We start from the raw sequence: 144,179 nt of genomic DNA, 5'->3' as shown, positions 1-144,179 counted from the left end.
CAACTGGCAGCAACCAACCAATGTCAGTGAGATCAGGAGTTTCCTCGGATTAGCTGGGTACTATCGGAGATTTATTGAGGGATTTTCCAAGATAGCCCGGCCCATGACAGAGCTGCTCAAGAAAGAGAAGAAATTCACCTGGACGGAGTCGTGTGAAAGAAGTTTCCAGGAGTTGAAGCGAAGATTGACGACAGCCCCAGTGCTAACCCTACCGGATATTCATCGGGATTTTGTCATCTATTGTGATGCGTCCCGACAAGGATTGGGTTGTGTGCTGATGCAAGATGGGAAAGTCGTTGCATATGCTTCCCGTCAGCTCAGGACTCATGAGCAAAATTACCTGACTCATGATTTGGAGCTTGCAGCCATAGTGCACGCACTTAAGATCTGGAGGCACTATTTGATTGGAAATAAGTGTGAAATCTTTACCGATCATAAAAGTCTGAAGTATATCTTCACCCAACCAGACCTAAACCTGAGGCAGAGAAGATGGCTGGAATTAGTCAAAGATTATAATTTGGAAATTCATTATCACCCAGGTAAAGCCAATGTAGTAGCCGATGCCCTAAGTCGGAAATCCTACGGGCCCAATAATGACCATTTACGAGAGGAAATGGCATGATTAAATGTGCACATTGTCCCTCGAGGTTCCAGCCAAGTGCTGAACGTTCAATCCACTCTAGAAGAAAGAATCAGGAAAGCCCAAAAATCGGACAAGGGGCTGATGGAAATCCGGAGGCAAACCGGAGAAAATAAGGCCCCAGACTTTCGAGTTGATAATAAGGGAACGTTGTGGTATAAAGACAGAATTTGTGTGCCCCAGAAAGGAGATTTCAGGCAGATAATCATGGATGAAGCCCACAACTCAGCCTACTCCATCCACCCAGGATCCACCAAAATGTATATGGACTTAAAACAGAAATATTGGTGGAATGGGATGAAGGCAGATATTGCACGATTCGTCGCCCATTGCGATACTTGCCAAAGAATTAAAGCTGAACACCAGAAGCCGGCAGGATTGTTGCAACCCCTACCCATTCCGGTTTGGAAATGGGATGAAGTAGGAATGGATTTTGTAGTGGGCTTGCCCAGAACCCAGAAAGGACATGACTCCATATGGGTAATAGTGGATCGCCTTACTAAATCAGCTCACTTCATACCCGTACGGACCAACTATGACGGGGAGAAGCTAGCTAAGCTCTATATAGAGAACATAGTGAAATTGCATGGTGTGCCCAGCCGAATCGTTTCAGATAGAGGGACCCAGTTCACCTCAAGATTTTGGAAGAGTTTGCATAAAGCCATGGGCACCAAGCTAGACTTTAGTTCCGCTTATCATCCGCAGACGGATGGTCAGACGGAAAGGGTGAATCAGATTATGGAAGATATGCTGAGAGCGTGTGTTCTCACTTATGGCAAAGATTGGGAACAAAGCTTACCGTATGCCGAGTTCTCATACAACAACGGGTACCAAGCAAGCTTGGGCATGTCACCGTTTGAAGCTCTCTACGGAAGAAAATGCAGAACCCCTCTGATGTGGTTAGAAGTTGGAGAACGTGCCCTAGTCGGCCCCACACTCATAAAGGAAGCAGAGGAAAGAGTCGCCGAGATTCGAGAAAAGCTAAAAGCAGCCCAGTCCCGACAAAAGAGCTATGCGGACAAGAAAAGACGGGAAATAAGTTTCAACCCAGGAGATTTCGCGTATCTCAAGGTATCACCCATTCGAGGGACCCGAAGATTTCAGGTACAAGGAAAATTGGCCCCTCGGTATATTGGACCATACCGAGTTCTGAAGAAAATTGGAGCAGTAGCATACCGTTTGGAGCTACCAGAAGAAATGTCGGATATACACCCAGTGTTTCATGTCTCGCAATTAAGAAGGTGTTTGAGGGTACCCGAGGCAGAGCATGTGCCAGTAGAAATGATAGATCTGCAGCCAGACCTGCGATATCAGGAAATACCGGTCAAGATTCTAGACACCGTCGCCAGGAGGACCAGAAACTCCGAAGTACGAATTTGCAGAGTTCAGTGGAGCAGACACGGAGTAAAAGAAGCTACGTGGGAACGCGAAGATGCTCTGAAGAAGGAATTTCCCCACCTGTTTAGGAACCAGTCGAATCTCGAGGACGAGATTCATTTTAAGTGGGGTAGGTTTGTAACATCCCGAAAATTACCTAAAATAAATCATGCGCTAAAATTTTGCTTCGTCGTTGAGCTCAAGATCCCTCCTTGAAACCCTAACCCCAATTTTCCGGAATCCACCCTGTTCCGCCGGGACTCCCGATTCCCCAAAGACCCGACACCCGTATCCAGCACCCTGTTTCCCCTCGACCTGCGCGTCGCGCTCTCGCGCGCCCGGACGCCAAGCGTGGCCGACCGGCTCCGCGATCAGCGCCGTGATCCCGGCGCGGACCTCTCTCCCCCTCTCTTTTTCCCTTCTCTTTCCCCTCCTTTTTCTTTTTCTTTTTCTTTTTCCCAATTTCTTTCTCTTTTCTTTTCTTTTCCTCCTTTTCTTTCTTTTCTTCTCCCCTCTCCTTCCTCCCTTCTCCTCCCTCCTTCCCGAACGCGGCAGAGCACCGGCCCGGCCCCCTTCCCCTGCTCCGCACGGCTCGGCCGCGCCACCACCCCCCTCGCCCCTGCTCCCTCCCTGGGCCGCTCCCCGCTCCCGGCATGCTCTTCCCACGCCGTGACTCCGCCTCCCGCTCACCCCGCACCCTCCCTGGCCGACCGACGCGCCGTGCCAAGCCACCCCGAGCCGTGCAACCACCCGCACGCGCTCGCCGCGTTGGGCTGCGCCACGCCGAGGCCATTGGCCGCGCACGCACGCTGCGGCGCCCCGTCACTCGGCCGCACGTGCCGCACGCCGCACGTTTCCCGGCCGCCCCCTATCCCGTGCGCGCGCACACCGCCACGACCACTGTTGACGCCGTACAGGCGGCAGCGACCTCGGCACAGTGACGCCTGCAGCGGTCGCCGCCTGCCTGAGGCGTCACGTCGCCTCGCCGAGCCCCGACCGCCGTTGACGCCGGCCCCCACCGCCATTATTTCGGCCGCCGGCCTCCGCCGCATCCCGCCAAGCCGCCACCGCCTCTTCACGGCTATAAAAGCCTCCCCACCGGCGCCGCACCCTCGCACTCAAACCTCCCTGGCCGCCACCGCCTCCCCTCCCCAGCGCTAGCGCCGCCGCCCCGCTTCAGTAGCGCCGCCGCCGCCGGCCCGCGTCGCCCCGCCTCTGAGCGCCGCCCCGGCACAAGGTGAGGCCGGGAATCAACCCCGCCGGGCCCCCACCTCCTTTCCCCTCTACCCCGGGCCGCCGTCAAGGCCCAAGGCGGCCGAATCGGCCGCCGCCGGCGCGCCCCTACCCCTCCCCTGTTCTGCGTCGGGGGGAGGAGGAAGAAGGGGCAAAATTGCCCCAAGCCCCCTCCTTTCCCTCTTATTTGGTTAAGAGTCCCCCCTCCCCTTTAACCAATTTGCAAAGTAAACCCTGCCTTTTTACCTAATTTCAAAATAAGCCCCCTCCCATATAAACTTAATTACAGATAAACCCTGACCCTTTTAGAATGACCCAAATAATTTCTAAATTATAAACCAAGCCCCTGCCTACTTAATCTTAATTACAATTAGGTCCCTGGACTCCTGTTTAGGGCCAAAACGCTCCCCCGACCTATCATTTTATGTGCCTAACGACCCCGGTTTAACCTAAAATTTTACCCCGCCTCCCCTAACTCAGTTTTGGCCATACCATTCAGAAACCATTCAAAAATAACAATCTATGCTCTATATTTCATGTGTTCCCGTTTCGAGCTCGACGACAAATCCTTGTTTTGATTGTGTGCTTGTTTGTGTGCACTGTAGACCACGGAGTGAACGAAGGAGAACCCGTCAACGAGCCGTGCTGTGAGCAGGAGAACGAGGACCAATTCCATGACCCCGAGCCCGAAGGGCAAGGCTTCCCCGAAGGCTTTGAAGACGGCAAGTTCAATCCCATCCTCTGATGCATGTTTCTGTCCTAGTTTTTATAAATACAACCCAATGGCCTGTTTTACAAAATTGCATATGTTTTACTTGCATGAAAACACGGTTGGATAGCCACCCCTTGATTTGTGATGACCATTCCTTGACTACCTAGATTAAGTCTAATTTTGCTTGGACGTTAATCGATGCTAGAACGCTTATAATACCATTTGATTTACAAAGAAAATGTGTGTGTGTGGGAAGGGATAAAATGTGGATTTTCGAAAGATGAGTATGGACGAGATGGACGGCATTTCTGTGTGATTTGCCGATTGGTGTGCTTGTGCCTGTGTGGCAAGGCAAAGAAGGGAGATATCCATCTTGTCGTGTCCAAGGACCGAGTTGGTGTGTCATCTCACCTAACTCCATTATCGTGCAAACCACTCGACCGTTGAATGGGCAACGGCGTAGCATAAATCCCACTAGTTGGTGTGGTAGCCATCAGGAGAGCTGAGAGCAACGGGTAACTAAGGAAAAGGGATAAGCCCCGAGTGACTTATGCCCGGTTATACCTAAGTGAACGGTCAATGACCCCTTGGTGCATCCCGTGATGGCTAGTCAGGCTTAGCTATGGTGGGTAATGGCTATGTTGGGATCTACACCGACACGACGGTGTTCGAGTTGTGGTATCCTACTTGTGGGTAAAGTTGCACACCTCTGCAGAGTTAAGAATCTATTCGAATAGTCCGTGCCCACGGTATTGGGCGAGTTACGGTGTGGTCACATAACTAGTGTTTCCTTGGGATGGGCTGGTGTGAGTTGTTTTGGAATTATGTCCGGCAGTTGTGCCGTGTGCTACGACGGACGGGGAGTCCGGTAGCAGTTTTAAAACCTGAACTCCGTGTTAATGCAAAAACTGATTTCTAAAAAAGGTTTTCTGTTAAATGAACCCCTGCATAAAATATCGTTTTTCTGCAAATTAAACCGTAACCTATTCCTTGCTTTACCTATGCATATTATTCTGTTATAACCCCCTCCGTGGGTGTGGTTGGACTTGCTGAGTACGTTTGTACTCACCCCACTCTTACTTTTTACAGAAGAAGACCCGGACTTCGTACCAGACGACGCCGAGTAGGGTTATCGTTCTACACCCAACCTTGCCTGTGGAACCGGCCCTGTCGAGATGCCTCCGCTGTCGCAGTACTCTGAGCCCGTAGTAGACCCTATGTGGTTCGCGGTCTGGTGTTATGTCGTAGCCTGGTTAATTATTATTATCATCTGTATCGAGTGTCCTCCAAGGTTTGTACGGTTTTGAACCATCTGATGTAATAAATGTGGCATCAGCCTCCTGGGACTGGTGCTTTGTATCACATTTAAGTTCTCTCTTATGAGGGGACGCTTCAAGGTGACAGCCCTGTCCGTTCCTTTTAGTAATCATCCACGTTCGGTATAGGGGGTAGGAGGTACATAAAGTCGCCGGGGTGTATGGGCTCCTCTCATCGCTTCAATAGCGATCTCCCTGTTGTGTAGTTTAATCTCTAATGAGCTAATCAATGAGAAAGTGTAGATATAACTAGCCTAGTACAGCTGACTCGAGCTCTGACTTTTACTTTGCTCCCGGCCTAAAGCACCTTTTATCTTTCTTTTATTTATTTATCCGGGAGGGTAGTTTGTGTGTGTGTCACACTACCTCCTACCATGTTATTATCTTACCCCTGTTTATGCATGAGAATATCCAATCTAGATAGAGTTCACCCACTAATCTATATATTCTCTCACTCATCGCCTTCCCTGCGGAAATATAAATGACACCCTGGTATACTCCCAGGTAAAATGTTACAGCGATATCTCGTGCGCTTGCGGATTTATTCGTGTTCCCGCCACCCCAAATTGGCGTTTGTGGGATTAATCGCTGGTGATGTTGGTAGGCGCCAACAGCCGGCTTGTGCTTCTTGAAGGATGCAGAAGCCTTTGGCGGGATACGGTAGTTGGAAGAAGGGCTGTACGCCTCGACTTCCTGTCGTTCCTTTCTCCTTGAGATGATGATGTTGCGCATATCACACCCAACATTGATCACACTGCGGAGGTCGCAGTTGGAGTAGTCGTAGTTGTTGCCTTGTTGTTCTTGTAGGGTGTTGGTGAGGCGCTGACGCTTGAATGCCCTCTTCTGGTTGAGCTGGCGACGACGTTCGTAGAGGTCTTCTGCTGGATTCTGCTCGTCCAGTTGGACGGTGACGGTCACCGCTGGAGGAGGAAGAGGAGCAGGTAGAACCTCATTGGTGGTAGCTTGGGCTTCAGTGATTGTGGGGGGAGTAGTTTCCATGTTGTCGGAAAGGTACTCATCGAATTCTTAGGAATTGTAGTCATCAAGGTTGAGGCGCTCCGTGGGATCGTCCTCAGGTTCTTCGGAGATGCAAACCATGAGGTTTTCACGGCAAAGGTCTTGAACTTCTTGGTCTTGTTTGCTTGAGGACGGATCTAGAGGAGTGCTCTGTTGGTAGGGCAGATCCGCTGGCTGTGAGCTGGAGGCATTGGGATCTTGTGCCTTCCTGAGATGCACCGTCCGTCCTTGCGGCGTTGCATATATAATCAGGTTAGGGAGGGAGTCCTGATCGGACTTGAGATTCTTAGACGAGTTGGACTCGACTTGTTTACTGTACTGGATTAGGTTATCCAGCTGATCCTCCGGATCGGAAGAGTACTCGGATTCGGATTTGGTTAGCCCACCAATTTTAGAGTGTGTATGCTTTGGGTGAGCGAGAAGCGGTATGCACATCTCTACACAGAGGGCATTCTCGTTCATCCAGTGTAGCCATGATTGAGTAGGAGTTAGCCCCTCAGGCTCCTTAATCCAGGGTTTATCATAGATTGAATCACTGGATTGTTCTGGAGCCTTGGCTTTTCCTTTTTTAAGCTTGGCTAGTTCCCAAAAAGCATCAGCATGCTCGGTTGGTTTGGCCATAGCATCCATGAACAGTTCGACGTTGTCTGACCACTCTTCAAGATCATCGAGCGGTTCAAAGTTCTCGAGACCGTTCATGAAAAGATTAAAGTCCTGATCGAACTTGGACTCGACTGGTTTCAGAGTCCGAGTGTGAGCAGGTTTCGGTGAAGGGCTTTGAGGTATCCTGGAGATAGACAGTCCCATCCGAACAAGCCGGGGGTTTGTCTCACTAGCTCCCCCGCAGATTCCTCCTCCCGCTTTCTGTTCTTTGTTTTGTAGAGTGCTTTCAGCCACCTTAATGCAGTCGGCAAGCTTCGAATTTACCCGATCGATCCCTGAGAGCATATCACCGACCTCTTCTGCGGTGGGTTTAGTACTTTAGGGTTCTGCTATGGTGCATATGGGCTGAGAGTGGTTTCTGCAAGTTTGATGCAGCCCTCTATCGATCGTGAAACTTGATCCACTTCGGCGAGTAGTTTTGAGTTTTTTATCTTAGGGCATTTAACCGTCTTGAGATAAGCCAGGTATTTTCCAAGAGTTTTGGAAAAGTGAGGCTTTTCGGAATTAGAATTTGTGTCGAACTCGACCAAGCCAAGAGTTTGGTTTTGAGTTGTCACGTTTTCCGGGTTGTCCGAGTCGAGTTCGGGTGGAACTCTTTTCTCGTCGAGATCCGCGGACTCGCGGATGTAGGCGAGTTGGGAGCGGGTTTTCGATCTAGGCGAGTTAGGGATGACAAGGTGGCTGGAAAAGCCTCCCATTCCGTCAGCCGTGCAAGCCCAGGAACCGAAAATGAGGGTCGTGCCTTCTGGCACGCTGTTGGCGTTGCTTGATCCGGCCATCGAATTCGTTGGTAAACTCGCCGAATCCCCTACCTGGCGTGCCAGCTATCGGTGTTTACTGCCAAGCCTGCTCAGGGATAGCCTTAGCAGTAGGGTTTGTAGGTAGGGATCGACTGCTATAGAACTCGATGGTACAAGTAACACAAAGATTTAGACAGGTTTGGGCCGCGAGTTTGCGTAATACCCTACGTCCTGTGTGGTTTGTATTGCCTTAGGTGTTGATGATTATTTGGAGGGGGGTCCCTGCCCGCCCTTAAATATCCGGGGGGACAGGATTACATGGAAAGTCCTAGCCGAGTACAGTTGGAGTCCTACTACAACACAATCGGGTAGTTTCCTTTGTACTGCAGCTAGTTCTACGCCTATTCGGGTAGTTACAAAAGAGGTAAGGTACATCCATAAGTTATCCCTTACTCTAGAACATTCTATGCCTATAAGCAGTCCCACTGCCCCGGGTCTGACAGGTGCCTGTGGGGATGGCTCTCGTGGTGGTGGTGATGTTCGACCCGGTGGTGATGTTCGAGCCACTGGTGAAGGCGGTGCCTGAGGTGACGGCCCTCATGGCACTAGAGCTGTTGGTGATGGCGGAGCCTGAGGTGACGGGTCTCTTGGCACTGGAGCCGCTGGTGATGGAGGATCCTGAGGTGACGGCTCTCATGTGTCTAGAGCCGCTAGTGATGGAGGATCCTGAGGTGATGGCTCTCGTAGATCTGGAGCCGCTGGTGATTCCTCTCATGGTTGTGGTGATGAGAGGGCATATTCTTGTTGTGGTCCTGGCGAGATAAGGCCCATGGCAGACATAGTTATCTAAATAACAGGTAAGGTATCTCCTTTGTGCCACAGAATTGTGCTGCCGACACATTCACCAAGGCAATTCTTCCCATCTGCGGTGGAGATGTCTATCTCGTTATCCTCGTAGCTTGATTTCAAGAGTTCCTCCACTTCTACGCACGTATATAGGGCCGGGATCGGGTTTCCCTCAAATACATCCCTAGCCGGACGCACTCGGACCCTAGCAACTTCCTTTGTTTTTCCAGCTCTGCCGACCAGATAGAGCAACAAGCATGGAGTAATACTCGTTATGGCATCCATCGGGTATGGATGTGATGTGTTCGAGGCGGCACTACTCTGGGCACATGTCGAACTTGCTTGGCCAAGTACTAGAGGGACCATGACCACCATCTGTTGCTGTCCAACCTCTTGCGATGGGTTGAACATAATTAGCCCTAGCTGCTTGTGCTGCTCTGCAAGTGCTGCTCTCAACATATCCTTGAACTTGGCTTGCATTGCATTCTCTGCTGCTGCCACGATTTCTTCTTTGTAGCGGTCATGGATCCTATACCTAGCCTTGTCCTTCTCGAACCCATTCTTGATGCTCAATTTAGAGGACAAGCCTCTAACACGGCCTCCATGCTCTTTGGACCCAATGGTTGTACTGAGCACATCCTGTCCCCTTTGGGGTTTGAACTTTCTTTATTTCTGAAGCTTGGCAAGTTCTAACATATTATGTGCCACCGTGTCAGTCTCAGCTTGATCAAACTTTGGTTTCCCTTCCACTAGCTTTAACTTCCTCGCTTGTATCCATTGCCAGCCATGTTCGTCCAAGCCGTCATATGGGTCAGGCTGCCCGGCAGCTATTGCCGCCTCTCTTTCATGCCACCACCGGTCGAGCATTAGTTGGTACCCCCCGGCCCAAGGTGCACTTTATGTATGTTGCTCTTTGCTAGGTCATTTTGCTTCTGGCTTAGGGCTAGAGCTTCTTCAGTGGTCTTCTGTCAAACAAACTCTTCCTATTGTGCTGGTGTCATGTCCCCGAAATCTGCAAAGGGTGTGAGACCCTTCTTGACATATCGAATATTAAGTTTGCTCTTCCATCTGCGAAAAGTTTCACTGAGCATCTTCCTAGTATAATGTTTCACTTTATCTCTAGTTCCTTGGGGTAAAATAAAAGTTCTGCTTAACAATTGCCACATTGTTTCTTTCCTCCCCTCGGGAACTAGTGTCCATTTGGGGATCGTTGGATCCACAAACACCTTTTTTCTGATTATAGCCCGGATGGCATTATGAAACTTTGCTACAATCTCGGGGGATCTATGGGCTCTCCTACTGCGCTAATTGCATTAACCGTGAACTGCCCTTCAAAATATTGGTTTCTTCCTCGCTGACCTCGTTTCTTTTTGTTTAGGCGGTCAGAGGTTGTACTTGTAGGGTCCGGACCCGAGCTTTCATTGTCTTCCTCTGTTGGGCTAGGGGGGCGGCGATGGCACTTACTCCTTCCTGTCGGGGCGTCCTGACATGGTTCTGGTTCATAATCCGGATCTAACGCCTCCTCTGAATGTCTTTCTCTTGGCACCGAAGCGTGTGGATCAACCAGGTCGACCCATACATTTCCTTGCCAAGAGCCGCTTTCTCCAATCCCATGACCCAGCTCGTCCCCAGATTCATGACCGTCGTCGGAGTGCTCGTTCCTAGATTGGTCATTGTGCAACTCCATCTGGGATGCAATTAGCTCGATTTCATCGTCTTGAGGTGCGGGATCATCCCTTTGTAGGGAAGATGGCGATGGACGATCCATTACGACTTCTACATTACAAAGCCATCGAAACTAATTTTAATTCATAATTAACCACTTTATAAATTATAATTACTTTGAATAATAAATGCTGGGAGTACAAACTTTATTAAGTAGAAAAAAGATTGGAAATTGATAATAAAACTCATATAAGTCTGCAGTGTCGACTCATACATATTGCTTTCTGATGAGCCCATGGCTCCTCAAGATACATCTACAGAAAATTCTCCAATTTCAAATATGGTAATTGGTCTTCAATTTGGAGCTATTTATTTTGACGAGAAATATGGTAAAAATATGGACAAATTTACTAGCGCCGGCCTATCATCAAATATATATTTTAGAAATGTTTTATTGCTTGATAAAAAGAAGAAAAGGGCGGCCAAGGAAATATGTCAATATGGAGACCATGCACGTCAAGATAAAGGGCCACCTAATCTGAATACGTGAATTTTATCTGGTCCATTGATCAGCGAGGTGATTTAGCAATGTTGCCGCATTATTTTAATATTAGCATGTCAAAGTTAGTTTCATGTTTGGGATGGGTCACGTACGTGCTAATTATAGCCTGGGTCTGGTCGAGTCGGACCTGCGTCGAATTGTTGTGCGCCTGCGTGCGTATAAAGTGCTGCTAGTCAGCCATGTAAGATTAGATTGGATTTTATTTGTGTCTCTCGTCTAGGATTCCTACGAACAGCGAGACGCCATCCGATCTCATCTACCTTGCCGATTCTTCTGGATCGTATTGGAAGCGTGATCAGGATTGTTTCCTGGGTGCGTTGCTCCGGATTCTTCAGTGGATCCCCATCTTCTGATCGTGGTTTGTCGTGGCCGCGGGTGGAAGATCTATTTAGGGTTTGGTTTGCATCTTCTGTAAGCCAAATCCCTCTATCTTTTTGTGCTGCTACTGGTGTTGGTTAATCAAGCGGAATTATTCATTCATCTGGATTTTTGAGATCTCGTTTCCGCCTGATTAAATATCTTTGCTACTTGCGGTGCTGGATTAAATAGTCGTGGATTATACTGTTATATCTTGACATCTGTGATTGTTTGAGGATTACTGACGTGAGAGTCAGTTCGTTTTTGTAATAGCTGCGTGCTGCTGTTGGTTGGACAGGCAAATAAAATAATCTTCACATTACTTTGTGAGGCTTAGTCATTTTTGTTTGGTAACGTGCAACCATCTGGGCGACTATGTATTGAGTATGAATTGAATATTGTTGCTGCCGCACCTGCATATATTTTTATAATCTTTCAACGGTGTTTCGCTATATATATATATATATAAAGAGAAGGGATAATTACTGATCGTTATACTCTTTGAGTGAAATTTCAGAAAATTATTTTTGTGTGAGAAGTTGTACCGGGAAAGATCGGACACACTCCCGGACATTCGGCGAGTTCTTTATCACATTCACATACATAATTTGAATAAAATATCGCATGGATACAACAACAATAAAGCACATCAAAATAGAAAATAAGAAAGTAACAAATATGACTAATAATACATTCACATATGACTATAACGAGAATTCACATGAAATTTTTGACTAATAATACATTCACATACGACTATAATAAGAATTCACTAAATCAATACAAATTATTAAAAATATGGGGAATTCAAATTATTCTAGTATTTTGAGTAATACAAATTATTGTAAACCCTAAATAATACAAATTATTCAAAATATGGGGAATTCAAATTATTCTAGTACTTTGAATAATACAAATTATCAAAATATTGTAAACTCTAAATGATACAAATTATTCAAAATATTCAAAGTATTCTAAACCCTAAACTCTAAAATAATACAAATTATTCAAATTATTACTTGCAAATAAATGAATGGGATATCATTTAAATAAAAATCAGAAAATAATTGGAACCTAACCCTAACAAGGGGCTTACAGCCGGGCCCCACATGTTAGTGGGCGGCCACCCGGGCCCCACATGTCTGTGGTGGACGGCCACCATGGGGAAGGGGAGGGAGAGCTCACATGGAGGAGGCGGGCGGGCGCCGGTGGTGCCGGGGAGGGAGGAGCCGATGGGAAGGAGGCGGGCGGGCGCCGGCGCCGGCGGAGAGGGAGCAATGCGCGGGAGGAGGCGGGCGGGCGCCTTTACCCGGCCGGATCTGAGGTAGGGCGCGGCGGAGGAGGTCGGCCACGGAGGGCGGTGGCGGGGAGGGCGGTCCGGAGCGGCGGAGGAGGACGACGCGGTGGAGAAGGTCGAGTGCGGTGGAGGAGGGCGCGCGCGGTGGGAGGAGGCCATCGGGGATAGCACGCACCGTCGAGGTCCAGTGCGGAGGTCGCGCGCGGTGGAGGTCCGGTGCGAGGTTGAGGAGGAGCGGCGCGCGGTGGAGCACGAACGGCGGCGGCGCTAGGGAAGGAGGAGCGGCGACGGCAGGGGAGCAGCACCAAAAATTTCGGCAGCCTTCCAGCGTCTTCTTGCGCGCACCAGGGGATTCTGAAAATTTTTCTAAGCCCTCGGGTATTTAACTATTCATAGGCAAACGATTTGTAGGGGCGGGGGCGCCGGCGGCCCCTAGAAATCGATTTGTAAGGGCGGGTGAAACCCCCACCCGCCCCTACAAATGATTTTCCATATTAATTTGAAAATTCGTTTAAATTAGGAAATATAGCAAACAATATCGAAAAAACTGAAATTTTTACCATACGCGTATTTTAATATGAAGAACATAGAAAAAATAAAAAATGCATTTAAGTGTTTATAATCAAAAAATATGTGTCACAAAATCAGAAACTGTGTTGAAACCCTAACCTCTACTATGTCACACTACTACAACTTAAGAACAACTTTGTATTTTGCACACTTTCAAACACTAAAAATCATTAATTGTATTTTTGGTATTTTTCACCAGATCCACAGGTTTTTATGCGCTAAATGTGAAAATTTCATGTTTTCATATGTGGTTTGCTATTTTTTGGATTAAATAATTTCTCAGAAAAAATTGGGAAACGATTTGCTATACTATCAGTTTAACGGGTGGTATCAAGAATTTTGCGCTAAACTACAAACTCTACTTTATATATAATTTTTCAAAAACCAAAGCTATAAACACTGAAATTGGACCATTTTCGAGAGACATCACCCCTCAAAGACTCATACTTTGTCGTGTGTCTTGGCCCTAGCACACGGCGAAGGTGTCTATCAGCCTGTTTTCTTTCAGTCGCGTATATGAAACCCCATCAACTATACATCACTGGCAGTTCATATATATCACAATAAACAATACAATCATTTCATTATTCAGAATGCAAGTCCATGCATGCAGAATGCAAGGGAAATGATACAAGTCCATACATTACAATAAACATCACATGCAATCCATACAACTAGCTAGTAGTCCATATTACCACAAGTCCAAACAGAATGGAAGGGAAATGACACAAGCACACATAGTGCAATGAGGATCTCATGGTGGCGACGGCGTTGCGCGTCCAGACTCCATGGGCAAGACAGAGGATGGGCACGTAGTCGTGACATCAGGCACAACTTTCTTCAGTGGTTGCCGCTTCTAGTGTCTCCTCATCTTTGGAAATATTATTTTTCATTGTTGTAAAATAGTTGTGTATCAAACCAACGGCTGGACAAGTTCTTTCGTTTTAGTTGGATAGTTGTATACATATGGATTGGAGTTCAATTAAATGTACCATGGTATTGTTTTGGTAGGATCTTCGTGGTGGCTGGATTCTTCCTGGTCACCCTCCGTAGTGTCTATTGGTTGGGTGGCATCCGATGGTGTGCTCGGTGGTGTCTCCAATACAACGGTGGAACCAGTTCCTCCTTTCATCTGTAAGCGAAGCTTCTTCTTCCTCAATCAGAACTGCATGAGAATGCACATGAGGTAGCGCAGTTTATGGATTGTTTTGGTGCTCAAGTATGTAGTTAGGGGCGATGTTTAGACAAGTTGAACCATACTTAATTGCAAACGACGTGCTCCATGTGCACCTCCTTGTCCAGAAGTCCCCGCACCCTGGTCTCCTTGGGGTTCCAGGTACAGTGTGTATCAAAGTGGGGTGGTCCTCAAAGCTGCAGTAAGAGTGACAATTGTTAGATGGAACAATGTAACATTAACGGAGCAAGGTTCTTTTGTAACTGTAGTTACCTGGATTGCTCGTGCGGGCCTGGATTGCTCATGGGTCGTCCGGTGGAAGAGAATCAGCATGAATCTAAAGTGGCCACACGTTCAAGTAATTACCATCTGCCCAAACTCTGCGGACGGCTACATGTACAACACTAGGTATAGTGTCCCTTGGAGCATATGTGTTCGCCCTGATTGAGAAATATCTTCTATTCACCTAGATGTCGCGAATGTGACATATGTTCGTGAAGATTCTAGGTAATATCCTGGTAAACTAAACAAAACGATATGGTTGCACTTCAGATATCAGAAGACTGAGTGCTTCGTGATTTCCTGATGATTGTGGGCATCTAGATGGTGTGGCGGGGGGTGGTATAATGTCATCCAAGTGTAATATAATGGCATCATATTCGGGCATCCATGGTAAGATCGAAAGGATATGGTACCCAACTTGGATATATGGTTCCCTCAAGATGTGATTGGTTTCGTCGTATGATTGGGTTAGCAGCACGTAATCATGAAAAAAATGTGAGATAGTCTCTAGCGGAAACTCTACCCCAATGTAGTTTTTTATTGCTTCCTGTAGTGCACTGTGATTGATGATAACGGGGGCATCTTCTGAAGTTTGCGGGCGTGGAGCAAACTTGGTAAGTACTAAGAAGCCGCAAAGATTGTGAATCTGTGGGTTTACCTCTTCTTCGAAAAATATTGTGATGTGTTCACGGTTGATATGTGCCATCAGTTGGTCATCTAGGGTGGGTTGGCGGCGTGGGTGCTGGCTCGGCATGGCGTGTGTGGCGGAGCGGGGTGGCAACCTAGGGTGGCGGGGTGGCGGGCGGCCTGGGGTGGTGGCGCGCGCGGGGTGGCGGGGCGGCCTAGGGTGGCGGCACGCGCAGGGTGGCGGGGCAGCTCGGGGTAGCCGGGCGGCCTGGCATGGCGGCGCGCGCGGGGTGGCGGGCGGGCGCCGGTAGGCGGGGGGAGGGAGGACCGCGCGGAAGGAGGCGGGCGGGCATCGGCAGCCGGCCGGATCTGAGGTAGGGCACGGCGGAGAGGAGGCGAGCGCGGAGGCGGCAGGGAAGGCGGTCCGGAGCGGCGGGGGAGGGCGGGGGCCGCAAGACGTGGGGTGGAGGGCTACGGCGGAGGGGAGAGGGGGAGGGCAGCGGCGGGGGGGAGCACCAAAAATTTCGGCAACCTTTCGGCGTGTTCTCGCGAGCGCCAAGGGAGTCTGAAAAATTTTCTAAGACCTTGGGTATTTATAGGAGCACAATTTGTTGGGGCGGGTGGGGGTGTCACCCACCCCTACAAATACATTCATCTGCCTCAACGGATGGAACTTGATTGTCGTCACCACTGTAACCCGCATTGGTTTTGTACCGACTTGCAGAACATACAGGGCATTTCTTAAAGTCTTTGAAAGTATCCCAACGATACAAAATATAATGATTTGGACATTCATGGATTCTTTCAACACCCATCGTGAATGGGCTAACAGGCTTCTTGGCTCGGTATGTGTTGGCGGGCACTTTATTTGGCTTTAGAGGCAACCAAGCCAAGATACATAGCAGATCATTGAAACTACCATCTGACCAACTATGCTTAGCCTTAAGAGTCAACAGCTCCAATATGAAATGAAGGACGGTCTAGTGTTTCGGGCATCCCTTTCATCGCTCATATATATTTTCCTCTGGTGATTTTATCACATTCTCGAAGTTTGGTAACCCCCTTGCACTAGCAGTCAATACCTCTGCTTTGGTGTGGCGCAACAACTGGCTCAGAAAATCTCTGTCGTCAAGTTTACTACCGTTGACACTGTTTTTAGCATGTGTCAAAAGAGGATGAGGAAATGAAATATCAGATTGCGAGATGGCAAGTTTACTACCGTTGACACTGTTTTTAGCATGTGTCAAAAGAGGATGAGGAAATGAAATATCAGATTGCGAGATGGCGCTGGTTTACGGGAGGAAGGATCGGTCACGATTTAGTGCCGATTAGGTGTCTAGACATCGATGGACAGATTTGGTTCGAGACGGCCTCGGTTTGGAAGGTGGTGTTTTATTTATTAAAATAGTTTTATTTTATAGAATAGAATCGTGCTTTGCCATAATCGGCTAGGATTGTGTTAGCGTGGGGTATAAATATGAACCCCCCGGCTATTGCAAAGATTGATACACATCCAACAAACACAAATTTACTCTACTTGCACTTTACTTTTCCGTTGGCGACTTCGCCACCCCTTTTCTTTTCTGCGAGGTTTTTCAAGCTGATCAAGGATGCCTCATATTTGAGCGACTTGGTTTGCTGGTAAGTCTTCGTTTACCGAGTAAATCTGAGCTCTAGCCTCCGGGCGCATCGCTGTGGCTTCGTTCAGATCTATTCAAAATTTATCGAATTTATCTAAGCTTTGATCTCGGGCGCATCGTTGTTTTCTCGTTTAGATCTATTCACAAACTACCTGGCTTAGTAATCTGTTTAATTAGTTGTAAGCTCCTTGTTTATCACGATAAACTTTGTAAAGCTGATTAGATCGGTTACAAGATTAGCTTTGTCCAGATCCACACATTCGTGGGTTTGTACACTATTACCTGGCATGTGTTGGCTCGAGATCTAGCTGTCTAGTTGCATACCGGTATCGGCAGTTTATTGCCGATTCCTTGTAGATCGCCTTTATTACACGCTCTTTATACCCGATCTGCTGTCGTTTTCTGTATCGGCAGAGCCTTGCCGATGCGCTGCGTGAGAGTGATTCGAAAATCCAGCTGATACACTCTTGAATTTGATTATTTGCTGTTTCCTTGTCAATTTACAGGTCAAATTGACTAGCACACCTCGGTTTGAATCAAATGCAGTCCGAGCTTGGCGTACGAGGCTCTCGGGCTTGGTGTGTGATCGTTTCGCGTCAACACATCTTTTGGCACGCCTGGTGGGACAAGAAACATCAAGATGTCAACTAAAGAGAAGGGTAAGGTTTCCCCACAGAACCAGATCCCGATCAACAAGGACCAGCTGAAGGAAGAGCAAATGGCAGAATTCAAGGCAGCCATTGAAGATTATGAGCGGCGGTGCCTTTTATCCTTTAGCACCAATAGGAGTGGGGAGGTATTCAACAAGTATGATTTTCCTACTCTTCCACCCTATGATGAGTCACAGAAGGAGGACAGGATGGTCCATATGATGAATCAAGCGATCGGGCAAGCTTTCTTGAGTCATGCTCCGATCATGGCCAATTATGTTCACAATGTTGTGCTCAAGACGTTGCAAGATAGGGAATGCTTGGCTTCGTGGGACCGGCATATCAACAGGCCAGTCAGATGGTTTTCTCCCCTACTGGATCGGCTAACGAGACATCACCAATTGACCCTCAGGCTCAGGCAGATGGGAATATTGGAGATACAAAGCTGATTAGTACTGCAGCACCAACTCAGTTTCCTTCAGTGTATATCAGTTCTACACCGATGGCTATGCATGCACAGGGAAACTACATGACAGGGTTCCCAGTTGGCTGGAATCCTACTACTGGATTTGGTATGCCTCCAGAGTACATGATGCCATCTCCAGCAGGGCAGCCAAGTTCATCGGCTTCGCAGCCGATGAATCAGCAAGTTAATATGTCGGCTTCACAGCCGACCTAGTCTCAAGACGCCGCACCGGCTCCACAGCCGTCGGTTACACCTGCATTAGCTCCATCGCCAGCGAGTCCAAACAATGTGTCGGCTCCATGGCCTACACCTCAACAGTAGAATCTGGCGATGATGATCCAACCTAAGTCTCCTAGGGAGGTCCTGGCAAATAGACTTCCTCATGCCAATGGAGTTACTTGGGTGTTTCATGATCCTGTGACTGGTTTTGTGCGTCGCGTGAATATGCCCAACATACCCCCTGTGGCACAGCAACAACCTAGTCAGAGGTCAGCACAGAATGGTCACAGCAATGAGATGGTGCTCTACCAGTCACCATTCAATCAAGCCACTCAGCAAGTCGCGCGGACCACATCGGCTGCTCAGCCGATGACCACACCCAGTCCACAACCAGCATCGGCAGCTTTGCCAATAGCTTCGCCAAAACTATAGCCAGCATCGACTGATAGTCAGCAGATTGACTGGGCGTCCAAGATTGCTGAAGTGATGAGGGATCAGTTTGGTTTGAAACTAAAGCAGCAGAATCTGATATACAGAACTCCATATCCAGCTGCGTATGATCAGTTGTCGCTGCCCCACAAGTACAAGCTTCCAGATTTCACCAAGTTTTCTGGACAGAGGGAGGTCTCCACAATGGAACACATCAACAGATTCATCATACAGTGTGGAGAAGCAGCACAGAATGATGCATTGAAAGTGCATTTGTTCTCCATGTCTCTCTCTAGATCGGCTTTTACATGGTTTACGACGTTGCCAGCCAACTCCATAAAATTCTGGGCCGATCTAGAGAAGCAGTTCCACCAGTTCTTCTACTCTGGCATAGAAGAGATGAAGCTGACCGATTTGACCAACTTAAGGCAAAGGAATGATGAATTGGTCGCTGCCTTTATTCAGAGGTTCAGGGATGTTAAGAACCGGTGCTTTAGTTTGGTTCTGTCTGATCAGCAACTTATAGAAGTTGCTTTCCAAGGACTCCTGCCGCACATCAAGGAGAAGTACGCCTCCCAAGAGTTCTACAGCATCAGTCAGATGGCTCACAGGATGATAGGGGAGATCAAACCGTATGAGCAGAAGAGGAGCAACTTTCAGAAGAAAGTTAATTTTGCTGATTGCTTAGATGCCTCCAATTCAAATGATGACCAGATGGTAGGATCGGCTGAGTGGGTTCAGAACAACAAAAAGCAGATCTCATGTCCATTTGGCAACAAAGAGCCCGAGAAGTATGGGTTCGACATTACTAAGGCTGACAAGATCTTCGACCTGTTGCTATCAGAGGGACAGATTAAGCTGAAGCCGTATCACAAGATCCCGACAGATCAAGAGTTAAAGAACATCAAGTACTGCAAATGGCACAATGCAACGTCTCATGACACAAATGAGTGCAAAGTATTCCGTCAGCAGATACAGTCGGCTATAGAATAGGGTAGGCTCAAGTTTGAGACACCCAAAAAGCCGATGAAGATTGATGGACATCCAATTCCTACTAACATGGTAGATGTTGGAGGGAAGAGAAATGCACTGTAGACAAAGGTGCTAACATCACAATCGTCCAAGGATTCTGGAGATGTTGATCCTAAAGCTCAGATAACGGCCGATGAAGCCAAGGGTAAGGAGCCGCAAAGGAAAGAGGAATCTGTGGCACCAAAGAAAAAGGTCACGTCTCGGATGCTTCTGAACAAGTTCCAGTGTGATCAAGAAAGATGACAATACAGAGAGGAAGCTGCACGACGTCATGAGGGACACTGGAGGTGTCCTTTCTTTGTGTACTGTTGGGAGGAAGGCTTAACTCTGCCGACAGTAGACAACTGTCCAGAGTGCAATGGTTTCTACCGTGAAGACCGATCACACAAGAAGCCACATTTCGACCAGAGGCCTCAAGGGCCGATCATCAAAGAGAGGGGAGATGATAGACGTATCCCTATGCATGATCGGCTGAGGGGCAGGGTTTTAGTGCATGATCGGCTGGGGGGCACGACTATGCTATGTGATCCTATAGGAGGAAGAGTTTCTGCCGATGAGCGGGTTGAGCAGACTGCTAATGCCCGGGTTTCAGATGAGTACCCACATCGCAAGGATCCAGAAAGAGAGCATGTTCATGATAACATTGATCGGCCTCGGTGGTGTCCAGCGGGTTTGACCAGATCGCAGAAGAGGCGAGTTCAGAGGCTACGTCAGACAGAGGCGCTGGAAGAAGAGTGAAAGGAAGCTCCCAGGAGAGGAGTCAGGTCAGAGGTTTGGCGTGTCAAGCCAAGGGCCGATGATAAACAAGATTCAGGGTCGTCGACTGCGCCCATTAATATGGTTTTCATACTGCCCAGTGAGTTCATGGCACCAGATAACGATGATGAAAAGCAAGATTTGGAAGAAGCTATGGCTCAACTAAATTTAGAACCTGTGCCGGCTACTTTTGAGAAGCTAGAAGATGAGAAACACAAACGTCTCAAGGCTTTATTTCTGAAGGGATTTGTTGATGGTAAACCTATCACGAAGATGTTGGTGGATGGAGGAGCGGCGGTAAACATAATGACGTATGCTATGTTACGCAAGCTTGGGAAAGGCAGTGAGGATCTAACTAAGACAGACATGATGCTCAAGTACTTTGAGGGAGTTGTGTCTCCAGCAGTTGGAGCATTATGTGTTGATCTGACCATTGGCAGTAAGACTCTTCCCACTACCTTCTTTGTTATTAATGGGAAAGGTTCATACAGTTTGCTGTTGGGAAGAGATTGGATTCATGCCAATTGTTGTATACCATCTACCATGCATCAATGTCTTATACAATGGAATGGCGATGTTGTCGAAGCTGTTGCAGCTGATTCATCATTCAGTATTGCATCGGCAGAAGCCTGTAAAGAGAGCTATGAAAGGATAAGCTGTTTTTCTGGTCAAGCATGGGAGACAGAGTTTTTGAAGATTGCCGATTATGAGATGTCATCAAGTCAGCAAATTGGATCTGCAGATGAGTCTTGAGTGGCGTTGTAAAAGCTGATGATTTGAACATCGGCTGGGATTGGTATAGCCGACATAATGGATGTCGCCTTTAGAACAAAAAATGTAAAAGAAAGCCAATGGTGTTTTGACAACATTGGTTACTGGATGGCCGATATAATTTTATATCGACCTTAGGGCAATAAAATCCAAACATACAAAGAAGAAGATGTATTTATCGAGGATAAAAGTTATGAATTAACATTATCTGCAGTACATCAGTTGAAGTTTTAATTCTACTGCAGCAGAACAGACAGCATCTTACAGTGATCCGAGGACATTTTGGATCACAAAGATCGCACGCAGGCGAATGTCATCAGCATCTTGGATCTCCTTGTTGTCAGCTTCGGCAGAGCCTGGTATTGTTTTGATACTTTTGTGGAGTTGGTAAGTCTGACGAGCTTGTTCTTGTTTCTCCACCTTAAGTTGCTGGAGAGCCGATGGAAGTTGAGATAGTCTATCATCCACATCGGCGATTTCTTGGTTCACTTGCTCCAGTTCTTTGGTGAGGCGCTCTCGCTTGACTTCCAAGTCTCTTTTGGATTGTTCCATGTCTGCTTTGGACTGAGTTAAGGAAGTAATCTTTCCACGAGTTGTCTCCACAAGATTTTTCAAATCATCTCTCTGTTTGATCGTTTGCTCTTGATGAAGCCAATCAGAGAGACGTTTCTGAGCTTTGAGGACTGAAATCTGGTGACTTTCAATATAAGCAGCAGGATGCAATACTTCCTCAAGAGATTCGGAAAGGACACCTTTCAGAGACTTTAGGATGATGCGAATTGGCTCTGTGTCTCAAACCAGCTGGCCAATATCTTGGTTCAAGAATTATAGAATTTCCTGAAGCTTGGTCTTAGTTTCTTCTGATAATGGAGCTGATTCTGCTGATGATATGGCCTCATCTTCTGCGCTGATTGTTTCAAGATGGAAGGAGAACAGACTATTGTCTGGACTATCCTGCACCTGATAAAGAAGGGGGGAATGTTAATCAGTTATTGCTTTTTGGTTTCTGAAAGGATGAAAGAATGTCTTACCTGTGTCAGAAGGACTTCATCAGTAGCTAGTGCAGAGGAAGACGCAAGTAACAACGCTGGAGCATCTGAGTCAGGGAGAGCATCTTGTGGGATGACTGGTGGTTCTTACGCGACGATTGATGTTTGCTAAATAATAAAGTTGAGTCAGGTACAAGATTGAGTTAAGAAGAGAAGATAACTGTATTACCTGAGCTGGTGAAGGAGCTATTCTGGCCCTTTTGGAGGGTAGGCATTGAATCTGGTTTAAAGATGCAAATATTAGATAAATGTTGAAGGAATGGTAAATGGACAAGTAAGTTACCTGAACCGTTGGGGATGTTTGGGAAGTAATCTCTTGAGTGTCCTCTACGTTTATGTCTTCGGCAGCTATGTTTCAAATGCCGAATGGTATAATCAGTAAGATGGAAATTATAATTAGAAAGAAGAATGAAAGTTGTCTGTTACCTTCCGAAGAAGAAGAGACAACATCTGTTGGGGCATCAGCATCTGGTGTCGATGCAATGGTTAGAGCATGGCTAGAGGAGCCTTGGGTTTTCTGGCTGTTCTCTTGGTGCTGGTTATTTTGCGCTTTCTGCCAGCAGCAACATCAGCAAGAGATGGAGCATCATAGCGGATAAGGGGATAATTGGTTGGTGGAGAGTATTTAATCGGCTGCCCGCTTCTACTGACTGTTGGAGGAGGAGAACCATCAGCCTGTTAAAAGTATTTGTTAGAACACAAGTAAATGGTATAAGATGGGAAATACAACAAAGAGATTTTTGTATATACCTCATCGTCGGTGCCTTGATAGCTTTCTTCCAAGGTGATGCAGTAGATCTTTAAGGATCTGCAGAAGAGGTGTTCTTGCCATTTCAACCACCATTGTGCGAAGGGTATGGTGGTAAGAGGTGCTACTTGCTAATCGGCTAATTGTGTCATGTCAATGATGGGTTCCAGATTTTTCAGCCGATTGTATGCAAGAGCATTGCCGATTGGGTTCCTGGCCTGTACTTTATCGGCAAAGTAGGGGAAAGGTGGTACTTGGACAAATTCTACTTGTCTAGCTACTATTGATGGGTAGCAGAACTCGTAGCCAATAGCACTTTTCCCAGAAGTAAAGTTAGCAGGCAAGATTCTTGGAGATATCGCTTCTCTCATGATGTTCGTGGCTTCTTTGTCATCTCTCCAGGAGTCGAGATTGAGCTTGAAAGGATTCTCATATTTCTTATTGTCATCATGGTATGCAAACCAGATAGTGGAGTCTTCAGTAAATCCATTATAGAAGCATTTGAAGAAGTCAGTTTTGCCAAAGACATTGAAGTCATTGGCAATCATGATGGCTGCTTTGCCGAAGGAGGTACATCGGCGAGTGATTGGATTTTCTTCCTCGTTGAATTCTTCTGATGGGAAAGACATCTCTGATAGCTTGATTCCCATAGTTTTGTGCATATACATGTTCAGCCACAATTGGATGAACCACCAGGGACCTCCAAGATTGGAGATTGGTTGATCGGCCCTGAGTTTGGCCGATACTTGATGAAGCAGATGGTAGACTGATACAAGTAGGTGTTTGCCGAGAGGGATTGGGTTTTCACTAGCCAGAGTTTCGGCCATCTTGAGGGTGTTGTTCATTGGGCCTGCTATTTTGTCACAAAAGATGAATTTTTCTAACCACATGTTGAGAAAGGCGGTGTCTTCCCTGAGTGATGCAGAACCAGTTTTCATGTTCTTGGTGATATATCATTTCCACCCACCGATGGTTCTAGTCTCTATTTTGAAAGAAGCTTTGTCCAAAAAATCAAAAGACCGATCAGGGGCAGTAATATTCAGGCCAGTCAGCATCATGACATCTAGCAGAGTCAGAGTCATTGGGCCATGGCCGAACAGAAAAGCATTAATAGCATCAGACCAGAAGAAAGAAACCGATATGAGCATCGGCTCATTCTTGATGATTTCAGATAAAGACAGATTGAGACATTAGCTGATGTTATATTGTTCCCAATCTGCCCGATAAACGCCTGCTATTCTGCGGAGCCAATTCCTCCACCCTGGGATGATGTTCGGCCAAGATCTAAAGGCAAGTGACAAGTCTGAGGTCATGTTTGAAGCCTTGAGAGGGATTCTGCCAGTTTCCAAGTTGATTATGCTAGTCAGATCTGGGTTACTCATGGGGCCTAGGCTGATCATGCTGGGTTGCTCGGTCAGAGGGATGAGGATTGAGTTCCTAAGGGCCTAAGAATTATAGCAGAAAAGAAATCAAAATAATTGGAAAATGCAGATTGGAATGGTGGTGCAAAGGAAAAGTGGAGAGTTACTTTACCTGAGGGATCTCGGAGATGGAAGCCATTGGCGGAGCCTTCGGGAAGCTTTCGATGCTTGAGGAAGACGCAGTTAGAGATCCGGAAGTGGCGGAGCAGATGAGTTCTTGGGCAGAGAAAGAGATGGCCCGGATGCGGAAGTGGTAAAGAAGAAAGGGGGGAGAGTATGTTGATGTATTTATAAAGTGACCCCCTCCCCAGGATGGGAATTCCGGAATGATGAGCCATTTACACTAGATACGAGGAACGACATGGAGCGCTTTCTGGGCAACCGTTTGAAGGAAATAATTGTGATTGAAGAGATAATTTCGGAGCAAAAGGATAATTCGCTCCGAAACTGGGGGGCATGAGTTGACACTGTTTTTAGCATGTGTCAAAAGAGGATGAGGAAATGAAATATCAATTTGCGAGATGGCGCTGGTTTACGGGAGGAAGGATCGGTCACGATTTAGTGCCGATTAGGTGTCTCGGCATTGATGGACAGATTTGGTTCGAGACGGCCTCGGTTTCGAAGGTGGTGTTTTATTTATTAAAATAGACGGCATCGGCATTGAATCGTGCTTTGCAGTAATCGGCTAGAATTGTGTTAGCGTGGGGTATAAATATGAACCCCCGGCTATTGTAAAGATTGATACACATCCAACAAACACAAATTTACTCTACTTGCACTTTACTTTTCCGTCGGCGACTTCACCACCCTTTTTCTTTTCTGCAAGTTCTTTCAAGCTGATCAAGGACGACTCACATTCGAGCAACTTAGTTTGCTGGTAAGTCTTCATTTACCAAGTAAATCTGACCTTTAGCCACCGGGCACATCGTTGTGGCTTCGTTCAGATCTATTCAAAATTTACCGAATTTATCTAAGCTTTAATCTCGAGCGCATCTCTGTTTTCTCGTTTAGATCTATTCACAAACTACCTGGCTTAGTAATCTGTTTAATCGGCTGTAAACTCCTTGTTTATCACGATAAACTTTGTAAAGCTGATTAGATCGGTTACAAGCTTAGCTTTGTCCAGATCCACACATTCGTGGGTTTATACACTGTTACCTGGCATGTGTCGGCTCGAGATCTAGCCGTCTAGTTGCATACCAGTATCAGCAGTTCATTGCCGATTCTTTGTAGATCGCCTTTATTACACGCTCTTTATACCCAATCTGCTGTCGTTTTCTGTATCGGTAGAGCCTTGCCGATACACTGCGTGAGAGTCATTCGGAAATCCAGCCGATACACTCTTGAATTTGACTGTTTGCTATTTTCTTATCAATTTACAGGTCAAATTGCACTAGTACAGAATATGCATTTAGTAACACCAACATGTGTTACTATAGAAGGAAAGTGTTACTAAGCTCAACAGTAACACAATTGATATGTGTTCCTAATCTCGATGTTACTATATTAAGGTCTATTGGAGCACAATATGTGTGTTCTTGTTTCCGAGAATATGTGTTACAACCAAGTTTTAGTAACACATTTTTTGTGTTCTTCTACATCTGGAAATGTGTTACACCATTCTGTAACACTTGTGTGTTCCTATGTGTGCCGATGTGTTACTGTAAAAATAACAGACGGATATGCACTAGGAGCACTTTTTTGGCTATAGCAACATTGATAGTAGTATGCTAGTAACACTTCTTTTATCTATAAGAACGGAATTACGCTGGCTCCTAGTAACACTATTAATCTATAATAACACAATGGTTGTAACCGCCAAAACATTTTAATTAATATAAGCATTAGAGAATAAATTGCTTATATTAATGAATTATATTTGGAGAAGCATCCCATATCACATTATTCAAACAATTAGCAGCAATATCGTTGGCGTACACCGAATTGTATCAATAAATATGACAAACTCCTAGCACTCCATAATTTGTAGTGAGTCAATGCATATACAAACATATATGTACAACAAAGTGGCTTCATAATCTGACATATATAACTACTTCTATCTTTTCCATGAAGTCCTTTGCCTCTTGATCCCCATGTACAGCAAACAACAAAAGATAAGCAAAATTGGGATTGTGGCACCTGCAGGTAAGGGGAAGATTCCATCATGAGCTCATAGAAAGTATGATCATTTTAGTACATAAAAATGGGTTTTCTATACATTGGTTAAATTAGAGAAAGTAATAAAGTCCTAAAAGCATAAGTTATAGTATAAAATAATAGACTTCAAAGGCTGCTGTAATCTTGTATTGTCCTAGTACCTAGTGAGTCCAGAATAATCTAGATGATGCCGAAAACAAAATATTCGACTTTATTCTAGACCGTACACCTATAATTGCAAGGCACAATCCAAATAGCTATGTTAACGAAATAATGAGTGGTAAACAAAATCATCTCTAGGCCTCAGTGTGGTCAACCAAATAATGATCTGACAACCTAAAGTCGGCAATGCTTGCATAGTACTAGGTAGAGACTAAAGATGTTGATGGAACTACATGAAAGCAAATAAATAATCATTTTTACTATTAAATTAAGCACACATGGCTAGTTTTCCAGAACGATAGCAAAACCATAATTGATTCGAATAAGTTAACAAGTGACAACATGTTTACACTTACAAGAATGTGTGTAGGATAAAACCTCTCCCATAATTAATATAGGATACAAAAAGACACATCAAAGAAGTACATCTTCAAAATACATTCCATTCAGCAATAAGGTATCCATCTGCTATAGGAATATAAAAAACAGTTGCCTGGCCTTAAGACCTGATGAATTGAAATCCTGTTATAAATAAAAGAAGGATCTATTTCGACTGCTCTTCATTCCAGTCCATGTTCATTGAAAGGGGAAAAATGCAAAGCAAACTCTAAAAGTGATGGAAATAATTGAAACTAAAGCATGCACTAGGATGCTAGAGCTTAATAGTAATAAGTCGTCATCTTGCAGTCTATGATTGATCAAAATATGATATGTTGTAATAGCAAGGTGGGACTGAAATATTAACAAGATTCAAGAAGATTACCTGTTTCTTAAGGCTGTTGAACAAAGTTAGCTAGTCTCAAGGCAAAGCGTAGACTAGTAGTATGAATGTGAGGTAGCAAGGGCAAAAAGGTTATAAGATCCTGATGCAATGGCAGCAGAAATAATATATGAGCTTGGTTCAACTGTGCATCACATCTTAATTAACAAAAGATTTGAATTAAATCCTAGTGGCCTATCAACAATGCAAGCAGCAGAGACAATCAAACAAGTTTAGACTGGATCAGTGACGGCATAGGATAATTAAGTTACAAAATAGCCTATGTAAGATTGACTGAACATATGCATTAGAAAAGGGTACCAAATTTTCAGACATGGCATCAGTTCAGCTTCAAACAACACAGACTGATTATGGGACAATAAGACTAAAAGCAGCAATACATATCTCACAGATAGTATTCATAGCAAATTAGTAACAATAGAACTACACGATGTTGATTGGTCAAGAAGGGAGTTAAACTAAGCAGTAAGAAAAATAAGATGATATATAGTTATATACAGGACTTTCGAAGCCTGCATTATGAACCATATAGTCAATGCACATTGGAAAAGAGTGACTCTGCCATATATACCACTTTTTCAGAGATTCTTCATCAGCCAATAAATCCTAATAAAACTCTAAACATTTATCAGTAGAAACTCATCTAAAGGATTCCAACCAAAATGAATCAGTTCCAACAAAAAAAGAACTTGCTGTCGAGGTAGTCTGACGCTTGTGCGGTCGTGCCGGCCGCTGGCGTCGCTGTACAGGAGGCCAGAGATGTCCATTGGCGAGGCGGAGTGTAGATCCTTGTTTATTTTGTTCCTGGCGTCCAGTGGCGGATAAAATTGTAAAACAACTAACGGCATTAATAAGGAATCAAGTTTCAGAAATTGATACCCAGCATTGCAACAACCTTTTCTACATCTACAGAACCATCACCTACATACCTAGCAATTCTGCAATTGATACGCAGCGCCGCTCGCTGGTCGCCGGACGCAGACGCCTGCGCTGCTACGGAGCTGCGCTGCATGCAGCCACCTGCCTGCGCTGCTACGGAGTTGCGCTACGCCTGGCCGGCTCGACGGCCGCCGCTCGCCGAGCAAGGCAGAACCGCAGAAGGGAGGCAGGGAGTGGAGCAGGCGGTGCGCGGCTGCGCGACTCGGCTCCTGCGCGTCCTGCGCCCCTGCCCCTGCCGGCGTGTGCAGGTACCACCGCCGCAGTGCCGCTAGGGTTGGGAATTGGGATGGAAGCGAGGCAGGCAGGCAGGTCGCGAGCGGCACTCACGCTTTGGGGGCAGATCGACAGGAGTGGTGGGCCGTGGGCCAAGGGGGGTCGTGGGCTATTTTGGCGGGTTTTTTATTTTTATATTTTTTATTTTCGTTTTTTATAAAAATATATTTTCGACGGGAATATACCCGGCCACCCGGCTGCCGGGCGGTCGGGACCTGGCCGCCCGGCAGCAGGGCGGCAGGGACTTTTGTGAAAAAAAATTCGCGGAGAAAATTGCGCGCAGGTCCCTGGGGGCCGGTCGCCCGGCAGCGGGGCGGCCGGCCCCGCCCGGCTGCAGGGCGACCAGATCTCCCACCCTTATATAAGGGTTGGCTGGTCCCCGCACCCCTCATTTGCATCACTAAAATTCCAGAAACCAAGAAAAAAGAGGGAGGGAGAGGGAGAGGCGAAGCCCTGCTGGATTTTCGAGCCGGCGACTGCAGGTAACTAAAATTCTTCTACGCTTTACTAATAGATTATGTTGTATTTATTTTTGTTGAAACAGTAGATTAGCAATCAATTTAATATCATGATTGTGTGTCTAGATATGTCGAGAAAGCTTCGTTTTCAAGTTCATTATGGTGACGGATATATTTCTCATGATGCGTACGGAGTAGATCTATCAGCTTTTGAATGAAGAGAGTGCGGAATAGATAAACCCTTAGACAGGAGTTTTGGTTCCATATGCAAATGGCTTCACGAGATATTCAATGTGAATCCAAAGACTCATTTCCTAACCGTTCAGACTGTGACGAATTGGGGAACTGAAGGGAATTTCTGGGAGTTGATGCTTATAGCAAACACCAAAAAATGGCGGAGTTACATGCAAGCAGCTCTTGACCGCAGGTGGCCTCTTGCAATGCTAATTCAGATTCACCAGAAGGCAGCCCATTTCGGTGAAGGGTCAACAAGTACATCATCTCATATGAACCAAGCAGTGGAACAAGAAAATAAAGATTAAAACATGCATGTCACAGAACCTGAGCCGCAAGGTATGGCTGATCAGGTAGGAGAAAAAGAAGATCAGAACGTGCATGTCATTCAACCTGAGCCGCAAGGTTTAGCTGATGAGGGGGAGCGGATACCTGGAATAGTGGAAGCTGTACAGAATGAAGACCAAGAGGCTTGAATGATGGAAGAATGTGGGGACTTATCAGACGATGAGGACTACCCGTTACTAGGTGAATGGCGAGACAAGAGTTTTGGAAATCCAGTGATACAGGATATTATGAGTAATGAGTACGAATACAGAGAGAATGAGGTTGTGCAGGGGGCAAAGTATCCTAGCATTGAAGCTGGGAAAGATGCTATGAAGTTTTGGGCTATATCGTTGAGGAAGGAATTCAGAGTTGTGAAGTCTAGCAGCAAAGAATATGAGGTGAAGTGTGTCAATGGCGATTGTACATGGCGAGTACATGCCTACAAGGGCAAGTACAAGACACACTGGGAGTGTTTAATTGTTACACCACATACATATAGATTAACTGTTGTTGCGCAAACTCACCGTAACATCACATCCACTTTCATGGCCAAAAAGATGTATGGGGTGATTCTAGACAAAATTGATTATGAGCCAAAATTGATAATTAGGGACATCGACGACCGTTTTCAATACAAAATCAGCTATGCAAAGCCTTGGCGGGAAAAACAAAAGGTGTTTGAGATGAGATTCGGCACATGTGAGGCATCATATGATAACCTGCCTCACATGCTGTCAGCAATTGTGCAGAGAAATCCTGGAAGCGCGGTTGATACCTATATTGTACCGAGTTTATGTGGGGGACATGGATTTCTGCTTCGTACTTTCTTCTGCCATGGTGCATGTGTGAGGGCATTTATGTATTGTTTTCCTGTTCTATGTATTGACGGCACATTCTTGACAGGAAGATATAAGGGGACAATACTGACAGCGATTGGAGTTGATTGCAACAAGCAGGTGGTTCCCATCGCCTTTGCTTTTGTTGAGAATGAGAACATAGAGAGCTGGTACTGGTTCCTTGAATGTGTGAAGATTCACGTTATTGCTGGAAGGCCTGATGTTTGCCTCATCAGTGACAGACATGCAGGTCTTCTAGCAGCAATAAGGCAACTACATGAAAGAAGTCGAGGACAACCTCCTCTATGGCCAGATGTTGTGAGTAGGTGGTGCATAAGGCATATGGGTGCAAACTTTTATGAGCGCTTCAAGAATAAGGAATTTATGAATTTGTTCAAGAGGTTGTGCACTCAGAATCAGCAGCGGAAGTTTGATGCATTGTGGCAGGTGCTAGATAACATGTGCGCCGAGCTGCTAAAGGGACCGGCCTCAACCTCCAGCCGGAGACGTTCCGGCGGCGGACCTTTCACACAGTGGATTAAGGATGCACCTAAGGAGAAGTGATCAATTCTATACGACACTGGTGGTCGTCGATATGGGATCGAGACAACCAACCACGCAGAGTGTTACAATATGGTAATGCGTCATGTTCGTGGATTTCCTCTTGTTGGCATAGTTGAGTTCATCATGTACGGATGCACAAGGTACTTCAGAGAGCGGTACCAGGCAGCTGATGTCTTACTTAATGATCCAGGAGTGATTTTTTGTAATAGGGTCACTAACTACATGAAAGAAAAGATTGAAAAGACTCAATATCACAGAGTGGTCTCCATGGGCACAAAGGATCAAAGGTTTGAGGTTTCATGCAAGGACAGGACAGGGCAGGGTGTCCGCAGACAAAGGGTCGTTTAGGATTGCTTGATAACGCCAGAAGGCAAGGTTTTTTGCAAATGCAAGAAGCCACAGCTTCTTCACTCATGCTCCCATGTCATTGTGGCATGTTCAGAATCTGGGTTGGATCCTGGGGTTTTTGTTTCAGAATATTACAGAAAAGAAACCGCTGTGCACACTTGGGGCCATGAGATATATGGCATAGGCAGTCTGGGATCATTCACTACACCAAATATCTCTCCAATGTACATTCCCAATCCAGATGCTAGGAGAGGGGTAGGTCGACGACAGACACTTCGTATCCGTAACGGAATGGATGAGTCTGAGGCAGGAAAGAAGAAAAAACGATGCAACCTGTGCGGAGCATATGGTCACACTTACAAGAAGTGCCCTAAAATACATGAAGATAATGCTGGTGCTGAGGTTGGACCGTCTGGAAATCCCACCGATAGATTGCCTCCGGATTTTGGAGCCCGTCGCGTCTAGATTTCGTTATGTGTGCATATGTATTTGAACCGGATGTATGGATATATATTTCGACCTATATGTGATAATTACATTTTGTTATGTATGGATATGTATTTGCACCAGATTGTAGCATGTAATATTACGAAGGTATTTGTGTAGTAAGATTTCTTGGTTGCAGTTCTAAATGTGTAGGTTGGTTCAATTAGATTGCTCACTGAATGTAGTGTACTGAAAATAGAAGGGTAGTTACGAATCATAAATTTTCGATTTGCAATACAGTTTTGTAAACAATGCTACGATTACAAAGCAGAGGCCTAAGGCGTTCATACTACTAGGTACTTGAACAATGAAAAGCATGGCATATGCAACACGATAACCTCGTCTTGTGAGTAAACCTAACATGCCTTAGGAAATATAAAATGCCGGGATTACATGGTGGTGCTTTACTGAGTGCACCGGGGATGTTTTCCCTTCCTAATAGCTTCAGACCCTGCTTCCTTAGCACGGCGGGCCCTCTCTCGCTTCCTCTCCCTATCAGCTTCACATTCCTCTGCCTTCTGACGTTCCACTTCTGCAATCCTTTTCTGAATCTCTTCCTGGTTTTTCTTTCGCTTCTCCTCCATCTGTTCTTCATGCAGCATTCGTTGTCACCTTTGTGCAGCCCACCTTGCTTGACGCTCCACGTGGTCCTTATCCTGCTGAGATTGCTCGGTGTCTAACCACTGCACGAAATCACATAGAGGTGGTGGAGTCTTTCCCCAAATCATGTTAGAAGTCATTACTAAATCTGAAAGTGATAAACGTTGATAGTGTTTTGTAGTACCTTTGCTCGGTCCTTACCGTAATGCTTGGGCGGGTCATACTCGTAATTCTTGCACATGAAGAACCTCTTGCCAAAGTCGTCCCCCAAAACCCTTGATTTCATTAGTTTGCACAAGGATCCGCAAAAACACATAGGCACCTGAACTCCTTGGGGGACTATTTCCGTAACCTTACTCCATGGAATGTAGGTGGATCCTGAGGATGCCATGGTGTTGAGCCCTGCCAATTACAAGTGAGCAATCAGATTGCTAATATACTATATCAACGCTAATTATTATCAGTAACTACACCTAAATGTACCACTAATCACTCCTAATAATAATTAAACTGATTGCTAAACTACTGTTTCAACAAAATACTTTATACAATTTTCTAACATTTTCTAAAAAAAATTATATTATCTTCTAATTTTTAAGACTTTCTAATACTTCTCTAACAATTTTCTAGTACTTTCTAATATTTAATCTAACACTAAATGTACTGTATCAACGCTAATCATTACAAGTAACTGCACCTAAATATACCACTAATCACTCCTAACAATAATTAAATTAATTGCTAATCTACTGTTTCAACAAAAATAATTATAACATAATCTATTTGTAAAGCGTAGAAGAATTTTGGTTACCTGCAGTCGCTGGCTCGAAAATCCGGCAGGGCTTCGCCTCTCTCCCTCCCTCCCTCTTTTTTCTTGGTTTCTGGAATTTTAGTGATGCAAATGAGGGGTGGGGTGACCAGCCAACCCTTATATAAGGGTGGGAGAGCCGGTCGCCCAGCAGCCGGCGGCCAGGGCCAGCCGCCCCGCTGCCGGGCGACCAGCCCCCAGGGACCTGCGCGCAATTTTTGCAGCGAAATTTTTTTCACAAAAGCCCCTGCCACCCTGCTGCCGGGCGGCCGGGGTATATTCCTGTAAATTTCCAAATCGAAAATATATTTTTGTAAAAAACGAAAATAAAAAATAAAAAAATAAAAAAAACCGCGGCTATTTTGTGGGGAGTCAAAGAAGGGTTTTATGTGAGCCCATTTATGCTTCTTAGGTTGTTTCTTTTTTGTTTTTCTGTATATACTTGGGAAATACCTATATGTATAAATTTTTTGGACAAAAATAATAGGTATTCAACTGAATACCTTTGATACATACTGAGCCCGCCCCTAATAGCATCCTCCAGTGCTCCTCCCTCACTGTTGCAATGCTCCACTCATCGACCTCCACGCCACGGCCAGGGACAACGTCAAAATTGCCAGGGGTCGAGCCACCCATCGAAAACGCCGTCATGGTGGCCGGGGCAGGGTTAAAAAAACCGGCCGGAACCGGTCCGGTTACCGCGGTTACCGGTCTAACCGGCCCGGACCGGTTCCGGTTCCGGCCGGTTTCAAACCGGCCCAAATTCAAATTTTAAATTTGAATTCCAAAAAATGGAAAAATCTCAAAAAATTCCTAAAAATACTTCAAGGTGCAACGAATCTAATGGTGTCAAATTTTCTCAAAAATTCGTTCATTTAGTATAGTTTGCGGGGAGTTGAAGTTAAATCAAAAAAGAAAAAGAAAAAAATGGGCCGGCCCATTAAGGCCCACCAGGCAAACCGGTCAAACCGGCCGGTAAACCGGTAAAACCGGCCGGTAAACCGGTCAAACCGGCCGGTAAACCGGTTGCACGGGAGCTTTTGAATTTGGATTCGAATTCAAACCGGTCAAACCGACCGGTAAACCGGTAAAACCGGCCGGTAAACCGGTCAAACCGGCCGGTAAACCGGTCGGAACCGGTTGCACGGGAGTTTTTGAATTTATTTGAATTTGGATTTGAATTCAACCGATTTTCACCGGTTACCGGTCCAACCGGTCCGGTAAACCGGAACCGGTGGCCGGCGGTTTGTGTTAACCGGTCGGGATAAAAAACCCTGGGCCGGGGAGGGCGAGGGCACGGATCTGAGAGAGGGAGTGGAGATACTTGCCAGCGGTAGATTAGAAATGACCAAGCGAGCATCCACGGGAGGTGCAGGGATGGATCCGGCGCAGACGAGACGGTTGACGGCGCGGAACGAGGACTGTGGAGCGAGGTCGGCCGGCCCTCGACGATACAATTGCTGTGGCTGTCGGTTTTCGATCGAGGGTTTCAAGGTTGATGTTGCGTTGCGTACAATCTTTTAACTAAAGTGAGATTGTAAAATTGACAAAAACGCTTAAGTGCTGCAATGGTTGTTGGGTTGTGCTTCCATGGCTCTAAGTCATTGTTCGATTCCAAGCGTCAAACATTTTTTTTTGTGTTCATTTTTATTTTGCTCCAGCGAAAGAAATAAAGTTGAACTTCCAAATTTATAATATTTGTGTTACTATATGACAGCTCTATGTGACATATTTTACACCTAGTGAAGTGTTAAAAAACTATTATTTTTGTAACACTAATTTTAAGTTACTATAATTATTGTCCGTAAGACAATTTTATAATGCAAGCTTTATGTGTTACAAGCTTCATGTGTAACACATAGTTTTGTGTTCCAACAAACTTCTTTGTAACACATCAATGGATATGTTACTAGAGTGTGTTACAATATCAATGTTTTGTAGTAGTGTTGACTGGCACGCCTTGGTTTGAATCAAGTGCAGTCCGAGCTTGGCGTACGGGGCTCTCGGGCTTGGTGTGTGATCATTTCGCGTCAACAACTACTATCACTATCGATGAGCCTGTCATCGACATCATCACTATGAAATCCACACGCTCCATCATCAACGTTGACACCATCATCATCTCTGTCAAAATCACAATAATCATCAAACATTCTGCCGAAATCATCATCTTCTATGATTTCATCCAATGGGTTATTCGTTGGAGGGGGAACATCCATCTCGCCATGTTTCTTCCAGATCGTGTAGTACTTAACAAAACCACTAACTATCATATGCGATCTGATTGTAGTTGAGTCGCTAAATACTTTCAAATTCCCACACTCTGCATGGGCAATGTATCAACAGTGTCTTTTCCTTTCTTGTGTGGTTCTCTGCGAATTTAATGAATTTATCAAGCTCTCCACAGAAATATGCATCCATCATGTTTGCATTGTACATCCATGCCCTATCCATCTATAAAAAGCTAAAAACAATAATGGATTAAAACATTGATAAATTCTTGTCTTCAGGGAAAACCATAAATGGCAAAAAAAATACTTCTTTAAATACGTAGATAATAAAAATAGATAATTTATATAGTACTAAATGAGAAAATTAAAACCAAAGATCATGCATAAATTAAAACCTATTATCGTACCACTACATATAAAAAGAAATTCATGCATGTGTGTAAAAAAAGAAACAAAACAAATTTTCTTCTCCCTCCTCCATAGATCTAGTAAATAATTTCCTTAGGAATGAGGGTAAAACATATAGATCTAGTCCAAATGCTTAGATAATATTGGTCTCCTACTAAAATAGCACAACTTCATCCAAAAATTTGAGGCAAATAGTCTCTCAAATAGCTAATCCACACCATGGAGATCTAAATCTAGTGAGAGGCAAAGAGAGCGCCATTTGAGCCAAAAACCAAACAAAAAAACCTTACAAATGACAAAGATTAAGTGCTAACTTACCTCTTAGAGCCCCCAACTCGATGGGAATCAAGTTGAAAACCTCCCCCCCCCCTTTTTTCTTTTTTTTTGGATATTGGGGGAGCTCCTCTCCCGAGCCAACAATAGGGGGTCGGGAGGAGAAAGAAGGTCAGTATTTGTACTTATATTTGTAGGGGCGGGTCGGGGGGTCAACCGCCCCTAAAAATTCATTTGTAAGGGCGGCTCAACTACCCCCCCTCCCCCCCCACCACTCTTAAAAGGGCGGTCGGGGGGTGAGCCGCCCCTACAAATGGTGTTTCTAGGGGCGGGTCAATTGCTACAGTACCGAAGTCTATTTGCGAAGTCTATTTGTAGCAACGGGTTAAATTTAGGTCCGCCCTTAAAAAATTTGAGCCGTTGCTACAAATCGTTTTTGTAGCAGTGGTTGTCGGAGCCCAAAAGTCGCACTAATGCGCAATGACACGCAAGTCGGCACTCAAAAAGCAAATGTCAAATCATCTCGCCTTTATGATGAGAAAAAACTTTTACTACCCTGATAGTGTTTAATTAGATTTCATTTGTTAAGATTACCCCCTCTTTAAAGTTAAAGGTATAAAAAAATCTTTACATTTAGCGTTGCGTTTAGTTTCCAGATATATATGTTAATGCTTGGGACCATATTATGGATCAAGGTCAAGGAGTATGATTTCATCGAGAACACACCATTTAGGTGTAAGTTCCAGCTGAATTCGTCATCTTCTTAACTTAATCCAATGCCTGTGATGCGTGGAAGGAGTGTATTCCTTAACGCTAGATTGTTCCTAAATACTAATAAGGTCCCTTTGCTAAAAAAAGTTGGTAAATTGATGTATCCTGTTTTCAAAGGGCAATGTTGTATAAACTAAGCAGGGATATAAACGGATCGGATACAGATATATATCGATATTGTATTTCTTTTCACATTTTCCAACAAATTTGGAATTGAACACGGATAGACTCGGATACAAAATGAATGCAGGATTGCTTCGGTTACGAATACAAATAGATGTAGATCAATATGGAGCTATCCTGGTTACTATCGAACATGGATATTTCTTTGAATATCGAGTAAAAGCAACATTTATTCATATCACATGTGTTATAACAATCGAACACTCTACAAGTTCAAATTTTAACTAGATTATGCTTAAGAAAACAAATTAACAAACAGTGACATTTCTACCTTATTACATAGATTTGTCTGTTAAGGAGGCTATATTCAAAATAAATTTGTGTTTAATTAACTAAATTAAAAATTGATGCTAATTTTATATTTTCCTAATTTTAAATGAATTAGTTATAAATTTTTGAGATATTAAATTTTATTTTTTATTAATGTATATATTTGGTATAATACAATTATCTGAATCTAGTATCGGTCCTAACTATTCGGATATCCGAGCGAAAATCTAATATCTAAGGGATATTACATTCTTGTATCCGAATTCATATCCGATATTCGAGAAAAATGACCAGATATCCTAAAAAGATTCTCAAATCACTATCTGACCCCTTTTGGTTGGTTGGATTGGTTGGTCGGTTGGAATGGCTAACCATTTACCATTCTAGAATCTTACTTTAGATCCGCTATTATTTAAAAATAAACATTCTTTACTGGAAGAAATCGCATTTGACTTCATTAGGCTGGCTCAAAAATGGGAGCCCCCCATTTTTTCACTATGTGTTGTACGGGTGTTTTGTTCCCAGATATTTATTTCCCATTATCTATTTCCATGTTTCGGCTGTTGCAAGTAAATGAAACAATCAGTTGCAGAGCAGTGGTGTGTTCCTCATATCTATGCTATAAATACGTAGTCCTTATTTTATTTAGGTTGACACAGGATGTTCATTTAGTCTAAATGGTATTTATATAGTCATCATATTGACATTTCTTTTATGACAGTGGCATCAGTGCTGATGGAAAAAAGCTATCCTTATTTTCTTTAGTTTGACACAGGATATTCATTTAGTTTAAACGGTATTTTATTTTATATAGTCTTCATATTGACATTTCTCTTATGACTGACATCAGCGGTGATGGAAAAAAAAGTATCTTTAAAACCATCAGCACATACACATTTAGTTGACATGCAGAACGTTTCGCATCTAAGTGACTAAGTCAAAAGAAGCATGCCTAGATACCAAATTACCAATATTATGATGATATATTCTTTCTGTTTCGCCGAAATGGAAGGAAACATGATGGAATTTTTTCACACATGAAATAGTAAGGGTGCTTAGGTGCCCCTCCAACCCTCTTTAGTTCAAAATTTTGTACTACTTCTCCAAAATGAAATCTTATTTTAGAGTAGTACAAAATTCTGAGGGTTAGAGGACACCTAAGGGTCACCAATTGACACCCCTATAAAATAACCTCCCTGACTGCTAGACATACAACTGCAACTGCTGCGGCCACCCCAACTACGTTCATGGCAGAGAAAGAATTAGTTCAAACCAGGCTCAACCGCTCAACGTTTAATTTTCCTCGGCGTAGGTTACTGAGGTTTATCACAAAGGCACATGGTGGGATGCCTCAAAGTGTAGTTTTCGTGGTTATTGGGTCGGTGTTTGCAAGGCCCTAGGGCATGTATAAACGGAGGGCCTCCATGCACACTTGTCTATGTATATATATGTATGTATATATATATATATATATATATATATATATATATATATATATATATAGCATACATATAAAAAGTTTATAATAAAGCACAAATGAACCAAGTATACATGAGCACAAATTCATATATAAAGATGTTAGATAAGGAAGAAGAGTATCTGGAATCGAAATAACACCAAGAAGGATGACAAGAAACAAAGTACCATAAGTGAACAATGTAAGGAAAAATAACTATGCGTGCATTTTTGTTGCAATATGATGTCGCCTCTCCACTATATACAATAATTTCTCATATTTTTACTTGCTTTAAAGTCTAGCAACTTTTTAGTCATGGTTCATGGCCCTTGCAACTTCAAAGAGCATGCATGCTTGCTAACATTGACATCTGCAAGATCTGTAACTTTAACTAACATGTCAAGTAGGTGGGGGCAACTTACAACAGACTACACTTGCTGTAGTGCAGAGTCCGGAGATCAGAACAAGTACAGGACAAACCAAAACCTTGTACACACAGCAAAATGTAAGCTATACATATACACATAGCAAAACTTCTGTTAGCTCGCCGCAACGGTTACTTTGTCCATCCTAAACATGTGCTCATCTGCCCCGGCATCAGTTAGTATCTTGTCCTGAGTGTAAAGTAATACCTGGCACCCACCGTCAGTCACTGCCACCGTACCTGATTTGGCATCAACAGCAACACAGGAGACTGGTCCACCTGATTACACAACTTGGAGATTAGTGAACAATCGTTACATTTGAATAGAACTACGACTGGTTTATTTACCAAACAGACTTCACGTTTGGATCTCATGGGCTAAACTTTAGCAGCTAAAATTTAGCTGAACGGGATAAAGTTGGCCACGAGGGATCCAAATGGGAGGGCTAATGCAGGGCTAAACTTAGCCAGAGCAGCTAAAGTGGACTACTGGATGCAACCATATATACAAAAGACAAAAATACCCCCACCTAACCTTATCCATCCTCATCCCTCCCGTTTTATGGTGCCAAAATGAACTTTTCCCTGTACAAAGCTTTATTTTAACACAAGGATCCAGACAGGACACAGGACTGATAATTTTAGCCAACTAAAGTCAGCTGGCTAATCAGCTATTGCTAAGTTTAAGGTTTAGCCCATCCAAAGAAAACATTATGATATAAAACAGATAATTCACACCAAAACTGATTGTAACAGGAACAACTATGGTTATTGGTTAACATTGTTGGGCACACAGTAGTAAGGCCACAGGGAAAATTGAGCATGAGTTAGCTTAGCCACGGCCTCCAAACCTACTAAGTTCCTACAAGTATTTAGGACAACAACAACAACATAGTTTTTTTTCCCAAGCAAGTTAGGGTAGGCTAGAGATAAAACCCGAAAGAAATAAGTTCAAAGTTCAGGCACATTGATAGCTAGTCTCCAAGCGCTCCTATCCAAAGCTATCTCTTTAGAGATATTCCAATCCTTAAGTCTCTCTTAACCGACTCATCCCACGTCAGTTTAGGTCTACCTCTACCCCTCTTTACATTATCGACCCGCTCAAGAACCCCATTACGCACCAGCGCCTCAGGAGGCCTTCGTTGGACATGTCCAAACCATCTCAGCCGATGCTGGATAAGTTTCTCCTCAATTGGTGCCACCCCGACCCTATCCCGAATAACTTCGTTCCAGACTCTATCCCTCCTTGTGTGCCCGCAAAACCACCGCAACATCCGCATCTCTGCTACACTCAATTGCTGGACATGTCGCTTTTTGTAGGCCAACATTCAGCACCGTATAACATCGCCGGACGAATTGTTGTCCTATAGAATTTGCCTTTTAGCTTTTGTGGTACCCTCTTGTCACAAAAGATGCCAGAAGCTTGCCGCCATTTCAACCAGCCAGCTGAAATTCTATGCCTAACATCTTCATCAATGTCGTCATCCTTTTATAGCACCGATCCTAAATACCGAAAAATATCCTTCTAGACCACCACTTGCCCATCTAGACTAACGTCTCCCCCCTCATGCCTAGTCGCGCTGAAATCGCACATCATGTACTCGGTCTTGGTCCTACTAAGTCTGAACCCTTTCGACTCTAACGTGCGTCTCCACAACTCTAACTTCCTATTAACCCCTGCCCTACTCTCGTCAACTAGCACCACATCATCAGCAAAGAGCATACACCAAGGGATCTCACCTTGTATATCCCTTGTGACCTCATACATCACTAAAACAAATAAATAAGGACTCAATGCTGACCCCTGGTGTAGGCCTATGTTAATAGGAAAGTCAGTGGTGTTGCCATCACATGTCCGGACAAACGTCGTCGCAGCCTTGTACATATCCTTAATGAGGGTAATATACTTAGTTGGGACTTTGTGCTTCTCCAAAGCCCACCACATGACATTTCTCGGTACTTTGTCATATGCCTTCTCAAGGTCAATGAAGACCATGTGCAAATTCTTCTTCTGCTCCCTATATCTCTCCATCAATTGTCGTATTAAGAAAATCGCCTCCATGATTGACCTTCCAGGCATGAACCCAAATTGGTTTTGGGTCACACTTGTCACTCTTCTTAGGCGATGCTCGATAACCCTCTCCCAAAGCTTCATCATATGGCTCATCAGCTTAATCCCACGGTAGTTAGTACAACTTTGAACATCGCCCTTGTTTTTGAAGATAAGTACTAATATACTTCTCCTCCATTCTTCCGGCATCTTGTTTGACCGAAAAATGAAATTAAAAAGCTTAGTTAACCATACTATTGCTCTATCTCCTAGGCATCTCCACACCTCAATGGGAATACCATCAGGGCCCATCGCTTTACCTCCCTTCATCCTCTTCAAAGCCTCCCCGATCTCTACCTCCTGAATTCTCCTCACAAAACGTCTGTTGGTATCGTCAAAAGAGTCATCTATCTCAAGAGTAGGGCTCTCACCCTTGTACATAAAAATAATGCTACAAGTTATTTTGTTACGAATGTGATCACTCAAGATTAGAATGAAAAATGGATTCTCATTGCCCTACCCATTTGTAAGAATAAATCATGTTTTGACATTCCAACATTCTACATTCTTCTAGACATCAAGACATGGTTCTATGTCACTTACGGTTGAAACACTGTACACCAATCAGTTTTCTCCCAGAAGACAATTCCCACAAATACAGCAGGCCACCATTTGTTCCAGCAAATCCATAGTTACCGGAGGCATCTAAAGCAGTAATTCTGAAAAGAAAAATGTATATTAATGGACAAACTGATGAACATTCAACTGAGAAACTGAGAACGGGTATTATCGCGCCGAAATAAAACCCAGAATCTGATTCAAAAAATTTGCTCTTATACTTCAACCCTTTACCTTTCTTGATGTGGAGCTTTAAGCGAGCAAAGTAGCAAACTAGTCGATACCTTCATCCAGTAGCTCGCATTAAAATCTAGATGTTAATTTGGTTTTCAGAATTGCATGCTATATTACTATGCTGATGATAGCCCTGCATGGCATTTACCATTTTCAGTCTCCACGAAGATGGAACAGTCAGTCGAGGATAGCCAGCAGGGACAATGAAGTGGTAGACGAGTTAATATGTATTGGTTTCTAGACAGTAAACATCTGTCCGGGAAGTCAGATTGCAGCAACTTGGAGGTGGAATAGCCGAGGAGATGGGATACTGCAGGTGGGCTTTACTTTGATTATTCATTGCTTGACAATCTCCTTAACAACTTGAGCTAGTAAACCTTATCTCTAGCTAACAGGACTTAGCTGCATAGTGCTAAAGGTGTCGCCTAGCGTCCAACGGACCCAACTTGCCTTGGGCAATAGCCATGCCCTGTCACCTAGGCGCCGCCTAGGTGTCTAGGCGTACCCAGCTCGCCATGTTGCCTTTAAACACTAGCTGTAACAAGCCTGAAACTAACTTGATATCTAAGCAAGCTAAGAAAAACATTAGCAATAAAGGCTTATCTCTAGGCTAACCACTAAAATCTATTGTGCACTACAACAACAAACGTAACAATACCACACATGGCTGCCGCTCATAACACTAGCACAAAATGACTGAAGAATCAGAGTGTCCATCATGGTGCCTGACCAGCTGGCCAGGCCCTGATATGCTTGAACATTGCGACGTGTTATGCAAGGAGTCGGAGTAAGGTTCATGTTGAGAAAACCTACCGAAACCTTTTAAAATCCGATTCAGTGTGGCTGGATTGAATTTCTTGATAATCTCTTTTGCTAAAATATATATACTTATTGTGACATGCAATTCTAAATCTATACTTCTTGATACTTATGGCAACATATGGTACTTTTGGAAAATTTGATAAAAAAATTTATTGTCATCTTCTATTCTGCTCCTTGCTCTGTAGCAGCATCATGCAAAATTAGGTGTGGTAGCTAGATTTTTTTCAACTTGTGGAAACAAGCATTAATCAATAAACATCGCCAGCAGTAATTTAAACAGTTGTCATAAACATAAAATGATGATACTTAATCAAAGCCATTAACAAATATTAGAGCAACTGTCAGTATGTGATATTTCGTCTGAAAAAATCAACATGTGGCATAACAGTGTATGGAGAAGTGAGCATACCTTGTATCCAAAATATTTCCCATTACAACTCTCTTCTTTGCTAGCAGAGCTAGCCTCCATCGCGGATTGTGTTCCTTGTTTCGAAGATCATATTGATACTCAGCTATTGAAGCAGAAGAAATCAGTAACCAAACTCCTATATCATCTCTTGGTGGCATCATAAAGTGATCCTGGTCAATTTGTCTGGACATGTCACTGATCCCTATCTCTCGTAGCTTCTTATCTATGTCATCAACTGGAGCATGAATAATATCCTGCAAACTACAAAAGCCTACTGGCAGAATCTGGAAGACAATGTTTCCAGGAGCTGCAAAAGTTGCCAATAGTGTGCGCATGCAGATGTCCCTAAGAAAATTATTTATTTTTGTAAAATCATGTCTGTTAAAAGAAGATTTGAAGGCAGTAGATCATAAAAAAGAACAGTATTTAAAGAAAAGCTGAAATTTATAAAGCACAGGTCTATTGTTAACATTCACACATGTATGCATGGTCACATTTGTTATGATGTAAAGCTTGTTAACACAAATAAAGAAGAGCAGACAAGCAATCTCTTTGTTATGCAATACGAATTGTTAGTGCATTGGACAACATTGCCACTAACAATTATTGTTATTAAACAATGAATCCTAGAAATACATAACTAACATGCTAACAAATTACGATATATGCATGTAGTTAAGTAATTCAAAGATAACATCACTGCTGGACCCACATGCATAGTATGTTCTGATCTATTGCTAGTTCCTATTAGTGTAAGGATTTTAGACTTTTACTGTTGTATCAACCTTTCAACATGGTAGGCCTTCTAGAAAAGTTTGAAATCATCCTTTGGTACTTTGGTTCCCATTTGGCAATTTATTTCTTATCGACCAACCCATGTCTTAAAGAATGATAAAGCCTAGGTTCGTTGCTAACGGGAGTGCTAAAGGTATAAAGTTTGCAGCATACCATTTACTTTTTTGTTGATTCAGACACAAATACATAATATAACTGGATTCAAAACAGTTTACATACTGCAACGAAAATGGACTGAACTCTGAATATTTTAGCCTATTAGCATCTTGGAGTATGAAAATGCATAATTTCAATCAAATTAAATATAAAATTGCTGTTGTCAATCAACTTTCGGTGTCAGCATTTTCTTGCTCATCCAGTTGAAACTATTTTCCATCATTCTAAATGATAAGATAACAGTTTGACAAAGCCGGAGTACTCCAAACTTGCTCCCCTGACTCACAATTGCAGCAAATCTCTTCTACTCAACTTCCACATTTCTTCACCAAGCACTTTCATAAAAATTGAGATCCAACACAAGCAACACATAACATCAAAAGAAACACTGATCAAGAACTGGCTGACAAAATGACAATGTTCTTTGTGGGAGAGGGAGAAGATCCTGATGCAGGTTGTCTCTGTTATGAAACTGAGTAGGCCAACCTGCAGACGAAACACTAGCTCTGTTCCCTACTTCTCTACAAAGCTCACATGAGTTGATGTATATGCCATAGAAAAGGCTGATGTATGCCTCAGACCCCTGCCTCCAACAACCCACAACCCAAAAATGTGTGCGAGCTCATGCACCCAAAATAAACCAAGTTCTATGGGCGATGTCTGCCATCAGAGGTGGATGTCATGGTGGGTAATTGGGTAACTTCATGTCAAAAGCTCCCAAAGGTGGATTGTTCTATTGCAAGACACCAAAAAAAATGCACTTAAGATAGGTCTTTATGCTTTAACACTAATTTGAAAAACTTCTATGCCCCTTTTACAGGTTAAGACATATCTTGTATGAGAGATGGCCCAGGTAATCCTTGTATTCTCACTCCACCTTATAATTTATCTGATCTGACAAGTATTTGGATATAGCTGGCATGAGGCATGGGAGATACACAAACCAAATAATCTAATCCCCAAGAAAACAAACTACCACATCAACAGTAACCACGACACTACACACTATAGTACAATTCCCACATCAGCAGTAACCAAGACATCTACTGCAGAATACACGAAGAGACAACATTAAGATGCAAGAACTTACCACAAATAAAAGCCGCCTGAACCATCATGGCCAATAATAAGAGAGCTGCTTTTTGGCATTATTCCAAGCTCCAGTATAGAAGGACCCATATTACCCAAACTAGGAATCACATACTGCTCAGATATCTCGCTGTGAAAACAAAGGAAATAAAGTTGTAACAGATATCTAAATCAAGTCTAAGGAGTTGGAATCTGGTTTATCATTGGATCTTGGATGAACTGATGGACATAGTGCATGATCAATGCATCAAAGAAATACTGATAAAACATTTTATATGAAAGGATATACTTAACATGCGCTCATTAGAAATACTAGGGCATCCACAAGACAAACAAATAGGCAATTGAAGTAGAAAAGTTTTCTTGGACATCATTAACACTCTAGTTTTGTATTGTGCTTTGTGCACCACAGAAAGAGCTCTAATTGTTAGCACATATAAGAAAAAGGAAATTGGAATGTTAAGTGACTTTGTAATTATAGTATAGAACTTAGAAAATCTCAAGGTTTTCCAAAGGATTAATGTTTGGTGTAATTTATTAGACTTAACTCCTAGTCAATTATTTTAAAATCGAAAGCTTTCACAACCTTATCAGTTCAAATGTTTCAACTAGGATTCCTTATAAACTATATTACATAATCTTTATTCCTATGAAGTAAATACTACTTCCCTTCATTTTTAGTAGACATACAACATAGTAGGATAAGAAGTCTTTACAGATATACTTAGGGGTGATAAAGACCCTTAAAATTTAGCCTAGATAATCTAAGGGCCGGGCTCTAAAAGGGACAGGATCTAATATTATACAATTTTGAGCTAAAATTATATAAGGGCCAAGTTGGATTGCGAAGAGACCACAAGGGCCATGATCCGTTACCACCCCTAGATATAATTTGACCAATAATTTCTCTAACAATATCATGAATAGCTACAAAATCAATGCCGTATTAAAAGAGTTTTGAAATACGAAAATATTCATATAATTCTATAAGCTAAGCATGCATTCATAAATATTGGTCAAAATTTATGAGGTTTAACACGCTTACTAAAAACGAATGTAGGAGGCAGGCAGTATATTTTTCAACGACAAACCCCACAAATCATTAGCAAACCATAATATTGATTTAATGCAAATACTTTTTTGGTATAGGATACATGATTAATTGACATATTCGAGCATATCTAGTTTCTGGTGTATACATTTCTTGACTGATACAAGAATTTGATTTCTATAGCAGAGCACAATCATTTGTTTCAACCTTTTCACATGAAAACTAGAAAACTACTAGAAAAATAGCCTACTCGTCAGGGAGTAAAACTTGGGATGTAAGGAGCGCATTTGATGCTTATACTACAGAAAATACATACCTCCAACCATTGACCATCTTCCAGATATGCAAATCTCTGTTGTCTTCAATAGCTACAATGTAATTTGGTTCACAGATCAAAATGCACGACACTGTCCCATAAGGCATCAATTTGGTTATAAGTGAGACATAACCCAAGTTAACAGATACAATTTTCAAAGAATTATCCTCGCATTGGCCCAACTTGCACACCGAGCACAAGCAATCAATGTTCTGCATCCTGTCAATAAGCATGTTTAATCAGCACCAGCTTAAGGGGTGTATCCAACATTTTCCTGCATGTCATTAAGGGATTAAGACTACAACCTGCAAAAAGGTATTCTGATGCAGCTGAGGACCAGAAATTGGCCATCAGGTGTAAATTGCAAACCAGATCTTTGGAACGGAAACTGAAAAGAAAAAAGTATAAAGGATTTTAATGCAATGTTGCATCACCAAGAGGGAGGGGGTAATTGTTATCACAGGAAGCTCTTACATTTCCTGTAAAAGACTCGTCCAAGGAAGGAAGTAGAAGGGGAGTGTAGCCAACAAAACTCGGTGGTGCATCTTGCTGGTCTTTACTGACAGTATAAACATAAACGAACCTTTGGCAGCTCTCCAGAAGGCCACAGAATACATAAATATATAAGCTGCCATGATTCTTAGTGTTTAACATGATAGACAATACAGGCATCTGGTGCAGGTAGCATCCCACAAGCTCTAAGTGATGACCTGATCTGCTTGATTGTGCTTTTGTGTATTCAGATAGTAACCCATGTGTACGATTAGTGATAGAAAGGGCCTGACCCGGTTGATGATGAAAACCATCATTTTCACCCTTCAGAGGTGTGTGTTCAAAAACATTGCTTTGCAAACTGACAGGCACCGTGTTCTTATTACCATTTCTACATCCAGCCTGACATTCTTCCACTTTGCCAAGCACATTTCCTTTATCTGCTTCAGGTCCATCACCAACAGGCCACAGTTCAGTTGTGCTTACTCCTTGTGACCTATCCTTAGAATGCCTGCCATTTTCTGGTGTCTCAAAAGCTACATATTTGTCAACAAACTCAACATTTTCAGAATGGCAACTAGTACCATGAAGCCTATTTTCCGTCTGATCAATTGCTGGCACTTTAGTATGATCTTGTTCATCCTGCATGTCCAAGTTTCCCTCATATACAGGTGGGGCTATTGAAGTTGAACTCACATCATGCTTACCCCACTTTTCAGCATCATTACATGTATTAGAAGGACATGGAGGCAATACATTTGCTAAACACTCTCCAGTCCTTGAAACTGCTGAACCTTGTCTAGCAAAAGCTTGTGCGCAAACATCAATTGATCCACTGCTAGTTTTATTGTGGTATGAAACATCTATTGAAACTGATGAGCCATTTTTTGTACCATTTGTAAGGTCATTAGATTGCTGTTCAAATTGAATTTTTTCAACATCACCATTACACTGGTTGTAGTTTGCAGGCTGGTAACTATCTTCCCCACCAAACTCTTCCTCTAGACAAGCAAGGAGTGAATCAGACAAAATATATTGACCCTTTTCATGATCATATACCACATCAGGTGCATTTGTGCCATCATTTACACCAACCTGACACTCATAAAGTTTAGCATGACCTTCAGTTTTTCCATATAGCAGCTTCGAGTTCTCATTAGGTCCCCTAGAGCATGCAACATCAGACTCATGATGATGAACATCCATGGATTTGGATTTGTTGTTGCCCAAAATCTGTGTATCATCCTCAAAACTATCTGCAATAAAATCATTCAACTTGCCTAATGTGAACACATTATTTTTGCAGTCATCATCAGCAGAGCCATTTTTAACGATATCACAATCATGGTCACTAGTTCCAGATCTATTTTTACTTATACCTTCACCAATAATTGTAGGTACAGTTAAACCTGTTCAAGAGAAGAAATCGTTCAGCACCATATCTCCCATACATAGAAAATAAATAATCATCAGTCAAATGTCGTAACTCATAAGACTTTGAACAAGCAGCTTCCTTGGCTATAGAAGTTTCCCGTATCAAAGGAAAGGAACACCATCTAACAATTATGATTAATCAAATTTTCCATGAAAACTATATCCGCAACAAGTAAACAACAAAGATATATTTCCACAAGAGAACTAAATTTAGTTACCTTGGCAGCAATCATCCGATGGATTGTGAGCTGAATGTGTTCTCACTGAAACAGTAGACCCTTCTTTCTTTTTACGCTTGGATTTTTTCTTTTTGTTAATTTTCTTGAGAAGGGGAATAGCATGGGGAAGCAAAATAGACATCATAGACTTTGCTACTTCCTTCTCAGCCAATTCTAGATCAGTATTTTCAGAGCTCAAATAAGAACCAGAAGATAAACCAACTTGTTCAGATGAAACTGGAGAAGGCTCTCCTAAATTGTCATCAAGAGAAGTGGATTTTGAATTGCCAGGGACTTCTTCCAGCGATAGAAGCATGCATCTTGAATCAGATACATTTTCCAACAGTGCTTTACCTGCAGGACCTCGCTTGAACATTGAAAAACAACAATCATCATCAAACAATGGCCTTTCAACACAGAAGTAGCAGTGTCACATAAGGATGATTAACAAGGTCACAACTACCTTTGAAACTTGCATGATAACATCCTTAACATCCTGACTGTGGTGCAGATTTATTTGTATTTGTGTGATAATAAGACATTTTGTGCACTATCATGGTGCATGTTCTCACCTAACGGTATTGAAGTATACTGTTTAATTTTCACGAAAGTCTCAGGCTTTGGGGTGACAACTATTATCCAAAAAAGGTTATCATTCAATAATTAAAGAAAACATGCCAGAGGCGCATTCAGTAAGCAAGGCTACATAACTCCTATAGGAACAAAGCAAACAGACACAGCAGAAAAAAACTACATATTTTTTTACAGCACATTCCTGATTACTGAAGTTACACAGAAGTACTCTAAAGTTGTCCAACATGAATTATTTAGTGCTATACATGTGAAATAAAGTCCATTAAATTATAGAATGTTCTAACATTAGACAATAATTACCAATAGGCTAGATAAGTTGTTATGTAATTTCTTTAGTTGGCTGACAAAACTAATGCTCGACACGTAAGTAATCAAGCACCAACCACACTTCAAGGGGAAGAGGAGTGCAAAGAAAGAAGGGCCCAGCTTACTTCATTTGCATTTCTATGAGTAGATACATTGCAATTATCAACTGAAGTAAACATGCCTTGGTAGTGGACCTTCTTAGCGGAGCTTTCCAACTGGCTTGGCTCAATACTTCTTTTAGCAGTTCCACATTCTGGGCCCAAGCAAACAGGCAGATCTTCAGCTTCAGAAACATCAGCTGAATCTTTGTGAACTAACAGTACAGCATCCTCAGAAACGACTGCACGAGGCAGGCTTAGTTCAACTGCTCCAGTTGAATCTACTATGAGCTCACGAAGCAATCTCTGAACAGATGCGTTTTTGAACCCAAAAAGCTGCATAGGAAAACATAGTTCTCAATTGTTTGAATGAAAATGTTCATCATTATGTGTGGGTACCCCCTCCTTTTCTTTTCTTTGGTGTTGCGTAAATACATGTTTAGCTGTCGTGTGTACCACTGGGGAAAAAGGAGTCAGGTTTACAAACTCACAAGGAGGTAAACAACCAGAATGAACTATAAACCATCAATCAGGTACCCCCCCCCCCCCCCCCGCCGGGTACTAAGCAACCCCAAAACAAGCAGAACAATGTAGGGATGCATATTTTGATATTGTGCAAAATGTTCAGTAACTAGAACCTTAACTATTTTAATTACAAAACCAATCACAGTATGCCATCTTGGTACAAATAAAATAAGCAAGAAGAACCTTGACTATTTTGATGCGATGTGAAATGGTGAAGCAGCTAAAGGTGCGAAAAATCAGGACATGCCTCAGCACCATCAATCTTCTGAGGGAAGGACCTTCTTATCTGCCAGTTCCTGACTTTAGCCCCAGTCTTCTTCTGGAGGTTCTTCCAAGCGAAATCAGGGGTCTCCCCTGTCGCCGAGTCTCCTTCGGTGGATGTGACCTGCAAATTGAACTTATCAGACTAACATCTGTTTCCATACACAGGCAAGCCAAATCGGTGCAGAATGTTCATCACCAGGAATATCGGCCCCCTGGGCCCCTGTTGGATTTCCATGGCGTACGATATCCCAGAGAAATGGCGGACTGCATGGTAACCTACCGGATAAGGGTACCTATCCTTGCCCTTGGATGAATAACACATCATTTATTAGGCAACCATGGATAAAATTACCAAAAGAAAAAATGAGATCACTGACAGAAGCAATGTACCATATAGTGTGTACTGAATTGTTAAAAAAAGAAAAACAGGGCCTGGTAGCTGCAATTGCTGCCGAGCTGCGATATAGTCTCAAAGTTTCAAATGCACATCCTAATAGACTTCGTTCCTGTTCAAATCCCCAAACTAAACCGCAGTAATTTCTAGCCCAACTCCCCCACCGAACGCCCAATAAATAAATAGGAGCCTAAGATAGTAATGCCTCAACACTGGAGCCCGCGGGGGGAATCCGCGTGCCGTGAGAGAGAGGCGAGCGAGCAACAAGCTGGGCGAGCCAAAGGGGAATTGAAGGAGAAGACGAAACCCTAGGCCCTGGTTGGCAGCCTTACCCTGGAGCAGCTCCAGTATTTGCGCTCCCAGTCGCCGCCGCGGCGGTAGAGCGACCCCGCCGACACGATTTCGATCACGCGGTCGCCCTCCGCCTCCTCTGCTGCCATCTCCCCGCTGACAAGCACGAGGGCCGCCGCTGGCTCTCTCTCTCTCTCTCTCTCTCTCACGCTCGCTCGCGGAGGCCGCGAATTCGGCAGCTCGGCGCGCCAAAACGAAATAAAGTTTTTTCCGTGCCGTTTGGATAGCACAAGGGAATGGGATAGGATATGAAGTGGTTATTTAGGGGGATTTTTTATTAAAAAAAAGAGTAAAATACATCGAGATCCATTAACGTGTAAGAGGATGTCACTTAGATTTATCCACTTTAAAATTATAGATACATAAACTTGTAATTTATGTTACTGTCCACAAACTTTGAAAGGCCAGTCCTAAGTCCATAAATTTGTAATTTGTCTCACCTAGGTCCATATCTCTCTACCTAGTCTTCATACATTGATATTGCACCAACATGAATATACATGATGCTCATACGTTATTGGACCTTGCACTGTGGAGTTTGCACGGCAACCATTGATATGCAACTCATATGTATGGACTTAGCCTATGCACCATCCTAAAGGATCTAAATAAGGGCACCACATAGCCACCATACCGCAGAACCACACACTAATCACACCACACAGCCGCACACCAAAAGCACCACAGCTCAACACCATATCGTCCTCATGATCAACATATATTCCATGGAGTAAGGTGAAGGCAATTGTGCTTCAATGAATCAAGGTGCGTATGTGCTTCTGCAGTTCCTTGTGCAAGCTCATGGAGTCCAAGGTTTGGATGACGAGTTCGTCATGAGGTTCTTCATGTGTGAGAACTATGAGTATGACCCACCCAAACGTTGCGGCAAAGACCGATTTAAGGTACTACAACACACTCTTAGGGTTTGGCACTATGGTTTTTGTACTGACTTCTAACATTATTTGGATAAGAACTCCACCGCCTATATATGAATTGGTGTAGTGGTTGGGCATCGAGCAGTCTCAGCAGGCTAAGGACCATGTTAAACACGAAGTAAGGTGGGCTGCGAAAAGTGGCAGTGATTGTTGCACGAGGAACAACAGGAAGAAAAGCGCAAAAAGACCAAGAAGAGATCCGGAAAAGGATGGAGGAGATGGAATGTCACGAGGCGGACACTACCGGACTCGACTACTTTGCCGAGTGCCTAGTACACTTGGCAAAGAACCTTTTGCACTCGGCAAGGGGTTTGCCAAAGTGCGGCACTCGGCAAACAGGACACGAGAAAAAATCTAACGGCGAAGAAGGCTTTGCGTGCCTTTTTTCGGACACTCGGCAAAGAGTTTGCCATGTGTGAAACAGACACTCGGCAAATATTTTTGAAAAATATAAAAAAAATCAAAAAAAAATCCGTCAGCCCACCAGTCGGCCGCGGCTATCGCCACTAGCCCGCCGCCACTGCTGCCCTGCCACGCTACTGGTCCTCCTCGTTGGCCCGCGTCGCCGAGCCGCCTGCCGCTCGGATCCACGCCGCGCCGCTCTGCCTCCGCACGGCGGTGCCGGCCCCTAGTCCGTGCCTCACTGCTCTGGCTCGCCCGCACGCGCCGTGGGCTGCTCCGCCCATGCTCGTCGCACCCGCATGCCACCACTGCTCCTCTTCCTCTTACGCGCCGCCACGCCACGGGCCGCTTCGCCCACGCGCGTCGCACCTGCGCGCCGCCGCTGCTCCTCTTCCACTCGCGCGCTGCCGCACCGCGAGCTGCTCTGCTCCGTGTCGTGCGCACACTGCGCTGAGCCAGGTGGAGGAGAGGGAGGGACCACGAGTCGCTCTGCTCCTGTTAGCTGAAGAGGGGCCACCCCGCCGCCCTCCTCAATGGTTGATCTATTCCGGTGAGGGTTGAGCGGAGGGGTGAGAAGAGGAGCTGCGAGAGGGAGGTGGAGGTTTAGGGTCCAGGAGGGAGGTGGCCGGGGAGGAGCTCTCGCCGGCCTAGGGCCCGACGCCACCGCTGCCGCCCACATCGCCATCGTCGAGGAGGCCGAGAGAGAGAGAGGAGGAGGAGGAGGAGGCCGGCGGCTTTGACTTGGGAGAGAGAGGGGGATGATCGGGCTCATGTGTTTGGACCAATGGGAAAGCTCCATTTTAAAGCCTTGGATTGATGATGGCAAGTGTGTTTCTTTAACTACCTTTCAATGCATTTTAATACAGGCAATTGAGCTCAAACGAAAAAGTCGTAAACTACAAAGTTTTAGATCTCGTGGAAGACTCAAGGGGGGAGAGGTATATGGACTCGTTGTGTAACCGTCCGTCCCCTCCGGCGGGGGCGACGCCGCCGTTAATGGCAAGCTCCCCTCCTCTCGCAGCCCCGTCTCCGCTGAGTGAGGCTGCTGGTGGGGCTTAGGGAAAGCTCCGCTTGCCCCCACGGATCAGTGTTGGCTCGCCCCCTCCCCTAACCTCCGCTCGCAGCTTGACACTTGTCACTCTTCGATCGAGGGAGGTTGGGAATCCCACGTTTCAGGATTGCTTGGGTCCGGTTCCAGATCACCCGCTCCATGACGAAGAGGTGGTGGAGGAGTTTTTCGATCAACTATGGTCGATCCCCAAAGCCCCCGAACCTAGGGTTTGGGGTTCTGCTCCCCCACTCTGCAGACCGGAAATCTCTTCTGGATCCGACGTGATTTGGTGACGAATCGAAGCTTCGGGCTGCATGATCTCTTCCCGGTGAGCAAGTCTGGTCATTTTGATAGGCCTCCTGTTCGGTTCAGCTTCTTCAACATCTGGAGCACAGCGAATCAGAGAGCTACATACGCGGAGGTGCTGAAGAAGAAGAAGATGGCTGAGCAGGATGGTCGATGGATCTGGTAGCCGGATCGTCGCCCTCCTCCACGAGACCAACAGGGGCATCAGAATCCTCGGCCTGACGCTCCCCCACAATGCCAATAGGGTCGAAACTTCCCAAGCAATTCCAACAGCGACCGCAGACGAATCTGGGTGGGAGGCGGGCGTAGCAGCAAAGCCCTGCAAGACAACAGTTCAACACCAAGCCACCGTCGCCTCCCGAGAGGGCTCTGCAAGGTAAGGTGATTCCAGATGATCATCATTTTATCATGGGTCATTTTGATCTATGCCACTACAATTTCTTGAAGTTGGATTTCATGTTGAAATCCATGCCATTGAGTGGCATGATTTTGAACGTGACACCCAATTTCACGGAGTTGTGGTGGCACGAATCGAATTTTCCCTTTTATCATTGATGGGAGATATAGTAATATGACATGCTATAACTATGGAGAACCTGGACACTTTGTGGGGAACTGTGTGAAGCCCAAAATCTGCTTTATCTGCAACATTCCCGGTTGCCATATGAATGCTTGCCCCCAGTGGAAATCTCCCCCGCCTATGGCTTCTTACATGGGAAGTGCAGGTTTGGGACTGGGATTTTACCATCTGGATGTCCCTGACAGTGAGACTACAAAGTGGCTCAACTTGAAGAACTATGGTGCTGTCAAGATTAAGGAAGGGGATATCTCTCTAGCTGAGTTGGAGAAGGAGCTCTCAGAGAAATCTTTTGCAGGGAATGGCCTTGGCAGATCAAGGAACTGGATGTGAGGAAGTTTCTGGTTAGGTTCCCTCCGCACAGGAAAGTGGCAGATATTAAGAACTATCCTTCTTTTGACTTGAGGAAACCTGGGGTCAAGGTAGAACTTCTGGAGTGGGTTGGCAGTTTGGAACCTTTATCTGAGCTTCAAAAAGTTTGGGTCCAAGTCAGAGGTGTGCCGCCCATGTGGTCTGCATGGGAAGTCTTTGCTCAACTGGCGTCTGGCTTTGGGATTATGGTGGATATGGATTGGTCAAGTTTGTTCAAATCCTTTTATGAGGTGGCCCGAGTAAAGACAGCATGTAGGAATCCTGCTAAAATACCAAAGGAAAGGCTATATAAGATGAACAAGAAGTTATTTTTGGTCTCTCTCACCGTGGAAGGGTTTGAACAGATAAAGCAAGGTGGTATGATTACAGGAAGAGAGAATGGTACATAGGAAGGTGAAGGGGAGGACAATGATGATGAAGCCGACGATCTATATGATGATAACAGCCCTGACCCAGCCATGAACGATAAGGCAGAAGGGAGTGGTACCAAGAATGACAACAGTTCTAGGAGGCCCCCTCAACCCAGAGATGACTCTGCTCTCGAGGAGGAGGCCCAAGGAAAACAGTTAGAAGATAGCATGAATGCCAATGCAGTTGCAGCTCTTATCTGCCCTGCGATGGTTGCTCAGGAGGAGGAAGAGGAATACATGTCTCAGGTGTCCAGATGGTTGGAATTCTAGAAACAAGCTGAGAGAGATCTGAAGTCACCAGAGTGTGCTAATTTCCTGAAAAAGATGGAGCTAGTGGCATCTGATGATGAAGAGGATCTGGAGGTGGAAGTCTTGGGTGAAAGAGGAAAATAGTTTCAGGTTTCACATGTGAAAAATTTGTATGAGGAATTTACCAACTATGTGGATTCTGTTCCACCACCCAATAATCACAAGAAGGAAGCTCCTGCCCATTGGTTGGGAAGAAAAAGACCAAGGAAGTCAAATGGGGGCCTGTTCAACGGGACCCCAGACCAAGAAGGCATACTGAGGATGGAAGAACTGTGCTACAAAAGGCTGAGGATCTGATGAAGGTCAAGAATTTGGAGGTGGCTTTTGAAAGCAAATCTGGTAATTCTTTTGCCCTCTTAAATAATAATAAATTGTTTGAGATGGCTAGCCAAGTTGACTTGTCCATGAGTAGTGATAATATTGTGGCTGATGATAACATCTCCCTTATGAAAAGTGAGGAGGTAAACAGAATTCAACTGTTTGAGGAGTGTAATCTTGAGATTACTCTACCTATTAACTTAGATGTAGCTATTAATAGTGAGGATATCCCACCTATGAATAATAACTCTGACATTCTGAAAACCACTCTTTTAAAAGAGATAGGGCAAGAGGAAGGGGAAAGAAGCTGGGCCAAAGTTGTGGGCCAGAAGAGGGTTATATCTAAATCTGTTAATAATGATAGGAGCCTTTTGGAATGTTAGAGGTCGAATAAGGCTAGTAGAGTTAAATGCGTTGCTGATTTTATTGTTAATAATAATATCAGTTTTATGGGTTTGCAAGAAACTAAGAAATAAATGTTTAGTGAAGCTATGCTAAAAGCTATTAATCCTTCCTTTTCTTGGCATTGGCTGCCTGCTTTTGGGACAGCTGGTGGTATCCTTATTGGTGTCAAAGATAGTTTGATGGAAATCATTGGTTGTCAGAATTTTAAATCCTGCTTTACAGTGGTTATCCGTAATTTGGTGGATAAAGTGGTGTGGAGACTAGGTGTTGTGTATGGGTCCCCTTATGAAGATGGTAAGCAGTAGTTTATTGATGAACTCCATACCATTTTTGATAATTGGGAGGGGCCAATGGTTATAGGTGGTGACTACAATCTGGTTAGGAATCAAAGGGAGAAAAGTCATGGTATGGTTGACCATTGCTGGGCAAATGCTTTTAATCATTGGATTAATTCTTGGGGGCTAACTGAGCTCAAAAACCCCTCTAGGAGTTATACTTGGTTCAATAATCAGGATAACCCCATCATGGCTGCTTTGGATAGGGTTCTGGTGAATACACCTTTTGACCATCTTTATCCCTTGGCTAGTGTTAAGAGTGTTTCTAGAGCAGGGAGTGATCATGCGCCCTTGATTATTAACTTTGGTACAAATAATACTCCAAAACATAGCCCTTTTAGATTTGAAAAGTGGTGGCTTCTTCAACCTGATTTCCCTGAACTCATCAGAAAAATTTGGGAAACACCTTGTTGTCTGGACAACCCTATGGATGTCTGGCAATTTAAGGTCAGGTTGCTAAGGAAGAAGTTGAGAGGCTAGGACAAAAATGTAGATGCTGATATTAGAAAGGAGAAGCAGAAGCTCAGAGAGAAATATGACCTGCTGGATAAAAAATATGAGAATGGCTCCATTAACTTGGTGGAAAAGGATGAAATGGAAAAAACCTTGGAAGAGTTAGAGAATATCTGGAGGATGGAAGAGATCAAAGCAAGACAGAGATCGAGAGATAGAGATGTTAAAGAAGGAGATAGGCATACAACATACTTCCATGCTGTAGCTAACCAAAGGAGGAAGAAGGCCATTGATGCCCTTGAGGGCCCTGACGGTCTAGTTGAAGATACTCCTAGCATGCTTAAGCTTGCAGTGGAATACTACGGTAAACTTTTTGGGGCTGAACCAAGATTAGGCTTAAGCCTGAAAGACACCTTCTAGAAGGAGGAGGAGAAAATTACTATGGAGGAAAATACTGCTTTGGAGGAGGGTTTTTCTGAAGAAGTCAAGGAGGTTGTTTTTGGCTCCTATGCTGATGGAGCCCCTAGTCCTGATGGCCTTCCTTTCCTTTTCTATCAGGTGTTCTGGGAAATAGTAAAGAAGGACCTTATGGGTCTCTTTAAAGCTTTTGAAAATGGAGATTTGAATATTGCAAGGATTAACTATGCTACGTGGTGCTGATTCCTAAGGAGAATGAGGCTAAATCTCTTAAGAAATTTAGGCCTATTAGTTTATTAAATTGCAGCTTTAAGATTTTTTTTCCAAAGCTTTGAACAATAGACTGTCTAAAATTATTGGCAGTTAATTGCCCCCAATCAATCTGCCTTCATAAAAGGCAGGTTTATTCTGGAGAGTGTGGTGACAGCTCATGAATTAATTCATGAGATTGCTAGGAAAAAGCAAGATGGTGTCATCCTAAAACTGGATTATGAAAAAGCTTATGATAGGGTAGATTGGGATTTCCTTGAGGAAATGCTTTCCACTAGGGGATTTGGTCCCTAGATGGAGGTGCTGGATAAGGAATGTGGTTAGAGTCAGTTTTATTTGTGTTAGAATTAATGATGAAGACAACTCCTATTTTAAAACTGGCAAAGGCCTGAGGCAGGGCGACCCATTGTCACCTCTGTTGTTCAATTTAGTGGCTGATGTCTTCACAAGAATGCTGATTAAAGCAGCTGAACAGGGTCTGATAACATGCCTAATGCCCGAGCTCTTCCCTGGAGGCATCATTAGTCTGCAGTATGCAGATGACACCCTCCTTTTTCTTGAAAACAACTTGGACAAAGCTCAAAACTTCAAATGGTTATTAGCTTGCTATGAGAAGCTTTCTGATATGAAAATCAACTTTGATAAAAGCAATGTTCTAATGCTTGGCTTAGATGAGGAGAGAAGCATTCAATATGCTAGACTGTTCTGCTGTAAAGTAGATAGCTTCCCTTTCACTTATTTGGGTGTTCCCTTGCACCACTCTAAACTTAGGAGGGTGGACATCCAACCTGTTGTAGAAAAAGTCATTAAAAGGATTGCAGGTTGGAAGGGTAAACTTCTTTCCTATGGAGGAAAGTTGACCCTTTTGAAATCTTGCTTGGCCAGTATACCTACCTACCTTATGTCTATTATCAAGTTCCCTAAGTGGGCTATTGAATCTATCAACTCCCAAATGGCCTATTTTCTCTGGAATAATTTGGATGAAAAGCATCACAAATACCACTTGGCCAATTGGCAACTGGTGTCCCAAAAACAAGAGTTTGGGGGCCTGGGGATCCTAGATCTGCAACAGATGAATATGTGCCTGTTGCCTCTTGGATTGCTCGTTATCATCTGAATGAGAAAGCAATATGGCGACAAATTATTGATTACAAATACAAAACAAACTCTCCTAATCTTTTTTGCTGACATGATAGAGGTGCCTCGTACTTTGGACCAAACAAGCTGCCCAGATAGGATATGCTTGGAATGTGGGGGATGGCAACCGTGTTAGGTCTTGGGAAGATAGGTGGTTTGGTAATTCCAGCTTGGCCATCCAATATTGGCCACTCTATATTTTGGTGAATGAAAAAGTAAAAACAATTAAAGAAGCTTGGGATGGGGTGTCCCTGAAATTTTCCTTTAGGAGAACAGTTTCCCCCCTCTGATGGATTTGTGGCTGGAGATTGTTAACATTGCAGAATCTATTTTATTCACTGCTGAACCTGATTCTCTAATTTGGACTTTAAATTCCAAAGGTCTTTACTCTGTTCAATCCCTTTATGCGGTGGTGAATTTTCGTGGGGTCAGACCTGTGTATCCAAACGCCATTTGGGGTCTTTGCATTTCCCCAGGGTACAGGTCTTTCTTTGGCTTCTAAGTAAAAAAAGCTTCTGACCAGGGATAATTTGGCCAAGAGAAGGGAAGTATCTAATAAAACTTGCTTGTTCTGCTCAGAACCAGAGAGTATTACTCATGCCTTCTTTGAGTGTTGTGTTGTAAAGATTCTCTGGTCTTTTTTCTCTGTGGTTTTCGATACCCAGCTTTATGGTGGCTTTGAAGCGGTTGCAAATTGGTGGCTTAGTAGAAAGAAACATGCAGTTCTGAATATGTGCACATCTGCTACCCTGTGGTAAATTTGGAAACTAAGGAATGATTTCTGTTTTCAGGGAGCAAGGTGGATGGACGAAAAAGTGGTAATGCGCAAGGTCTCAAGGATGATAAGAAGCTGGACATGCCTTTGTAAGGAGTAAAACGTGCAGCAACTGGAGGAGGTCGTGGCAAGACTGGGTGCAAGCTGCACAGAACCACTGAAGATCACATGGAGAGAGCCTTTGGCGTTAGCTGCTCCTCGAACAACAAGCTGGGAGACGCCGTAGTGTGAGATTGTGGAAAATTCATTAGGTTTTGGCGTTCGGCTCAGTGAAAACAGTGTTGGAGCGGTTCCTGTTACATGAACGTGTCTGAACTTGTGGTGGGCACGCCTTCGAATACGCGCTGAATTTCTCATGTATCGAACAGTTTTCTTTTCTCTGAAATGAAACAAGGGGGAACCCTTTCCTCTAAAAGAAAGTTTTAGATCTCGTCGAGCTCTATAACTTTGGTACATAATTTATTTACATCCGAAGTCATTTGGAAGTTTTAAAATTTATAATTTCAAATTAGATAACTTATAAAGACATTTTGAAGTATTAAACAATCTCAAATATAAAATTTGAAAACTACAAAGTTTTATAATTTCAAATTGCAGCTCAAATTTGACTTGATTCAAAAAATTGCTTGAGGTTGGACAGTAGGAAAAGTTTTGAGGTTGGAAGTGGGAGAAAAACTTAATCCTTTGCCGAGTGTAAAAAAACACTCGGCAAACTATCATCTTTGCTGTGTGCCAAAAATAATACACTCGCAAAGAATTCTTTGCCGAGTATAAAAAAACACTCGGCAAACTCCCATCTTTGTCGAGTGGCAAAAATAATACACTCGGCAAAGAATTCTTTGCCGAGTGTATTTATTTTGCCGAGTGCTTTTATTATGACACTCGACAAAGATCTTATTTGATGAGTGCCCGAAAAAATACACTCGGCAAAGGTTCAGGCACTCGGCAAAGATCGATTTCCCCGTAGTGGGAGAAAAGTGAAGATAACAAGGAGAGGAAATGAAAGAGGGCTCGCCGTGTGAAGGAAGCAGGGCTGGATGCTATTAAGAAGAGCAAAATATCTCTGGTGTGCTTAGTAAAATATCATATAATCCTAGCATTTACTTTTCCTAAGGCATGTTATGTGTAGTTACAACACAAGGTTACTGCATTGCACATGCCACTGCAGTTTGTTTTTTAAGTTTACCGTTTCAAGCAAAGATCACATGCGTGATTTACCCTAATGGTGGAGGCGCAAAAGGCCACTTCTTGGTTATTGTTACCTAACCAACATTTCTAATTTATAACACAATACCGAAATTTATGGTTCATACCTATTTTATCATAGACTTTTCAGAACATTGAACAGTCACAGTACGCCTACATAGCATGGCCATTTCAGATGTCTACTAGCAGCCTTTTTAGGAAGACATGCCTACTCCAAGCCTCTGCCTTCCAGAGCATAGCCTTTAAAGGATAACCTTTTCAGACCGATATGACTACTCCATAACACCACAGCATACAACCATTATAAGTGGATCATTTTTTATGTATATAAAATGTTACTTTATATATGTTAATTCTTTGGGAAAAATTTACTATATATAGGGAACCTTGGACTACAAAAATATGCTATTTGTTTATATGCAAAATATCTCAGAAGGATGTTCAACTTTCAATCAAAAGAGGAACAACGGAGCTGCGGATTCAGACTAAATTTTATCCAATAGCTAGATGAAAATCAGATTTGGTCTACCGGTTGTAGGAAACTTAGATATCATCCAACGAGTAGACTAAATCTAATTTTTGTCTACCCATTGGATGAAAATGTGATTTCGTCATGCAGGCCCCATGAAAATTGTCTTTTCCATGCACTTTCGTCTACTGGTACGACGAAATAAGATTTCATCTTACAATTGGATGAAAATTCAGTATTTCGTCCTCTCATTATACGAAAATAGCCAATTTGTCTTCTGGGCGGATGAAATTTGGATTTCGTCTGCTAGGCAGACGAAAGTAGTCAAGTTTTGTTTTTTTTTGTTGGACTAGAGAATTTCGTATTAAAAATTCCATTTAGGTATGGGTATGGGTTAGAGTTATGAGATTGCTTTCCCTATCCTTTGTTTGGTATTGAGTGGGTTTGGGTTAGGTATATATTGTTTTATGATATATTATCCTCTTTTAAAATGAAGCTTCATTTATAATCTAAGGCTATTTTTGTAATTTCACACCATAGTGCATCATAACCCACCCTTTTTTGGGAATGGATTGGTGGGATAAGAAGCACTCATTTCCCTTTCCCAAACCTTCATTTTTTTTTCTCATACCCTAAATCCAAATATGGGTTAAAATCTATGCCACCTTTCATATCCCATTGCCTCCCTCCATTTCTCCAAATCCATATGCCACCTTAGGTGGTGTTTGGATGTCTAATGTGTCTGGAGATTGGGATAGGGAAATGAAATGGGATAAGAAGAGTGGCTATGGGATAGGGATACAAGTTTTATCCTATTTCCTTAGGCTTTGTTGGGTTAATCCCCTCCACAAGGGATTGAGAGAGATTCAAAGGGATTGTGGGGGATTTAATCTCACCCAACCCCCTGATTGGTCAGAGGTGTGTTTCTTGGCCTCTTGGGTGAAATTGCTTCGGGATGTGGGCCCTCCAATTGTTGCGCTTGCATAGAATGCTCTAAAATGCACATTTCCTATTGTTTGAGCACGGTTTTCCTCCGTGTAAATGGTAAACAGTAATTCACCAAAAACTCGTGAAAATGGTTAGAATTGAACTTCTACTTCTAGTTTGGTGTTTGTTTTGTCACTGTTATGTATATAGGAGCTAGTTAATAGTCAGATATGACACTTTTTTTCGACTAGTCAGATATGACACTTAAGGACCGTCAAAATAGATAGAACATTTCTCTACAATAGATTTCATTACTTTATACTATGTAAAGGAGCTTGTTAAATTTCATTACTATATACGATGTAAAGGAGCTCGTTTTGGACCTAGGAGAAAGGGAGCTCTAGCTATGTTCTCAGCGCTCGTTATCATCATATCTCATATCAGCAGGGCTGAGACAGAGAGAGGCACCTACGCCTGGATACATATCCCAAATACAATGTTCGACTTGCATCCATATCCCAGTTTGATCCTATGTGCCTTGAGGCTGGGATTCTTCCTGATCAGCCCAGCTCTGTTCGATGCAATGACGATGCTGCTGCTATTGACACCACCTTGGCTGACCTGGAATCGATTCGCTTCGATGTCCCGGAAATGGCGCAGGTAGTCTGCTCCTCTCCTGCTGTATCAAATAACGTAACGGTCGCCCGGGGAACAAAGGAAACTCTACCATTCCATCTTTTTGCCGATAATCACGTACCTGTGACCGAGCATGTCGTTAATTTTGCACATTTTGTGTGCAGGGAGGCTCCCCTGCCGGTGTTAAACACCTCTCCACCACGGCGACACTCCCGTCAGCCACAAGAGACGGTTGCTATCAGGCGCAGCGAGAGACTGGCAAAAAAGTCACAACATCGCGCCACCAAGCCCGCGGTCCAGGCCCAAAATGTGATGATGAAAAAGATGGGCATAACATCGGACAGTCGCCCGCCGGATGCGTCCTCGTTCCAGCAGTTTACGGATACTTTCTCCTCAATGCTAACCAAATCGCACTGCTAGGCGCTTGATGCGCTGTTACCAGCTGGAATGGGAGCTCTAGCTGTGGAGCCGGCCGCACCAGTAATGGTGTCTTGAGGCCATTTTGGTTGTTTCTTTCTGGTCGCAAAAGTTTGTTAGTTATGTTAGGCGAAAACTGTTTGTATGGGACGTCCGTGGCCTCAACTCTAGGGCCCAACGTAATGTGGTGCGTGAAATGGTGGATCAGGAAAACATTTCTCTACTTACTCTTCAAGAAACTAAACTTGATGACTGCTCCGCTAGTGTGTTTCGGGAGACTTGTGGTGCTGCTTTTGATTACGTTGCTAAACCGGCATCTAACACTTGTGGTGGTATTTTGCTGGCCTGGAAGCGAGATACGTGGTCGGTTACTAATCAATCCTTTCGATCGTACTGCTTAACAGCAATGGTAACTCTTTTGCAGAATAATACCTCCTGGTGGCTAACCTGCGTTTACGGCCCTCAAGCTGATTGTGACAAGATCGCTTTCCTGGACGAGCTCAGGGATGTTCGAACCTCTTGTGATGGGATGTGGGTTGTCTGCGGAGACTTTAATCCTATCTATCAAGCGGCGGATAAGAATAATCAACATCTAAATAGAAGCATGATGAACCGTTTCCGACGATTCATCGATGACACCGAGTTGCAGGAACTGAACCTTAAAGGGCGCCTTTACACCTGGACAAATGATCGAGAGAGGCCAACGCTAGAGCGTCTTGACCGTGTGTTTGCCTCGGAGGATTGGGTGCATGACTTTCCTGATCATGAGTTGTCGGCACTGGGGACGGAATGCTCTGATCACGCCCCCTTGTTGCTGAAAACTGACTGCTCTCTTCCTCATTTCAAGAGATTTCATTTCGAGAACTTCTGGCCCAGATGTGAAGGGTACCTCCAGGTCGTCGAGGAGGCGTGGCGTGCTCCCCTGCCATGGGCGACTACTGAGATTGATGCGTTCAGATGCCTGGACCATAAGCTACGCAATACGGCAAAAGCGTTGAAAAGCTGGAGCGCCAAACACATCGGCTCGGTGCGTTTGCAACTGGCAATTGCCAAGGAAATTGTATTGCGGTTGGACTGTGCACAGGATTTCAGGAGCCTGTCGCCTCTGGAACTGGCACTGAGAAGGAAAGCTAAACTTTGCTCGTTGGGGTTGGCCTCGCTACAGAGGACTTTGATCCGGCAGCGTGCGCGCATATCATACTTAGCGGAAGGTGATGCAAACACACGGTTTTTTCACCTACAAGCCTGCCACCGCAGCCGTAAGAATCATATTTCTAAGCTGCATGCCGATGATGTCGTGTTGTTCAGAGATGAAGAAATGACCGATGCTGCCTTCAATCATTTTGATGCCATATTGGGCTCTGGAGAACAGCAACTTAATAACATAAACCTGGACGAGTTGAACCTCCCTTCTATTCTTGGTGAACTTCTAGACCAATGCTTCTCAGCTGAGGAAGTCTGGCAAGCTATTGTTGACATGCCAACGGATAAAGCCCCTGGACCGGATGGGTATACCGGTCTGTTCTACCGAACGGCATGGCTGATTATCAAAGATGATGTCATGAGAGCTTTCAATGCCATCTGGTCGCTCGATGGTCGAAGTTTTTATTTGGTAAACCAGGCGTACATGGTGCTCCTTCGCAAGCGACCTGATGCGTCCTCTTTATGTGACTTTAGACCCATCAGTTTGATTCGCAGTTTCACCAAGCTGTTTACTAAGGTGCTGTCTCGTCGTCTTGCTCCTTTCATGCATACTTTGGTCAAGCATAACCAGAGCGCCTTTATTCGTTCACGACTTATCCATGAGAATTTCAGAGCTGTTCAGCTAACGGCAAAATTGCTGCACCGATCAAAAAGGCCGAGTGTGCTACTTAAATTGGATATTGCCAAGGCCTTTGACACTGTCAACTGGCGATTTCTTTTGTCCGTTCTTCAGCATTGTGGCTTCACCAGGAGATGGCGGGATTGGATCTCTCTACTGCTTTCTTCGGCAAGCACCAAAATCATTCTGAATGGGTCGCTGGGTAGAAGAATTTGTCACGCTAGGGGTCTACGTCAGGGCGACCTGCTCTCGCCCCTCCTCTTTGTGATCGTCATGGAAGTCCTCAATGCTCTTCTACGATTGGCAGACGAGCGAGGCCTTCTACGTGCACTCCATCCTAAGATCAAGGAGAGAACTTTCCTATATGCCGAGGATGTGGTCGTCTTCCTGTCGCCTGTGGAACAGGATTTAGTGCTCACTAGAGTAATTCTGGAGATCTTCGCGGGGGCGTCGGGTCTCAAGACAAATCTATCCAAGTGCAAGGTTTCACCCATCCAGTGTGATTTGGAAGCTTCGGTGTCACTTCTCACTCACTTCCCTGGGAAATTTGACCCGTTCCCGATATGCTACTTGGGTATTCCACTTGGCCTGAGCAAACTATGTAAGAACGCTCTGCAACCTTTGGTCGACAAGGTGGCGTCCAGGCTTCCAACTTGGAAGGCTGGTCTCATAAACCGCGCTGGGCGGACTGTCTTAATCAAAAGCACTTTATCAGCCATTCCTATACACACGGCGATGGCCGTGAAGATTTCTCCTTGGGTGATCAAATGCATTGATGGCTACCGCAGGGGCTTCTTATGGAGTGGCGCCGAGTCAGCTAAAGCCGGCCACTGTCGGCTAGCTTGGTTACGTGTATGCAGACCGACTGAACTCGGCGGGCTCGGCATTGTGGACTTACATCGCTTTGGGTACGCCTTACGCTTGCGATGGCTTTGGTTAAAACGTACTGATGACTCTCGATCGTGGAGTGACCTCCCCGCGGAGACAGAGACCGTGGTCGAAGCAATGTTCCAGGCGTCAATCTATGTCGAGGTGGGAAATGGGCAAAAGGCACTATTCTGGACAGATCGTTGGCTGCAAGGTCACTCTGTGTCTGATATTGCTCCATGCCTAAGCAATGCAGTTGGTCCTCGGATTAAGAAACAAAGAACTGTCGCGCAAGCGCTAAATGGTGACGCCTGGGTCCGAAACATAACTGGAGCTTTAACCGTCCAGGTAATCTTGGATTTCTTCCTCATCTGGGATCGGACTAGAGATCTACAGCTTGATCAAAACTTGATGGATAAAATATGTTGGAAATGGACATCGGACAGAGTATTCTCTACTGCTTCTGCGTATCGGTCCTTCTTCTTTGGTCAACACCCGGTGGAGGGAGCTAAGCTCCTCCGCAAGTCTCGTGCGTCAGGAAAATGCAAATTTTTCATCTGGTTGGTGATCCATGACCGCTGTTGGACAGCAGCTCGAAGGAAAAAGCATGGGTTACAGGATGACGATTCCTGTGCGTTGTGTGCACAAATGTCGGAGACAGTGGATCACCTGCTAATTGCTTGTCCATTTACGAGAGAAGTTTGGTTTCGCTTGCTGCGTAGATCGGATTGGCTGTCTTTAGCGCCGAACGCCCAGTCCACTTTCTTTGTTTCCTGGTGGTCCACAGCGAGGAAACAATTGTCTAAGGCCAACCGCTGTTGTTTCGACAGCCTGGTAATTCTCACTTCTTGGATGCTTTGGAAAGAGAGGAATGACAGGACCTTCGATCGACGAGTGCGTACAGTCGATGATGTACTTACGAGGGTGTACGATGAGATTACTGATTGGTTTCAAGCAGGGTTCAGGTGCCTCGAGTTGGTGCTTTGTAAATTAGGTAGGCTTCCGGGTCGCTCAATAGGGGTCGTGTAATCGTCTTTGTGGGTTTTTCTGCAGTCGGTTGTGGTTCTATAACTGACTCTTTTGTAACACTTCTCTTCTCTTCTTAATGAAAAAACGTGCCCAGGCACGGTCGCAAAAAAAAATGTATTAAGCATATACTAGCATTTCTTCTTAGCTATATTTTGACTATGATTGGGCTGAACGTGAATCAGGCCTACTACTAAACATTGATTCTCTCTCCTAACTACTCTTAAATATGTTAAATGCACAGAATCGATCAAAAACTACAAGCAAGGGAATCAACTCTAATTGCCGTAAAGGAATCATAACCCCTTTCACTTTTATATAGGACCTTCGCCACCTATTTCTGAATTAAGGGAACGCGAGAAGGATTTCTGTATTTCAATTAGCTGAGCCAATGTTTCATGCAGAAAACTGAGATTAGCAGCTTAACATTTTGTGTAAATGGCAGATGACGACATTTTTGTTTTCTTCCTTTTCATTGGTAGACTTTATAATCTTATTCCATTTTTTATGTAAGGTTTTTAATAGCATTGGGCGTTTCCTCTCGTAAAAGAATTTAATACAAATGGTAATCAAACTAATAATAATGTATTTTACTTTTGAAGACACGAATCACTGGTGCTGCATAGTGCATTCATATCTATGTCAATAATACTCCTGCAGTCCTGCTAATTCACTCACCCAGTCACCCTCACGCTCGCTATCCCAAAAGAGGAATCGGAGCACACAAAACCTAATGATCATTAATTGCTACGAAGGGAAAGAAATTGCACGTGGAAGGATAATCACCGATCAGTAACTACATGGTGGCAGCATAAGCAGGGAATCGCGATTAGTAACTAAAGCGGCGCGGTAGGAATAAATACGTATGTACGAGTGCTACTAGCAAAGGATCGCCCACAAAAAGCATCAATATAATCGGAGCTTGAAGCAGACGCTTGAAAGCTCTGACGAAGCTTTATACGAACTGGAGAACAGGAAGCGCTTTTGTAGTCTGGTGATATGGTGGTCTCTGTCTGGTGGTCATCTTTATTACTTAGCTCATACTGTTGTTTGCAATTGTCTGTAAATTAAAACTCGTAAACTCCTGGGAACCCTTGTTGGTGGATCTATTTGTGTCGTAGTTTGAATCAGCCGTAGGTGCATGTATCCTAGGCTCCCCTTTTTCTGTTTTTCTGGCTGTCAATGCAAACTTCTGGAATTTCCGTTGGATTCAATCGAAATGGGTTGGAGCTTTGTGTTGAAATGAGTTCACACAGTATGTTTTCTCTTTTTGCGAAAAAAATTCACACGGTACGTTTGCTCCTGCCATTTTCACGGTACTGCCGATTCTGCATCTATCCATCACCACTGGACTTAGTGAAATCTTCCGTGGAAAAATAGATTATTATGTTCTCGAGGCTTCCAAACAGGCTATCTGCGAGTTGATCGATTGTTGCGAGTTGACGAAGCTTGACATATATATGCAAGTTGATCCAGAATTGATTAAAGGGGGCTGATTTTTTCTTCCTCTCCCTTTCTTTCATCTTCCTCTCCTTCTTCCTCCTCTTTTCTTCTAAAAAATGAGGGGGGGGGGGGGGGGGGGTAAAAGGGAGTTCCATGGTTTTTTTGGAGCCCCCTAGACTCAGTGCTGCCTCCGCCCCTGTCTCAAGTTATGAACTCATCACTTACTGTGTTTATTTCAAATTCTACAATAAAGTTGCAATGTACATATCTAGCAGACTGGCAATACATGCATGCATGTGCCATATACCTCGAGAGGAGAAACAACAGAGACCACGCCCACAAACCAAAGCAGCAGTCAGCTCGAATAATCCAAATTAAATCCAGGCGCCAGGCATCACACACTCTTCGGTGTAGCTTGCAGCGGGGTAGCCATAAACATCGTCAGCCCCAGACTCTCCGCCATGTCAATCCCATTTTCCTTCACCTCCCGCGGGAGCGCCCCCTCGAAGCGGTGGAGCAGCGAACCGAGCATGGCGTGGACCATCCGTGTCGCGAGCGGCAACCCGAGGCAGATGCGCCGCCCGGCGCTGAACGGGATGAACTCGAACTCCGTGGTTCCCAAGAAGCCGGCCTCCTCAGGCCGCCGCTGCAGGAACCGCTCCGGCATGAACCTGTCCGGCTCCGGCCACGCCGCGGCGTCGCGGTGCACCGCCCAGAGGTTCACCAGCACGGTGCAGCCCTTGGGCACGGCGTGGCCCTGGATCTCCACCGTCTCCTCGGCCTCGTTCGGCACCAGCGGCACCACCGGGTGCAGCCGGAGCGTTTCCCTGATGGCTGCTCGGAGGTAGGGGACATGGTCGACGTCGGGGTGTTCCACGAGTGCCTTGGACCCGAGAACCCTCCTGAGCTCTTCCTGCACCTTGCTCATTGTGTCGGGGTGCCGTAGTAGCTCTGCCATTGCCCACTCGATTGTGATCGAGATTGGGACCGTCGCCAGAAATATGTCCTGTAATAGATACGTTAAAGAGTATGGCCGTGTTTAAGCACTATACAATATGGTTCGGAGTTGAGTATGTAGTGTCTAGTTTTAATGTTATATATGGTTGTGTTTCAGACTTCAATGCAGTTCAGTTTTGCTATACCTATAAAATTAAGTTAAGAAGCCGTCATAAGGGCCGTGTTTGGATCGCACTAGCGTCCTAGCACTTACGTTTCTCTAAAAAAAAATCTCGTATGCATGGAGTACTAAATGAAGCCTATTTGCAAAATCTTTTAAGGGATAGATGTAATTTTTTGCGACGAATCTAATGATGGTAATTAATTGATGATTTACTATAGTGATGCTACAGTAACCATCCTCTAATCACGCGGTCAAAGGTCTTATTAGATTCTTCAAGGTTCCTAGCGCAGGGGTTCTAGAGTTAGTTTTGCAAACTGACTTTGTTTGACACCGTAATTAGCGGTCAAAGTTACTACATTTCCAGTCTAGCCTAGACCAAACCAAACAGAGCCAAGGTATATATTGCTGTATTCATAATACGTTACATTAGCAAGATATACAATTTTTAGATAATGGAAAAATAAGTGAGGTTCACATAGTTAGTAAAAGAGATAAGTCCATTTTACACCTATGAATTATGAAATATTAAAGAATTTTCCGTTACTTAACATGAATCTGTCAGCAACGAGATGCATATGGTGACTTTGTCGGTCTTAAATATGTCGGTTTACACTAGCGGAGTCCGCTACTTCACCGTGTGCCTGAGGCGCACGGCGAAGGCCTTCTAACACACAACGAAAGTTTTGGCCGTCAGCCGCACCCGGCGAAGCCAGCACGACAGAGTATATTATGTGCTCGATATATTGCATACGGCAAAGTTTGTATTACACTGCAAACTATGAGTTTCCATTAGTGTTAGTCTCCCAGAGATGCTCATACGAGTTGGGATGCATGTATATTTGCACGTGCCTATATGTGAGCGTCTACATCTATCCTATATTTTGAAAAAAAAAACAAAAGCCTAATCTCCCACCCCGTCATTCACTTGAATTTCGACCAAAGAAGTTTTCGTGACCGTGTACGCGCGCACGAAATCGGAATATAGCAGTTCTCGTGCTTCGCTTACCGTGAGAAATGTTCTTATCACTTCTCTGTTGACAATCACTACGCCGTCGTCCTTCCCTTGCCCCGACATGTCGAGCATCACGTCTAACAGGTCCTTCTCGCCCGAGCTGCCACCGCCAGCTTCCCGCCGGCTGCGCATCCGCCGCTCGATCTGCTCGTCGATCATCTGGTAAACCATCGCCAGCCTTCTCGCGAAGCGGCGCCGCACACCCTGGAGGTCGGCCGCGGCGAGCGCCGGGAAGAAGTCCGAGACGTTGGGCTTCAGGGACAGCGCCACGGCCTCCCGCGCGGCGTCGTGCAGCGCTCGCGCTGCCGCGTCGTCCAGGCCCGCCGAGAACATGGCGCGCCACTGCAGGTCCATCATCGAGGCGAACGCGGCGCGGCTGACCTCCACGGGCCGCCCCGCCACCGCCATCCCCGACACGCGGCGGACAAGGTCGAGGACGGCGTCCCGCAGCACCGGCCGCAGCCGCGTGCCGTCGAGCTGCCTCGCTGAGAGCAGGTGCTCCGTCCCGATCCTGCGCAGCGCGCGCCACATGCGGCCCGGCGGGATGACGAAGACGGAGTTGGCAGCGTGGCCCAAGGCGAGCCATGCGTCCGGCGGGCTGCGGCCGGTGAGGCTGCCGTTGTGCGTCTGGAGGACCTCGCGGGCGGTGGACGGAGATGAGGCGACGACGGCGACTAGCGTGCCTAGACGGACCGTCATGAGGGGGCCGTGGCGTCTGGCGAGGCGTGCCAGGGAGCGGTGTGGCAGCTCGCTCGCGACGTCGAGGAGGTTGCCGATGAATGGGAGCGGTGTGGGGCCAGGAGGAAGCTGGCGGCGGCGGTCGGCGAGCAGCTGGAACACATAGGAAGAGATAGAGATGATCAGAAGCGAGGAAATGCACACGACGAAGAAAGCCATTTTAAGTTTGATGTCGTTCCTGCTGTGTAGGGTTTTTGTTTTTCTGCAAGCAGCACGCAGTCTCCTCCGGATGAATTTATAGAGGGAAATCAGAGGTTTGGAAGCTGCTTCAAGCCTTCAACAAGCCATCATTGTCTTATCTGCAACCCTTGCACTACTACTTCCGTAAATTTTCACCATTATTATGTGTAAATTTTAATGCAAAATCATTATCTAGGCATGCCTACGTCAACATATAATTTTATTCTAGGGCAGCTGACTCAGTAGCTTATTACTGCATACGATAATATATCAATCTCAGCTTACTGCATATGAATTTTCCTGTGCGTTTCTTGAAAACCCCTTAGGGAAATTGGTACCACAAAAAAAACAGTTTCTTTTTTTTTACAGTGAAAAAACGGTTTCTAGTAGTGCATATGGTGGGTGAACCTCATCAGCAGCAACTCTAGTTTCATAGTATTTGTCCATTTACTCAAAATTTCTCATAATTAATATTTGTGCGTCGAGAAAATATTTCCATATTTTCAGCGTAATAAACCTTATCATTTCTTTTTTTGCAAGGGCACATATATACGCTAATAATATTTTATAATGTAGTAGTAGAATTTCTTGTGTACACCCTCTCCATCCCAAAACGAAGTCAATCAGTAATTCTAGGATGAACTAATGCCCAGTAATTACCTGGACGCCCCCTCATCATTGAAATGAATAATAGCCGTTATAATGCAAACCTTCCCCATATAAGGATTTGATTTATACTCCATGCATGGCTCGTGGTTCCTCAGAAGTGGTAATCTTATCATGTATTTTTGGGATGGACGAATTAACTAAAGTGGTCCTACTAGCTACCTTAAACCTAAATTATTTTGTGGGGGCAAAATTTGAATTCTATAATAAGTATTGTAGTACACCATCAGATATAAATTAATGTGAAGAGAAGATTAGGGGTGATGTTCTAAATTTTGTTTCTCGAATGCGCAGGAGAGATGTGCCAAATTTCTCATCCCACCTGGCATAATCACCCACACGTTTTATCATAGCATATATCGCCCACGTTTTTTGTCACCCTCAGTGAGTGGGATGGAGCTGAGACACCTCAACCATTTGTTATTTTTGTATTGTTATGCGTGGTTAGTTTTGTCAAAAAGGTCTAATTGAAAAAAAAAAGAATCTTCATGCACGGTGTTCCGTGTCTTACTCTTTGTTACCGTCATGCATGGTGATGTTATTGTGGGTTCGTCATCACACATCAGTGAAGAAGGTACGGTGGCTCCAGCCTCCACATCCTCGCTGTGGACTTTTGGAGCCGTCCGAAACATGTAAAGAATTATAGCTTATTCATCATATTGCTCGCCTCTCACACATCCTCGCGCGCTCTGGAGCTTTCCAACACCTCGAAGGACCTATGGACGATTGGTGGATGTACATTATGGTGCTGAAAGAGATGGTCATGAAGGGGAACACACATGAACGTGGTGACAGGAGACACAATGCAAGCATTGCATCTGTCTATCTTCAGTTGCAGGCTTAACTATCTCCAATAAACACGTCCACTTTATACGCGCTCGCACGATGATCGAGAAGCAAGTCGAGCACTCTTCTTGGCGCAAGAACCGACCCTCGCCCTGGTCACCGTCCTCCCCATCACAGCTGTTGCATCTTGTTGTTCTTGGAGGATATAGGGACAGGGATGCCAGCGCCGTACTTACCGTACTTCTTGGACACAATGCCACCAGAGTCGCCAAGAACGGCAACTACCGATCGGGCAGCAGGTGACGTCATTGCGCAAGACGTAGGTGGCATTCTGTCGAACAAAACATGAGCATCATCTGCGGCTCCCTTGCCTCCCCGCACGGCGGCCTGGCTAAGGCACTCCGAGGCGAACGGGCCGGGTCCAAGAGTTTCAGCACAACGGGGAAACCCAGCAGCGGCTGTAGTGCTAGGAAGTCGGTCGGCGCGTACACGTACTCCGGTGCCACCACAAATGCGAACCGCTGCAGGACCAGAGCTAGCATCGCCTTCGCCTCCAACATCGCCAAGTCTTGCTCGAAGCACGACCGCGGGCCCGAAGCGGGTTGAACCCACCGGCGTCCACGCCCCACACCTCCTCGTCGCAGTGCAGAGTTGCGATCGGTATGGCTAGGACGGGTGCCCCTAGGAACCTTCACGTCGCATAGGTCCACGCCTCCGGCCCGTCCGCTGCTGCCACCCGCCCAATCATGCATTCATGCTCACTGCGCCCTACAGCCGAAGCGTCTCATACAACACCACCGTCACCTACAAATTGCTAGCCTTAGTGGATCGATCAAGCGGCTGCGAGCAAATAAAAAAGGCGCGGTGCAAGCTTGAGCTTGTTGAGGGCATCACCGTGGAGGGGCGTCTCGGCGCCACCGCACTCCCGGAGCACCCGCGAGTCGCTGATGCCACTCGGGGTGCGTACCGAGGAGGAACATGGCCCAGGTGAGGAGGTGAACGGTCGTGGCTGAAGAAAATGGCTTGCACAATGCACTCATCAATGATCTCATCCATGCTTATCATCCTCTTGCCGCCGCCGGCGTTGGCCTCTATTGACGGGCAAAATTGGCAGGTCTAGAGGCCGACCGTTCAGACCGGTCTGTCCTGTAATCCGAGTAAGCTTCGTTTTATTTTGTAAATTTTTATATAAACCGACTTGGAAAGGGGTACGACTTCCCCGGCCTATAAATATAAAGTCTAAGGCCGATTGAAGTATTCCCAATCGAATCAATACAATTTACATCTACTTTTTTGTTTCTCTCAAACCCTAATTTGTTGTTCTTCTCGTGTCCCGGCGACGTTCGAAGGCGTTCTGAGTGGCCTTGCCGACCTCAGGGCAACTCTAGCTGCGTGAGCTCCGACGGAGTCCCTCCCGAGCTTGCGTTCCTAGGTCTATGCGACGCTCTGCTCCACACCGGTCTGCCAGGGTTTCGTTGGTTCATATCGTTTTAACGATCTCTCGCGCATTCTAGCGCATTCGAGTGTGTTGGCGCGATTCTGTGTCAACAGTCTGGAGCACGAGGACTAGCAGGTTAGTGCCGTAGCCACGGGCCTCTCCCTGGCGGCGTCCAATCGCTGGTCAATGATGGCCATAAGTGTGTCCCACACCGTGCGCTCGATCAGCGCTGCAGACGATAGCAACGGTGGCCGGGCGGCGCTCGCGACGGCGGCCGCGCGGGACGGTGGCTGCAAAGGACGAGCATGACGGCGTAACCTAACGAAGTGCCGGCATCGTCGAGCGAAGAGATGACATCGTTGCTATGGAAGGGAAGGTTTGAGTCAAAGAATGCACGGGCTATATGGAAACAATTTTGAACGGACGTGGAGCAAAACATGGAATCGTTTTGGAGGGTCTCGGAGCTAAACAAGGAAAGTATTCTGAGTATAGGTGGGTGGGTATATAAAAAGTCTGGTGAAAAAAGTAGAGACAAATTATGAAAACATTTTAGCAAGAGTGGTTTTTTTCCCTCATAACCACACTTTCAATGTCTACCTTCCCGATAGGTGGTGACACCGTGAAGGGTGGGTGTGAATTTTCTAGGTGGATGTGACTTTTAGTTGTTTAGAATCTTTATAATATAGATAGATGTGCGGGTTAGATTATTATATACTGTGAGAATGATCTCTTTAAAAAAGGTTGGAGGGAGCGGAAAAGTTCCAACCTGAATGATCTCTTGACAAAAGATAGCAGGGGGCGGAAAAGTTCAAACCTCCATCGGCTGCCTCCCAACTGAGAAAAAGGCTACGAATAGCAACGCAACAGCAGGAGCGCCCTAGAGAGGCGTGCGCATGCATATGGTGTTTTTCTTAGCTGCTCCATCATGTAGCTCGGAGAGTCGGAGGTGTACTCCATATTTATCTTGGTCATCCCACTTCTCCATTAGTAAGGTGGGACTAAACTTGCACCATTTCTCTTGAACACATAGACCTTTGAGATTTATTAGAATTTCTGAAATCGTTAATAGGCTAAGCCCACTAAAAATTCCAGCAGTCTTAACCTTGGCCGCTGGCCAGCGTGCTCATAGTCCACCGCTCTAATTGAGCAAACACTAGGGATGGCACCCGCGGATGCGGGTGCGGGTTTGGCGAAAATCCGTCCGCAGGCAAACCCGTGGGGTTGGAAAAAACCCGCCCGCGGGTAGACCGCGGGTTTCGGGCGGGTATGACAACGGATATAATAAAAATGCACAAATTCGTCAATTTAAATAGTCAAACATCACATTTCTATAAGTAATAAGGGCAAACAAATGACAAATACATAAGTTCAAAGTAACAAGGACAAACTAATAACAAATCCATAAGTTTTTGTGCTCATTTTATTGTTAGGATAGTTGAACTGAGCCTTATCTAAGCACGCTGAGCTGGGGTTTCTTTGTTTGCGGACGGGTGCGGGTCCACCCGCAGGTGGAATCTCAAACCCACACCTACACCCGCACCCGCACCCGCAATATGCGGGTGTGGGTGTGCACCCACGGGTGGAATATCGGACCCGCACCCGCCCCCGTGGGGTCTAAAATCCGCGGGTGCAATTGCCATCCCTAGCAAACACGTTGCTGGGGTGCAACAATGATGCGAGGAAAAACGCGATGGCTATATATCGCGTGCGCGATAAAACTCGATCCATCGTTTGAAGAGCTCGCGCTTCTTGCGCCGTCGCTGCTTGCCGCCGATTACGGTTAGGGGTTAGAGTTTGGGGGTTGGGGGCGGGAGGTGAGGGGAGCGGCCGGCGGCGAGGTCGCCGCCGGCTGGGATGGTGGTTGAGGCTGGTTGCGACGTTAGGGTTTCGGGGGTTGCCAGATCTGGGAGCTCCAATGGCTGCCGCCCTTAGAAGGGAAGATGGTGGGGGGGGGCATCGACAGACGTTGGGCGGTGGTGTGTGGGCGAGCGGTGAGGTGGCCGGGCTAGGTCCCGGGCAGGGGCGTGGCACTCGAGAGGTTAGGGGAGGGCGGGGGATGCGCCGGTGGTGGTTGGTGGGCGGGCGGCGCGGGGGCGGAGGACGGTGGCGTGGAGGTGAGGAAGAAGAAGGGCGCTGATGTGCTGTGTGGGCCTTCAGGCGATGGATGGCGCTTTCATTGTCTTTGGCGATTATAGTTGCGCCCGAGGAAAAAAACTTCGCAGAGGAACAGTTAGACTAGATCAATTCAGCACAGATTAGATTACCATTTATAATAATTACTTGAATATATTTGTACCTCTATCTCTTCTTGACCTCACCATCATGCTCAAGCATGCGGACTGCGGTGGTGATGTTCCTGTGGGTTCGTCATCGCTGAAGGTGTGGCATTGCGTCAGTCACCTTGGTGGCTTGGTGTTCTCTCATTCACTCGTCGAGCCGTCCGATCGGGATCTCCCTTTCAGATGTCTAATCCATCGTATCGCTCATCAACTATCTCCACCGCACTCTCGCTCTGGACTCTGGAGCATTATTAATTCCAAAACCTGTGAAGGACCCCTCTGGAACAGATCGACTGATGTAGATGCTGAAAGAGATGCTCACGAAGGGGAACACACATGCGTGGTGAGTGGTGAGTGGTGACAGGACGTACGCAAAGCTTCTATCTTTTCCGTTCATTATGTTTATGTGTGAACACCTTTCTTAAGCTCTATAAGAGCATCTTCTAGAGCTATTCTAAAATTTACTCTTTAAATCGTCATCTAGAGAGTTATTTGAGTAAAATCATTTTATATATCTTTGTATTTTTCAACAGCTTTTCTATATCTTTTGTGTAGTCTAGAGAGCTATTCTTACTCTCTATCTTTGGCTAGCATGAAATCCGGGATAGAGAATATCTATATTTGGATATTCAATTAAAAAGGTTGTTGGAGGATAAATTTTCAACAAAATCTGTATTTTTATAAATTATAGAAGATATAAAATGTCTCTTGTAAATGCTCGAAGAGAGATACACCGGCGGCCATCTTCTTTATACAAGTTATATATGCTATTGAGTTTGCCAATTTATAGTTGAGAAACTATTAATTCATTCAAAATTTCTTTTCAGCTTTAAGCTAGTGTGTATATGTAGTCATCTATAAGTTTTAATATGTTGTTAATTAATATCAAATACCTTAAATTCGCCATCGTTTACATATTAATTAGAACTGAATAGTTCTCTTTCAAATATGTACTAAAACTAATGATTGTGCTTTTGATCGAGTATATATGCAATGATGAAAACATCTCAACGAGATGGTGGGATGTGATCATGACAACCATATATAGCACCTAGGATTGAACTAAGGTGATGATTTTAGGTCGCACAACCATTATTGGACGTCTTGACGCTTGGATGATTAAGGAAGTATTGGTGTTTCCTTGTGAGTCGTGACAATCCCTCGCGCACCGGAGCACGTATAATAATGCTAGGAGGTCGAAAAGAAATGAAATGCGATGTGTACACTAGCAGCTACTAATTTCAATCTTTATTTTAGTAAGCCGTATTATCAAGGGATACCAAATTTGTTAATTTAATTTGCGATGAATAAGTGTTCAAGAAGACCTAACAACCCCTCAAAACACACCAATGTACAAGCACGAGCACTAGGAATTCAATTTTTTGGAAAAATTAGATTTGTACCATTAAAAGATTCAAAAGTTAGATATATACCATCGGATCCATATGTCATTGACTCATGTGAACCCCACGTGTCAGTGAGATAACGATGGTATATATCTAACTTTGTGATCTTTTTTTTTGCAGAATAGGTTTCACGGGGCTTTCATAGATTTATGTGGAATTTCCACGAGTTAAGAAATCTCTATATTTTTGTGGAACTGGGTTAACAAAAGGAGTTGTGAAGTTTCCACAATTTTTTGCGAGGATTCCAGAAAACCTCAACCAACTGCTAGTTTTGTGATGACGACTACTATATAATTCTTCACCTTACTCTGCATAGGTCTCTGCTAAGCACTAAAACCTCGTATCCTTGCTCTCCCCTCTTGAGCATCCTTTGCGAGATTTATTATGGGATTGATCGACAGAAGGATTGAGCAAGCATGAGTGTCGAGTCTCAAATATAATCCATGTATTGAGCACTTCAATTTTTTACTAAACCAATGTATATCGTGTTTGTACCTTCAAAATTGGTAGACGTCACTGGTCCACTAGTGGAAATTGTAGCTTCGGTGACAAATAGTTTTCATCACTGTGAAAAGGTTTAAAAGCTCTGTACCGAATTTGTGATGAATTTCAGTTTGTAAAAAATCGAACATCAAGTTTGTACTTGACGAAATGTCCAAAAATATCACAGAAATGAAGCTCTCTCCATAAACTTAACATCCAAGAGGAACAAAACTTCAGCAGATGGAATTACATTCCAGGAAAAAAGAAGATATATTTTTACAAGCTTTTAAGAAACCAATGAAGCAAAACAGGAAGTGATACAAATAACATGAAAGAAGCATACATGGAGATGATGAAAGGAACTGATGCAAGGCAACTCTGGACGAGGAACACTAAGTGGAAACTCTCTAGTGCTTTCCATCTCCGATTAAAATGTTAATAGCTGATCAAAAGGTACTGATGCAAGGCAGTTCCCCGAATGAGGAATACTAACAGAAAACTTTCTAGTGCTCTCCATCTCAGCTCTAAATGTTATACATATCCTCTTGACTCAGCCTATTACAACGGCCAAACCAGATGTTAGTTCATTGCCCACGATCAACCAGGGAGGAACGCACAGGCATCCTTCTTCAACAAGCAAGTAGCCCTCCGTCAAAGCTACAGTGACAGTCTAAAAAGCACCTTCAAATGCAATTGGCGTGTCATTGCTTAGACTTGCCATCATCATCATCCGAACCTTCATCGTCATCAGAAGACTCCACTCTGTTAGGCTCTTCACCACCATTACCAGTTTTAGTTCGCTTCTCTTTCTTCCGCTGCTTCTTCTTTTGGCGTTTCAGGCGCTTTTTGGCCGTCCGCTCCTCAGCTGCTTTAAGCCTCTCCTCCCTCTGCAGTTCAAACTCAGCCATCTCTTTCCTCTTTTGGTAGTCAGCATCCATTCGTGCAAGCCGATCCTGCTCTCTCCTCCTCATTTGCCGATACTGTAAAAGGAAGAATGCTAGATCAGACCATTTCCGTACTGATTCTCAAGCCTCAAATCACTCGTTGCATGATTTCTAAACAGGAATATGACTCAAAAATCATATTACAAAATTCAATAAAAAGGTGGTTCAGAATACATGAAAGCAAAGGAATCATAAGCGCATGATATGACCACAAGTTTAAAGATTTGCCAATCCCATGTCCATCTGACATGTCCTGATACATAACTTAGGACTTAGGGGTGGGGAAACACCTCAATATCCCCCAAGGGCCTGTTCGGTTTGGAGGGGATTGGAGGGGGTCGGGAGGGATTCAATCCCCGACAAGTCAAAATCCCCCTCAATCCCCTACAATCCCTCCCAATCCCATTGTGGAGGGGATTAACCGAACAAGCCCTAAAGAGAAAGAGACTTATCCCGTTCTGGGAATCCTGGGATCAAGTGAACCAGATAAAGAACTAATGATTTTCAGAAACTTTGAAGTGTTATGTGAAACAAGAAACAAGATGTGGCATCCAAGAAAAAATGCCTTGAATTGATGCAAGTTACTCCATAATATACTACATTCTCACAACATCCAGTAACACAAAATATTTCCAGGTGAAAGTTGCAATTCAAACCTATAGCTTGAGGGGAGCAATGAGACAGATTTTGGGCCAAAAAATTCTTATTTATGATTGCTGAATTAACAAGGGTTTTGCCGTGGCACCATTTCTTTTAGTGCACACAGTATGTCACTTGGAATCTATAAAACTAATTGACACAGCTGACACTTCAAACAAAAATAAAATTAACCATGATCACCAGTGTAACACCCCATGCACTAATTACCTTAATTAGGATTAATTGAGAGCTTAACATGATCATTAGTACTAATCGTGCACTGTTCATGGGTCTAGATATTCTTTGGCTCACTCTCTTCTGAAGTCTCCCGAACCGCCAGCTCGCTTTCGTGATCAAGTTGTCCACGGCGCCACGCTCGCTCGCACGCCACGACGCCGAGCTCGCCGGCCCTCCACCGCCCCACCCATCCCCGGCCGCACCCCCTCCGATCCTTCTCGCGAGGGCCTCCCCAACCCCATCCCGCGCCTTCTCCGCCGCTTCCCCGAGCGGTTCCAGCCACTTGCCGGCCGGAATCGACCCCTCCACCATCGGTCGCCATGGAACCTTCTCCCGAAGCTCCGCCCCAAGGTCGATCCCCTCCCTCCGGTCAGTTCTCCACCCGATTCAAGGCCCAGATGAGCCGGCCGCGCCTCCCTCGACCTCCCCAGCACCTTTCCCTACCGGAATCGGCCTCGCACGGCTGGACCACCATTGGAGCCTGCAGAAGCTTCGGCCTGACCATCGACCCGCCACTCCGGCTGTTTCCCCGCCGATTCGAGACCATGGTGCGCTCCCCCACATCGCCCTCATCCTCCTTGACCCCTTCCCCGACCTGCATCGGCTGCCCCCTCGTCGGAGACCGACCTGCAGCACCACCTCAACCACTGCTCCGCCGCCGGCGCCATCCCGACCACCTCCGACCCCGGCCCTTGCATCAAACCGGCCCTAGGTGAGCCCCTTGTGCTTCCCTACCACACCCCTGCAGCCGGCATGGCCTTCCCTTGCCAAAAACCGAGCTCCTGAGCGCCTCATGTGCACCAAGTTCGCGTGGGGACCTCGTGCAACAATTGAGACAAGTGCGGGGGGTTTTCTGCAATGTCATAGACTCATAGGAATAGTGTTTTAGGGACCAAATCGCTTGAAACTTTGAAAATGCATAGTAAATAGTAGAAAAATCATAAAATAGCAAATTAAGATGTTTTGGAATCCTTGTAAGTAGATCTATGCAGTGGAATCATAATATGATGAGTGTTAGTTGAAAGTTTTTTCTGTGAAAATAGATTTATGCTTGTTAAGGTTTTAATGCTAGTGTTGTTTGTCTTTTTCATAACTGCAGTCATAGTGCTTCAAATGATGTGAAAATTTTATGGTAGGCTTTTCATGTGATGTATGTTCTGTAGTAAAAATTTCAGAATTATTGATGCATGTATGACTGAGTTATTGATTTAACTTGGATAGTGCTTTATAAATAGTTTTAAATGCTTTATAAATAAAATATAGATGCTAAAATGGAAAATGTGATTCCACTGCCCTTGTATGATGTTATGTTGGTCTAAGAAAATATAATATGACCATGTGTTTACAGAAAATATGAAGTTTTACATTTAACTTGCTCTCACACGATTAAGTGCAATAAAGATTTGTGTTTTTTATAATCAATAAAATATAAAACCTGAGCATGTGAAATTTGTACAGTAGACTATTAGGAGTATTGGTGATCTACTGTGATTTTGGTAGAATTTATTGTGCACTTTACATGTATGATCATATATATATGCCTATGTCTTATTACCTAAATAAATTAAGAAAGACTTTAAATAAATTAATTTGGGGATGGATGCTATGTTTTCTGGTGATCATAAGTCATGTATGACATGTTAGTATGTTGCTCAATTGTGTTAGTTCTGTTTGAGCTTTCAAATGAGATGTGCATGCTCTCTTTTAACAAAACAAGCAATGCACAGGATATTTGTTTAATGAATTCTTACATAGGTTGCTTGAGTAATTAAAATATGGCTTAGGTGGAGGCTTAGCTCCTATGGCATGTTTAATGTAAACCTTACTGCTGTGAGTGGTGTTTGAATGCGAGCACCTATCTTGGTTATAGCTCCCTTATATGTATAGGTGTTGCTCATGCAACTCTTGTTTAAGCTTGATATTGTTTGCATGTTTGCTAAAGCTAGCTCATGACCTTCATTCATATGGATGCTCAGTCGTAACCTTGTGTCTGTCTTGCTTGCTCTTTTTTATGCATTGTCTATTGTACCTCCGTGCATTCATACATCCGCATTGATGCATCTCATTTAGATACGCTAGATGGACAACGCGTGGACATGAAGCACGTGATGACGGAACCGAACCCCAAGATGGCGTTGGTGGACGTATCCTGAAGATAGAAGGACCAGCTGGAGCAATTGAAGACCCGGCCCAAGGTCGGAAGGGCCCAAGGCCTTGCTAGTACTAACACTGACTTTGTGTCAAACCCAGGCAAGCCCCGGAGCATAACCCTTATTTTCAGTATTCAATGTTTATTTAAGTATTTGTGCATTTACGTTTCTAGGAGTTATATGAAATCCTAGTATGCATGTCTCTCCCTAGGTACCTATAATATATAGGCACCGTTAGAAATGCTTTGCTAAGTAGGAATTCGGTAGAAGTCGAGTGATTCCTGTCACTCGCGAGATATAGATCCTTGTTACTTATAGAAAAGTTACTGGAGAATGAATCGAGAAAAGAAAGGAAAAATGGAGACCGGGCGGAGACGAATTTGGTTATGGATATGGAATGGATGGAAAGTGAGCCTCCGCCTGTATCGATTGAGGACCATGCCGTTGTCTGACCCTGCTGATCGAGTTTGAACAATACTAACCACATGCCGGGAGTAGGAGGCAGTTGAAACTGGTAAGCTCAGTACCATATGCGCACCGGTAGGCGGACTTATACTGTCTTCACCAGTGGAGCTAGTATAGAAACTCATGGCTGACCCGTCGTTGGTATCGGTGGAGCTAGCAGTCCCGGGTCACAGGGCAGTTCGGCTATTTGGTGTGCATATGTGAAGGGTTGCCACGTATGGTCCGACGGGGCCTATATGTGACGTGTGTGTTAAGTCCACCTTGTAAGGTTAAATCGGATCGATTCGCCGTCAGTCGCTCTCGGATATGAGCACCTTGATCGCAGCACCGCATCGTAGTAATGAAATGGAACATGAAGGATATTTGTAAATGATTATTCTGAATTAATATTCAATATTTACCATGTTTGCTTTAGCTATGCAAATTTTAGCTGATAATTTATCTATATAGAATCTTGAGCTAAAATATTGAAAGTAAGGATCCACTCTTAGATGCTTTTCTGCAAAACCAACCCACTAGCCCAAAAGCCTTGCATGTCTAGATAATGGGCTAAGTATACTCTTAGTCGGGTAAGCCTTGCTGAGTATTAGTATACTCAGGGTTTGTTGTCACCCTGTTTTCAGATAACTGCTGCTGGTTGGAGCTAACCAGGAATTACATCGGTGGACTCGATGTGACGTCCTCACGTCATCGTAGTTATCGTTGTTTTTCTAAACTAAACATCTATTTAAATTTCCGCTGCATTTTGAACTCTGATATTTTACGTAAACTTGTTTGTAAAACCCCGCATTACAAATTAACTTTGAGAACTTTTGTCTGTTTGTAATCATCCGTGCTCGTCTTCGTGCGAGACTTCCAGTGTTTTTCGATTCTTAACCCGACAGACGACCGGATTACACCGTTTTAAGTGCGTGGTAACTTGATTAACTATTAAGATGATAGTTAGCACACTTAAGCCGGTTTAATTTAGGCGGTTCTGTCACAGCCAGCTGAAGAAGATTGTCAATACACCATACTAAGAATTATACTAATGTTGATTACAATAACACCAGAAATACAGCCATTTTAGTAGAGCGGCAACAACAATTTTCACTGTACTAAGAATTGCCTATATCAATTAATGAGCAGTACTAGCTAACTCCTATGCTTTCCTGTGTGGTAGCAGCATGCTGCCTGTTTGCACATTGCAGGGTGCGTCAAAGTAACTCTTGGCTCGCTTAAGGGAAGGGCATGCACAAGGCATCTCTTAGCTTTTCCATATCAGCAGAATCAGAGAGAAGTCAACAAGAGAGAATACAGGTTGTCTCTTAGCCAAACGACTGTTTCTTGGCAATTTGTGGTGTCAGCTAGGGATAACTGAAGAGACAGCTCAAAGATCTTGTTGGACTGAATAAAGAAAAGGTTAAGCTACAGCCTATTGGAGGGGATCACTTCTTAACTCTTAAGTAGTTCCAGGGGAAAATTAAGGAATCGAAAGAAAAAACTCCCTCAGGGCCCTCCGCGTCGCTCGTAGCCGACGCCAAGGGCGACTCCCTCCGCTGGCCAAAGCCTCCGGCAGCCGCCCATCTCCGGTCGTCGAACGGCGAGCAGCAGCCCACGGCAGTGCCGAAGTCGGTGCTGCTCACATATCCCCCTTCTCTTCTTTCTCTTGCTTTTCTGTTTCCTACAGTTCCAAGGTGCAAATTGGCCGGCATGGTGCCATCCTCACTCAATACAGAGTCCTGATCTCCCTAGGGTGGATCGAGGCTGATGTGGCACGGCCTGTGGTGAAGCTTGAGAAGGCGGGTGGAGCTATCGGCGCCAATAGGGGACGACGGCATCTCGGCGTGGCGTCTACTCAGATGGATTCGGGTGCTCCCATGCCGAATCAGCGGTGGCTGCCAGCTTCGGCCGGTGTGTTGTTGCTCCCTCGGGCTCAAATCGACGGAGGGAGGGGGGTGGCGATGGCCGTGCGCCGCCTAGGCCAGCAACAGGTGACGAGCGTTGGCGTTGGCATGCGATCGTCCCACCCCTCGACAACCCCTGATAGGATGGAGGGTTCATGTCCGACGGATGCGGCCCCAAGTAGGTTGGCTACACCAGCAACTCACCTTATCGAGCTGCCAAAACCGGCGGTTGTCGAGGCCAAGGGTCATGCTCACGCTCCTGCCCAGCGCAGATGGGCGAAGGTGCTGGTGCTCGCTGTGGGATAAGGGAGCCCCTTGGCAAAAGCCTTGCCTGTTTCTCCAGGCGGCCGCGTCGCTAACCTTCTTGATAGCATCGTCAGGCTCCTTCCCTTTCCCGCAACCTTGAGATCTCCATGTGAAAAATCTTGCTTCACTTCTTCCAAATGAACAGCGGTGGCATCGCTGATGTTGCACCCTACTTTAGGCATCGTCTATGAAGACATCTATAGACGGCTGGTTGTGCACCCTGTTTATTCTGTGCCTTATTCTTCCTCCTTACTCTTCATGGTGATGGTGGCACTAGCCACCAGTTGCTATCGTTGTTCGGCGAGCGCCACTCTCTGAGACCTCTGCTTCATCGGCGCTCTCCTTGTTGATGGTGCCTTCAAATCAAATGTCGGGTGGTGTTTCCACCGCTTCCGCCATTCCCCTTCAAGGATTCCTCCCCTTGGACAGCATTGGATGGCCGTACGTGGAACGCGGATGTGCTGTCAAATGTCGTCACCAGTTTATCAGTTTCAAGGGAGATCATCGTAGCCGGGTGAGCTTTGTCTTGCACATCCTTCGCCACTCTTAGTCCCTTTTCCGTTGGGTGGTCCCTCAAATGGAGAGCGGCAATAGGGCGGCATAGTTACGAGGGGGGAGGCATCTAGGCCCCTAATTCGAGTTTTGGTAATTAATGAAACATTATTGGACTAACAATTTTATTGAGAAGAAATGAGTATAGGTTGGTCCAAGAGAAAAAGTGCTTATATAAATGTCATGATGAAAACTTGAAGATGATGTTCAAAGGAAAAGCACAAGGCAAATGTATATGATAGGGCTTTTCTATTTTTGCCGGTCATAAGGTGATTAGATGAGAAAATGACCGGATTAATAGGATAAATAGCCGTACTATCAAGAGGAGTCCTTGTGCCTTTGCTTGACGATTCTATAGTGTTATTTTGCTCAAACAATTGCACTGCATGCATAAGGGTTAACTAAGCTTGAAAAATGGCTAATTGTTATTCAAAATGAGAGCTGACTGTGTGGACAGTCCAACCCTAGGGGGCGGACGGTACGCCACCTCTTTAAAAGTTTGGACAGAAACTTGTGTTTTCTAAGTGGCGCTAAAAAGTGAAGGGCGGACGGTCCAGCCCTTCGGAGCAGACAGTCCACCAACCTGAGGACTTGGACAGAACCAATGTTCGTTCTGGTGGGCAACAAAGTTTGTATTGCGGATGGTACGCCCCTAGGGTGCGGACCGTCCGCAAGTCACTTCTAGTTTAGTGAGATACATTTTTCGTTCTGGTGCTTAGAGTTTGTGTACAACAGACGGTCTGCCCTATGAGTGCGGTCCGCCCTATGAGCTCTAACGGTCGACTCAGACACACATTTATTGCACTCATTGCCGTTGGTTTTGAACGGCGGACTGTCTGGTTTCTCTGAGGCGGACAGTTCGCAGAAGCCCTGTTTTCATGGGAATTTAGTGTAACAATTAGATTTCGAGAGGAGGCCTATATATACCTCATGTCTGGCCATGGGTGAGGTCTCTTGGCACATTTGAAAGCTTCCTTGACGTATTTGAGCAAGCCTCCTCTGTCTCTCACTCTTTGCTTAGGGATTGCATTCTTGTGAGTGTGAGAGCATCCTAGTGCATTGCATCAAGAGTTTGAGCTTTGTGGAACTAGGGAATTTTCAAGCAAGCGTCATCGACTTGTTACACTTGGGAGTTGCCGCTCCCTAGACGGCTTGGAGAAGGTAATTTCGTGGAGCCCTTCAAGAAGATTGTGGAGGTGCACCGATTTGGTTGTGAGAGGTTCTTGTGTTGACCTTGCCGGAGTGGTGAAGAGGAACTCTAGTGGAATCGAGGTTTGGAGAAGTTCATTGATTCATGCCGGTTCAAGATCAAGAGAAGTCCTTATAGAGGAGCAGTTGATTCTTTGAATCCACGTCAACGTGGATTAGGGGTGACCGCCTGACTGGCAAGTCATCAACACCACGAGAAAAATGTCTTGTGTCAAGCTCGGTTATTTCTTTGCTCATTTCAATTCTGCAATTTATTTTGAGCTTTTTTACATTTCAAGTTATTGAATTGCCTCTTGTCACCCTAGGTTGCAAAACCCTAACTAGTGATAGGCCTTGTTAGATATAGGTGCTCTCTCTTGTTACTAATCAGTTTTTTTAATGTTTGTGATTTTAGTTAAAACCGCCTATTCACCCCCCCTAGTCGGCATCCTAGATCCTGATGGGGGGGGGGGGGTGCAATGGGTACGACGTATTCGGAAAGTATGTTGCTCGGTGGTGGTGCTTATCAGCGATTTGTGGCCATCTTTCTTCTTGTGTCATGGCTTGTCTTTGAATTGTTCACGAGTTATATCTTTCTTACTCCTTGTGTGTACTCATTGTACTGTTGTGTCATCTTCTCTAATTCCCCGCTTGTATCTCTAGGGTCGTGCCCTAATCAGGTATTAGTCGAAAATTATTCAGGTGGGGACCCTCACCCCCCAGTGACTTTTTTTTAAAAAAAACCTTAAGTAGTTCCTAAGCTTATGTGTTGTCCAGAAAATCTTTATGATAAGTTGATAACACCTCTGGACATACCCAAAGTCAATTAGAAATAGTTATTGGCTTCATAATCCTATCTCATCAACTCATTGCATTGGTTTTAGTTAGTTGCCACCGTTAGGGTGCCATATACGCTACGCAGTCATCACTCATTAGCATCAAGAAACACAAATTCTATCATCTACCATTCCGCCACCAAGTGCAGGTGCCTTTGGCCTTGTCTCATATTCTCCATGATCAGCCACTATGATTCCAAGCACACAACATGCACATGTACATATCACACATCATTCAACATCTAACAGGAAAGTCCCAACTAAAGTTGAACCTGAAATAAAAGCATACTCCAGAACGAGAGCTCAAATAGCAATTCAGTTCTAAGCAGCAGAAAAATGCCAGAGAATAGTTCTAAACAGGAAAAGAATTAGTCACCCCATTTTCCTAGCTTACTAGTTACAAGATATCTCTGCTAAAATACTATTCTTTCCACATACTCCCTCAGATAATGCAAGTCATTTTTTAGATTCTTGCTGATCAAGCCTTTTTTATCTTGGACCATTAATAATTTAATATATGAAACCTCACATAGATTGGTAACATAAGATTGATATTAGCATATTACTATATCCATCTTGAAAGTATTTGTCATATGGATTCTTGGTGTTTGAGAAGGCATATGTTTTAGGAATTGCTAGTCCATGTGTCACCTTGTAGAAGTGTTTATGTCTCAAATTTTAGATAAGAGAAAGTATTACAAAGCTGTACAATATTCCTTGGAATTCATTTGAATGAAAGAGTAAAAAAACTTTGTTTGATAAAATTGTCATTTAATGGTAAAAAGATCTACATATGTATATATTTGATAACGAAGCAAGACTTCTTTTCCAGATAAAAGTAAGAATTTTATTACAAGGTAGAACATCAGAATGATGCCCCCAGACTACTCATCCAGTCCCAACTACCTATCTAGAATACTTGTAGCTACCAAGCAGTGAGTTTATTCATATAGGAACATGCCAAGGTTTCATGTTGAATGAAGCTGCCAAAACATGCTCCATCAAAAATGCATTCATAGCAGGTTTGCATTCAATGGATATGCTTTAGTAGTCCGGTCATTTATGCCAATCATGTAAACAGAGAGTCAACACATACATGGATCAATTAGCTTGTGATATTAGCTTAGATATTGTTTCTTAAGTAATTTTTGGTACTGAAAAACTGTGATTCAAGAATTATGACATCCTTTCTTTTTGAACATACATATCAAACATATAATCTATACTACTTTAACACCAACATCTAGTTGTACAAAACAAGGTTTCCATTCCAATAGACTATTTTCACTCAAAATTGCAGTTAGAGATAGTATGACTGTATGAGTTGCAATGGGTCAACAGAAGTCATTCTCTCTTTTTTATTATAATATTTACAGCCATGTAAAACATTATTTAGTATCAAAGAAACCAAAAGAAGTCTTGCTATATTGAGTATAGCCATGTAAAACATCAGTACTTTTATAGCTTCCCAGCAGTATAAGCTAGCTACTGTAAGTCTTCCGTGCAAGGTTTTTAAAGCAGTAAGGCGAGGCGATGCGCCACCGCTCGGACGCCTAGGCGATAAGGCGTGAGGCGAGGCGACGCCTTATTTGCTTGTAAAACACATTCATTTACCTCTAAAACACATACATTTAACTGTAAAAGAAAAGGAAAAATAGAGAATCACTGGGCCTAGAGGTGCAAAACAGGCCCATCAAGTCAGCCCAACCCAGTTGAACCCATCTCCCCCCTCCACCTTATCGCAACCCTACCAGTAGCCGCATGTGCCTCTCTCGGTCTCTCCCTCCCATCCCCCATCCTGCCGCCTCTTCTGTCTCTCCTTAGATCCCGCCTCCGCTGCCTCTCCTCCGACCGCGTCGCCGCCGCCGCCGCCGCTACCTGCCCTCCTCCTCCTCAGCCGCTGCCGCTGCCCTCCTCCGCCTCTGCCTCCTCCGTCGCCGCCCACCCCTGCCTCCTCCGCTGCCCGCCTCCTCCGCTGCCTGCCTCTGCTTCCTCCGCCGCCAGCCCCTGCCTCCGCCCGATGCAAGACCGGAAGAGGAGGAGGAGGGGGAGGAAGGACAGGCGGCAGCGGCGCAGCTCCCTCCCCGGGTGGCGCGGCACTGGAACGCCGGCCAAGGCGAGGAATGGATAGGCGACGCCGACGCCCAGCTTTTTTTTCCGCTCGGATGCCTAGGCATCGCCTAGGCGACGCTTTAAAAACCATGCTTCCGTGCTAAAGTGGTTGCCAAAATTTAACGCAGCACAAGGAAAATATTAATTAGCTTAATAAGATAATTTTCAGGAAAAAACAAAAAAATACCAGAATATTTTCGAACAATATATAATCAATCTTTTCACATGGTAATTGACAAATAAATCTTTTTGTGACTACAATAGATCATGATGTGATTACTGTAACCCAAAAGTTCACAAAAACCAAGCAAAATTTACATCAATCAAACATAAATTTTAGCAAGATGTCCACACTGGTTCATGCACAAACAGAGGAAAGCAGGGAGGGAGAGTACCTGGTGGAAATCACCTGAGCCAGATCCAGCAGATGACCCTGATGTGTTACTGACACGAACAGGGACATTCTCCATGATACGCCTGAGCTTCACCTCCAGGTCCTCCTCATCCTCTCGCAGTTTTACTCCTCCTGAGCCCTTTCCTGCAGGATCAACCACAACCAGCTCCTTCCCAGTGTCACTGCCAGAAGCCTTTCCTGGTGGTGCTATAGGGACTAGCTGCTGCATGTTGCTATCTCTGTTGGGAGTTGCCATTGCAGGCTACAACTCAAGTTGTCTTTCAAACTGCGTGCACATAAACAATGGATATGAACGTTGTGTTTCCATCAAGTATGGTCACATTCAAACATCAAGTTTCATACTATGCACTATGCAGATTGAACTTCCTAGTTCCTTTTAGGCTTAAACAAATACCAGATAGAGCACACACAGAGCACAATAACATATTTCAATGACCATGCGAAGTCATGCACTGAACGTAGGGAAAATGGATCTGTATCATTAAAAAGATGCAAACTTAAGAAAAATACCATCAAAAGATTGAATTTTAGAATTGCAGCATGGAAAGGTTCCTCTGTTATTGGTTTTTAGCATTGACGTTAAATGGAAAGGTGCTCCGTTAGCTGCTGATTAAAAAAAGAAAACAAAAACTCACCCCTGACCAAACTCACGCACGCACGCAGGACACACCCCTGGCCAAAAGCAAACACATGTACGCACCCAGGTCGCACGCACGCACCCTGAGGGATCAATTGTAGGCTCATAATTGAGTAGACAAATTAGCAATCTTAGATCTTTGAGCTATGCTCTTTTGTGTGAACAATTTGTGCAACTATGGTTGCTGGTATCTTTGTTATGCCATACTGTGAAGAGTGTGTGAACTCTATTATGTACTGCTGAAATTTGTGTCAATATTATGCTGAAAGTTGTGATATATACCTTGCTAAGAAGGTGTGTTATATCCTATTCAAATTTTGTTTAATATGTCTTGTTATATCCTGCTATGGTGGTGTAAACATGGGGCAAATGCAGGTGGAAATGGGGCTCCAGTGTAGCTGTTATGTTTTTATTTTATTTTATTTAGTGGGTGTAGCGGTTATGTTGCTAGAATGAGGGGAAGTAACGTGGAGTTAACAGACATGCTAAAAGGCTATAACAGAGCATTCTTTTGATGATACTTTCCTACAGTTCAAACTTCCAATGGTATTTTTCTAAAGTTTGCACCTTTTATTGGTACAGATCCAATTTTTCCCTGAATGTAGGACACTTTGAAGTTCAGAATTGCATGTAAAAGCACTAATAATATATTTGTCACAAGTAGTTTAACATTCCCTGTTAGAAAATAAATGAAAATACCTTGAAGTTAGCAAAGTTTGAATCGAATGAGCTTAGCAATTGCGGAGAATGAACAACTGGGCGATCATTATCGAATATGGCATGTTTGGATCCTAGGAAACGAATTTGATCCTAGTTCTAGTAAAGAAAAAATGCATAGAACTCCTTCCATTGTTCCAACAAGTGAGCAGCAAGCGGCATAAAAAATCAGGACATTTTTACCAGCTGTGCTCTTGAAGAAACTAAAGCAAGTCGTAAGATCCAACAAAACAATAAACATAAGCCACAAAAAGAAGACTTGGCCCCTAAAATGCAGGCATTGATTTAATCTTATTGACCTATTGGAGTCACTGAGTCAGACTTGAGATTCCAGGAAGTGAATTAACTTTTTCGACATACAGACAACCCTAACCCTATCAGCTTCTATGGCCCATACGCAGTGGCAAGGGTATGGTGGTACTGGTACAGAGCTCTACGAGCACGGGGAAGATGGTGAAGTTCCTCACCTCGAGCTGGAGCCCAGAGACCGAGCACGCGGTGCCACTGCTGGATCCTCCTCAACTCCTCTTCCAGACGCTCCAGTGGCCGCCGCCCAAGGGGCTCGCTCCGACGCTCCCCTACGTCGCCGCCGCCGCTGCCCGTGGCAGGAAATCCTCTTCTCCCGCTGCGCTCGATGGCCTTTTCCGGTTTCTCCCCTCCGGGTCCGTGGAGCTTGCAGGCCGTGTCGAGCAAGTCGAGTCTTAACTTTGGACTGGGCTGGACGACCAAAAGAGGCCCATATCGAATAATGAAATCGTGGCCCACGCTAGGGCAAACCTAATTGCGACCGATCTGCGGTCGACACCGGCAAGCGGCAAGGCAGCAACTGCCCGGCAGGCGGCGGCGGCGGCGATGTCGGCGACTCGTGGCAGAAGCGGAGAAGGAGCCACCACATCCGGCTGCGGCCTCAAGCGCCGCAACGCACCACAAGATCACGAGGTCCGCATTCTTCTACTCCGGGTCCTGCTGATTCCACGCGCTGCACATGACGTTGCACGCTATACATGACATTGCGCGCACGTGTCGCTATATTTCGTAGAAGTTATTCAACAGATGATTGGGTCGGCCAATTCGTTTTACGTTGGGGGGACTGATTCACATTAATGTTTGGGGGAAAGAATCGATGGTTACATACTTACATTTAAATACATGCTAATGCTGTTCTCCTGAATATTAACAGATACAGTAATGGAACATTCATCTCAAATCGTATAGCCTGGTCGTAAGTAACCATGAAAGGCGGCAACTCCCAACCAACAGAGGCGAGGGCACATAGTCATTAGGGTAGTGAGAGTTTTACAAAAAGATTAGGGTAGTGAGGGACCTTTGTACCACAGAATCACCATGTGCTGATGTGCCTCTATTTGATCCTATTATATTCATGGCATTTGTCCTGGATAGACTATCTGGACCTTACACATCTCAGAGGATGATATGATGGTATACAGGATAGTGAGATGATGAATCAAGATCAGCTTTCCACCGAAGATTGGTGTGGGCGATTTTGGAATGGGATGGAATTGCTCAAGGACGTCAACGAAAAAAAGCATTTCCTCCCTACTGGACTTGAAGGGTAGTCCTATTTTAAACATAATCATGCCCTCTATTCATCACTTACTTACCATTTTAGATCCCTGTCTGGATGATTTATTGATCGGATGCAACAAAGTTACATTGCTTTATTTGGTGGTTGGGCTCTATAATGATTTATATGGACCTTCCCTGCCAGCATTGACACACTTCTTGGAGGTGGTCTGCGCCAAGGTCAGCTAACAGAGATTACTGGACCGTCATCTTCTGGTAAAACACAGGTGAGGAAGTAAGTTATCATTTCTACACTCAAGATACCTATGCAGTTATGTTTACCACTTAGATTGTCCATTCCATGTACACCATTGCAGGTCTGTCTACATTCTGCTTCAAATATTGCAGCCAAGCAGATGGGGTTGGTTATGTACTTGGATACTAGTAACTCCTTCTCTCCTAGTCGCATTGCTACTATAATTTATGGAATCTCTGACCTATTTGGTCAAAGAGGTAGCTAATCAACCATATTTCTTGCCTGCTCTTTCCTTTTGTCATCCAGTGGGTTTTCATAATTATTTCATTTCTTATGGTGTAGGTAGAAAGTTGTTCCCGCAGTTAGTTAGCAAAAGTTTTACCATGTGTTGTATATATATCTTATGATCTATAGTTACTAGGTTTTGAATTGCAGACAAAGGATGCAAGGCTCAAGAGTGTCATGAAAAGCATCATCTGTGAGTCTGTGTTTGATATATTTGCTTTGTTTGAAGTACTACATCAACTTGAAGTATCTCTGCTAAATTGCAAGGCAAGTTAAACAAAGTCTTTGATATGACTTCAGATTTCATGTCAGTACCTCTTACATGGCACATGCTTAATAGGTAAACAATGGTGGTAGCAAAGTTTGTTTGCTTATCATTGACTCAATATCATCCTTACTTGCTCCCATCATTGGAGGCAAGTATCCACAAGGTACTTCCACAGCTTTGTCAATAATTTGTTTATTTGTTTTCCTTTGGCATAGCATAAGCTTCACTTAGCACTCCAGCTATACAGTAGGGACTATAATCTTGAATGCTGGGAGGTTTGAGACAAATTAGAGGTAGGAACTGAATCAATTTGGTGTACTCAGCAGTTTATACAAGATGGCTTATAAATCTAGTTATAAACTTAATAACACATGTTTATCATTCAGCTTTTTTTTTAGAACTAGCCATAAATTGAATTTCCCTTGGTGAAAATCCTTTTATTTCATTTCTTCCTATAAGGTTTGTGTTATTTCTTAATATAATACGGGCAGTTCTCCTGCCGGATTGAGGAAAAAAAAAGGAAGGCATTATTAATTCTTGAACTGTAGTTTTTAATTCTTTCCTCTGAACCTGTATTGATAAACTAACAGGGCGGTCAATGATGATATCAGTGGCAATGATTCTAAAGAAGTTAGCAGATGAGCATAACCTGTCTGTTCTGGTAATCTTTTACCGACTCTAGTTTTTGGTAAATGTTCATGGACTGCTAATTGTATGCTCTGGAATGAACATATTTGGAACTATGTTTATAAAATATCATGCTGAGGAACCAAATCTAGCCCACTTGGTGTTTGCCTCCACCTAGATTCAAACCCTCTGTCTCGAATTTTGGTGTTTTTCTTCTTATTAATGAGCTGAATACCTCATGACCTAGATTCAACCCCTCTTTGGCTCGAATTTGGGCTAATACATGTATTCAACTTCTTTATCCAGTTGGTTCTGCAAACTATGCAATTTTTGTTCTTGTAGTACCACTTGCATGCTTGGAGAAAATCAGAAACTGTAATATTGCCGTGATTATCATGACAATGATGCTGAATAGTAGAGCCCTGAATTTGCATGTTAAAGATTATTGAGTATTATTTTATCAGAGAAGAAAGACTTTGCTCATTGACTTCAGGACCACCTAACTTTTTATAAGTAATACACAAATAGAGAATGGTAGGACATCTCAACCTTTTGATTTTGAGCAACCACTGTAATCTATTACGAGGTTCTCTGCTTCTATTAATTTGTTTCAATAAATGATTTGACATGAAATTTCATTAAATGCTCAACATTTTCATAGATCTAACAAGAAAACAGTTTACCTTGTTTCCTTGAGTTCTCATTCTGGATATGCATGAAGCCACAAAAAAATAGATGGCCTTGGTCAGTTTTGAAAAGTATGTAGCTACTCCATACCAACCATTGCTTAAACAGTTTGACATTACCTAATACCCAGATTTGATGCATCCAAAAAAGAATATGATCGTTTATATCATTTTATAATACAACAACAACAACAACAACAACAACATAGCCTTTTTTCCCAAGCAAGTTGGGGTAGGCTAGTTATATCATTTTATAATGCACGAAATATTATGTGATGTAACAGTAATGCTCTTGTTTCTCTACTCCCCTTTCCCTGATCTGAACTAGTTTTTAGCTCCTACTCCCTCCATTCCAAATTATAGGTCGTTTTGGCTTTTCTAGATAGATAGTCTTTGCTATGCATCTAGATGTGTGTATGCCTAGATACATAGTAAATACTAAGAAAAGCCAAAACAACCTATAATTTGGAACAGAGGGAGTAATATTTATTTGGGAGCTCTGAGCCTCCAATTCCTCCAAAGGATGGTGCAATGTAAAGATTTTTTGTTATTCGGTCTTCATGAATCATTTTTTTTCTCGAACACGCAGGAGAGCTGCGTATCATTGTATTAATAGAAGAAGAGAGTCATACATAGACCCGAACACACACCACACTCTATCCCTGCAAGAACTTAATCACCTGTGCTTTTCAAGGAGGACCTGACCACACCACCCACTAAGGCACTAAGGCACTAGTTGTGTGTAAGGGCAGCCCCTTAGCACCAGCTAAACTCCACAAATGGGCTTCCTCCCTAGCACGGGCAAGAGCCACAGGAATGCTAGGGGCAGCACCATTGAACACACAATCATTTCTAAGTTTCCAGATGGTCCAAGCACCAAGGAATTATGAGGGAGTTCAGGCCCTTTCTTGTATCTCCATCGACCGTCAAAGCTGCCTTGTCCCACCAGTCATCAAAGGAAGTAACATCAGGCTGTGGAGCAAGAGCTGCAAGTCCAACAATCTGTAGGAGTTTTGTAGGAGAGAATAGAGATGCGTAATTGATGGATTGTATTAGCCTGAGCCTTGAGGCTGAATATATAGGGGTACATGACTTGGAGAGCAAGAAGCCTCTCCTACAGATCTGGTAGGATATGGATACAATCCTAATCTACCTAATATAGAGATATCCCTAATATACTCTAACATCCCCCCGCAGTCACAGCGGGAGCGTCGCAGACGGTGAGACTGGAGAGAAGTCGATAAACTGACATCCCCCCGCAGCCACAACGGTCAGTGCGCCGCAGATGCTGTGGCTGGAGTGGAAAACCACAAGGTTGCTCAAACAGATGATAGCCCTTTGTGCCGATGTCGAGGTAGCCGAGGTGAGGATGAGTGGCCATGGTCGATGATGTCGTACGTAGAGTAGCCGTGGTCGACGTAGTTATGTCGAGGTTGCCGAAGACAAGGTAGCCGCACATGAAGCCGCGGGCGCACGAGGAGGCGCCATGGTGGTGGCGTAATGGAGAAGACGCCGGAGACGAAGATGGCGACGCGTCGAGGCAGTCGTAGAGGGAGCGATGCCGAAGTCGAAGCAGTCAGGCCATCGGGCGACACATGCCCGAGTTTGCCAGGCTCGGGAACGCATCGGGGACGATGGGCACGCATCGGTGTTGCCAATACCGGACGTGCAAGGGAGGATGCACAACCAGATGCCGTCACCGAGGGGGACCAGCAGAGAAGGCCTCCATGGAAGTCGCAGGCGCAGAAAAAGGCGAGGTAGAAGATGCCAACGCCTGCTGTTGCTGGAGTAGACGAAGTAGTCGGGGACGAGATGGCGACGCTGGCGACGTGGTTGTGCTAGACGAAGCGAGGAGGGGAACCCAGATTTTCCAGCACAAGGCCGAATGATCCGATTGACGCGACGGCGGCGCTCGAAAGAGACGGCGAAGAACTCGTACAGCTTGACAAAGACCATGTGCGGGGCGCGCAGCGACGAGTCCACGATGAGGTCGGGGGCGTGGTCGACGACGGTGAGGAAGCAATGGCGGAGAAGACCACGGGGTGACGCCACTGCTGCCCGAAGAGGCGACGCAGCGACAGCCCTCCGTGCTCGGTGAAGGGCGCGCTCGACGAGGACGGACGTCACGGAAGCCGGGTGGATCACGCACATCGGCTGATCAGACCGAGTAGCGTGAGGCGAGACGACGGTGGGCGAAGTCGGTGAAGGCGTCCCGATTGGTGAAGGCGACGACGAGCCGGCGAAGGTCGACGTACGGACGAGGCGGCGATGTAGGCGGCGGCGCAAACGAGCGCCCCCTAGGGTGCCGGCCATCTCGCCATGCCGTAGGGTCGGAGAGGAAGAAGAGGCCGGTGACGTCGACGCCGTCGTCGAGGTAGAGGCGCGAAGTCGACGGGCGGTTGGCGACGTAATCCCGATCTCTGATCGGGCAAAAGAAAAATTGATACAACAGCAGCTTGTGTAGTACCTCGGATGCACCTCGGATGCACGTAGCAGAACCCCTCATCCTTTTATCTCTTGCCACCTCTCACGTCCACGGTCAAGAAGGCCATGGGAGAGAGGGAGAAGACAAAGAAAAGGGCTGAGCGTGCGGCGATGTGGAGGAGCGGGGCGGATCCGGTCCGGGGGCGAAGGCAAGGCGGGGCGGAGCCACACCGAGGCGGTTCCCGCTCGGCGCGGTGACGGATCCCGCCGGATCGGGTGGATCCCCGCCTGGATCTGTGGAGCGGCGGTGGACCCCGCCCAGAGGCGGCTGCGGCCAGTGGTGGATCCCGCCAGGAGGCGGCGGCGCCCGGCGTCGGATCCCGCCAGGGCGGACGGCGAGGCAGCGGTGCCCGACGGCGGAGGGACGAGGTGAAGCTGGACGCCGCCAGGGGGGTTCGTCGGCGACGAGCGTAAGCAGCACTCGGCAGCCCTTGCTGCCACCACGGCAGCACGGGTCGGAGGCGGGTGCTGCAGGAGGCCGCGACTGCCACCACAGCAGCGCGAGACGGTGGTGTCGTCGATGATTCCCTGCGGATGACGAGGTACTTCCCAATCTGCTGCTGCTTGATGCGATCTGGCGGCGGATTAAACTGATCCGCCGCGGAGAGGGGCGCTGCCCCCGGCGGAGGTCATGGGCGACCTCCCGGGGGCGCGCTAGGAGGCCGTCGAGGGGGCGCTTTGGAGGTGCGTCGTGGAGGACGTCCGGCGGCGCGCGGAGGGTGGGGTGCGAGAGGGGCAGCGAAAGATTAGCCTAGGATCTCAAACTCTAATCTCGTGATACCATGTAGGAGAGAATAGAGATGCGTAATTGATGGATTGTATTAGCCTGAGTCTTGAGGCTGAATATATAGGGGTACATGACTTGGAGAGCAAGAAGCCTCTCCTACAGATCTGGTAGGATATGGATACAATCCTAATCTACCTAATATAGAGATATCCCTAATATACTCTAACAAGTTCAAACCAGAATTTTCTTGCAAACACACAGCCTATGAGCAGGTGTTGAATGTTCTCCTCCTCCTGATCGCAAAGCAGACATCGGTCCGGATGGGTGAGGCCTCTCCTAGCAAGCCGGTCTGCTGTCCAGCAACGGTTGTGAGCAGCCAGCCACATAAAGAAACAACACTTAGGGGGTGCCCAAGATTTCCAAATGCGCTCATAGGGAGCGAAGCTGATGGCGCCCTCAAAAAGTGCATCATATGCAGATTTGGCTGTGTAAACACCTGAGCTAGAAAGTCTCCAAATGTGCTTATCCGAGGCTCCATCCTGTAACTCCACCTCTGTCAAAGTATCCCAAAGATCCAAGTATTCCCACAAGGCTTCCAAAGAAATTTCCCCCTGAATGTCTGCTACTCACTTCTCATCAACCAGGGCATCCACCACCTTGCGTCTGTTTGCTTTTCTTTTTGGCACTAAAGAATACAGATTAGGAGCCGAATCCTGGATGCTTCTTCCAGCCAGCCATTTGTCTTTCCAGAAGAGAGTATTGGCTCCATCTCCAACCTCAGTAATTATGGCCAGCGAGAGAAGATACTCGACTTCCTTAGTCTTCATGAATCATGATAAATCTATTTTCTTGTAATAAAATGTATGGATGATCTCGAAGAAAGGGTCAACAACATGTGCAGAGAACGTTTAACCTGTTTAGGATGCATCGTCACTTACATGTTGTGTGACTAAATGAATACCGAACACTACCTTATTATTGCTTGGCATCCTGTAGGCATCAACATCAACATCAACAAAGCCTTTTAATCCCAAGCAAGTTGGGGTAGGCTAGAGTTGAAACCCAACAAAAACCATTATTCATGATTCTAGCACGTGAATCGCGGCTTTCCAAGCACTCTTATCCAAGGACAAATCTCTAGGTATACTCCAGTCTTTCAAGTCTCTTCTAATTGTTTCTTCTCATGTCAACTTCGGCCGGCCCCTGCCTCTCCTCATATTACCGTCGTGCTTTAGGATACCACTATGCACTGGTGCCTCTGGCGGTCTCTGTTGGACATGTCCAAACCATCTCAGCCGGTGTTGGATAAGCTTTTCTTTAATTGGTGCTATCCCTAGCCTATCTCGTATATCATCATTTCGAACTCGATCCATCCTTGTATGCCCACAAATCCAACGCAACATGCGCATTTCTGCAACACTTAATTGTTGGATGTGCCGTCTTTTTGTATGCCAACATTCCGCACCATACAACATTGCCGGTCTAATCGCCGTTCTATAAAACTTGCCTTTTAACTTCTGAGGTACCTTCTTGTCACAAAGGACGCCAGATGCTTGGCGCCACTTCATCCATCCCGCTTTGATTCTATGACTAACATCCTCATCAATATCTCCATCTCTCTGTAGCATCGATCCCAAATATCGAAAGCACGATATTTAAAATTATTTAAATTTCTTGAACAATTGATTTTACAAATTGAAATTAATCAGACCTTTATAAAAGATTTACTTCCGGCAAACACTACAAAATTGAACATAAAGGTGTTCTTATATTCATTCATTGACTTACTCTTGCATTATGTCCAGGTAACCAATCATATGGTTTCTGCTGGCAATGGAGCTGTTAAGCCTGCTCTGGGAGAGAGCTGGAAAGCTGTTCCACATGTCCGCCTGATGATATCCCGTGAATGTGAGAATAATATCTGCACAGCAACTGTGCTGAAGCACACACTACTGGTATTTTTCTCTGAAAATTTGATTGTACTTATTTTAGCTTTTACTACAATAGCAGTATTTTTTGTCCCAGTAAAATTTGCATGGATTGTAATAAATAAATAAACAAACAAATAAGCAGTACCATTTTTGTAAACAGTTGATTTTTCATGATCTGATTTTTAGCAGTATCCTATAAACGCACCATTATAGGATTACATACATTTACCCTATGCGAGTATATTGTGTTTGTGTTTTTCCAAAAAAAAAAGTACATTATGTCTGTGCAATGTGCATGTATATTTTTTGTCCGGCACAGTTTCGATTTATGCTGTGACAGCAGCAACAGTAGACAGCTTTTGCTCAAAAGAAACAAGAGGCATGTGAAACCAGCAGGAAGCAGCAGACTCCCTTGTACATCTTTTAGTTATACTTCTGAAAAAAACTGCAGGGAAGAGTGGTTAGGTGAATGATATGCAGCTTACCCTAAGTAGAGGATTTTGAGGTCAATATATTGGGACTAAAAGACATTGGTGTTGTTGCTGTTGTCTCTTATGAAGAAATTATGGTTCCCGTCATTCCTGCTCACATGTTGCCACACTACCTTATAGGAACAAGCTACTCAGGGTAGTATTAACAAGAATGATAGCCAACTTGATTGATCATCTATGCCCTCCTTGCTAGGTCTGCTAACACGTCATAATGTAGCAGCAAGGGATTTCATATAGTTGAGTTGAGGATAGAAAGAGAGTATAGGTGTACCAGTTTCCTGTCACATGAGGCCTGAAAAAATGGCTGCCTAGCTTTGTTGCCAAATGATGCCCATTCTCTTTGAAATCTTTAATAGCAAATTAGAATTGCGCAACATTTGGAGGGATGGGAGAATTCTTGCTGTGATCCAAAGCGATTATCTCTGCTCAGAATTCTTTCATGTTGCTTGCTTTTCCTGACCTCGATGCTTCATTGCAGGCTTCTGGCCGTACTGCAAAATTTGTGGCACCCAGCTGACCCTCCTGAGATGAGGATCATTAGCCGAATGTTTGGTGGTTCCAGTCCCCATCATCCGTAGTGAGCGCCTCCCTTTTGGGCTTCACATGGTGTTCGTATGTCCTGTGAAGTTGAGCAGCTTGTGCATATATATGTACTTGGTTGTTGGAGTAGACTTTGTATTTCCTTTTTCTTTTTTGCAACAAATTGTAAATGTATCGATATTTCCTTTTTTGCCACAAATTGTAAAGCTATATATATATATATATATATATATATATATATATATATATATATATATATATATATATATATATATATATATATATATATATATATATATATATATATATATATGCTTTCTTCCATCGTGTCAAGTCCATACAAGGTGATAAGATGTGACAAGGAGTACGGTAGAAAGAAATTTGTGGCCTACTCCGGGCTATGATCACCTAGCTAAGTTGGAGAAGGCTGGGCAACAGTAGGAAATTAATTTCTACTAATCTAGAATCCACTTTTACGGTGGTGTAAACTGTAAAGAACTATGCTAGAAAAGCTTATTAGTGACGCATCTTGACAGTTATTAATCTACGCTGCCACTTAGGTAGGAGTTATCCGACTAAGCTAGCATAGAAATAACTAGTCATTGTCCCAAGAGACATGTTAACTTTATAATCTCCGTCCAAAAAAATCATTCTGAGAGTCAAAATTTTATTCCAAAAACAAAACAATATTATCACATTCAGTATGTGCATGAGCATGTGCATACGGCAATCAGTCGGTACCAAATATGAAAGTAAATAGAGGCAAGTAAAATCATTTTACCACCTTATTGATTCTAAAATTCCTAAAATAACTTGTTACCTTATTGCTTCGAGCGTTTTCGTTTTCCTTTCTGAGAGTGCATGCCCTGCATTTCGAACGTTTGAATACTACGGTTTCGATGCGTGGCTTGTACGGGATTCAGAATTTGACGGATAAGTGGTGAGGAGGGCAAGTTCGCGGAGTTGTCGCCCGACGAACCAAGCAAGCTGCGGAGAGACGCGGACGCGTTGTTGCGCTGCCGAAGCGGCTGTGGAGAGCGTTCAGGGAGCACGGCGACGGCGAGTTCCTGTGCGAGGTTGGGTGGGCGCTGGACGGCGGTAGCATGGTGACGTCGCGGTGCCTTCTGTCCAAGTCAAGTTGCAGGCGGGGCGGGTTCTTATACGAGCCCGCAAACCCGCCCCGCAAAATCGCCTTTCGCGACTCAAACGGCCCAGCTGCAAAATGGTTGTGGGCCCTGTCCACCTTACCAAGTCCGCTGGAGCCGCAGGTGCCCGCAAGAACCCGCAGTCTCGCAAACCCTCGCCGCCGTCCCACTCTAGTCCGCCTGCCACCGTCGCATTCCTCTGCTGCTCCGTCTATCTTCCCGGGAGCGGTGCACACCCAGGCTCCCAGCGTGCGCACCTCTGGCTGCTCTCCCCGCAGGTGCCCGCTCGCGGCACCCTCAGCGTCAGCCGGCCCTGAGGCCTCAGTCCAGCGCATCCTCCCTCTTCCCCAAAGGTGATTGCTGGATCCGCTCATCTAGATGCTCGCGAATGTGATTGATCCATGGTTGAACTTCTCAGATGTGCTTTTTTCACTGCCTGCACATTTCGTGCTTCCCCTTGAGTTGCGATGGCCTGAATCTCACGAGAAGTACGATTTGGGAAACAAAAGATCCAGCTCAAACATTGCAATTTCAGGTCATTTTCCCAAGCCAAGGTTTGGGATATCTTACAGCAGAAAAAGTTTGTTTATGACTACTTGGATTTCAGGAAGATTTGCCTCTGAAAATGTTGGCTTGTAGACTACTAATGTCGTGGACTATGGAAAAATGTTTCTGACTACTTAGATTTAAGTGCTGCTGGCTAATGTACTGCTTTCAGGTAGAGAGGAGGATCATTAGTCCTTCAATCATTATTTTTGTACGCACTTTTTTTTTTGAGGGGGGAGGATCCCCACCAATTATATTTCAGGGAGCTTCTTGCAGCTCAATAAAACCAGGAGTTCAGCAATTTCATAATTTCAATAATAAAGTATTTGTTTACCAATTGTTGATAATAATATTGTTTAGCTTCTCGTTTCGCTATATGGTTCAAATGTCAGTAGCAGTACAAACTCAAGTCTGCAGAGCTCAAGGTTTGTTTCACTATTAGTTTATGATAATTCTTTTGATTTCAATGTACTCCCAGATTAGAAGAAAGGATGTGCTTGAAGTAACAAGAAGCTTTTTAACTACACCTTTTTTGAAGGAAGAAGAAGAGGCTTTGTGAGATACTAAGTTGTATTGCAATGCTTGCATTCCTTGCATGGATTGGATCAGACGTCTTCTGTATACACGGCAACTAACCAAAGATTAGCCTCCAGCACGTAATTTTATTTGTTGCCTTTTCAGTTAGTCACCGTGTAAATCTATACGTAGTGAAGATCGCGGTCGCCGGCAGCAGCGGCAGCAAAAATCTGTCTGTCTTCTCTACCTGTATGGCAAAAATCAGCTGACGCGATAGCTACTGCACGCTGTGGGGCTGGCGGCTGTTACAAAAGCTCTTTATTTGATCTCATCAAAGCAGCTATCAAGACCATGGTAACAGCCATGGTTAAGGATATAAATTGAGTTTATTGTTATGCTATGAATGAGTTTTATGGCTGCCATTAGAAAGAGAAACTGATATTCTAAATGCCTAGTCTTAACTAGGTTGTAATCTCCCTATATAAAGGGACCTTGAGATCAATGAGAAAATTTGCTCCATTCACTACATTCTTGTCCCTACAATTTTCATTCTCTAACACGTTATCAGCACCCTGCTCTACACTGAGCAAACTGAGAGAAGGAGGAGATTGACGACATTAGCAATTGTAAGATGCCGAAGCGCTCACTGAAAATGCTTCGACTCCGTCGTCTTCTCCATGAGCAGCTCCTTGAGGCTCTGCTTGCTCCAATGCGCCGTTCTCGCCGTCGTGGTCGCCGTGGCATAGCTCCTGCCGATGGAGCTCGCCGCGTCGACGACCTCGCGGCTTGCCAGGCCCCCCCGGTGATGCCTGATCACTGCACCGCCGAGGGGCGCATCCTCGTGAGCTCCCCGCGCCACTGTCTGTCCCATGGGCCTCGCTCAGAGCCCCTTCCCCGCACTCGCCTTGAGCCGTGGTGGGCAGCGCGGCGGCCCAGCAGGCCAACCGGCGCTCCCACCGGCCCGCGGCCGAAACAACCTTTCAGTATTTACATTTCAGCAAGGATTTAAATTCAAGTATTCGTACTTCGAACAATTTAAATTCCGCAAATAGCCCTCAGGTTTTAACAAGATCTATAAAGTACTATATTTACCCCATGTAAATATAATTATGATGCACTATATTTACCTCATGTAAATAAATATTTTTGTGACCACATGTCAACAGAAGTTGTATCATAATATGTACTATAGATGAGTTTATCACAGTAAATTCATACATTCGAGTTCCTATTTCTATAGGAATTTCAGTTACATGGTACAAAATGTTTGCCTACGGCAATTCCCAATCAAATGTACTCTTATGTTGAGTATATTGTTCAAAGTGTTGTCCTCATGACATCCCAATAATAATGTATTCCATATTATTTTTCTATGCAATTTACTTTACATGCAATTCATTTATGCAATTTACTTAATTTATTTTATGCAAATATTTTATGTGATTACCTTATTATTTATGGATAATATTTTAAAACATAAAATATTGGCCATACACGAGATCATACCTCAGTACTACTATAGGATCTACACTGTGTTACACGTGTTGACTATCCTCAACGTGCATACACAATATTGAGTTTTAACAAATGACCTTCACCCTCACGGTGATAATTTTTCTTCATTTTTCAAATTGGTCATACACAAGGTGTACCACATTATACCATGGGATTTCATCCACAGTGTGCATATCCAATTTGAATTGAATAGTAAAATGGTCTACACCTTCGGGTGATTATCATAATCCATCCTTCGGATTGGTCTTGGTAATATTTACTATTCATGATTATTTTCAATCACTTATCCAATATGAGGTAAACATTACATGTGATTCAAGACTCATCTTGATTTTTACAATATTTGCATATTCCAATTCAAGACACATCTTGAATATGAAGTTATTTAAGTATCATTTGCTTAAATAAATATCAATATATGGTACATTATTTTGGAGGTTACACATAGCCTATGTTTTGGCAACGATTTTACATCACCTATTCCCACAGGAATGGATCCAACATATTGGTAACGCTAATCAAGTATCAACTTGAACCCAAAATTTTGCCTTTATTGCTATATAATTTACTAACAAGTAAATTCATACATAATCAAATTATGTAGGACATGGCTAATATTTCTACTTTTGAATTTTTCCAAAGTCGCGTTGAATGAAATTTATTTTTCCTATCATGAGCATTAAGATACCAACGATATCATTCAGGCATATGGCATCACTGCTATTGTTGCTCAATGCCAACAAAATGCTCACTCCATTCTGGATATTGCCACACTTGTGCTTTGCGTCTTTTATGCAACTCCAACACTTGGATTTTACAAATCTGGGGAAAAGACATCCATCTACCTTTTGCAAGTCCCTCATCAAGATTTCAACAAAGGATGTGATATTGCCAAAATCATAAATGATTGTTCACTCATTCATTTATCAAGGATCTTCGTTCTATGGCAATTTATATCAGAATGGATGCTCTTGAATGTGGCTATCATTTTCCATCGGAAAATGATCAAGTGTGACAAATATCACATTTTAACAAAAGTGTGATTGTACAAATCCATGAACACAGAAACGCCAAATCAAACATTTGGCTCAACTATACCTCCAACTCATTGGAGACAAGCGAGTTCTTTGGAATATTTTGAAGTTCACTTCAACAAGCAACGCTTGCAAAAGTCCAAATTTCCATCGGAAATAATATTAGCCTAAATTCATACTACCACATGTGGTATGTTGTCCATTACAAAAATATCATGTACCTCAGACATGATATACATATTCTTTTGCCTCGCTTATATATGGGATTCAACCAGATGGAAATGAAACATGTATAGTGTACCACTATATTACTAACACAATTGTGAGAGATCATGCTCTCTCTATGGTATTCAATAAATCATGGATGCATCAAGTATCCTGATTCTAGAAATACCATATGATGTTTTCATGTTATCAAGTTGCTTGGTTTTTCATTGAAACCGAATACTATGGAGCGATGATGAAAATCTCACTCACATTAGTGCAACACATTTGAAAACTACATAATTGTGCAAAATCCTTCCATCATCTGGGGTGTATTATACATACATCAATCCCTTTACATGTAGCATACAAATAATTTTCTCTCTTGATCGCATCAAGATTGGGCATATCTGCCTTGACCATTCTACATCTAGAATGATGAGAAAATTATTATCAATTCTATTAAGTCACAACATAAATATGAGTCATTAAATTTCTAGAAGAAATTCAAGAACATTTATGTGACTCTATTTGCTACTTTATGGAACATAAAGATACTATTCAATGCATATTCATTGTTGTCCTAAATGTGTGCTTTACTCATAAAGTATCACAAATTTGCTAAACTCGTTGCTCAAATTTTCAATTTAGAGCAAATGATCCTGGACACGAGATTAAATCCATTAACATGGAACTATTTTTTTTGGACTTCATCATAAAGTATCTTGTGTGCACACACACAATGGCAAAACTATATCTCTTGTCAAGAGAATCAAATTGTTTGATGATCCAAATAGAATTGCAATTTAACAACATTCAGTTGGTTGTATGCGGATTTACACAACGCAACATAGATCCAAATCTATCAAACTGCAATCATACGACTCCCTCCGTTGCAGTCAGTACGTGGAAATTTGGTTACAACCAAATCATTTCCCATCTGCGAATTGGTAATGTTCTGCAGTACCAATATCACCACCGCAGCATACATCAATGGGCATTGGAGATTTACGTGAGGTATCATTATCCGTCATCCAATAGTACCTCAGATCTCTAATTGGGGACTCATTCATGCCCATGTGCTGGACACATCTTTGAGGAAGATTCCAGGCATTAGGGGGAGATACTTACCACACATCGAATGCCAGGAATCAGAAAAGGAGAATGTCATCATTGATGTTCGATCCTCATACCCACGTACCAAAGATTCTGAACCAACAGTTCAGACCATCTAATATTTGCAACACATTGCAAATTATCTGCCAAATGCATTTACTTGTCACCAAATCCTATTCCCGTTTAATGTGCCAGAAAGAGTGGAGGTACCTAACAAAACCACTCATCTCCCGAATCTGAACAAGAGGGGGAGAAGTATGGCCACATGGGGAGACGGCTTTTTGCAAGCATTCTTGGATTAGGGGGAGAAATCCTCCAAGACAATACATGCATATCAACATCAAGTTGATAGACACTATGGATATTTACTATCCAAAGCCTATGGATGTTCAACATTCAAAAGCCCAGCACAATGTGCACAAATTTAGACGCTGGGTCATTGGAACACCCTAAGTCTGTTATTGTGGGAAATAACATAGAGTTCAAAGGGTAAACATTTCCACATGCTTAATTGGTTCTAATGAATCAATCACACAAAGACTACAAATTGCCGGCATACTCCTAAAAAAAAATTGCCTTGCACCTTATCTAGATCCAGACCACAAGTCCTAGGCAGAGTGTCTCAACACTCACATTGGGTCAAACAAAGGTAGCAATTAAGGAGAATTGCTTTCACTAAAAATTGGAAAGTCTTTACTTCGTAATGATTTCTCCTCACAATGCTCCCCAATGGAAGCATTATGGATTCCCAAATCCATAAGGTGGTGAAGACGTGAAAGCTTGTAGCAAATGGTTTCACGCAGAGACCAAGCATAACATATCCGTTGGTATGTGTGGAAGTTATGTTGCTATATCAATAATTGGCAGATCAAATTTGATTTGGATAGATTTGGATTACAGGTCCCAATGCACTTTGTATTCTGAATCAAAACATAAATTGCAACATACGCAAGTCACGCCAAGACTTGAAATAGTCAAGTTGATTGTGGTACAACTGACTAGGCGAGTTCCTTCCACAGAAGGATGTCTCCCATCTTGATGATTTCACCTGTGTACTCATAATAGAATCCCATGGATTTTATACATCTCATATGACACATCAAAACAGGTAGTCATCATATAAGACGGATTTGAGATGAAATATTTGGGTAAAACCAAATTATGCTTGAGTCCATAACTTAAGCACACATCAGTCTTCCAATATTCCATTGATATTGTATACCAATATCCAAATAATATTGGACAATCATACTACCAACAATATGGTCATTCAATCCCTAAATATGGATCACTATCCATGATGACCCTTGGGATTGCAACCTTAGTGCCATCAAAGTGCTCATGTATCTTGCATATCGCAACAGGCCTGATATTGCATTTGCAGATACTTACTATAGCTCAAAATAGTGCTACTTCTACACCACAGAAAGGTGGGAGTCAAAGTAGATATCCACAGATATCTATAGGCACAAAGGATCTTGATTTATTATTATCTAAATTAAGATATGATCATGTGGGGTATCAAGATATTGACTATTTAATCCCCTATATTGACATATCACATACTGATGTTATGGTGGTAAAGTTCTCATAGGAGTCATCAAACTTGGCTCTAACGGCTACTTCCACTCCTCATTCTAAAGTATTACATGAACATGTATAACTTCATCGAATGGCCACATTTGATTCCATCGAATCACTAGCCATTATCTTTAAGATAATGCAACTTGTGTTGCTTGAGTGTAAGCAGGTTACATAAGAGCAATATCATTATATTGCCTTTCAAAAATATTTATCGCACTCTTTTCTTTTATGAGTTTTTCCTCTCAAGGTTTCTCATAGAAAGTTTTTAATGAGGCAGTAATAACATAAACATATGTCATATCTCTTGTTTTCCCCACAGGGGTTTTTGAGGTGGTATCAAAGACATATAATTACAATTATGATCCTCATATCATATTTATTGTTCTCTAAACTTTGTCATGGGTTTTCCTTCCAAGGTTTTTCCCATATGAGTTTACAATGAGACAATAATCAACATATGCCATACCAATTTTATCCTTATTTTTCCCACTGGGTTTTAAGGAGTTTTTAATGGCATATCTACACATATTTCTTCCTTTTTTCCCTACAGGGTTTTTGGAGGATTCAAGATAAACATTGATCTTAAAGGAGGACTCGATCAAAAGGGGGAGTGTTACAAAAGCTCTTTATTTGATCTCATCAAAGCAGCTATCAAGACCATGGTAACAGCCATGGTTAAGGATATAAATTGAGTTTATTGCTATGCTATGAATGAGTTTTATGGCTGCCATTAGAAAGAGAAATTGATATTCTGAATGCCTAGTCTTAACTAGGTTGTAATCTCCCTATATAAAGGGACCTTGAGATCAATGAGAAAATTTGCTCCATTCACTACATTCTTGTCCCTACAATTTTCATTCTCTAACAGCGGCCACATGCGGGCGGCCGCAAAGGCCGCAAAAGGCAAGCGGCACTATGCGGGTTTGCCGCTTATGCCCGCGATGGCATTAGCGGTTCGTGCGGACGCGGGGCGGGCAGCTGCAACTCAACCTGCTAGTGGGCTGAAGCCCAACCTGAACCCAAACCAATCCGTGTCATTATTGTATAAAACATAAATCCACCCCACTGCAATCCATCAATTACAAAAACCAATTCACCCCACTATGATATTATATTATCCTATATACCATATCAATCCACCCCCACAACTATGGTTTCAATCCATTGTAAAACCATAGTTTGGTGTGCGGTGAGCGACCACCAAACTGCAGCTGCAGCAGGAGGCGTTGCTTCTCAAGCAGGCCTCCTTAGTCTGCTTGACTGCCGAGCAGCCCAAGGAGGCTCACATGGGGGCGTTCCTTCTTAGACTGCACTTGCACGTTTAAAAAAATTTAATTGCGAAGCAAAGATATGTCAGCACAGGCCTCTGTTTTATGATGACATGAGCATTAACATGGTTAATGACATCAGCAGACTAAGATGCTTGATCACAAATCATTTCACATTTTCACTGCAATAAGACAGGCATAAACATTCGATTAAGATGTGCCATCAGCAGACTAACATTTCCCACATCACAAGAGTAGCGATAACACTGGGAATCCTTTTTACATGCATCACGCCCCAAACCCAACAAATGAACACAAATACGAATTCTTCGCTGGATCACAAAAGAGGCCACTCAATAAAGTCTTTGACGAAAGCTCCAGTTGATCACTTTATTCTTCGCTGGGTTCTGCAAATCGTTGAAAAACGATCTCAGCACAAGACACAGACTGTTTGAAGCAAATATCTATAGCACATTGGTATAATGAGGCAGACTGTGTAAACAAGCTACAGAGTACTCTGCAAAAAGAAAATATTAATATAGCAGCAAAAAAGACTAACAGACCATACTCTAAATAGACTTATTCTGCAGCAATACAAGTGCAGAGCAAAATCATCATGCATCAATACAGGAAAGCAGGTGTGTCATCACGGCTACATATTCAGTAAAACAAATATCTCTGGTGCACATTATAATGCTACCATCAGAACATACAAAATACACTGAACTAGAAAAAAAATGAACAGCAATGCACCCTGATCTACAGGCAAAACAAGAGAACTACAGGCTAACTTAAATAGCTAAAGTTGTTCATTGTTTCATTCTTTCAGCAGGTAGTTCATTATTTCAGCAGGTTGTTCATTCTTTCAGCAGGTAGAAAAAATGGCAAATATTATGTCATGGAATTGGAAATGTGCTGTTTCTACCATATGGTCACAATGATCTTGGCAACAAAGAAAACTATTTTTTCCCATGCATGTATTATTTAAGAGACAAAATACCTTATTCCACCAGTTAAGACCAGATCAGGGACAATGGATAAAAATTAAAATGAATGCATCAGGACATTCCAAATAAGGCTATCCCTCACAAATTAAATTAAAACAGAGAACACCAATCCTGTAGAATGTCCAGCCATAGAAATAAGGCTATCCTTTAAGTAATCATAGTATCAGGACATTCCAAAGATTCAAATCTTACTATACAAGCAATGAATCAGCTTTCTAGAATATAAAAGCAATGAAACAACAATCTATTTCCTAGAAATACACTTGTAGCACTGCTTCAGATCACAGTTTAAATTGATCTGCAGCTTCAGGGAGATGCAAATGGAGTCATAGTTATAACATACTTAATTCCATCGGTTAAGCCCCCACCGGTCCAGCTGATTCCACCTGTGGCACATTTTGCCCTGCACCAACCCCAACAACTTCACTTAAGATCCCTGCATCCAAAAAAGAGAGGAACTTGCCTTAAGAACAACAACTTCTCATCTATGCAGATTTCAAATAAGAATTTGGTGATCATTGAAGGTAAAAGAAACTAAGGTAAAAGAAACAATGGGTACCTTCATCATCCTTGTCCTTATCTTTATCTTGGACTATAGTGAGCCAATCTTTCGCACTAACTAAAGCCTCCAACATCTGTGGCGTTAGCGAGCCTCTTGTGTCCCCAAGAATCCTATTGCCACAACTAAAAGCCGATTCAGATGATACAGTGCTGAGTGGGATAGCAAGAAAGTCCCTAGCCATCTTTGATAAGACAGGAAACTGATCAGCACGAGCCTTCCACCAACCCAACACATCAAATCTTTTACTATCCTCGGCATGATCCTCTTCCAAATATGTGTCAATCTCTGATTTTGGCCTACGAACAACTCGACAACGAGATTTGAAATCAGCAAATTCTTCTTCTAGTACCCTTTTCCCAAGCACAGGTGAACCAACAGTACAGGTGCTTCCACTTGAACTTGACACAAATGCTGAGCCATCACTCCTTGCAAGTCGTTCATACTCATTGAAGTACTTCTTCAGCCAATCTTGTGCTGATTTCGTACATTTATCAGCTTGATCGAAATTGCTGCATACTTTCTCATAAAAGAATTCCACATAATCAAACTTTCTTCTTGGATCTAAGATAGTTGCAATGACAATTACAACATTAAAATCATACTCTTTCCTTCTCTGGAGGCTAGACTCATTAGGCACTGGTTTAGGCTCCCAATATTTTGCAAATTTAACCTTCATTGCAGCAGCCAAATCTACCAAAACTTCATTATTTTGCCATGCTGGATCATTCAAAGCATATCAAATAGAAAGCACTAATGGTAAGAATTTGTGCGAAGTTGGTTTTCGGTCAGCTGATACAAGATTTGTGGCTTCTTCAAAAGCCTTGAGAAATACACATATCGCTTCGGCTTTTGACCACTCTTCTTCATTTGGTGCAACTTCAAGATATTGTTCAGCATAAGTACTAAGTACAGACTTGTAATCTAATGCTTCTCGTACCATTCTAAATGTAGAATTCCATCTGTTTGGTATATCCAGATAAATGCCACGTTTTGCTTTAAGACCCTTATTAGTTGCAATTGAGTTGAAATTCTGAATTCGTGACGGTGAAGATTCTATGCTCTTCAACAACTCACGAATCTTCTCTATTGCAGCATGAATAAGTTCCATTCCATCTTGAACTAGAATATTCAAAATATGTGCAGAACATCTAACATGCAGATGTGCTCCCTCACACAACAACTCATGCTTGTGATGCTGTACTATTAGTTCACATGCCTTGGTATTGTTGCCTGCATTATCTAAGGTTAAAGTAAGTATTTTCTCCCTTAAACCCCACTCAGTTAGGCTGCTTACAATAGCCTCTTCTAAAGCATAGCCGGTATGAGGATACTTGACTTCCTTCAAACTAATGATTTTCTTCTTAAGCTTGAAATCAACATCCACATAATGTGCAGTTATGACCATATATCCTAAGTTCTGAAGGGAAGTCCACATATCAGATGTGAAGCACACACGAGAGTCTAAGACTGAAAACTCATTGTGAAGATCTTGCTTCATCTTCTCATACATCTTGAGGCAATCATTATGAACGGTTTGGCGCCCTACACATTTCATTGTTGGTTGTAGACTTTCCATCCATGGCTCAAAGTAAGGGTCTTCAAATTTATTGAATTCGATTTCAGCATGTATGACAAACTAAACCATGCGCTCACGACTTAAGACGGGGTCAAACACAAAGGTATCTGAAGATTTTTTCTTTATGGTGTCTAAAAAACTGTTTCTATCAGCATCCCCAATAGCCGGGCAAGTTGTAGCAATATGACTTCTAAGACTACTAGTGCCCGATTGAGCCCCAAGTCTCAGCCCACAATACTTGCAAACTGCCTTCCAAACGTCATCTACCATCACCAAATCTTGCTCAAAGAATTGCCATACCTTTGATCTCCTAACACGTGGTTGAGATGAATCATGCTCATCATCGGTTCCAGAGCTATCAATTGTGTGGGATGTGCTTGCAGACATTTTTGAGGTAGCTCACAATGAATCTGCACATGGGAGGCCATTTACATTTCTTAGTAATCTAACAAAAATCTACAAACAAGTAAACATAATAAAACCAGAAAGATGCAGAAATAAAGATGGCAGACAGCATACTTCGTCACTTTCAAAATCCGGTGAGAGAAGCTCTAGTGCATCAGCCACATCAATCGTTTCCCACTTTCCAATCAATTCAACAGCTTGCTTACCTTCCTGCATAGCATTATCACATTTTGGGTTCAGACAATGCAGTGTTCACTACTCCAAAAAATCAACACTAGACTCTTTCCAGTATGTAATAGAAAATTTTGGCATGATGACAAATGTGACATCAAATAAGCCAAAGGTAGACTTGCAGTACACTTTTATGCGTATATCACTTAGTAGAGGCAGACCAAATCTGACAGCACAAAACAAAAGAAGCACTTGCACAGGAACGCGATCGAACTCCATCATCACGTAGCTGTCAACAACGGCCGACTACATATGCAACAAGAAGACAGGCACTGCATAGTTTTCTCACCAGCAGTACGAAACAGCAAGGATGGATCCGCAAGGGGGCTCAGCGAGGAGGAAGAGCAGGACTCCCCTGCCATCGCGCGTCCTCTCCGCTCCACGGCGAGCTCACCCGGCCCCAGCGGGGAGAGGCGGGGTGTGAGACCAGCGGCTGGCGGAGGAGGCGCCCGATCTAGGGGGTGGAGGCGGGTCCGGTGCCCCCAGAGTCGCGACGCGCCGGCGGCGGCGGGGGAGAGGCCGGCAACCAACGGAGATCGCAGGCGTGGAGGTAGTGGGCCGGCGAGGCTTGGCGACGACGACGGTGGCCGGTGGAGACGTGGCGCCGGCGAGGACCCGCGATCGCCTGGCGTCATGGCGGCGAGGGTGGGTGACGCACCGTCCGGGGTAGGGTCGCCGGGATAGGGTTCTTTGATTTTCTCTGGCCGTGTAACCATTCCCAATTCATGGGCTCGACCCATTTAGAACCAAATCGTTGAGGCCCAATCCAAATCAGACCAAACTATTCATTTCAGCATCCAACTCAAACCAATTAATATGAGAAGCCCATTTACAACCAACCAAACCAAGCCCAGAGCAAATCCAATCCATTAAAACCACTCTGGCCCAAACCATTTGCAGGTTGAGCTGCAACCCGCCCCGCCTGCAACTTGATGTCCAAGGGTAGATTCGTCTTTATCCACCTCCATTAGGTTCTGTTAGAGCCATTCCATCTAAAATGGCACACAAGTTAAAAAAAGTTTCGTGTGATGATATACAGTATAAATGAACTTTTAAGTAGCATACAAGTAATCTTTCGTATTGATATACCGGTACAAAACTCTCTATTTATAGCAATTCTACATGTGTTAGCAATCACCGTGGCGCGCCGTATGTCCATGCCCGGTTTTCTTGCCTCCACAGCCCAAAAATACATACCCAGCTGCAACATCGATTGCCACACGACCCCATCCATCCCTCGATCGATAAGAAACAAGGAAAAAGGTTACGCCAACTAACAGAGGTAGCCCGCCAATGGCCTCCTCGACCTCCTTTCTGCTCGCCGCGGCGGCGCTGGTGGCACTGTTTGTTGGAATTTGGTCCAGTTATGGCTCATTTAGGAGAATTTCAAAGTAACATGTCGCCATTTATGGCCCATTCAGAAGAATTCCAAAGCAACATGTCGCCATTTATGGTCCATTTAGGAGAATTCCAAAGTAACATGTCTCCGAACCCTTGCCGTCGTGAAGTCTGCACGAGGGACGACAATAAGGTTTTTGGGCAGCGCAACTGCGCGACCGCTCGAGGTCGATCGACTACGTTCTGCACTGCTACAATCTGCACTGCATCGTCTCTTCACGAGGACGGAGCGCTGCTTGGTAAGAGTAATCGAATTTAACATGAGTATGTTTCGGTTCATTTTACTTTGTCAGCTTTCAATCTTGTTTGAGATAGCAGTAGCGTTGTTAGTTCTATTTTGCCTCAAATTAAAATATGGTCTATTTAAATGCATATTTCCAGCATTCCAAAAATCTTATTTATGCGTTTATTGTAATTCAACAACGGCTGATCCTTCGGATGCAATGAAACCTGAGAGGTTTGTCGGTGGTAACTTTCGTAGATGGCATACTAGAGTCATGTTTTGGCTCATATCTATGAAACTATGGTGGGTGATCCATCTAGTGATGCCATTCACGGTTGAGCAGACCGCGGCGTTTGCGGGTGATAGTGATACGGCGCTTGGATGTATCCTATTCCTGCTGTCAGATCAGTTGTACGATCTGTACATGGATTACACTAACCCCATAGAGTTGTGGGATGCACTTGAGCGCAAATATGCAGTCTCAGAAGGTGGTCGCTTACTCTATACCTGTGAGCAATTCTATGACTACAGCATTGATGCTGCAAAGTCGATAGTTGCACAGGCACATGAGATGCAGCTACTGGTTGGGAAGATTGCAAGTTTGGGCTGTCCTTTACCGGTAGACCTGGGCATGGGCTGCCCGACCCGACGGACCCGACCCAACCCGCCCGAAAATAGCCCGACCCGACCCGACCCGAAGAGTTTGATGGGCGGGCTCGGGTCAAAATTTTTGACCCGGTATGACTAACGGGCCGGGCACGGGCTAAAAATTTTGACCCGAAACCCGAAAAACCCGAAGGAACCCGACATTTTACATAGGCCCGGCCCGACCCGACCCGAACCCGACCCGACCCGACTGGCTGTCGGGTCGGGTGCGGGCTCAATTTTACAGCCCGGCCACCGGGTCGGGTCGGGCACGGGCCGCTAGAAAAAACACCGGGCTTTTTTTGGCCCGACCCGAACCCGACCCGGCCCGGAGGATGCCCAGGTCTATTTACCGGACAGGTTTGTGGCAGCGGGCATTATTGCCAAACTCCCTGCATCTTGGAGGGATTTTGCTACAACCCTGAAGCACAAAAGAGAGGATATCTCCACCGAGGATCTGATTATAGCCCTCGATGTGGAAGAGAAGGCAAGGGCAAAGGATGCTCCGGGAACATCCGCTCAAGGTGCAAGTGCAAACATCATAGTGAACAAGCCCACCTACAAGGGTAAGGGGGATGGGAGGATGAACTATGGTGGAAAGCCTAAAAGCCCCACTAACTTCAAGAAGAAAACTGAGAAGGATGAAAAGATTAGAGCATGTTATGTGTGCGGCAAAGAAGGGCATCTTGCGAAGAATCGCCGCTACTGCAAGGACCGAGATGATGGCAAGCCTAACAAGAAGGTGAACGTCACCATAGGCAACAGCGATGAGGCTGGTGGATCTCGGTATGGTAATTTTCCAGTTGTATTTTCGGTATTTCAATCTACAGATTGGTGGGTTGATACTGGAGCGAATATACATGTATGCTCTGACATATTCTTATTTACTTCTTACTAGGGAGCGCGGACTTCTTCCGTCTTGATGGGAAATGGATCTGCTGCGCCTGTTCTTGTCGTTGGTATGGTTGAACTGAAGCTGAGTTCAGGGAAGATTGTCCATTTGAAGAACGTGCAGCATGCTCCATCAATAAATAGGAACCTCATTAGCAGGTCCTTGCTTTGTCGAGATGGTTTTAAGTTAGTGTTTGAATCCAATAAAGTCGTAATATCTAAATTCGAGAACTTTGTTGGTAAAGGCTATGAGAGCGGAGGTTTGTTCTGCTTAAATACTGTTGATCTAAATTTCCATCTAAATATTGCATCCATGAATAAAATTTATGAGTCATATGTGTGGCACTCTCGTTTCTGTCATATCAATTTTGACACCATTGCTAGAATGTCCAGATTAGAGTTTATTCTGAAATTGGAAATAGTCAAAGGATCAAAGTGTCAATCATATGTGCAAGAAAAACAACCTCAAAAACCTTTCAAGAGTTTAGAGGAGAAGAGAGATTTGGCACCATTAGATCTTATTCATTCAGATCTATGCGAAATGAATGGATTGTTGACCAGAGGAGGCAAGAGATATTTCATGACCTTAATAGATGATGCTACACGTTACTGCTATGTTTACTTGCTGAAAACAAAAGATGAAGCTTTTCACTACTTAAAAAATTTTAAGGCTGAGGTTGAGAACCAAATTGAGAGAAAGATCAAGCGTTTACATGATGATCGTGGAGGAGAATACATCTCCAATGAGTTCTCTCAATTCTGTGCTGAACATGGTATAATCCATGAGGTCACACCACCATACTCACCTCAATCAAATGGGGTGGCTGATCGGACACTTACAGACTTGGTAAATGTCATGTTAGAGAGTTCTGGTATGTCCTATGAATGGTGGGGGGAAGCTATTTTGACAACAAATTTTGTCCTTAATCGAGTTGTGATAAAGAACAAAGACATCACTCCTTATGAGGGATGGAAAGGGCGAAAGCCTAATGTCAATTTTTTGCGCACGTGGGGTTGTTTGGAGAAAGTCAATATACCAGCGTCGAAAAAGAGAAAGCTTGGACCCAAGACAGTTGATTGTGTATTTTTGGGTTACGCACAAAACAACACTGCTTATAGATTCTTAGTTGTGAAATCAGATTCTCCTGATGTGAGCGTAGACACAGTCATAGAGTCTCGTGATGCTTCATTCTTTGAGGAAGTTTATCCATGAGAACAGCAAGTAATAGTGAAACTCAGTTTTACACTCAATCTGAAACAATTGCTCCACCTGAACCAAATAGTGAACCAGTTACATCCGACGAAGATAATGATAAAGTCGATGATGCTCCACACAGAAGTAAGAGACAAAGGGTTGCGAAATCCTTTGGTGATGACTTCATTGTTTATCTTGTGGATGACGTGCCAAAAACACTTTCAGAGGCTTATGCATCTCCTGATGCAGAGTATTAGAAAGAGACAGTCCATAGTGAGATGGACTCCATCATGTCCAATGGGACTTGGGAGATCATTGACTGTCCAAGCGGGTGCAAACCAGTTGGATGCAAGTGGATCTTTATAAAGAAAATAAGGTCTGATGGTACTATTGAAAAGTATAAGGCAAAACTTGTGGTCAAGGGTTATACACAAAAGAAAGAAGATGATTTCTTTGATACTTACTCTCCAGTAGCCCGGATTGCAACAATTAGAGTACTGCTTGCGTTAGCATCTTCATATGGTTTACATATCCATCAAATGGATGTAAAACAGCTTTGTTTTATGGAGAGTTGGAGTAAAAAATATATATGGAGCAAACGGATGGTTTTGTTGTCCCTGGAGAGGAGAACAAAGTGTGCAGATTAATAAATCCTTATATGGACTAAAGTAAGCACCTAAACAGTGGCACGAAAAATTCGACACCACTTCAACATCTGCAGGATTTAGCATGAACGAGACAGATAAGTCTGTGTACTACCGTTATGGTGGGGGTGAAGGTGTTATATTGTGCTTGTATGTCGATGACATACTTATATTTAGGACAAGCACTGTTGTGATTGATGAGATCAAGTCTTTACTATCTCGGTGTTTTGATATGAAAGACTTTCTCCAGCAGATGTAATTTTGAATATTAAGTTGATTAAAAATAAGAATGGGATTACACTGAGTCAATCCCATTATACACATTATACAGAGAAGGTCCTTAGCCGCTTTGGCTTTGCAGACTGTAAGATCACTCCAACTCCCTATGATGCAAGTGTGAAACTTCAAAAATTCGAAGGACAGGGAAGAGATCAATTGATATATTCTCAAATAATTGGATCCCTTGTGTATTTAGCTAGTACGACCAGACCAGACATCTCCTATGTTGTGAATAAACTGAGCCAGTTCACATTAAACCCAGGAGATGATCATTGTAAAGTACTCGAGCGAGTGTGTCGTTATCTGAGAGGTACTTCAGATTATGGAATTCACTACTCGGGATACCCACCTGTGTTAGAGGGGCATAGTGATTCCAATTGGATCTCAAATGCGGACGAGATCAAAGCTACTAGTGGCTATATAATCACTCTAGCAGGTGCTGCAGTTGCATGGAGATCCTACAAGCAAACAGTCTTGACAAAATCAACGGCTAAAGTAGAACTTGTAGCACTAGAGACTACCACTAGTGAGGATGAATGGCTTAGAGAGTTGCTTATGAACTTGCCTTTGCTTGAGAAGCCGGTACCACCCATCCTAATGTATTGCGATAACCAATCAATGCTAGCTCAGGTTATGAATACAAAAAATAATTCCAAGTCCAACAAGCACATTAAGCGAAGACATAAAACTGTCAGAAAAATAAGAAACTCCAGAGTAATAGCTGTGAGCTATGTGAAAACTGAAAATAATCTGGCAGACCCTTTCACAAAAGAATTATCACGGAATGTGATTTCTATTATGTCTAAGGGCATGGGTATGAGACCCATTTGAGTATGTTACACCACAATAGTAACCTGTTCTATGTGATCGGAGGTCCCGTGAAGTAGGAAATAGGAAGAACAAGTTGATGATGTAACTCAAAGAGTATATTAAAATAAAAATATCAGCCAGCATGATATTTTTGAAGGGGAACACCTACGTGAGTCTAACTGTAGGTCGTAGTTCTTGAGACAGGGCGCTTTCATTGAAAACTCACTAAAAGATATGGGAGCAGACCATTAACGCTTTGGTTAGGCGAGGTTGTTTTGGTAGCCTAGTATTAGTTGTGATTTCAGGTGAGAATTCAAGGCCTAGTCCATTCTTCAGTTGTGGGAAGATGAATCTTGTTATTCTAGGTATTAGTTCAATCCGTACGAGACTCATATAAAAAAACTAGTATATTAACAATGATACAACATAATGATCCTTTTTCTTTATTTCTTACTTTGGAATTGGTAGGGTATTATTGGAATTTGGTCCTTTTGTGGCCCATTTAGGAGAATTCCAAAGCAACATGTGGCTGGTTGGTACAGTCCCATACTGCTAGTACAAGCAAGTGGACACTAATTTAAATATTGAAGCACTTTCCATGCGTTGAATTGAGCAGCCAAGAGATGGGGTGTGTAAGGCTTTGCTAAACACACACCAACACACGCACGCGCGCGCGTATTCGCGACTTTTCGTGTGTATATTCGCGTAACTTGTGACTTGCGATGCGCGGTTGTGTGGATGTAATTCAGCCAATATTTTGCCACTTCTGTCTCTCACATTTGAACTGTTGTGCACTGATTAGACACTAATCAATGCCAAGTTAATTCCTTAATACCCAGTAAATTGTCATGGCCATTCTGAAAGAGTTTTAATGTCTGTGATAACGGCTCCCTGAGAGCAGCCGCGCCTATATCAGTGGACTGAAAATATTCAGGAAGCTCTCTCTCAATTTTCCTTGTCATTTTCCACTTCTTGCTGTGCTGTGTTGTCGAGCTGCTAGATCTCGCAGGTCTTTCTCTTGGCGTGCACCGAGGAGAAGGGTGAGCAGTATTGGAAATGCATCGAGGAGAACTTACCTTGTGAGTCACTACTCCGGCACTGGGCAGACTAGGATTTCTATCTTACAGTCTACCGGGTGAAACCTATACTCTTTGACCTACCCCCAACAAGCTTTTTAGGCGAATTCTTGTCCTTTCTACTCAAGGAAATTGACAGTTAGAATCCTATTTGATAGATCGCTCAGCCTCTGTAGTCCACTGTTTCAATATAGGAAGTAGAGAAAAGGATGCGCGTCTAATACTCCGGCAACTCCCATCATATGAAATAAGTTCAACGTCCAATTACGAAACTCCGAATCCTTGAGCCTGCACGAGGGACAGCAATAAGGTTTCTAGACAGCGCAATTGCGCGGCCGCTCGAGGTCGATCGACTATGTTCTGCAGTGCTACAATCTGCACTGCATCGTCTCTTCACGAGGACGAAACGCTGCTTGGTAAGAGTAATCGAATTTACCATGAGTATGTTTTGGTTCGTTTTACTCTGCCAGTTTTCAATTTTATTTGAGATAGTAGTAGACTAGTAGCGCTCTTACTTCTATTTTGCCTCAAATTGAAATCTGATTTCTTTAAATGCATATTTCCAATACCGTTGGCCGTCAGCTCGTGCGGCAGCGCGCTCACCTTCAAGACCGGCCCGGGCTGCAGCGAGACCCGCCTCGTCCTCATCCTGAGCATCGCCATCTCCGAGAAAAGACATCTTTCTATATTTGAAGTACTAAACATAGACTAATTACAAAAATAATTACAGAACTCATCTGTAAATCGCGAGACGAATTTAACGAGCCTAATTAATCCGGCATTAGAAGTTATTTACTGCAGCATTACTGTAGCAATTTAGCATCAATTACAACCTAATTAGGTTCATTAGATTTGTCTCGCCATTTACAGACAGCAGTCGTAATGCGTTTTTTATTTCATTTTGATTTAAGTCTCCATGCAGGTGCCGGAAAAAAAAATTGGAATTTTGATTTTTTAACTAAACACGGCGCTGGACGCTTGACAGCACGACCCCGCTCAAGGGCCCCTTCTCCATCCGCTTCGCTGCCAAGTCCGGCGGCTACCGCGTCGTTGACCACGCCATCCCCACCGGCTTTAAGTCCGGCCCCGAGTACAAGACTAGCCTCCAGCTCTGAGTGCCGGATCGACGAGCGCGCTCTCCCTTTACGTTCCAAATGCATGGAAAGTATTGATCCCTAAATAATTTTTCGAGAGAGACCGCGCCCGCGTGCGAGCGAGCGAGCGAGCCAATAAATAAGATTTAGAGTGTATTGTTTATATAAGATTTTTTCGACAAAAGTATATTTAGTCCATCTTTATCGAGATGGATGTAGATTTGATTATTTTCCAATGTTTTGATACACTAGCATAGATGTACGCGCGGCACATATATAAATTAGTATGGTAAACAAGAAAATTATAGTGCAAACCAACCATAACATATTAGAAGTACAATTGACACTACAATACCAATTAATACACCAAGCAGCATACTCCGTACGTCATTTCTGTGAAGTGCAAAGCAATGCGTATCTTTTGCTTATTTGCTTTTAGGATGATGAGTTAATTCACTAAAATTTATTATCATCACATCACAAATGTAGTTCAAACATACAATGGATTTGATCAAGAGGCTGAAAAATATATTCTGTAGTAGGCAAAAAGCAATAGAATTGTTGAGGTAAGCAAAACAGCAACAAACCATCGACACTAAGGGCAGTCTCGATTCATCTGGCATATATACACATCAGAAATGATGTAGAAGTCACATTGTTTATATACACATTGTTCAATACAACATATAATGATCTGAAAATAATATAATGTTCGCTTCTGAACATACTAAGCAAGTCTGCTTTTCAATTTTGTGTTAAAAACATCAGTTGGTCGTTCTTGAGTCTATTAGGGTCCCTATGCATTCTTGCACCACGGATTCCCTATATAGTATATTAGAGCATCTCTAACAGATTACTCATATCCAAGACATATTCTTTCTCTATTACTCCCTCCTTTTCTTTGTCTTAGGGCAGTCCCAATGCAGTCTTCACTCGTAGAGTCTAAGCCTCAAAGACTTCATCACATGAAACTATACTTTCCAATCTAAAATGTGTTATTTTGGTTTATATGGTCTACTTGTCTCTCTCATATTTTTTTTGATTTGTGTGAAGACTTGGAATCTAAATAAGACTTGGAGTCTTGGTTTCTCTCCCTCTCTCTTCAATAAATATACTGTCACATCAGCAAAATACAATAAATAGGAGGTTTAGACTCTACGAGTGGAGTCTGCATTGGGACTATCCTTAGACGCATGGAAGGGTATAACAGATACCAAGGTAGACGGAGGGGGTAAACCAACCGTAACCTGCATGCACCGGCAATTACTCCCTGGAGTAATCACAATTTAATTATGGTAATTACGGCGCTTCGTTCCGCGGCAACCAAACCTTCCTCCGCGCCAACGAGTCCTCCAAACCTTGCGTAGGAGTACGAGGAAGTACAGGAAAATAAAGAGGCGCGCCGCCGCGCCCTATCTAAAAAAGCTAGAAAACGTCATGCGCCCAACAAAAAGAAAAGGAGGGAGTACCAATAACTACTTTTGTGTTTTAGATAATTGTTACTACAGCAGACTACCAAAATACAATCACCAAGAATAGATTAGAAGAAAACCCCCCTACATTTAGGGGATAGGAAGGTGTATTTTGATGATTACCAAAAACTTATAGATATAGGGATTGAGCACCTCCATCACCAAAATATTAAATTTTTAGTATTGGAGAGAGTGATAAGTAATCTGTTGGAGATGCTCTTAGTACTGGATAATCGATCAATAACTGAGCAAGCATTTGGGTTTCAGCATGTCAGGTACTGCGTGCGCTGCTCATTGCCATGATATTTGCAAGAGATTAAGCCCATTCTGTACAACTGCTTTTAAACATGCAAGGCAAAATACCACTTTTTTTCACTAAAATGTGTATGGTTGTCCCCCCCCACCACCACACACAAAAAAGTCAGAGACCGGGAGTATCTCAATTTCTAGTGTATTATCTTGAGGCAGCTGGATACCTCGACATGTTGTGTGGATGAGAGTATGTCAATAATAACAAAAGAAGAATTGTTTGAACACCAGTTGAGTCCTTAGGTAAATCCAGAAAAGGTCCATTCTTATCTTTCTAAGAAACACTAATTGGATTTTTTTGAAATTGCAAAAATAAATACTGAAAAAGAAAAATTGCAAATCTAATAACCTGTCTATGGCTACCCAAAAGCTAACATGGGTCCTATCAGCCATTGGTTGGCCGCAGCCCTCGTGGCAACCCACGTGGAGCCGCGGCCGCGGCCGCGGCCAGTCAGCGCTCATTGAACCTGTCAGCTACGACAGCACCTATCGACTCTTTGCTGGCCAATAGGCCTATCGGCTACTCAACAGCCAACAGGTCCCATTTCCATTTCTTTTACATTCATAATAGGGTTTACATGCTTGTTTGTTGTATGAGAATTATAGATAATTTTGCTTAGTTGTAGCTTCGTTATTTATGGATCTTAGATAGTTGTTGAGTTTTGAAACTATAAGTTATATAAGTAGTTGTTGTGAGCTTCCGTGCATAGTTTAAAGTTGTAACAAGATTCTTACGGTTCTTAAAACTATGAATAGTTGTTTAAGAAATAAAGGGAATCATGAGAATCTTATTACAAGTTTTAACCATGCATGCACATGACAACTACTAATATAACTTATAATTTTAAAACTCAACAACTATCTAAGATTTTAATAAATAATGAAGCTATAAGTGAGCAAAATTGTCTATAATTCTCATACAACAAGCATGCACGTAAACCGTATCAAAAATTTAAAAACAAATACAAATGGGACCTGTTGGCTGTTGAGTAACCGATAGGCCTATCAGCCAGCCAAGAGCCGATAGGTGCTATCGGCGCCAACCGATCCAATCAGCGCCGACTAGCCGCGACTGCGGCTCCACGTGGGCTGCCACGAGGGATGTCAGCTGCCTAGCAGCTATAGGACCCCTATCGACTTTTGGGTAGCCCAAAGGCTACTAGATTTACAATTTTTCTTTTTTAGCATTTACTTCCACAATTTTCCATCAAAATACTATTACTTCAAAAGAAATTTCTAGAAGCTGGTAATAAAATCAAAATTGTATGGGTGTTTAGTTTTGCCTTATGTTTTGTGGCACATGACACATCACTAGATGAATCTCTCAACATCTATTCTCATCTTTGGTAATATAGGTCGATCAGCGAGCATCATATAGGTTTCCAATTTCCAAGGTGGCCATCAGTCCACCTGGCGTTGCTCATAATCGAATTTGGAAAACAACTTGTCAGCTCTAAACGAAAGACCAGCTTGCACATGATAGTTTTTTACCCGTCCTATCACAATTTTACATTTTGCTTATGTTATACTAAATGTCTTTCCCATCAGTAGGATGCTGCTCTTTCAGGCATTCAGTTTAGAACCTGCACTTCAAGGTAATTAAAGAAAAATACATTTTTGGGACAAAATGTCAGCAAGAAGACTATTCTTATCTTTCTGGTATCTCAGCGCATACTAAAGGTTTTGATGAATTCAACCATTTGGCATGTCAACGTTTCAACTTAGCTTGTCCTTCCAAGTACTTCAACATGATGTAAATGGATAACAAACTCTTTTAGTCACAAGGAATATTATGGTGTTTTAAGCACACCTACCAAAGTGTGCAACTCTTTTTCATGAACTGGTCTAAAAAAACTTTTTTCATGAACCATGATATTCAATTGTACCAGTGGCGGATCCAAGAGTTGGATTTAGGGGGGCTTATTTCTTCTTCTTCCTCCTCTCTCCTATCTTTTAATTCTTCCTCCTCATTGTCTTTTTTCTCCTCTTTGTCCCTGACTAAAAAATGTTGGGGGTTTTATGGAGGCTCCATGGGATTCATGGAGGTAGGGGCGCTCCACCCCCTCCCCCGGATCCGCCTCTGAGTTGTACTCGTAACTTCTTGCTCAAGTACATGTATATCTTGTGTGAGAACACAGACAGTTTCAATCCCACATTTCATCGTATTCAACCTCAAAGGTCCATGTGGAGGAGTTTCAATCCCACTTTTCATCATATTCAACCTCAAAGGTCCATGTAGCTCCCTCCGCAAATCATGAAACCCCATATAGTAAAACTTCAAATACAAACCAAATTAATTAAGGCAGCATATTTAATATGCATGAAACCCATAAAAACTACCAATGTGAATGGTTTCCTAATTTCTGTTTTTTCTGGATTCAGTTTTCGTTTGGTAACAATTATCTTGTTTCTAGATAGAAACGGTTTGCAAAATCTCTACTAAACTGGCCCTAACAACCTAATACAGTGCAATAACAAAAAAAAAGTGTTACTAGGACAAAAAAAACAATTTACGGCTATTCCTGAGGTTGGACAAGAAAGAAAAAGCACATCAGCCTCAAAATAATATTGCCCAACAGTAACTTCAGCAATGTGATTAATAGCCTGAGCACATACCAGATAAAAGTAAAGTAACGTTTATTTGATCTTGTTCCTGGAAGCTGACAAATGAGCAGAGGCCTAATCCGTGTCAAGATAGGAAGTATGCTAATTCCAATGTAGTTATAAGCACTTACTGTTTGGGCCTCCTGCCTAGAGCCACCTCACCTCTAGATGACTAGATGAGGAATCAACAGTCAACAACATGGTCATTCATGTTTAGCATTCTAATTCCCAAACGAAGCTTGAGAGATTCATGTTCATGAGCTATCAGTCTATACAAACCAGCACAATCACATTAACAACTCTGATAGTTACTAGCAGTAACCTGCATACTTGAGTAACCAGAAAGAACCTAATAAGCTTCGTGAGCTATCAGCCTATATAAACCAGCACCATCACACGAACTACTTTGATAGTTAGTGCATTAACCTGCATACTTGAGTAACCAGAAAGAACCCAATAAGTCAGCCAAAGGATAATGAGCATTGCAAAATCTCCAATGCCAGCAGCAGGAAGGTTTTCACAGGAGGCTAGACTTGCAGATTATGAAGCAATTTCTGACAAGGGAACAAGACATGTTAACTAGACAGAGGTGAAGATGAGAAGATTTCACAAAAAACATACTAGTATCTATCGGGAGCCTGAATGTGTGGTAGATTCCAGAGTTAGTGACATGAAAACATGTTGCACCAACAGCAAACTTTTAAACCGAGTAACAAGAGCTTCACATGTAAGCAAATGGGCCATATAATCTTTAACCTATCTACCAAACAATTTAATAACACCTTAACCTTCAGACACCCGCCAAAGCTACAGATCCCACCTAGTAACCTCCAAGCTACAGATAAGTTGATATTAAACCAGCTTTTCACCTCCTCGCATCATTTAAGCTAAAAGAAGTGTAACTTCAGAACATAACTAATGTTGATGATTTAATCCAGGCATCCAGCAACCCAAGCAGCACATTTTTCCTGGGCAGCACCAAGGTTCAAGAAAACGCTAGGCGCTAGACCTCTGAACAAAGATTAAACATGATTAATCGCGATTAAATGTGATTAATCGTTTGTGAATTTATTATTATTTTCCATAATATATATTAGTTTCTGGATTTATAAGTGATGTAGATGCATATATATATATATGAAAGAATAAATGAGAAATGAAGAGGAATGCCTCAACAGCCCAGTACAGCCCACTAGCCGGCCAGCCCACCTCTTCTGCCGGCCCAACCCTTCCTCTCCCCTCCCCCGCGCGGCTCCCACGCAACCCCCCACTTCCCCGGTTTGGCCCAGTCCAGAGGCTCGGCGGCTCCCTCAGTTCCTCTCCCTCTCGGCCTCTCCCTCTCCCGACCGCGGCGGGCGAACCCTAGCGGCGGCCGGCGGGCGAACCCTAGCGGCGGCCGGCGACGCGGCTCGGTGGGCAGGCGGGCGAGCGTGGCGAGGGCGCAGAGCCGAGTGGAGCGGAGCGGAGCGGCGAGCGTGGCGCGTCGGCGCGGGGCCTGCGGTGCGGGGGGCGAGGGCGCATCGGCCGGCGGCTGCGGCTCGGTTCGGAGCATCGGACGGTCAATCCAAATCTCATCTCTTTCATGGGTTTGACTGTTCACCGAACGTTTTATTGGGCGTTTATGGCCTAAACGCAACGCTGGGTCCGATTTGCGCTTAATCACGATTAAACGTACGTTTAAAAATGTTTTCTCGAACATTGGGCAGCGCAAAATAGTTCAGACCTAAAATAAAGTTTTTAGCTTGTAATTTAAAAGAGAAAACACTTCACTCAAAAACAAAGGGAGAAAACACTGCCAAACAATGTGTTGCACTGCAAAATAATTATTTCTGGTCAGCAAGATAAAATTTCCTGAACCATGCAACCTATAGCTTTTTCACGGCATTATAAAGGAGCCTTAACAGTGTGTTTGCATAATGATCGTACATAGAGCAAACAAAAAAATATCTTACAAAATTTAATAACTACTGCATGTTAGCCAAAGGTGTGTTGGGTCCTTGCATAAGGCATAAAGCCCATCTTGTAACCATGGATGCGTATAAACTCAGAGAAGGGCGTTTGGTTGCCTGCAACAACGGATGCAAAAATATGCCCCCATCCTGGCCTGGTGGATACACCCGCCCGTATCGACCGCATCCACCCATGCAACCAACCAAACACCATGCTTTTCACAATCACTCAGCTCACTTCCCTTATCCAGGGTATACAATACAGGTCTAGGATGTCACTTACATGGGATGCGATACCGGTCCCCTTGGAGGGGAGGGTGATATATAGAGTATGGGCCTAATGGGCCTTAACAGCCCCCCTCAAACTCAAGGTGGAAGTGGAGGATCTGAAGCATTGAGTTTGATTAAATGAAACTGATGTTGTGCCCTGGTTTGTGCTTTTGTGAAGAAGTCAGCAAGTTGTGCTTCCGAGGGCACATATTGAAGATCAACGGTCTTCTGACAACAATGATACCGAGTGAAGGATACATCAACACCAATGTGTTTTGTAAGTTCACGCTTCACTGGATCATGACAAATTTGTATAGCTCCACTGTTGTCACAGAGAAGAGGCGTAGGAGTGTCACAAGAGACACCTAGATCAGCCAAGAGCCATCGAAGCCAAATAATCTCAGCAGTAGTAGTGGCAAGCGCACGAAGTTCGGCTTCAGTACTAGATCTGGATATAGCAGCCTGCTTTTTGGATTTCCAAGCAATAGGAGATGATCCAAGGAGGATACAGTAACCTGTAATGGAGCGACGATCTGTGGGATCACTTGCCCAAGTAGCGTCAGAGTAAGCATGTAGCTGAAGTGGGCTATTGGAATCATAAAGTAATCGTCTTGATCTTGTCCCTCTTAAGTATCTCATCACACGAAGTAAATGACCATAATGAACACAGGTAGGTGCAGATACAAACTGACTGAGAATATGAACTGCATGAGCAATGTCAGGCCTGGTAATAGTGAGATAGACTATGCTGCCAACAATATGTCGATATCGAGATGGATCCTCCAAAGGTGTCCCATCAGTCGGACGAAGTGTTAAGTGAAGATCCATGGGCGTGACAACAGTGCGAGTGTCGCTAAGACCAGAACGATTAAGAAGATCTTGTATGTACTTGGACTGAGAAAGATATATACCTTTCTGAGTTTGCAAAACCTCAATTCCCAAGAAATAACTGAGTGGACCCAAGTCAGACATTTGAAATTCCTTGTTGAGATACTCCTTTACATGAGAGATATGGTCTGGATCATCCCCTGTAATCAACATGTCATCAACATATAATAAAAGCAAAGTGCGTCCTCGTGGAGAGATATGGATGAATAATGCAGGATCATGATCACTGGAAGAGAAACCAGCAGCCTTGATGACAGAAACAAATCTCTCAAACCAAGCACGAGGAGCCTGTTTCAAACCATACAAGGCACGACGGAGACGACAAACATGACCTGAGGGAGCATCTACCCCAGGAGGTGGATGCATATAGACTTCTTCATGCAGATCACCATGAAGAAAAGCATTTTTGACATCCATCTGAGAGATAGTCCAAGAAGATGAGGCTGCAACAGCAATTAAAGTCCGAACAGTAGTCATATGTGCCACTGGTGCAAAAGTCTCATCATAGTCAATACCCTGAGTCTGCTGAAAACCTCTAGCCACAAGACGAGCTTTATATCGCTCAATAGACCCATCAGATTTGGTTTTAATCTTGAAAATCCATTTGCATGTGATAGGTACAGCGCCAGAGGGTAAAGGAAGAATATCCCATGTACCTGTGCGATCGAGGGCAGCCAATTCCTCAGTCATAGCAAGCTGCCACTCAGGTATACCAGAAGCCTCTTTATAAGAGGATGGTTCAGCAATAACTGCACCAGCACGTGGAAACCCATAACGATCTGGAGGTACAATGGTGCCACGGTCACGAAGACGATATCCCTGATTACAAACATCATGAGATTCATCAGTGTTAGTACAAGCATCAGCAACAGGATCATCATCAGGACTAGCCGTGGGAGTAGAGCGAGGACGACGAATGTAAGTCTGGGTGATAGGTGGTTTAGAAGAGTAAGAGGAAGATGACGTGGAAGTGGAAGGTGGTGCAATGGGAATGAGGACATCAGGTGTGGATACAGTAGATGATGGTGGCATGGATGAAGGATCAGAAATGGGAGGAAGACACATGAACGAGGTGGACTCTGTGGAAAAGGATGAGTGAGTGGACGAGTTGTAAAAGAAGGGTCGGTTTTCATTAAAGCTCACGTCTCGTGAAATACGAATGCGACGAGAAGACGGATCATAACACCGATAGCCTTTATGTTCAAGGCTATATCCAAGAAAAACACACTCAACAGATTGAGCAGTCAATTTAGTTCGCTCACGGGGTGGTAACAAAACATAACACATACAGCCAAAAACTCGAAGATGATCATATTGTGGAGGAGTCCCGAAAAGAACTTCACCAGGTGGTTTGCCAGAGAGTTTGGATGATGGTTGTCTATTGATGAGATAAACCGCAGTAGAAACAGCTTCACCCCAAAAGTGCGAAGGTACAAAAGAAGATATCAAAAGGGTGCGTGCAGTTTCTATGATATGACGGTGTTTGCGTTCAGCCACACCGTTTTGTGCATGAGCACCAGGGCAAGAAAGCTGAGCAAGAGTACCCTCTGAGGTTAGGAACTGGCGAAAGCTATCAGATAAATATTCACCACCAGAATCAGAACGAAAAGTTTTAATAGGGGCAGAAAACTGGGTGTGAACCATGCGAGCAAATGATTTATAAATAGAGAGCAACTCAGAGCGACGTTTCATGAAGTAAAGCCAAGTATAACGAGAATGATCATCAATAAAAATGACATAATATTTATGACCACCTTTTGAAGCAAAAGGTGCAGGACCCCAAACATCAGAATGGACCAAGTCAAAAGGTCTAACAGAGTGAGAATCACTAGTAAAATATGGAAGTTGTATTTGTTTTCCAAGATGACAACCCTTACAATGAAGACCAGACTCAACAGAAGTAGGACCTAAGCAACCTGACTTTACTAGAGTAGACAAACGGGATCCACACAAATGGCCAAGACGATGATGCCATTGGGCAAAGGATGCAGCAAAAGCAGACGCAGCGGAAAGCACTCGAGCTGGAGATGCAGTGGATGAAGGTAGGCGCAAGGTGTCTAAGATGTAGAGGCGAGGAGCAGCTCTACGGCGACGGCCAGTCAGGAGGACGACTTGCTGCTGCGGCTGCTGCGACGGGACGACGGGGCGCGACGCGGGAGGAAGACAGCGGCCACCTCCAGCAGCCAGATCCGCGACTGGCGGAGGGCCAAGTCCGGCCCGCGACGGGTGGCCGAGGAAGGGGTGGAGCAGAGCCGCGACGGCGACCGGCGGAGGAGACGGTGCCAGGCGGCTCCAGGCGCGTCCTGGACCGGCGGAGGAAGGCTGCGACGGGCACAGCAGACGCCCGCGATGGACGGCGACAAATCGTCGCCGGGACGAGCGGCAACGGGCGGCCGCGGCGGACGGCCGCGACGGGCGGCGGACGGGCGGCCGCGGCGGAAGGCCGCGACTGGCAGCGGATGGGCGAGGATGGGGCGGCGGCGGACGGCGCGCCGTTGGTGGGGGAAAAAAAACTAACCCTAACCTTGCTCTGTTACCATGTCACTTACATGGGATGCGATACCGGTCCCCTTGGAGGGGAGGGTGATATATAGAGAGTATGGGCCTAATGGGCCTTAACATAGGAAACCCCATGCAAGCAACTAAACCCCATGCTAGCTCATAGGACCAAACCACTCAGCAGAAATGAAATCATACTATGTGAATGATCAAGAGCAAATCACTCCAGAGGAAAGGAACTTAACAGCAGAACATCAAATACAGGAGGCTTGCAGCTGGCCACACTGCAGCAGCACAGGTGGGCCCTGCCACTGCAACATATGAACCAACCATACTGGTGTAATTCTTTCAAGCCTAGAGGTGGATTTTTTTTTCTGGGTGGCTGACCCATGCATACCTCTGGTGCAAAAATTTTGGGGCATCCCACCATGCGCCCCTACCGTCAAGGCTGAATGCAGTATGAAGTGTTAATATGGTTCAAGTTCACAGGCGGACAAATGACATTACTATCAGTCAGCACTCAATAAACATATAGCAACCATATAGCAATCACCATTTGACTTTGGAAAGCCTGGAGTCCTGTAAATGGAAAAATCTCAACAAAGCTCCTACTATTGTTATACCATCATTATCCAACAAGTTTAGAGCAACGCAAAGCAGGTCATACAGTTAAGGAATTTACTCGACAAGCCCTCATGCTAGATTGATTATCGAAGTCCTCAAAAGCCTAGTTGTACAACTAACTCCACAATTTCATTGAGAGGATAGCTTAAAAACACATTATCACCTCAAAACAATTTCATTAAAAGACAAAATAACTGTTCCAAATGTTGACAATTCAAAATCTTATACATATGTCAGAAGCATGTCACATCATAAATTTTCTTAGAATCAAAATAATGAAACATCAACAACAGATTATGCTATGACCAATATAAGCCATCACACCAAAAAGACACATGTTCTCTTAATAACATCGGTTCTTAAAAAGCCTACTCCCATATGTACAAGGTCAAACATGATAAAATTGGCAGCTTCCTGGATCCATCACTCTATGAAGGTCTGATGCTAATTATCTGTTCCAGTACCACTGAGGGAGAAGGAAACCCCATAACATTTAAAAAATCCTTGTCAATTATCAAATTACGCTCCCACAGTAGTTTCATTTTTCAGAATTACCGAATTACGCTCGCATGGTAGTTTCTTTTTTTTAGACAGACATATACTGATACACCAATACGTTATACATAACAAGCATCACACGTTAATTGTATCACATTTATGACAAGGACAAATAAAATAAGATTCTCAAGGACCAGCTGATAAAATAGAGGGACTCAATAACATCATTGAGGGCAAATTACCAATTCAATGCTCCTCTTTAGCTCCTCTTGCGGTCCCTGCTCTTCTCCCCGGAACGTTTTGCTCCCCGATTATCATGTCGCTTATCCTCATCCGACCCACTGCTTTCTGACCTGCGATGCCTCCTCCGCCTGCTGGACCTCTTTTCAGCTGCAGACTCACTACCACCACTGTCACTGTCATATGCTTCCCTCCGGTGATGGCGCCGCTTCCGGTGGCGCCGGCGCCTCCTTTCTTCACCTCCAGATATATCCTCATCATCCGATGAGTCACTCCTGTGGTGGCTCCTGCGCCTCTTCCTGTCCTTCCTGCTCTTCCTGTGCCTTTTCCTATCAGATTCACTGTCATCACTGCTATCCTCATCTGATTCATGCTTCTTCGATCTGCCAGCCCTCTTCCTGTCCCTGCCTCTTCTGCCTTCCTCCTCTTCATCCTCACTATCATCACTCTTCCTGCTCCTGGTGTGTCTTGATCTTCTCTTGCTGCTGCTGCTCCTGTGGCGGTGGCTTGACTTTTTCTCTTCATCCCTGGACCTCCGTCCCCCATTCCTGGCACGCTCGCGCTCAGCAATTATCTTCTCCAGCTCAGGATCGATGTCGGAATCAGAGGAATCACTGTCCTCGTCCTCTTCCTCCTCATCGGAAACCTCATCTGCATTCCCGCCGGCTGCAGCCTTCTTCTTGATCTCATCGAACTTGGCCTGCGCAGCTGCCTGCGCGGCAGCCTGAGCATCAGCGTCGTCCAGGTCGAGGTCCTTGACGGAAAGAAAATTGCGGCACTGGAAGGTGAGGTGGCCTACGCGGCCGCACTTTTTGCAGGCGCCGCGTGTCTCGTCGGAGTTGGAGCCAGTGATGCGCGCGAGCGCGAGGAGGCCCTGGAAGCTATTGTAGGCGTTGCCGTCGCCGGACCCGGATCCGGCGGCTGCGGCGGCGGCGTTGGCATCGTTGGCGGCGGCGGCAGCGGCGTTGGCGGAGACGGAGGACGAGGGGCGGCCCGGCTGCTGCTTGTTGTTCTCGGGTGCGTAGGGGTCGTACCCGATGGCGCTCTGCCAGATGCCGTGCGTCTGCAGTGCCGCGCTGCTGTGCACGCGGTTGTTCGCGGGCATGCGCACGCGCCCCGCCGTCGCAGGCATCTTGGATCGCCGCCGGTATTGCGCGCCGGAGCTAGGGTTTGGTGGGAGGGGAGGATATGGATTGGGGATTGATTTCGGCTCAACTGGGGTACGCGTCGGCGGTCGGCCGGACCGTCAGATGGGGCCCGCGGCGACCGACACAGCAGACAGGAGAGGCAGATTTCTCGGAAAGTCAGGCATGTTCCAAAATTTTTCAAGATTTCGTCACGTTAAATTTTTGAACACATAGAACATTAAATATAATTTAAAAAATAATTAATTGCACAATTTAATTGTAAATAATGAGATGAATTTGTTGAGTCTAATTGGTTTATGATTGGACACTAATTACTAAATAAAAACGAAAGTACTACAGTAATCGAATCCAAAAAATTTCGCGAACTAAACACGCCCTTAGAGAATTCAAATTGAATTTAGATTGATTTGGTCGGATTTCAATTTATATATTAAAAAATATTAAGTAGGTTATTATGCTCGTCGTTGTTATATATAAAATTGGTATAAGTATCGGATAGTTACATATATCTGTTAGTACGTTAATTTGTAGAGATTTACATAATCGGGTCGTGGACGGAGGACTTGTCCAACTCGTATATGGAATGGACTAAGACTCACATGTGAATGTAAGACTGGCAAAACCAAAAAAAAACTAGGTGGAAATCTTACTCGCTCTAGAAATATATAGGTATAGATATAGACTAGCATAGCGCACGAGTGTTGCTATGGTTAATATAATAGAGTTAATATAATAGATCCACTTAACATATGGTTAATATAATAGAGTTAATATAATAGATCCACGTAACATCTTTGTGTTCATTCACTTAATGTATATACTGTGCCGTGACTGTACGAGATATTGATTGTCCGCGTTCTGATTGAGATTCAGATTGATTTGTTCGACTTCTGATTAGGATTCGGATTGATTTGTCCGGACTCCAATTAAGATTTTGATTGATGAACCAAGAAAATATTGCTTGCTTTTTTAGAAACTAGAAATTATGCACATGCGTTGCTACAGACAGAGTTGATATAAGTATCGGATACGTATAATAGTTGTTTATGGAGGGCTGGCCCGACTTGCATACAAGATGGACTAAGGCCCCACCTGTCAATGACACAAGATGAACCATACCAAAAATTCAGGTGGAAACCTTGCTTTAGAAATATGTATAGATAGGCTATTATACCCGTGCATTGTTATGGACAGAGTCGGTATAAGTATCGGATACGTATTGAGATCTACGTGATCGAGTTGTGGACGGAGGACTTATCCGACTCGTATACGGACAAGATGGACCAAACTAAAAATTTAAGTGAAAACTTTACTCGCTTTAGAAATGATACAGATATAAATATAGATTACTAGCATAGTACTTGTGCATTGCTTTAGTATAATAGATCTATGTAATACCTTATGTTTATTTATTTCATGTAAGGTTGTGTCGTAATTATGCGAGATTTTGATTGTTTGTATTCCGATTTGGGGTTCTGATTAATTTGTCCACCTTTCCGATTAGGATTCGGATTGATTTGTCCAAACTTCGATTAGGACTCTAATTGTTTGACCAAAAGGGAATATTGCTTGCTTTATTTTAAAAATATTAGACTAATATAGTACTTGTGCGTTGTTACAATATTATAATAGATCGATATAATACATCAATTTTGTGTTCATTTACTTAATTTACTAGTCGTTCAGTGATTGTACGAGATATTGATCGTCTGTGTTCCGATTGAGATTCAAATTGATTTATCCGGGTTCCGATTAGGATTCAGATTGATTGGTCTCAAAACTGATTAGGATTCCGATCAACGGACAAAAAAATTATTTGCTTTAGAAATAGTAGGAAAAAGTATACTTAACCCCGTGAACTAGGAAGAGTGAACTACATCACCCTCCAAGTACAAAACTAGATATTTTACACCCTAAAGTAGATGAAACCAGTTAAAATCCCCTCAAGGCTGTTTTGCAGGTTGGTTTTGCACTGCTGGTATGCTAAGCTGGACATACCTCCACGTTGCCCCCTTGGCCCACTTGTCAAGGTCATTATTGGGCCTCCTCTATAGGCGGAAGAGGAGATGAATCGTCTCGTCCCCTCCATGCATAAGTGACTGCGCCTCCTCGCTCCTTCCGCTCGGCTTTGCCTCCGGCATATGTTTGACAAGCATGTGTTTGAGAGGTTCTATGTCTGCCTTGATGCATGCAGAAAAGGATTTCTTACTGGTTGTAGAAGAGTTATTGGATTAGATGGTTGCTGGTTCAAGGGTGCTAACAATGGTGAACTATTGTGTGCCATAGGAAGAGATGCCAATAATCAGATTATACCATATTGCCTGGCTAGCAGAAAGAGACATATTACTCATGGTACTGGTTTCTTGTATTGGTACAGAAGGACTTGAACATTAATGCTAGAGGTGAAGGATGGGTATTGATCTCTGACCAACAGAAGGTACTTGATGAGCACTGATCACCTTGTCCATCCAACCATTATTCGTTGCATGCTGAATACTTATGATAGTCCTTATGTTTGTTTTGTAGGGTCTATTGAAGGCATTTCAGGAGCTGATTCCCAATGCAGAGCATAGGATGCGTGCAAGGCACATCTATGCAAACTAGAGGAAGAAGCAAACAGACTATGAACTACAGAAGAAGTTCTGGTACTGTGCAAAATCACCAAATGTAGAGCAACTCAACTACAATTGAGCAAAGTTGGCACATGATATTTGGATCTAGGGACATGATGAACACTTCACCTAAGCATTGGAGTAGGGCATTCTTCAAGCTAGGTTTGATTGTGATTTTGTTGATAACAATATGTGTAAGAGTTTTAATAACTCATCATGGACGCAAGGTTCTTTCCTATTATTTCTATGCATGAGGCAATAAGATGCAAGGTCATGGTGAGGATTCAAGAACAGAGGACAAAGGTAGAGAGGTGGCAGGGAATAATCTACCCAAACATTTTCAAGAAGCTAAAACTCAATATTGTGAGGTCTGGAAAGTGTTTTGCCATGTGATGGTGCAAATGGTTTTTAGGTCAGGGAGAATGATAGGAGGAGGTACACAGTGAATTTGGAGCAGAGAACATGTAGCTACAGGTACTGGCAACTCTCAGGTATGCCATTTTTCATGCTATCAGTGTAATCTATTCATGTTCAAGGAAATTGGATGACTACATAGCACCATGTTTTTCAATCATAGAGTATAGAAAGATCTATCAGCATTGCTTGCAACCTGTTGAAGTTCAAGAGAGGTGGCAAGTTTCTGATATGCCAAGGCCACATCCTCCTGCTTATGTCAGGATGCTTGGAAGGCCCAAAACTCAGAGGACAAGGGAGGTGGATGAAGCACCAAAAGGAACAAAAAATGAACAGGAAGGGCACCAAAATGAAGTGCAATTTGTGTCACAAAACAACACACAATGCAAGAAGATGTCCTCTTAATCATAAGGCAGGAGAGAAGAAGAATGCCTACATCAAAAGAGATGCTACTAGTAAGAGGAAAGCAAGTGAGGCAGGAACATCAAACATAGAGGTAATTAATATGTTCATTCATCTTTTATTTTGTGCATGGAATTCCTTTGTGCATCGGATAAACCACCTCTTGTTTGCAGGGACCAATGGGCACACAACAAAGTACCACCTCTCAAGCTTGGCAAACCAGCAGCATTCAAGGTTGGCAAAGCAACAACACTCAACAAATTGCTACTTCAGCTGCTCGGCCAGTCCATAATCAGCCACCAAGGAAGAGGACAGCATGACATACTTCTAGGCTATCATACCTGCTGTTTGGAGACAACTAATGAACTGCTTCTGTGTTGCATCAGGCTTTTTATGTTCAGCGCTTTTGTTTGTAAATATGACTGTTGAACCATTTATTAGCTGGTGAACATGTTTGTTTGTAAATATGGTTCATGAACCATGTACTAACTGTTGAACATGTATGGATGGTAGTTGCCTTGCACAAATAATGAATGTTCTTAATGCTCATGAATTTGGTTACATATTAAAAATGTGTTCATCCGGTTCATGGTTTCTCACAAGCATTACATTGCATTCCAGTACCATTCATCAGTTCACAAAGCACAACAAAAGATCTTACATCAATTTACCATGACTCACATTGCACTAAACTTCAACACAGGACACATACAAAACATGCAACAACTCAAATCCAGCTAAATGAGCTACATCTACTCCCAGATCTTAACATGGTGGCCATGGCTGTCAATGCAACATACATCCTTCTCCAACTCTTTAATCTTTGCCTTCATGGTAGCCTCCTTAACTTCATTGCTCCTCTGCAGGTCTTCGTTCATTTGCTTTAGCATAGCATTCTCCCTCCTCAAGTTGCAAACAACATCACCAGTACCTTGCCGATTGAGTTGCTTCAATTGGGCATTCCCATTCCTCAGGTTCCAAACAACATCATGAAGATCCAAAAGCAAGTTCTTCAAAAATAGTGTATGCTCCCCATCAATCTAGACATAAAAACCGCAGTTGTTGATTGCCTACATTTGCACAACAAAAACTTATGTTTTCACAAAATAAATCCACTCAAATAGAATGAGTCCTTGATAAAACACGACCAATTTTTGACTCACATGTGCAGCAATGCATTTGTAATACCTCCGCCCCGAATTATCATCACTCCATGAGATCCAACACGGCGCCTTCCTATTGCATATGCACAAAATCACCAGCTCATAAGCAAGAGGGCCCCCTTGTAATACCCGTTGCTACCCGAAGATCAAGCAGCGTGAGAAATCAACAAGAGGAAGAGCAAATTCGGTAGGATAGTTGGAGGCTGGGCGATGAACCCTGACGCCCCGAGAACAGAGTGTTCTTCTTTCAGAAACGCAATGGTTCCAGCCGTGGCGGCTGTCTCAACTTTATCCCCTTCACAGGGTTACAACTTGCTAGACCCCACTGGTCAGCCTCTCATTCAGAACTAGCATAAATGATAGAAGGAAAACATAAAGTAGATAACTACACTACTCCTGTCTTGACGTGGTAGCAGTCATGACATCTCCCCCGCCTCTAGAACTTGCTGGTCCATCAGCAAGCACTCCTAGGGTAGCGCGCCTGTAGCACGTACCAGTCCTCCCAAGTGGACATCTGTGGTGGTAATGTGTACCATTTGATCAGCACTTGTGGCACCGCTTTGGCACCTTTCTTCACCAGTCGGCGTTCCAACACCGCCTCTAGAACCACATCTTTCACATCAAGTTCTGCAATGTTAGGAAGCTCAGAGAAAACAGGAGTATAATCCGGTGAAAAAGGTTTCAATTGCGACACATGAGACACTGGGTGTATCTGGCTGTCAACTGGCAACTCCAAATGATATGCAGCATGGCCAATCCGTTCAAGCACCTTATAGGGACCAAAATACTTGAAAGAAAGTTTGGGAAAGGGTTGGTTTACCAAAGAAGACTGAGCATATGGTTATAATTTCAGCAAGACTATATCACCAACCTGATGTTCTTGGTCCAATCGATGTTTGTCTGCTGCCATTTTCATTTTGTTTTGAGCTCTAGCTAGGTGTTCTTTGATTACTCTAGTCTGAGCCTACAGTTCCTGGACCATTTCTGGAATGGAAGTGGTAGTGGTGCTAGTAGACGGTAGGTTGCCCACATGAGGATCATAACCATATAAGGCATGAAAAGGGAACACCCCAAGGAAGTGTGGTAGGAGGAATTATACCAGAATTCGGCCAGAGACAGGAGGGACTTCCACTGCTTTGGATCATCATGAACCATACACCTGAGATACATTTCTAAGCATTGGTTCACACGTTCGGTTTGACCATCGGTCTGTGGGTGGTTGGCTGAACTGAACACCAACTTAGTACCCATCAGTTTGAACAGTTCTTTCCAAAAGGTGCTAGTGAAAACCCCATCTCGATCAGAAATAATGGTTTGAGGCAGGCCATGTAATTTGACCACATTATCCAGGACAACTTTGGCAATTGTAGCAGCAATATAAGGGTGTTTGATGGGGATGAAATGAGCATATTTGGTGAACCTGTTGACCATGACCAGGATCACATTACAGCCCTCAGATTTTGGGAGTCCTTTTATGAAATCCGTGGACAAATCTTGCCATGCACCAGCAGGGATAGGTAATGGTTGCAAAAGACCAGCAGGATGGTTGTGAGAATGCTTGGCTTGCTGACAGATTTGACATTGCTTGACAAAATCTTCCACAGCTTGCTTCAATCCTTTCCAATGAAAGAGTCTTTTGATTCTGTGGTAAGTAGCTTGGACACCAGAATGCCCTCCAATGGCCCTAGCATGCAAGACAGGTATTATCTTGGTCTGCATAGCTGAATTATTAGCAACCCATAACTTATCCTTGTATCTGATCAGACCTTGGTCCAGACTATATCCATGATCATCAGGACTGTGTATAGCTAACTGGGCTAATAATTGTTGGGCTTGAGGGTCAGTGGTATAGGCATTCAGGAGCTCTTGGACCCACACTGGTTGTATAGAAGACACAGCCTGAATGGCCAACAGATGACCCACTCGGGACAGTGCATTAGCTGCAGCATTTTCTTTGCCTTTTCGGTATACTACTTTGAACTGAAGGCCCATGAGACGGTTCATAGCCCGTCTTTGCATCTCAGAATGGAGATTCTATTCTGTGAGATAAATGAGACTTTTATGGTCTGTTTTGATAATAAACTCTTGGTGCTGAAGGTAGGGTCTCCACTTCTCAACAGCCATGATAAGGGAATTCCTTCTCATAGATGGATAATTGTTTATGTTGCATCAAGACTGCTCCAATGCCTATGTCTGATGCATCTGTCTCTACCATAAAAGGCTCATGAAAATTAGGTAGGGCTAGCACAGGAGTACTAGTCATAGCTTGTTTAAGCTGGTCAAAAGCTGCTTGTGCTGTTGCCGACCAGTGGAACTGCTTCTTCTTCAAGAGATTGGCCAGAGGTTGTGCTATCCAGTCAAGCCTAGAAATGCCCTCAATTGTGAGACAGTGGTAGGTACAGGCCTGGTGAGCATGGCTTCTATCTTGGATGGGTCAGTGGCCACCCCTTGATCAGAGATGATGTGGCCCAAGTATTCTAAATGAGTTTGGGCAAAAGAGCATTTGCTGGCTTTCAAGTACAGATTGCTTTCTCACAGTTTGTCCAAAACCAGAGAGAGATGATGTAAATGAGTAGGCAGATCAGGACTATATACCAATATGTCATCAAGAAAAACCATGACAAATTTGCGTAGGAATGGAGCAAGTACCTCATTCATAATACACTGAAAAGTGGCCGGGGCATTGGTTAACCCAAAGGGCATTACCTTAAATTGATAATGGCCGTGATGTGTCTTGAATGCAGTTTTGAACTCATCCTCCTCTTTCATGCGTACTTGATGGTATCCAGACCTCATATCCAGCTTGGAAAAATATTTGGTGCCTGCTAACTCATCTACTATTTCATCCATTAGTGGCATAGGAAACTTGTTCTTCACTGTAATAGCATTAATCTTTCTGTAATCAATGCAAAACCTCCAAGAGCCATCTTTTTTAAGGACAAGGAGAACAGGGCTAGCAAAAGGACTACAACTCTGTGTGATCAAGCCATCAGCCAATAGCTGCTGAACCTGTCTCTCAATTTCATCCTTGTGTTGTGGTGAGTACTTGTAAGGTCTTGAATTCACTGGAGCAGAACCTGGCAGAAGAGGAATATGATGGTCATAAAACCTTTGGGGAGGTAAGGAGTGTGGTGCTTGGAAGACATCTTGGTATTGGGATAACACAGTCTGAACATCATCTGGTGGAGATTGCTGAAGGTCCTCAGGCTGAGCTGTCACCACTGCTAGGGCCCATATGTCATTACATGTAGCCCATTTGTGTATATTGGTAATGGATGCCTCCTGCAACTTAGGTCCAGAAGGTTGGATGCCTTGTAATTGCACAAGAACCCCATTGCAAGTGAATTCCAGTGTCTTAGTGGCCCAATTGCACTGCATTGGACTGTGGGTTTGTAACCAGTCAAAACCTAGGATGGCATCATATGCAGTCATATTCAGCACCTTCAAATCAGTCTGAATTGTATGACCATTGCACCACTACTCAAGCTTGGGGACCCATTGATCAGTGATCAGGGTGTCACCGTTTGCCAGTTTGACATGCTGTGGAGACATGGGGACTGTTGGGAGGTTCACTCTGAGCAAAAGCTTGGCTAACAAAGCTATGGGAGCTACCACTGTCGACCAATATCAACATAACCTTATTGTGCACAAAAGCTCTCAGTTTCATTGCATCACCTGATTCAGTTCCAGCTACAACATTGAGGGACAACTGACAGAAATCATAGGCCAAAGTATCTTCCAACTCAAGTTGATGAAGAACTTCTTCAGTAAGTTGCACATCCAAATCATTCAGGGCTAGGGAATTCACATGTGGTTGTTGTTGTTGTGGTCTCTTAGTACATAGTTTGAGACGATTAGCATCAAATGGCTCCCTGCAATAGAAGCAAAGACCATTGGCGCGTAGATAGTCTCTGGTTTGCCTCTCTTTCCATAATGGGCTGGTCTGACCATGAGGTTTGGTGTCCAATTTCAGAGGTGGAGCACTGGGTTTGGGAACTCCAGAAAGTCTGCTCCATTTGACCTTGCTCTTGTCCATTACCTGTTGCTGTATTTTGGCCAGCAGGATTGCTCGTTCCACAATTTCAGGAACTTGGGCTTGCACGACATTGCCTATCTCCGACTTCAAACCTTTCAAGAATTGTGTTGTGAAGAACAACTCACCCAATTCACTATTGTGCATGGTCACTTGGTACTGAAGGTCTTCAAAGCTGGTGATATATTGCTCTAGAGTGTTCAATTGTTGTAATTCCAATAGTAGTGTCAGAGATTCACGATAGTCATTGTTACCGAATTTTTGTTCCACAACAGCAATGAAAGCAGCCCAATCACCTAACCCATTCTTCAGCTTGTAGACTTTCAG

The 144,179-nt window shown here is 44.0% G+C and overlaps 6 protein-coding genes and 3 long non-coding RNA genes across 14 annotated transcripts; 3 read left to right on the top strand and 6 right to left on the bottom strand.

The window, feature by feature from the left end:
- Positions 1 to 26,118: 26,118 nt before the first annotated feature.
- LOC120660084 lies at positions 26,119 to 28,636 on the bottom strand. 2 transcript variants are annotated; one of them, XR_005669337.1, is made up of 3 exons: positions 28,292 to 28,636; positions 27,345 to 28,166; positions 26,119 to 26,401 (listed from the first exon to the last, which is right to left on the bottom strand). It is a non-coding gene; the product is annotated as an uncharacterized LOC120660084 (long non-coding RNA). The 2 variants fall into 2 exon arrangements; XR_005669336.1 differs by lacking the exon at positions 28,292 to 28,636 and having other exon boundaries at positions 27,345 to 28,199.
- A 10,394-nt stretch (positions 28,637 to 39,030) lies between these two features.
- Positions 39,031 to 51,684, bottom strand: LOC120660083. Of its 4 annotated transcripts, none has more exons than XM_039938427.1 (12): positions 51,449 to 51,684; positions 50,919 to 51,026; positions 50,706 to 50,843; positions 50,017 to 50,269; positions 48,936 to 49,289; positions 47,266 to 48,692; positions 47,097 to 47,179; positions 46,792 to 47,010; positions 45,426 to 45,554; positions 43,385 to 43,729; positions 41,905 to 42,020; positions 39,031 to 39,530 (listed from the first exon to the last, which is right to left on the bottom strand). In XM_039938427.1, exons 1-12 carry the CDS (start codon positions 51,554 to 51,556, stop codon positions 39,367 to 39,369), a joined length of 3,444 nt encoding a protein of 1,147 aa, XP_039794361.1. In that variant the 5' UTR covers positions 51,557 to 51,684; the 3' UTR covers positions 39,031 to 39,366. The 4 variants fall into 4 exon arrangements, with proteins under 4 accessions (XP_039794361.1, XP_039794363.1, XP_039794360.1 ...); XM_039938429.1 differs by having other exon boundaries at positions 48,936 to 49,302; positions 50,030 to 50,269; XM_039938426.1 differs by having other exon boundaries at positions 48,936 to 49,302; positions 49,961 to 50,269; positions 51,449 to 51,682.
- A 17,269-nt stretch (positions 51,685 to 68,953) lies between these two features.
- On the bottom strand, positions 68,954 to 71,847 carry LOC120660082 (geraniol 8-hydroxylase-like). Its single transcript, XM_039938425.1, has 2 exons — positions 70,879 to 71,847; positions 68,954 to 69,758 (listed from the first exon to the last, which is right to left on the bottom strand). The coding sequence occupies exons 1-2, from the start codon at positions 71,779 to 71,781 to the stop codon at positions 69,147 to 69,149; spliced, it is 1,515 nt and encodes a 504-aa protein (XP_039794359.1). The 5' UTR covers positions 71,782 to 71,847; the 3' UTR covers positions 68,954 to 69,146.
- A 7,406-nt stretch (positions 71,848 to 79,253) lies between these two features.
- LOC120660081 (PRKR-interacting protein 1) lies at positions 79,254 to 92,607 on the bottom strand. Its single transcript, XM_039938424.1, has 3 exons — positions 92,412 to 92,607; positions 90,571 to 90,855; positions 79,254 to 79,840 (listed from the first exon to the last, which is right to left on the bottom strand). The coding sequence occupies exons 2-3, from the start codon at positions 90,823 to 90,825 to the stop codon at positions 79,562 to 79,564; spliced, it is 534 nt and encodes a 177-aa protein (XP_039794358.1). The 5' UTR covers positions 90,826 to 90,855; positions 92,412 to 92,607; the 3' UTR covers positions 79,254 to 79,561.
- An 85-nt stretch (positions 92,608 to 92,692) lies between these two features.
- LOC120660080 (DNA repair protein RAD51 homolog 4-like) lies at positions 92,693 to 101,973 on the top strand. 2 transcript variants are annotated; one of them, XM_039938422.1, is made up of 9 exons: positions 92,693 to 92,883; positions 93,393 to 93,517; positions 93,674 to 93,755; positions 93,846 to 93,981; positions 94,146 to 94,276; positions 94,350 to 94,440; positions 94,868 to 94,938; positions 100,607 to 100,756; positions 101,702 to 101,973. In XM_039938422.1, the coding sequence occupies exons 1-9, from the start codon at positions 92,797 to 92,799 to the stop codon at positions 101,738 to 101,740; spliced, it is 912 nt and encodes a 303-aa protein (XP_039794356.1). In that variant the 5' UTR covers positions 92,693 to 92,796; the 3' UTR covers positions 101,741 to 101,973. The 2 variants fall into 2 exon arrangements, with proteins under 2 accessions (XP_039794356.1, XP_039794357.1); XM_039938423.1 differs by lacking the exon at positions 93,846 to 93,981 and having other exon boundaries at positions 94,160 to 94,276.
- A 1,004-nt stretch (positions 101,974 to 102,977) lies between these two features.
- LOC120660079 lies at positions 102,978 to 104,496 on the top strand. Its single transcript, XR_005669335.1, has 2 exons — positions 102,978 to 103,261; positions 103,933 to 104,496. It is a non-coding gene; the product is annotated as an uncharacterized LOC120660079 (long non-coding RNA).
- Positions 104,497 to 112,012: 7,516 nt separating this feature from the next.
- LOC120660078 (zinc finger BED domain-containing protein RICESLEEPER 2-like) lies at positions 112,013 to 114,451 on the bottom strand. Its single transcript, XM_039938421.1, has 3 exons — positions 114,356 to 114,451; positions 112,258 to 114,246; positions 112,013 to 112,134 (listed from the first exon to the last, which is right to left on the bottom strand). The coding sequence occupies exons 2-3, from the start codon at positions 112,934 to 112,936 to the stop codon at positions 112,055 to 112,057; spliced, it is 759 nt and encodes a 252-aa protein (XP_039794355.1). The 5' UTR covers positions 112,937 to 114,246; positions 114,356 to 114,451; the 3' UTR covers positions 112,013 to 112,054.
- Positions 114,452 to 133,834: 19,383 nt separating this feature from the next.
- Positions 133,835 to 135,339, bottom strand: LOC120660077 (CAX-interacting protein 4-like). Its single transcript, XM_039938419.1, has one exon. It carries the CDS (start codon positions 135,210 to 135,212, stop codon positions 134,100 to 134,102), a length of 1,113 nt encoding a protein of 370 aa, XP_039794353.1. The 5' UTR covers positions 135,213 to 135,339; the 3' UTR covers positions 133,835 to 134,099.
- Positions 135,340 to 135,898: 559 nt separating this feature from the next.
- On the top strand, positions 135,899 to 139,163 carry LOC120658774. The gene is made up of 3 exons (XR_005668838.1): positions 135,899 to 137,665; positions 137,755 to 138,750; positions 138,830 to 139,163. It is a non-coding gene; the product is annotated as an uncharacterized LOC120658774 (long non-coding RNA).
- The last annotated feature ends 5,016 nt before the right edge of the window (positions 139,164 to 144,179 follow it).

The sequence above is a fragment of the Panicum virgatum genome, chromosome 2N, assembly GCF_016808335.1.
Source record: "Panicum virgatum strain AP13 chromosome 2N, P.virgatum_v5, whole genome shotgun sequence".
NCBI classification, from domain to species: Eukaryota; Viridiplantae; Streptophyta; class Magnoliopsida; order Poales; family Poaceae; genus Panicum; species Panicum virgatum.
This window is presented reverse-complemented; position numbering and strand designations above follow the sequence as displayed.

What these genes read in the sequence shown, in the direction of transcription:
- LOC120660083 (XM_039938426.1), bottom strand. Translation starts at nt 51,556, where the DNA reads ATGGCAGCAGAGGAGGCGGAGGGCGACCGCGTGATCGAAATCGTGTCG. An exon ending in CCAGGGGGCCGATATTCCTG is followed by an intron (nt 50,844 to 50,918) that starts GTGATGAACATT and finishes TTCAATTTGCAG; the next exon opens with GTCACATCCACCGAAGGAGA. An exon ending in ACGAGTCTTTTACAGGAAAT is followed by an intron (nt 47,180 to 47,265) that starts GTAAGAGCTTCC and finishes TTTTCTTTTCAG; the next exon opens with TTTCCGTTCCAAAGATCTGG.
- LOC120660082 (XM_039938425.1), bottom strand. Translation starts at nt 71,781, where the DNA reads ATGGCTTTCTTCGTCGTGTGCATTTCCTCGCTTCTGATCATCTCTATC. An exon ending in TGATAAGAACATTTCTCACG is followed by an intron (nt 69,759 to 70,878) that starts GTAAGCGAAGCA and finishes TATCTATTACAG; the next exon opens with GACATATTTCTGGCGACGGT.
- LOC120660081 (XM_039938424.1), bottom strand. Translation starts at nt 90,825, where the DNA reads ATGGCAACTCCCAACAGAGATAGCAACATGCAGCAGCTAGTCCCTATA. An exon ending in GCTCAGGTGATTTCCACCAG is followed by an intron (nt 79,841 to 90,570) that starts GTACTCTCCCTC and finishes TTCCTTTTACAG; the next exon opens with TATCGGCAAATGAGGAGGAG.
- LOC120660080 (XM_039938422.1), top strand. Translation starts at nt 92,797, where the DNA reads ATGTCGGCGACTCGTGGCAGAAGCGGAGAAGGAGCCACCACATCCGGC. An exon ending in CATCTTCTGGTAAAACACAG is followed by an intron (nt 93,756 to 93,845) that starts GTGAGGAAGTAA and finishes ACACCATTGCAG; the next exon opens with GTCTGTCTACATTCTGCTTC. An exon ending in TATCTCTGCTAAATTGCAAG is followed by an intron (nt 94,277 to 94,349) that starts GCAAGTTAAACA and finishes CATGCTTAATAG; the next exon opens with GTAAACAATGGTGGTAGCAA.
- LOC120660078 (XM_039938421.1), bottom strand. Translation starts at nt 112,936, where the DNA reads ATGAAGGTTAAATTTGCAAAATATTGGGAGCCTAAACCAGTGCCTAAT. An exon ending in TAAGGACAAGGATGATGAAG is followed by an intron (nt 112,135 to 112,257) that starts GTACCCATTGTT and finishes TTTTGGATGCAG; the next exon opens with GGATCTTAAGTGAAGTTGTT.
- LOC120660077 (XM_039938419.1), bottom strand. Translation starts at nt 135,212, where the DNA reads ATGCCTGCGACGGCGGGGCGCGTGCGCATGCCCGCGAACAACCGCGTG.